The sequence below is a fragment of the Tachysurus vachellii genome, chromosome 3 (genome assembly GCF_030014155.1).
Source record: "Tachysurus vachellii isolate PV-2020 chromosome 3, HZAU_Pvac_v1, whole genome shotgun sequence".
Classification (NCBI taxonomy): domain Eukaryota; kingdom Metazoa; phylum Chordata; class Actinopteri; order Siluriformes; family Bagridae; genus Tachysurus; species Tachysurus vachellii.
The window spans coordinates 16,501,332-16,631,361 of NC_083462.1; the positions used below are offsets into that span (position 1 = coordinate 16,501,332).

The following is a 130,030-nucleotide window of genomic DNA, read 5'->3' on the forward strand; positions in this document are numbered from 1 at the left end:
AGCATTTGTATATAGTATAGTTTGTCTCCAGTCTATATACACATCATACCATATAAGATAAAGAAAAAGGGTGCGCTTCACTCCTATTGGTAACAGCACCAAAAAGTCACTTCATATGTGTATAAAATTAAGCTATTCTCAACTTTATTGTGATCACTGGACACGCCCACATGTGGGTCACCATTAGAGTTCTCACTGAATAATGATCACTGGATGAGGACGATGATCCTTAATAAAGAACTTAGTAGCTTGTTGTGTTATTGATCTGGTGCACAAATGAAATTGATGAATGAAAATGTTTTAAAAAATGTGAAAAGGACCTTCTGCTCCTGGTCATTCATCCAGTTTGAGCTTGATGACTATATAGTTACACTACAGTTAATCTGGACTTGTGTAATTTATGGAGGAATATCATTTCATCACAGTGTAAACATCACAGTTGAGATGAGATGATGTTTCCTCAGGATCTTCTTAATCATTTCAGACTATACAACATTACACCAAATGATCATTCAGTTCATAAGTCTGAGACATCGATCATTAGTATCTGGATTTGGTATAGTTATTACTACATAGTGTGAATAGTGAACTACATAGTGTGAATACATAATGAACTACAGTTAACTAGATAGTGTGGATACATAGTGAACTACATAGTGTGGATACACCACTGTATCACTCACTACAGTATTACACTTGTAAGTCATTTATGATTCAGCCACCAACTAGTTTAACTTACCTCTGGTTTTAAAGTAGGACGCAGTGAACATCCTCAAACACACACACACACACACACACACAATAACAAGCTTTATTTGAAGTCTACCTGATCCATTACTATAAACCCCACAGTTACACTGTCACTGTAGTGATTACCTCAGTGAGAAAGCTAATCTATTAGCAGCAGCTCTTCTTCTGTTGTTTGTATAGGGGATTAAATGTTCACAGCGCCACCTGCTGGAGCATCCTGTTACTGTAAGTGTGTTAACTGTATCAGTACACAGAAGAGACTGATTAATCCCCCCGCCCTCACACACACACACACACAACACACCCAACACACACAGAAAATAAAAACATCAGTAAAGTCAGGCCAACCCATCTTTTAATTTTCTCTTCTTCCCATTAACGGACTAAGTGAGTGTAAGGATGGTGTCAGACATGAGAAGCTTTTTGACAATATAGTGATTATGTCATTCATATAAACAACAAATGATCATAAATAGTATTAGGTCAGTTTTTCAGGGAGCAGAATCAATTGATTGAAGGTTGTACACTAAAGCGATGGTTCCACGTTGGAGCACTTGTGCATGTTAAAAGCTCCTGAATTAGTAAATCCTTGTCCACACTGTACGCACTGAAACATTGACTCAGCTAAGCGAACGCACTGGTGTTGTACGAGACCGTCCTTGGTCATAAAACTCTCTCCACACTGGAAGCAGTGACGAGTTTTTTTCCCTTTGTGGATGTGCTGGTGTCTTTGGAGCTTACTGTGTTGGGCAAAACTCTTCCCACACTCAGAACAGTGAAACGGTTTCTGTCCTGTGTGAATAAACTGGTGTGCTTTAAGAGTACTTTGTTGGTTAAAACTCTTCCCACACTGTGAGCAGTGATAGGGCTTCTCTCCATTGTGAATGCGCTGGTGCCGTTGGAGATTACCCTGCTGGGCAAAACTCTTGCCACACTCTGGGCAATTGTAGGGCTTCTCTCCTGTGTGAACTGAGCGGTGTATCTGGAGATTGCCTTTGGTTGTGAAACTCTTCCCACACTGTGAGCAGTGATATGGCCGCTCTCCTGTGTGACCACGCTGGTGTATCTGGAGATCACTCTGTCGAATGAAGTTCTTTCCACACTGCAGACAGTGATGTGGCTTCTCTCCTGTGTGAATGCGCTGGTGACGTCGCAGATTACTCTGATCTGTAAAACTCCTCCCACACTCCGAGCACAAATAGACTTCCTTATGCATTCGCTGATCAGAGGAGTTCCTGCTGTCTGTACCAGAGACCGGATCCTGAGTACCGGAGCCTCCTGCGGTCAGAAGATTCTCATCTTTGATCTCTCCCAGTTTTAGCAAGCGGTCATATTCCTCATAGTGGTGTCTTCTGATGTGTTTGTGGAGGTAAATTTGAGACGTATAGGAAAGAGAACAGCAGGAGCAGGAGAAGACTTGAAACTGGGCATCGTTCATTTCTGAAGCAATAATAAAAAGTATTAGAAATAAATTGAAAAATAGAACAAAGAATAATTTTGTGTTGAAATCATGATGTTATACGGCACCGTGGTCCTGGAGGAACGTTTAATATAGGGTTGAACAATAAAAGCTTCTGGACTCGATGACACAAAAATGAGAAATTTAAAGGTGGGGTCTCTGATGTTTGAAATCCAATGTTGACATATAAAATCACCAAACCAAACACACCCCTAACCCAAATGGGTCCCACCCCAGTATTGATAGCTCCGCCCACACATACATACGTAACCCAGGCAACTAATGGAAAGAAATGTGTCTTTATCATAGCTGAAGGGAAGAACAATATGATTGCAGATAAACAAACAAGCAAAAATGACACAAGCATAATCATGCAAAGGACGGCATATATTAGTTCTGTGTAACAAAGCAAAACCAACATTACTCACCTATCGAGAAGGAAAAAAGCGCCTCGGCGTCTTAAGTAAAGTTGGCTGCATATTCACAGATTGGAGTTTCCCGAGTCAATAACTCCTGAGCTAAACGCTGTTACTACACAAAACGCGGTTGTAGCTGCCTCTCTACATTACTACGATAGAAAAGAGGTGTTATTTGTGTAGTAACAGCGTTTAGCTCAGGAGTTATTGACTCGGGAAACTCTAATCTGTGAATATGCGGCCAACTTCCCGCTCCTTCGGTTCTCTCCAGCGCTGGAAAGCTGATCCTATATTAACACGGGTCCTACTTCTTGCCTTATCGTAAGCCTTTCTTCACTTTCTTTCTTTGTTTTTATCCTCCATGTCAATGTTAAAACCGCTTTCTGCTAATGTCACACATGCGCACTGAACACTCTCTCTGCCCATATTGACAAGACACGCCCCTTTCTGCTCATTGGCTACACGTTAGTTTTGTTTTTGTTTAGTTTGTCAGCCCAACGCAGTTTTCTGAAGCATTTCTCAAACATCGGAGGCCCCACCTTTAACTACAGCAATTTTACCTTTCTATAAAACTATAAATAAGTTTGATTATTATATATAATTACATGTGACCAAGAAAAGCTGAACGTCACGCAAAACTAGCAGAGATCACACCTTCATGTACTTAGGTGAAGGCACATCAATTCAGACTGCTATGTGTTTTATACCTTCTGGAACAAGAGCTTCTTAATAGTGTCCATGCTCTATAATACAGAGGTCAGGACCATCCACATCATTATTACCTGTGAGTGTATGCTGTCTTAAACCCTAACAGCTCCTTCTCCTGTTTGGCCCAGATGAAAACAGACTCCATTACAGTACAGTAACATTTCTGAGTGAGTGTTAAAGTGTCAGTGTTACTTAACCACAGACTGTAGTTGTACAGAGGTAATCTTCATCATCAGACTCTTCCACTTTTACACACTTCATTTGAAATCCTCTGTTGTGCTGCTCCATGGTTTCCACTGAGCCGGATGCTTCTCCACCTGAAATCCCCACATTTACATAAAAATCCTTTTAACTCAAGTAAAACTCTGATCTGGACTCTAATGGCCTGCTGCCTTACAGAGAGAGTCTTCATCGTCAGGTTCTTCCTTTTTTACTTGTATGTCGTCAGCCACAGGTGTGATGCATCCCACAGGACATGATGGTGCGTCACCTAGGAATTTTCAGCTTAGAATTTTAATGCTGTCATTTAACATGAAAAGAGATGTGGGGATGTGGTTCAGTCACAAAGAAAGTCTTCTATATATATATATATATATATATATATATATATATATATATATATATATATATATATATATATATATATATATATATATATATATATAGAAATAGAATGAGCTGTAAAGTGTCCTTTTAACTTACAGACGTAGCCTTCCTCTTCTGCTTCTTCCTTTTTTATATGTTTTTTATGGTCCTCATCGTTGATGTGTCCCACAGTGCCTGATGTCCCTCCGTCTGAATCATTACAGGTTTCTGTCTGCACATCTTCACAAAGCTAGTGAGTATTATAAGAGTAATAATACTCATTAAAAAAGAAAATCAACACTAAAGATTTGTTTATGGATCCGAAACACACTGTCTGAGGAGAAAAGAGTGTCCTGTTAGCAGGACAGCACATGGACCGCGGATGGAAGATGATTGACAGCCAGGAGAACGTCTTACTTAACGAACCCATGCTCTGACATAAAAAGCTCTTTTTCTGCTGTAGAAACATCTCCTGGGTCTGTTCCAAAATCATTCAAACAGATCAGATAAACACGTGTAATCTGTTACCTGTGAGCCAGCAGGAGCTTGTGGAGGTCTTGGGGAGTAGCACAGTCGGACCTCTGTGGATTCCATGATGAGGCCTAAAGTCTTGTGATGTCTATGAAGGGAAATCAAAGCATAAGCAGAACACTGGAATCACCAGCAAACTGAATCCAGCCATACCACCACAATAACTAAACGGATTTCATTTAAAGTCGAACAATTCAGCTTGTTGATGTCTCACCATTCAGAACGTTGGGATCTGCTCAGAAGATCTTCATCCACATGGACATTACTGTGAGGTGTCTCTTTATTAGGTCTGAGAAGCACTGAGCAGGGCATCACTATGTACCTCGTCCAGGTTCTACAAGGTCAGTATCACCCCTGATAGGGGTAGGAGCGCGGTGAACCGAACACATCATCAATGACCAAAGCCCAATCAGTTCCTCATGACCTTTTTGATCAAGGTCACGGTGTTCATTATTAGACTTAACCTTAACGCATCATTTAAATCAACTACTACAGATCCTTTAACTACAATTGATGACCTTAAATATAACGATTCTTAAATAACATGATTCTGTGTAGCAGATGATTAATATATGAGATTTATTACAACATAAATGTGCATGGTATCATCACTCAGACACACTGATATTATATATATGTATATTATATTTTATATATATACACACACACAACCACAAAGTGCTTTAGATTATAAAAAAATCACTCCTAGCTATTTTTATCAGACTTTATTTATTTATTTGGTCTTCTTTCTGTTTCACTTGAGCTTTTGAGGAACTTTATTTAAGTTTAAACAATTAAATCAAAAATAAAACAATAATAAAATCTGTATTCTTTTATACAGAAAATAAAATACTGCCTCTTTTATTAACATTGATTGTAAATCATTTAAATCACTAAAATAAAATCTAGTAGCTATTTAAACATGTTATATATTAAATGTTAATTAACAATAAAACTAATATTGACCGTTTTAGCCACAGCGACATCACACGTTTATACTGAAACAGAATCCCAAACCGCTGCAGTTTCACTACATAGTGCACTACATAGGGTCCCTACACCATTATGTCACTCACTACCGAGCGACACTAATAAGGGAGCACGGAGTCATTTGGGATTCAGCCATTAACTGTTAGCCGTTTTTGACTCACCTCGGGTGTAGATCCTAGTGAACATCCTCAAACACAGACATATAACATATATGTAGCTTTAAACGGATCTGTTACTGTAAATCCCAGTCAGTAATATATCCACGCTGAGATGATTAGCTTAGCCACAAAGCTCACTGCAGCTCCGCTTCTGTTGTGACTTTACAGTGGAGGTAAAGTTCACAGCGCCGCCTACTGGCCAACTGTGTTACTCACCAGTCTGTGAAATGCACCGTGGAGCTCTGGAGTGCTCCTATAAAACATCTGTAAACTCACACCGCTGTAGAACATCTGTAAACTCACACCGCTGTAGAACATCTGTAAACCCACAGAGCTGAAGAACATCTGTAAACTCACAGAGCTGTAGAACATCTGTAAACTCACAGAGCTGTAGAACATCTGTAAACTCACACCGCTGTAAAACATCTGTAAACTCACACCGCTGTAAAACATCTGTAAACTCACAGAGCTGTAGAACATCTGTAAACTCTCAGAGCTGTAGAACATCTGTAAACTCTCAGAGCTGTAAAACATCTGTAAACTCACACCGCTGTAAAACATCTGTAAACTCACACCGCTGTAGAACATCTGTAAACTCACAGAGCTGAAGAACATCTGTAAACTCACAGAGCTGTAGAACATCTGTAAACTCACAGAGCTGTAGAACATCTGTAAACTCACACCGCTGTAAAACATCTGTAAACTCACACCGCTGTAAAACATCTGTAAACTCAGAGCTGTAGAACATCTGTAAACTCAGAGCTGTAGAACATCTGTAAACTCAGAGCTGTAGAACATCTGTAAACTCTCAGAGCTGTAAAACATCTGTAAACTCACACCGCTGTAGAACATCTGTAAACTCACACCGCTGTAGAACATCTGTAAACTCACACCGCTGTAGAACATCTGTAAACTCACAGAGCTGAAGAACATCTGTAAACTCTCACCGCTGTAGAACATCTGTAAACTCTCACCGCTGTAGAACATCTGTAAACTCACACGCTGTAGAACATATGTAAACTCACACGCTGTAGAACATCTGTAAACTCTCACCGCTGTAGAACATCTGTAAACTCACACTGCTGTAGAACATCTGTAAACTCACACCGCTGTATAACATCTGTAAACTCACACCACTGTAAAACATCTGTAAATTCATACAGCGTTTGATGATGATGAGCCTAAAGAGCAAAGATCACAGCGCTAAAATGACGAGTTAATAGCAAAAATATCAACTGTGCCCATGTGGAGATTTAGGACATTAGACAAGTTTCTTTATTCAGAGCAAAGACTTTGCTCAGTCTCTTGTGACTGTTGGCAAGAATGAGGACGAGAGATGAGGATATCTGGTCAATGGGAGTAAGTAAACTGGGCTTATCAAGAATAATTTATGTAATTACAGATTAAATAAAACAAACACATCTGGAAACATCTGGCTGCCAATCAGGGTTCAAAGACTTCAGGTCAGGTTACAGAAGCTACGTTATCATTAACAGTCTTGGATGTTGCAGTGAGCAACGGATCAGAGGAAACTCAAAGGTTTTAGGTTTACGATCATGAAATGATTTTTTTTCTCAGCATGTACGGACGTTTGTTAGGGTGCCAGGATACAGGGGCCTTGCTCAAGGGGCCAATAGCAGCTTGGCAGTGGTGGGTATGAACCTACAACCTTCTGATGATTAATCTAAAGCATTTAACCACTCAACCGTCTCCTGTAACCACAACATCACACACTGCTTCATGGTTCTGAATTATTTATTGTTTTGTTTCACTTCATTTTCACAGCAAGCTTTTCATTACAGATTATTGTACAGTAAATACATGGGAATCATTTTACACAGGGCTCTGGCTGCATTTACTATTTTGGTCAAACATCAAATGTATCAATTAATCCATTATTTTTTTTTTTTATTAACCCCTTTCTGATTAATCAAAACTTAATTATTATATTACAAATGTGAGATAAAAAAATCTATTATTGACTTATTATTGATTTAAAAACATTTTTTTTGCTTCTAAAGGTCGTAAATCTTTAAGAAATCATTCAAAAAAAGAAATTTAAAAAACACCTAAAAGAAGAACACCCTTAATTATTTTGAAATGATCAACATTAAGAGCAATGCAGATGTTCAGTCTTCGTCTCCTTTAGCTGTGAAGGCTTAATGTGTAATATTTCAACACAAAGCACCAGCAAGTGAAATGTTTTCAGGATTTCAGCCCCGACAGCACACAGGGTCTCTACACAGAAATAGAACCGTCCCTGAAGTTAGTTTTTCCTATCAGCACGTTCAGTAACACTGCCTTGCCTTCTTTACACTCTCTCTGTGCTTCAATAACGATGTCTTTAAGACGCGACTCGTCTTCTCGTCCAACCAGGTAACCTTTACCACCGAAGCCGTCGGCAACGACGTGATAATCTGGAGGGGAAAAAAACACTATCATCTCAGGCCTGTTATCAACACTGTACACTATTGACTGATATTCAATGAAAAGACACTTTGGATGGTGTGAAATCAATCTGATGTGATAAATGTATGTCAGCAGAGTGTCAGATCAATTCAAATTTATTTGTATAGCACTTTTTACAGAAGACATTGTCTCAAAGCAGCTTTACAGAACATAAACATAGAACAAAAGGTTATTATAAAGAATAATATAAAGATTAATATGATACAAAAATTCAAGATTAATATTAGATATATTTAAATGTGTGTGTATTTATCCCCAAAGAGCAAGTCTGAGGTGACTCAGGTGACTGTGGGGAGGAAAAACTCCCTTAGATGGTAAAGGAAGAAACCTTGAGAGGAACCAGACTCAAAGGGGAACCTCATCTTCATATGGGTGACACTGAAAGTGAAGTGACATACAGCTAAGTACGGTGACTCGTACTCAGAATTCGTTCTCTGCATTTAACCCATCCAAAGTGCACACACACAGCAGTGAACACACATCCCCGGAGCAGTGGGCAGCCATTTATGCTGCGGCACCCGGGGAGCAGTTTGGGGGGGGTTTGATGCCTTGCTCAAGGGCACCTCAGCCGTGGTATTGCCGGCCCGAGACTCAAACCCACAACCTTAGGGTTAGGAGTCAAACTCTCTAACCATTAGGCCACGACTCCTCTTTAGTATTGCAGATTAATGTCTCTGTGCACAGTATTTAGTAGATATTTTAGTGAACATGAAGCAGTACCTGTAAATGAAAGGCCACAGGCTACATTGCTGCCCAGTAGAGGAACCTGTTCCCTGGAGATCTGACTCCAACAAGCATCATTTCCCACTAGTGCAATTACAGGAGTCTGGCAAAAGAGTGGAACAAGTCAGTGTAATATCTTGGGATTAATTAATAAGGTTTAATATTAATAGTCATCAGTGCCACATGTCCATTCATAACAACATCAAGCTTGTCATTTCTTAATGTAATGTTATTACACATTGGCTTTATTTGGTAACCCTGACATTTGATGTTATACCTTGTGTCTTGTAAACGTATCAAATTCCGCCACACTGTAACCTAGAGACCCGTCGCCATAAATAATCCAGACCTGTGAATAAAACAGCGTCACTGTCAAAAAACTCTCTTTCATTTCCAGAAACATCATAAAGAAAAGTACTGAGGAAAGAAATGATCAGTCTGACAGTGAAGGAAACTCTGCTTCATCCTACCTCTGAGTCGGGACGACAGAGCTTTGCTCCCAGGGCGAAACCTCCACCAACACCAAGAGTCCCAAAAGCTCCTGTACAGAGCAGAAGTCCATGAGAACAGAAGACATGACACACAGAACACTACAGACAAAGTGTAGCTGTCTGAATCTGTAAATAAGAACTAAAATAAGATCAGAACTTTTGTTAAAATCAGGTTTTAGACGTGTTAAGGTCTGTTATATTGTCCATAACAAGAGGAGCAGGACCACATTATTATTATTCTACCAAAGCATTATTTTTTCTATGAAGTTCATAAATATTTTACTGTTAAAAATATATTTTAAGCCTTCTTGTTCTCTATTTTATTAACCCACAGTATTTTCTGATGCCCCCAGCAGGGTCTGCATTGGGACGCTGTGCTGTTAGCTCTAGATGTGGAAGTGGTTGTGCACCATCTGTCCAGATGTGTATGTGTGTATGTGTGAGTGTGTGAGTGAGTGTGTGGCTGTGTCTGTGAGTGTGTGTGCGTGCAAGTGTGTGCGTGAGTGTGTGTGAGTGAGTGTCTGTGTGTGTACGTGTGTGTGTGTGTGTGTGTGTCTGTGTGTGTGACTTTGATGGTTCTGACCTGGGTCCAGCCAGCACAGGGGTCCTCGTGGTCTCATTATGTAAGCAGCACTGCCTACAAAGTCTCCTCCATCTGCAACCATGATACTGTCTTCAGCCAGCAGCTCGTCCACACAGTGCAGGACACTCAGAGGGTTCAGATGCCTCTCTATCTTCTCACTTGCTTTGACTCTACAAGAGTAAATCATTACACTGTCAAAAAAACTCTCTCAGTTTGCAGAAGTGAACAGAAAACACACAAAATGTCCACAACATTAACGTCCCACAAAAGAGAGACTCAACCTGTTTGTCTTCTCTTTAGCGTCGCCCCGCTCCTTCAGGCTCCGAACCCATTCCTCAGGACATCTGTGTCCCACCAAACCTTTAGACAGCTGCAGCAAGAAGGAACCAACGTCACCTGAAACGGTTCCACAATTATATTGTTAACGTCACTTATCTATCACAGGAGGCGTCTTTACACTGTATCTACATCTGGGTCTTATCTTATCACCCGGAATGGTTTCTAACCCTCTGCCCTGCAGAACAGGGTGGGGTCTCTTTACCTGCAAGTGTTCTTATAATGTCTGTTGTTTTTTAAAAAACTGTGTGATTCAGGAACAGTGACACACTTACATATGTCACTAATTAAATTAATACTTTTAATTATAAAATAAATTGCAAGAAAACATACTTTGAGTGGGATGAAGGTTCATCATACAGCACCCCACACACACACATGCACACGCACACGCATACACAAACACACACACACACACACACAGAGACACACACACAGAGAGAGAAACACACAAACACGTTGTCTAATGTACAGTTTAGTGTAGTGTTTTCAAGGGCGTAAGTTTGATTTTGACATTGGTGGGGACATAATGTATTTGACATTGGTGGGGACAACATTCCCCGTATTTTGTGCATAAAACTGTTGTTATAAGAATACTTTCTTACTCACATACCAGTAGCCTGCATAATCACGTTGCATATTGCTTCATACAATGGAATATAGCTGCAGCCAACCTCAACACATTAGCGAGAAAGACAAAGCCAATCAAACAGCGACGTGGGTTAGAGAATCAGGACTCAAAAAAGGCAAAGGCCAATCCTTTTAGAGAGGTGAGTTACGATTCATTGCAGGGGGTAGATCTGTTAACCGTTTGTGTTCCACAAGTTGCATTATTTTTTTCAGAATCTTATTTAATGATTCCTGGATAAATGTTAAATGAAATAAGTAAAAAAGCACAAGACACAGACGGACATCAGTGGTTATGTATAAATAAATATATATAGGCTTGGTCGAATTATTGCTAGGGACAATTGAGTGTTCCCTGGATATTGGCAGGGACATGTCCCTACCGTCCCTACCCAAATCGACGCCCTTGAGTGTTTTGTACAGTACTCCGTAGAAGCATTACACATTAATTAGAATGATAGTGAAGACCATGCTGTGCTATAAGAGGTGCTTAAACACTTATGTAACTGTAGCTAGACATTAAGGAACCAGAAACACTAAGCTATTGGTATAAAATCGTTGCTGATTTTTGTGTGTGCATCCTAATGTCCAGTGAGTTCTGGCAAAAACTAGGACTGTGTAATCGTATCATTTATATCAAACAGCATCATGTGCCATCTGCGGCGTCGTCATTTCCGTCCTCACCCTGAGCAGCCACTGTGGGCTTCCAGAACAAGTCAGAGTTCTTCAGTAGCTGAGTCTTGTCCCGGTTGACTGCAATAATTTTACTGCGTCTGTTCAGGACCCTGCCGTAACTCAGTCTAAAGTCACACACCGTGCCTGTTAAATAAAACCACAGTAAACATCCCAGACACCTCGTCAACAGCTGTAATACATCTGGAGAAACCTGGGAATGTTATTATTGTTCCTTACCTGCCAGCAGCACCAAATCTGCCTCTTTAAGTGCGTCTCTTCTGTTCTGTCGGATATGCAGAGGGCTGTCCTTACCCAGCATCCCTCTGGACATCCCACCAAGGAAGCAGGGAATCCCTAAAGACTCCAGAGCTTTACTGGATCAGGACCGAAACAGAAATAGTTAGCATGTTTGTACAGTGAAAGAGCAGAATGGACCATAATATGGACTGAATTGAAAGGAAACATTAGTTGGTGGTGCAGTTGTTTAATCACTGTAAATCAAATAAATGACAAACAAATCTACCGGACAGCTGTGACAGGTGTTGGAGGAAGCGTCGCCTGGCTGCCCAACACGATCACAGGCTTCTTAGCTCGGCTTATCAGCTCTATACACCTTTGCACCTGGACGTGAGACAAAAGTCATAACGTGTTTGGTGTGATGTCTGACATGCAGGTAAAAGGTTCCTGATTTCGGTCTCTTTAAACACCTGCCGAATCACAGCTTGCACTTTCAAAGCCTTTTATAATGCAGGATATGCCGAGAAACAAAAAACTGACACCAGAAACCAGACACCAGGACCAGAAAACAGGATCAGCTGGAAGTCTTCACATCACTATAGTGACAAGCGTTATACACTGAGCCCCTGCCGCACTGCATGGGTTCACATTTATAAACTCTACATTACTTTCAGCTCTCTTACATACAGATAGGAATATTAACAGAAGCTCCACAGGCTTCTTCCACCGCATGTGATGTCAGATTGTTAAAGATTTCTTCATTTTCTTTTTCAAAGGATTTGTGCGTCTTTAGCTCCATCCTTGTTTGTACAATGGTGTGAAAAAGTGTTTGCCCCTTCCTGATTTTTTTTTTGCACGTTTGTCACTTATTTAATTTTTTATTATTAATATTAAAGGAAAACAATCCAAACCCATATGGCCCTGTGTGAAAAAGTGTCCCCATCCAGTGAACCACAGTGAGTGCCATCATCCGCAAATGGCCAAAACATGGAAAAGTGGTGAACCTTCCCAGGAGTCGCCGGCTGACAAAATTACCCCAAGAGCAGCGACGACGCATCCAAGATGTCACAAAAGACCCCACAACAACATCCAAAGAACTGCCTCACTTGCCTCAGTTAAGGTCAGTGTTCATGACTCCACCATAAGAAAGAGACTGGGCTAAAATGGCCTGCATGGCAGAGTTCCAAGACTAAAACTGCTGCTGAGCAAAAATAACATAAAGCTCGTCTCAGATTTGGCAGAAAACATCTTGATGATCCCCAAGACTTTTGGGAAAATACTCTGTGGACTGATCAGACAAAAGCTGAACTTTTTGGAAGGTTTGTGTCCCATTACATCTGGTGTAAAAGTAACACTGCATGTCAGAAACAGAACATCATACCAACAGTAAAACATGGTGGTGGTGGTAGTGTGATGGTCTGGGGCTGTTTTGCTGCTTCAGGACCAGGAAGACTTGCTGTGATAAACGGAACCATGAATTCTGCTGTCTACCAAAAAATCCTGAAGGACAATGTGTGGTCATCTGTTCGTGACCTCAAGCTGAAGTGAACTTGGGTTCTGCAGCAGGACAATGATCCAAAACACACCAGCAAGTCCACCTCTGAATGGCTGAAGAAAAACAAAATGAAGACTTTGGAGCGGCCGAGTCAAAGTCCTGACCTGAATCCTATTGAGATACTGTGGCAGGACCTTAAAAAGGTGGTTCATGCTCGAAAACCCTCCAATTACAACAATTCTACAAAGATGAGTGGACCAAAATTCCCCACAGCGCTGTAACAGACTCACTGCAAGTTATCACAAATGCTTGATTGCAGTTCTTGCTGCTAAGGGAGGACCAATCAGTTATTAGGTTTAGGGGGCAAATACTTTTTCACACAGGGCCATGTAGGTTTGGATTTTGTTTTCCCTTAATAATAAAAACCTTCATTTAAAAACTACATGTTGTGTTTACTTCTGTTATCTTTGACTAATATTTAAATTTGTTTGCAGCACAACAAACACATACTGTAAGGTCGTGTACTGTAGGGTGGTGTACTGTAGGGTGGTGTACTGTAGGGTGTATACTGTAAGGTAGTGTACTTTAGCGTGGTGTACTGTAAGGTGGTGTATTGTAGGGTGGTGTACTGTAGGGTGGTGTACTGTAAGGTGTATAATGTAGGGTGGTGTACTATAGGGTGGTGTACTGTAGGGTGGTATTCTGTAAGGTGGTGTACTGTAAGGTGTGTACTGTAGGGTGGGGTACTGTAAGGTGGTGTACTGTAAGGGGTGTACTGTAGGGTGGTGTACTGTAAGGGGTGTACTGTAGGGTGGTGTACTGTAGGGTGTATTCTGTAGGGTGTATACTGTAGGGTGGTGTACTGTAAGGTGTATACTGTAGGGTGGTGTACTGTAAGGTGGTGTACTGTAGGGGTGTGTACTGTAAGGTGTATACTGTAGGGTGGTGTTCTGTAGGGTGGTGTACTGCAAGGTGGTGTACTGTAAGGTGTACACTGTAGGGTGGTGTACTGTAAGATGTGTACTGTAGGGTGGTGTACTGTAATGTGTATACTGTAGGGTGTATTCTGTAGGGTGGTGTACTGTAAGATGGTGTACTGTAGGGTGGTGTACTGTAGGGTGTATACTGTAAGGTGGTGTACTGTAAGGTGGTGTACTGTAATGTGTATACTGTAGGGTGGTGTACTGTAGGGTGGTGTACTGTAATGTGTATACTGTAGGGTGGTGTACTGTAAGGTGGTGTACTGTAATGTGTATACTGTAAAGTGGTGTACTGTAGGGTGGTGTACTGTAGGGTGGTGTACTGTAATGTGTATACTGTAGGGTGTATACTGTAAGGTGGTGTACTGTAGGGTGTATACTGTAGGGTGGTATACTGTAAGGTGGTGTACTGTAGGGTGGTGTACTGTAAGGTGGTGTACTGTAAGGTGGTGTACTGTAGGGTGTATACTGTAAGGTGGTGTACTGTAAGGTGGTGTACTGTGATGTGGTGTACTGTAGGGTGTATACTGTAAGGTGGTGTACTGTAGGGTGTATACTGTAAGGTGGTGTACTGTAAGGTGGTGTACTATAGGGTGGTGTACTGTAGGGTGTATACTGTAAGGTGGTGTACTGTAAGGTGGTGTACTGTAGGGTGGTGTACTGTAGTGTGGTGTACTGTAAGGTGGTGTACTGTAGGGTGGTGTACTGTAGGGTGTATACTGTAAGGTGGTGTACTGTAGTGTGGTGTACTGTAAGGTGGTGTACTGTAGGGTGGTGTACTGTAGGGTGTATACTGTAAGGTGGTGTACTGTAGGGTGGTGTACTGTAGGGTGGTGTACTGTGATGTGGTGTACTGTAGGGTGTATACTGTAAGGTGGTGTACTGTAGGGTGTATACTGTAAGGTGGTGTACTGTAAGGTGGTGTACTGTAGGGTGGTGTACTGTAGGGTGTATACTGTAAGGTGGTGTACTGTAAGGTGGTGTACTGTAGGGTGGTGTACTGTAGGGTGGTGTACTGTAGGGTGTATACTGTAAGGTGGTGTACTGTAGGGTGGTGTACTGTAGGGTGGTGTACTGCACACTTCACAGGTACAAGCTGCAGTATATTGTCCCAAGACATTCTTTTGAAAATTTCACATACATGATCATAATAAGAGAAAAACAATAAATGCTGCATTAACATCAACAGAATTATAGAGACTGTAGATAACTGTATGAAGTCGCACCTCCTGGTCTGTAGCTTTAGGTATGTACACAGGCAGAGGAGAGATGTCTCGCACTTCCCACGCTCCAGCGAAAAGGTTAGTTAGATGATTGTGAAGGTACCTGTGAGGAGGACAAACAGCACTCAGGATTCATTCAGGTTTGTGTTAAACAACACATCCGACTGTATGATCAGTTCTGCAGTCTAACGTGTTAGCGTGTGTTTTCATACCATGCAATAATATTTCCCATGATTCCTTTAGGAGAGCTTTTAGGAGAAAACTCTTTCTCTACCAGATGATAGGGATAAAGAGTGTCTATGGGGAACTCGATAAAAACAGGACCTGAAAAACAAACAGAACCAAAGTACAAACGGTCATGAAAGGGTTCAGGGTGTGGCATCCTGTAGTGAAGAATATTAACTGTTGCTGTGGACCTGGTGTGTCGGACTGAGCCACGGCCAGAGCTCTTCTCACAGTGGGCACAATCTCCCTCACACTCCGCACCGACACACACAACTTGCAGAGTGGCTTGAAGAGGGACATCTGATCAATGTCCTGCAAAGCTCCTCGACCCTACACACACACAAACACACACAAACACACAGACACACACAGACACACACACAGACACACACACAGACACACACACAGACACACACAGACACACACAGACACACACAGACACACACACACAGACACACAGACACACAGACACACAGACACACAGACACACACACACACAAACAGATTCTATTTTTCCTAATATTTATAGCTTCATGTGTAAAGAACATAAATCTTTTGGTGGTCAAGAGCAAAATTACAGGAACAATTAATAACTAAACTAAATAACACTTAATATTAAGTTGTATTGCTTGCACATTGACATCAAACTGTTTTCCAGGATATAAAATGCTGAAGGTTCAGGTCTGCTGACTGACTTAAATCCCTCCCTCTTTCCCCCAATGAAGTCCTGTGTTGTGATTCAGTGTGTTCTGGATCGCTGTGTTGCTGCATGATGAAGCTCCTCCTGATTAAATGTGATGCATTTCTCTGTAAATCTGCTACCATCATGAGCTACATCATCAATACAGATTAGTGAGTGTGTTCCAGAAGACCAGGCCATGAAACCAGTACCACCACCACCATGCTTCACACACCAGCTCGTATGTTTTGCATCATGAACTGTTTCTTTCTTCCTCCACACTTTCATCTTTCTATCTATACTTCAGAACTTTTGTAGCTCATCTCTGGACTTCTGATGAGTGCTCATGTTGATGAAGGTCAACAGGTTGTTGGTGATGTCATTGCCGGTTGTTTAGAACTTTTTCTTCACAGTTCTCACGTTTCGCTCATCAGCTGCTGTTGTTTTACTTGGTTAACCTGTTTGGTGTGTGTGTGGTGGTTCTTTTTCAAAACATTTCTATTTGCTGTATCGTCGATGCCAGAGGTGGGTAGTAACGAGTTACATTTACTTGAGTAAGTTTTTGAAAAAATTATACTTCTAGGAGTAGTTTTAAACCACTATACTTTTTACTTTTACTTGAGTAGATTTGCGAAGAAGAAACTGTACTCTTACTCTGCTACATTAGGCTACAATGATCTCGTTACTTTTCTTTTTACCTCTTTGGTATTCTACGCATCAATTTTAATGTTTAATTTTGACAGATAGAGAAACTTCCGCTAAGGCTCTACCACGTGACTGTTTCACCAATCAAAAGTAGTTGTGCAGTCTCGTAACGTTACCATACTCAACCTCAGCGGCGGGACGGGTTAGTTAGCAACACAAACATGTCAGAATCAACCGTCGGCAATGCAGACACAAACGAGGAGGAAAACCCGCACCCCTGGCCTCATATTGAAAGCATGTTTACCTTAGTAAAAGTGCGAGAGAGCAGCTACATTATGAGGTGTCTTCTGTGTCTGCCAGATGTTTGTCTTTTAGGTTACATATGACAGAGCTCTCAAGTCCTCACCGTGAGACACGCATTTCAGTCAGTTCACTATGGGGTCAGAATTGTTTCGTTATTCTGAATAAATATACTATGATCCACAAATAAATAAAAAGAGTTTCACAAATATTTTTTAAATCAACAAATGCACAATAAGCAAACCGTAAATATATGTTACACATTTCACAAAAAGAAATGAAATTCACAAATAAATAAAATGGGATTTGCAAATAAAAAAAATATTTATAAATATATATTTAATTGTATTTATTTGTGAATGGATTCCTGCTCATTTGTGGATTGCGTTCTGTGCATTTGTGGATTTGAAACATTTCCAACGTCAAGACGTGCACAAGAATCCACAAATAGGTGGACTCCGCCCACCGTCTACTCCAGCCAATCGGACAACGGTCTCGTGGCGCTGACCAATCGTGGCACGGTCTACCTCCAACCAATCACGTTCTGATTTATTCGCTCTGAGGTTGTTCTTCAATGTGGTGTCTAGTTTGCACTCGGTTTTTTTCATCCAGTACGAGTCTCTTGTTCTATTTTGTGTGCCCTTTCACATGTATTTAGTCTCATGATTTTTTTTTACTTTGCATTTTTCTCATACTGATGCTTTCACTTGCACGTACATGACTTAGCCCTGTGTGCCATCGTTCTACGTTATATAAAGCATTATGGTCGTGAAGAAATGACATTTTATTCTAATGTATACAAGCTGTATAGAGGAATTATGATACCTTGAATGATGAAACCTAAGAGTTATTGTAAGCATAATGCATCCTGCTTCCACACAGTACATTTTCAATCAGCAAAATGTGAGCCATGTTTACAGGTGTACAGTGAGTTGACACTGAATGCTATTTCACATGAAACTTCTGTTTCTAAATGACCTGCACTTGACCGATTAGTAAGAATAGCATGCATGTTATCTCTATCAGGAGTTTACAATATTTGTCTGTTCATCTCTGTTTCTGGGCTTTTTATTTTTATTTTTTAGTATTTCACATACAGTAGATAATGTCATGATTTCGAGTCATGCGATTGCGAGTAAATCAGAACGTGATTGGTTGGAGGTAGACCGTGCCACGATTGTTCAGCGCCACAAGACCGTTGTCCGATTGGCTGGAGTAGACGGTGGGCGGAGTCTACCTATTTGTGGATTCTTGTGCACGTCTTGACGTTGGAAATGTTTCAAATCCACAAATGCACAGAACGCAATCCACAAATGCGTGCAGTGATTCACAATTGCACAGAACGCGATTCACAAATGAGCAGGAAGCCATTCACAAATAAATACAATTAAATATATATTTATAAATATTTTTTTATTTGCAAATCCCATTTTATTTATTTGTGAATTTCATTTCTTTTTGTGAAATGTGTAACATATATTTACAATTTGCTTATTGTGCATTTGTTGATTTAAAAAATATTTGTGAAACTCTTTATATTTATTTGTGGATCATAGTATATTTATTCAGAATAACGAAACAATTCTGACCCCATAGTTCACACCTTGTATTTCTTACGCTGAGAAGTAAGGGAGACCTTTTTCTGCTATATACTATTGAATTAATGGACGAGGCGCAGGCATACAGTACACAGAGCAATTTTGTCGAGTTCAGCTGTTTCGAGTTTTTTATGTGCTCAACTTTACTCAGCGCCGAACACACATATTTAAAGGGATAGTTCACTCAAAATGAAAATTCTGTCATCATTTACTCACTCTCATGTTGTTACAAACCTGTATAAATTTCTTTGTTCTGATGAACATGAAGGAAGATATTTTGAGAAACAAAAACAGCTTTGCAACCAGAAGCTTTAGCTTACCTGAAACTAAGGAAAGTACTAGAGGCTTCCTGAAATTAATTAAAGGAGATGTATTTCATTATTATTGCCCTTTCATCAAGGCATCAAATGTGCAACAATCACAACACAAAAGAAGTGAAATGTGTGTGTGTGTTTCCTTCTGTTGTTCTGTCACTGGAGACACACACACAGTTTATGAGAATTTATGGGCTGCCTCGTTCTAGCTCTGCCTGGTAAAAAAGTATAAAGGTTTGGAAATTTGTGTTACTTGTGCATATTTATTTTTTATTTATTATTATTTTATTTATTAAGTACTTGAATTTACCTGAATTATTTTAATTTAAGCTATTTTGTAATTAATTAATTTTAATTTATTTTATTGATTGGATGAGCCATAATTTGCCTAAAGATTATTTTGTATTTTTGTCTGTCTGATTGTTGTCATGTTAAAAAATAAACCAGAGGTTACTCAACAGTTACTCAGTACTTGAGTAGTTTTTTCACCAAGTACTTTTTTACTCTTATTCAAGTAATTATTTGGATGTCTACTTTTTACTTTTACTTGAGTCATATTATTCTGAAGTAACAGTACTTTTACTTGAGTACAATTTTTGGCACAAGTACAGGTTACAGCTGGGACTCAACCAAAGCACAGACAATCGTATCTAATAAATGTTTAGACAATCTTACAGGGCATTCTGGGTAACAAAAAACACCCGTCAGTGACATGCTTCAGTACTTCTGCTGCCCAAGATCCTTCAGATGGGTTTGTACCATTATTACTCTGTTCAATATTATGTCTCATGTCAGTGATGTGGTTTCTGTTAACATTTTTCATGTTTGTGAGTTTCTTTTCTATGCTGTTACATTAATGCTAAACATACATTTAACAGATTGTTAATGTCTGACCTGCAGCAGGGTGGCAGCAGCTCCACCCATCAAAAGAAGAGGGGATTCGGCCATCTGAGCGTTCTTCACCGCAGTAACCGTGTTGGTAAGCCCTGGTCCTGCCGTTACCACAGCCACACCTACTGTACCTGCGTGGGGCAAATTCCCAGTAGAAAGGGCATTATTTACATACTGAAACTTCACTCAGGCATTCGCATTCAACTGGAATGTAGACGTTGTTTTAGATTCTGGGTCAGATTACACTTCCAGACTGGAATATCGTGCTGTTGCTCTATAAAGGGGTATAGAAAAAATATATTCTGGTGATTTATATTCTGAAAGAACATCAAGTCACCAGAACACACGACTGTAATTAGACTGCAATCATATACGCAATGGCTTACAAATATTCCCTCACCCATGAATGAATGAGAATTCCAGGTGACAAATCCACACAAAATAACCCAGAATAAGTGGAGCGTAAGATCAACAGCTTATAAAACAATATCTATTCATCCCGTTTACTGTAAAACCCCTAAAGTCTGCGGTAAAGTGATGTGGTTACAGCATCACACTTTCAGCTTGCTAATGAAACAAGGCTCAGTTTACCTGAGAGTCTTGCCACTGCATCAGCAGCAAACACAGCTGTGGCTTCGTGACGAGTGTCTATGATACGGATCCCCAGTTTCTCACATGCCACCAGGATAGGAGAGATGTGTCCTCCAACCAGCGTGAACACGAACTTGATGCCATGAGCCTGAAGCACCTCTGCCACGCTCTCGCCTCCCTGCCGAGGACTCTTCCTGTCCGTCTGAGAAGAGTTGTTTGAGTTCAATCAACAGCAAACAAAGACATTGAGACATAACATATAACGTCATATTTTTATACGTTACATATTAATTTAGGTTTTTTATTTTGGACAGGTGGTGGAAAAAATAAAAAACCTACAGTATGAACAACTATGTGGCAATGAAATGTCCAAATAGTTGATTTTTGGTCTTACTGTTAGCTCTTAGGTTAAAAAGCAGAAATATTATGGCTTTATCTACTACCTGCCTAAGGACTGATGAAGCTGCAGTCCTTCATAGTGTTTAATTAGATTTTATTAAGGCCAATTTGATCTCTTTACTGTTGCAGTAAATTCTGTATTTTACAGTCCTGCTGATGATCATTAGTTGGACTACAAGAAGAGACAGGAAGAACAGCATGCCCCAGTTCACATGAACAGAACAAGAGTTTGCAGATTTAAATTCCTTCGTGTCTATATTACTAATGACCACAAATGGTCTGTCCACACTCACACAGTGATAAGAACAGCCCTGAGAGCCCTGAGTCCATCTGGGACATCATGAAGAAGACAAACTGGTTTGTAATGGCAGTGAACTCACAGTGTTAATAGTTGCACCATTGAGAACATTTACATTTACAGCATTTATCCAGAGTGACATTTTTTTATTTCAGTTTATACACCTGAGCAATTGAGGGTTAAGGGCCTTGCTCAGGGGCCCTGCAGTGGCAACTTGGTGGACCTAGGATTCAAACCAATGACCTTCTGATCAGTAGTCGAACACCTTAACCACTGAGCTCCCACATGTTTAATGGCTGCATCACAGCCTGGTAGAGCTGCTCTGTTCTGACAGTGAACACTTGGACCTACAGAGAGTGGTGAGATCACCTGAGATCATCGTCAGTAGGAACCAGACCTCTGTACACTACATTTATCTGAAACAGTGTCTGAGGACAGCCTCAAAGGGATCATCCACACAAAATCAGATTCAAAAACAATGACTTTCCCCAAAGCTATCAGACTTGAGCGGTCAGTGATCACATAATTTTGTCATAATGTATATACACAGTCTGGTCTTATATATTGAAGGCTTTGGGCTGTGAATCATCTCTCACTCAGACTCAGACAGCTTAAGGTGGGAAAAGGAAGCTGCATTCAAGAGTCTGGACAGAACTAGGTCTAAAGAGCTTAAGTACAATGCAGTTTAGCGATGCAGTGCGAGAAGTCAGCCAGTGAATCTGCTTCCGTCTGGAAGGGGCTCAGACAAATTACTAACTGTAAACCCAAAGCCCCACACTCTGCTAACCACTTGTTTGAGAAGGTGTTGAAAGCTGGTGTCATCATTACTCTCAGTGACACCAGCTTTCAACACCTTCTCAAGCCCATCAGCCTGACCAACCCCAACATAGCAGAGAGGCAATTAATAAACTACCCCACCACTGTTCAGATACATTCAGAATCAGAATCAGGTTTATTGGCCAAGTGTGTTGATGTTGACACACAAGGAATTTGGTTCCAGCTGTTTGTGACTCTCAAAAGTACAAACAGCAAAAGACAAAAAGAAGAATACAGACGATGTGAGACAATATAGACAGTATGAGTATTAAATATGAATACAGAATATATGACTGATCAGTTATGTACATAAAGTGTGAGCAGTGCATGGTAGTGCAAATAAATTGTTCTGTGAGATTATGTGAGCAGTGAGATTCTGTTTACGAATCTGACCGTTATACTGCACCTTCCTTCCTCACACTGATCCACTATTTTATATCTGCACTAATGTACAGATCATTTTATTTCAGTTGTAATATGCACTATGGAGCTATTTTGTGGACAATAATTAAAAGGAATAACACATTTTATTTGCAATTATATTTATATTATACTTTATATTGCAATTACATTTCCTATTTGTCGTTGTAAAAACGTGACATAATTCAAACACAAATGCAAACTGTTTGCGTGTCCGTTTACGCGACAGCACAACGTGCGACTAATGTCAAATGAAAAAAAAGCAAAGTCTGTGTGCAATTAAATTTCCCGTCTTTCCAGTTATGACCTGCTGTATTTTAATCTCAATACTAATTGCCCATTTGGGATTTCACTTCAGTTCCTTCTCTACTCATTACCTCTTACTGAAAAACCATATCATTTTAGACAGGTTAAGTGAGTTAACTTAACAAATAGCAACATTAATAAATTTGTTTTTGTTCAGTGAAGTGAATGAAAGGCTTTCTGTCTGTATTTTGAGACGTCTGTTCATTTAGCATTTAGCTCAGGAGTTATTGACTCGGGAAACTCCAATCTGTGAATATGCGGCCAACTTTACTTAAGACGCCGAGGCACTTTTTTCCTTCTCGATAGGTGAGTAACGTTGGTTTTGCTTTGTTACACAGAACTAATATATGCCATCCGTTGCATGATTATGCTTGTGTGTCATTTTTGCTTGTTTGTTTATCTGCAATCGTATTGTTCTTCCCTTCAGCTATGATAAAGACACATTTCTTTCCATTAGTTGCCTGGGTTACGTATGTATGTGTGGGCGGAGCTATCAATACAGGGGTGGGACCCATTTGGGTTAGGGGCGTGTTTGTTTTGGTGATTTTATATGTCAACATTGGCTTTCAAACATCGGAGACCCCACCTTTAAGTTTAGAGTCAGGATCTGAACACAAAGCCAGAGGAAGTGAAACAAACAATATGGGGAATTAATAGTGAGATTAAAACGCGCGGGACAAGAAATTAAACTCCACATGAATTTGTTTGGTCACTTTGTGTTAGAGATTTTTACAACAAGTAGGAAACACAATTATACTGATATAATTATAATATAAATAGCGTTTACATTTCCTTTAATATTGCCTGATAAATCGCTCCATAATTCACCAACACACCAAACAAAGTGCTGTTATTTGTCTGGACATTTCAGTGTCATAATAATATAATAATCATAAATAATAATATACACAAATCTATAACATCCATAACAAGTAAAATATAAATGAAGCTTTATTATTATTATTGTCATTATCATCATTATTATTGTCGTTATTATTACTATCATTATTGTTGTTGTTATTATTATTATTATTATTATTATTATTATTACACTACATTAGTTTTTAAAGTTCGGATTGAATGTGAAAGCTTCAGTCACAATCAGACTGATGACAGTTACAATAATAATAAAGTATAATAAAGTATAATAAATTGTATAAGTGGATTTAGATGTACAGTACATACCTTATGAAGGAGTTGGTAAAATAAACCCAGTTTATAAACAATAAATACAAACAGCAACAGAACCGCAGAGAGACAGAAACACAACACTGTCCCCATGTCCATCTGTAGATGATGATGAAGATGAAGGTGTTACTAGGCTCCAGAAAAGTTCCTTATTGTCCGTTGATCACGTTGCTGCTCTTCATCTTATCTGACACTAATAAACCTTGTGAACTCGTCATAACTCTGATAACTGCGCAGATCTCCAGCATCTCACACAGAGACACATTGTGTTTAAAGGTAACAACAACCCGGTGAAAGGTTAAGGTTGAAACACGAGCGGCGATGTGCGCATGCGCCAGCACTCACGCGGAATCTCGTACAATCTCGCGTTCACAGCGCCACCTGATGGAGCAGTCCGTTCATAACATCATAATAATGGGTCATAAAAACTCACTTTATTTTAGATCTGATATCAAACTCAATGCCAAGGCTGATATTTCTATACATCAACATTTTCCCAGCACTCAAGTGTCACTCATTACAAAACGCTGCACTGATTCTCATTCTGTTTTTCATCATCATCATCATCATCCATCTATACATGACTTCAGGGTATTACAATCTCTTAGTAAAATCCGGTATACAATAGCCATTTAACCCATGTTGGTCACACACACATACACACAAACACACACACAAACACCCACCCACCCACACACAAACACACATACACACACACAATCAGACATACACACACATACTGATTCTGATAAGTGAAACAATACACATTTTCCTGTACACGGGAAAATTTTAATCTATTTGTCATACACTTCAAAATTTATTAATAATATTTAAATACATATTTCAGCAATCAAATTTCTAACTGTATAGATTTAACTCCATACTCCTGTCCTGTGTGAATGATCTGGTGTGCTTCAAGCGTACTATGTCGAGTAAAACTCTTCCCACAATGTAAACAGCAATACGGCTTCTCTCCGGTGTGAACACGTCGGTGTCTCTGGAGATCACTGTGTTGAGTAAAACTCTTCCCACACTCTGAGCAGTCATAAGGCTTCTGTCCGGTGTGAATGTGCCAGTGGGATTTTAGAGTACTCTGTCTAGTAAAACTCTTCCCACACTGAGAGCACTGAAACGGCTTCTCTCCTGTGTGACTAAGCTGGTGTCTTCGGACATCGATCTGTCTGGTAAAACTCTTCCTGCACCGTGAGCAGTGATACAACTTTTCTCCCGTGTGAATGCGTCGGTGTGTTTGGAGATCACGTTGTCGAGAAAAACTCTTGGTGCACTCTGAGCAGTGATACGGCTTCTCACCCGTGTGAAGGACCTGGTGCTCTCTGAGATCTCTCCTCTGAATAAAACATTTTCCACACCATGAACAGTGATGTGGTTTCACCCCGTGTGAATGTATTAGTGTCGTCTGAGATTACTCCGGTCACTAAAACTCTTCCCACACTGTGAGCAGCGATAGACGTCTTTCTCCGATCGCTGATCCGAGCCACCACCTGAATTATTACCCATTTGCTGAATACGGCTGATTATTGTATGAATCTGAGTTTCGTATTTTATTTCACTTGATCTTAAATTCTCTTATTCGTTATTGTGGCATCTTTTGATGTGTTTGTGGAGGTAAATTTGAGATGTACAAGAAAGTGAACACCAGGAGCAGGACAAGACTTGTGCGGCGTCCATTTCTGGAACAGAACAACAAAGACTATTGGAAACATGTCGCAAAAATAGAATACATTTTTTATAATAATAAATTATTATAAAATAAACATATGAGTTGGAGATGGAGAAAATCTGGTGAACACACAAGCAGAGATTTTGGGGGAAGGATTCTAATTGATCCCAACTCAGATCACAAACCTCAGGACTTCTGGTAGTTCCCAGAATATCCAAGTCTACTAAAGGTGTAGAGCGTTTTCTTATTTAGCTCCCAAACTTTGAACAGATAGTGTTCGGACAGACTCAGACACACTTTCCCTGTTTAAATGTACATTAAAAACTCATCTCTTTAGTCAGACGTACACATAATACATCCCATAATACTGTGCAATATTACATCTGACCAAATGCACATTATCATTTAGTGCTTGTTAATATTATGAACAGCAGCTATGTTAATTCCTCTCCACTGCTTCTCTCTTTCTTAAATCACAAGGCATCCAGGAATTGTACCAGCTCTGACTGTCTTCTGTGCCAAAAAGATTTTGGACCTCCACTGAGATGAGGCCGACTCTGTGAGGATCCTGAGGAATCTAGAGATTTACCAGCTCCAGTTAGACTCTGCTATACTAAATAGGAGATGTGAACTCCATGTGGTCTTTTGCATCAATACACATTTATCAGACTGTATATTTATAATCACACCCTCCAGTGTCACCCAGATGAGGATGAGGTTCCCCTTTGAATCTGGTTCCTCTCAAGGTTTCTTCCTTTACCATCTAAGGGAGTTTTTCCTCGCCACAGTCACCTGAGTCACCTCAGACTTGCTCATTGGGGACAAATACATTCATTCATTCATTCATTCATTCATCTTCTACCGCTTATCCGAACTACCTCGGGTCACGGGGAGCCTGTGCCTATCTCAGGCGTCATCGGGCATCAAGGCAGGATACACCCTGGACGGAGTGCCAACCCATCACCCATCACCAACCCACACACACACACTCTCATTCACTCACGCAATCACACACTACGGACAATTTTCCAATCAACCTACCATGCATGTCTTTGGACCGGGGGAGGAAACCGGAGTACCCGGAGGAACCCCCGAGGCACGGGGAGAACATGCAAACTCCACACACACAAGATGGAGGCGGGAATCGAACCCCGACCCTGGAGGTGTGAGGCGAACGTGCTAACCACTAAGCCACCATGCCCCGGGACAAATACAAACACATTTAAATATATCTAATATTAATCTTTGTATAACATTAAAAGTCTTTAATACCCGGTCTTTAATATGTGGGCAAAATTCACTACTGACTTGTGTAAATTTAAAAGCAAACTTTAAAAGGGGTGTCACAAAAACCGTGATACTTAACCCATTGTATTGGGGTAGTGTTCATCCTCAGAAACTTCCTCTTTTACTTGCTTCCTTTGAAATCCTCCATTCAATTGGACTTTGTTCTCCACAGCGTTTGATGTCCCATCACCTGAAATTGTATGTTGTAATGTATGTTTATATTAATCTCAAGTATAGCTGTGAAGACCAATGGGGTTCGGTTTGGAGCACAAGTGCTGAAAATAAAGAGCTACTGAGCTCCAGTCTGGGGTCTAAGCATGGTTTCTGTCAGAGATTCTTCTTCTTCAGGTTCTTCCTTTTTCACATGTGTGTCGTGACTCGATTCACGATTTAACCAGAAATAACATCATTTAAATTTCAATATTTTCATGTAATGTATAAATCTAAAGTAAAACGTGATGTGGTTCACTCACAAATCATTCATTCATTCATTCAATTCTACCGCTTATCCGAACTACCTCGGGTCACGGGGAGCCTGTGCCTATCTCAGGCGTCATAGGGCATCAAGGCAGGATACACCCTGGACGGAGTGCCAACCCATTGCAGGGCACACACACACTCTCATTCACTCACGCAATCACACACTACAGACAATTTAGAGATGCCAATCAACCTACCATGCATGTTTTTGGACCGGGGGAGGAAACCGGAGTACCCGGAGGAAACCTCCGAGGCACGGGGAGAACATGCAAACTCCACACACACAAGGCGGAGGCGGGAATCGAACCCCCAACCCTGGAGGTGTGAGGCGAATGTGCTAACCACTAAGCCACCGTGCCCCCCTACTCACAAATCAAACAAAGTTAAAATATTTTTTTTTTACTAATCAACAGACTGGACTGTAATGTGTCATGTTGACTTACAAATGTATGATTCTTCCTTTTTTAGATCTTTCTGGAGGTCTGTGACGTGTCCCACACACTCGGATGTCTCTACACCAGGAACTGTAAAAGGTTCCATTTGCATACTTCCACAAACCTAAAGACCAAAGAGTAATAATTCATATTAACAAAGACAATCGTTAGTATTTATGTTTGTGCATAAAAACACTACAAACCCTCATTAACATTAACAACAATGACAATTTAATGTTCAGAATGTTTCATCACTGAGGTACCAGGACAGTAAAGGAGCACGATTATGAATAGATAAGGTCAAAGTGTCGTGATTGTCCATCACATTCATGTCCTTGTTGAACATCCAGTTCCTTTGCTGTTATAATGAGCTCAATAATTCTGGAGGTCTTTACACAAAATGTTGGATTGTGGCTGTGGGGGTTTGTGTTCATGGAGGTTTTCTAGAACAGCAAGGTCGGACCTCTGCTGGCTCCATTTAAAGTTCTTGTTAGGAGGTTTAAATGGCCGTGTTTCTGGAAAAGGACACTTAAATTCAGGAGACTAATAAATATGCTAAATTATTCATTGCATTAATCTAAATTAATTTAAATAATCAAACAAAAAAAACAGGCTTTTGTTAATTGTATATTAAAATTCTACACCTAGAAAACTATAATAATAAAATAATGATTTATTTAGCTTAGTTTTGTTTTGTGTTCATATTTTAAACTTTAACATAAAAACAAGTATAATTAAAAAAAATCAATTAGTCAAAATTCCAATTATATATTTAAATATTATGGATATAAAGCTGTGATTTAATACAATAACAAACTGTAATGTTTTGTCCAAGACCGAATTCCAAATCACTTCTCTTTGACTATCTACTGTAGTGCACTACTGTAGTGGAAATTTCTAATCTTAAGATGTTCATAAGGCTTTGTCCTCATGTTACATGTGGAGTGTTGGGTCCTGCTGCGCAGCTGAGCACAATAAATTGTGTAACCTTTTTACTCTTGCTCGTGTCTACCAGTGTTATACTTTATTCTTTAAATCTCTCTAACCTCGGAACTTCCACAACACTACATAGGGTGAATACACAGGGTGAATATTTAGAGTGAACACATAGGGTGAGTACACAGGGTAAATACACTGCACTGTATTCTAGAGCACTTCAAAGGGAGTTCAGAGGCATTTGGGATTCAGCCACTGACTGCTAGCAGAATTCATTCATTCGTCTTCTACCGCTTATCCGAACTACCTCGGGTCACGGGGAGCCTGTGCCTATCTCAGGCGTCAACGGGCTGCTAGCAGAATGTTTTAGCTAAAGAAAAACTTACCTCAGGATTTAAAGCAGAACGCAGTGTACATTCTCAAATACAGACACAATTACAAGCTTTATTTTTAAACCGATTCAATCCAATAGTTTGGAGCCTTGTGATAAATCTTTTCCCATCGAGATGATTAGATCAGTGAGACCTAATCTGTTATCTTCTGTTGTTGTGGATCTTTCAGCCTTGTTAATGTTTACAGCGCCGCCTGCTGGACTATGTATGTATTAGGGAAATATTGCTGATTAGTTTTAACAGAAAGATTTTAAACGTTTTCTATGCTCTAGTTTGTAACCCGAGGTGTGTGGCCTGTCTAACAAAATATAAATATAAACTTGTATACAGGTTCTAATAAATGTGAATGTTTGGACTGAGATTTAAATAGTGTCAGGGTTCCCACGCGTCCTGGAAAACCTGGAAATTCTGGAAAATTAATGACCAATGTTCCAGTCCTGGAAAACACATGGAAAATGAAAGAAAACATAAACTGTCCTGGAAAAAATCTTGTTGTCCTGGAAAATTATTATTTTTAAATGTTCTTGATCATTTAAAGATCATCTTGATCATTTAAAAATTAGTAACAGAAAGCGCTCTCTTCAGGGACGCTGAGTTTTGACGGGTTTTTTGTTATGCTGTTTAATCTCGCTGTGACGGATGACGTTGTCTTGTGTTGGCGGTTTCAGGTGCTAGGAATAGTTTAAGTGCTCGAATGTTTTCAGCAAATGGTGACGGGTAACCAGGTTATATTAACCTTGTTAATCTGAATATCATGTGCAAGTGGAATGCACAGCAAACTAAAGCATGCATGACGGCATTGGCCTGAGAAAGGAAAGGGTATTAATATATGCGGTCTTTTTATTTTATAAATGTTGAAATTTCATTCACATGACAAATTGTCTTTAAAAGTATAGTTAAGTAATAGCCATAAAGTGTACGTTGTTTTTCTTCTGGAGAGAAGAACATATTACTTTAGGCCGTGAATCTGTGATCCTTTTTTTTTTTTTTTTTGCTAAATTTGAAATGTCCTGGAAAAGTCCTGGAAAATGATCTCTGAAAAAGAGTGGGAACCCTGAGTGTTCATTTAAACTATACAAATGCCCCAGTTAGGACTAAGATACAGCTAAAATACAATACAATTCAGTCACAACTGTTTCACCAGTACACAAATGAACCTGTCCATCTGTCAGTGTACAGAGTGAGAGAGAGAGAGAGAGAGAGAGAGAGAGAGAGAGAGAGATATGCATTACAGTTACAGGTTGTTATTTACATGATGCTCCAGTAGGCGGCGCTTTAACATTATCTACGCCGTAAACTCACACCACAGATGAAGAGGAAATGCATCGTTTCCCTTGTTGTTTCCTCGCATGTTGTCATCATGTATGTAAAGTATCCTGACTGAGATTTATACAACACATTTGATCCGTTTTAGGGTAGAAGTTTGTTATTGTGTCTGTATTTGGTGAATATTCTTTGATGCATGAGGTAAGTTAAACTAAGAGAGCTGATCGGATATTGGCTGTGTCCCAAATGGCTCCATATTTCCTATGTAGTGCACTACATAGGGAGGAGCCTATAGGAGTAACCCTAGGCGTATTCACACTATGTTGTGCACTACATAGGGAGGAGCCTATAGGAGTAACCCTAGGCGTATTCACACTATGTAATGCACTACATAGGGAGGGACCTATAGGAGTAACCCTAGGCGTATTCACACTATGTAATGCACTACATGGGGAGGGACCTATAGGAGTAACCCTAGGCGTATTCACACTATGTAGTGCACTACATAGGGAGGGGCCTATAGGAGTAACCCTAGGCGTATTCACACTATGTAGTGCACTACATAGGGAGGGACCTATAGGAGTAACCCTAGGCGTATTCACACTATGTAGTGCACTACATAGGGAGGGGCCTATAGGAGTAACCCTAGGCGTATTCACACTATGTAGTGCACTACATAGTCAAAGAGTAGAGATTTAGGATTCGTTCATAGCAAACTGCTGTAGTTAAACACATCCCTCGACTGTTAGCATGTTTATTTATTGTAGTTAATAGATATAATCTGGATATTTTATCTAATTAGAGAATGTGGGGACTTTTTTTATACTCTTGCCTTTTTAGTGTAATTTTAATTTGTATGAAGTGATTCTGGAGTTCTGATATTATTTATTATTTCTTATGATTTTATTATTTCTTATGATTTTTATTTATTTATCTGTTATTATTTTTATTTATGTTTTTTATAACATAAATTTAAATAAATAAACATAAATTTATATTTATGTTAAATTTTATTTATTTATTTATCTATTTTTTTATTATTTATCATTGCTTATGATTCCATTTTATTAATTGTTTGTTTATTTATTTATTTATTTATTTAGAATCAAGACCTTTAAAAACAAACCTTATAATGGAATCAGTTGAAGTCCAACATTTCAGAAAACCTCCTGCTGTGTCTCAGGTACCAGAGTTTCTCATTCTCTCTCTTTCTGTTTGATTTTTAAAGCTATAAACACCTGATTATCTAAATACAGGGTGTGAATTAGTGATGCGCGGGTCGGGTTTTTTTTCAACCCACAGGTCCCGCATTTCCTGTCTTTTCTTGTCAATAACAGCATATTTATGTATTTAAAATATTTATGAAAGATACATGTGAAATTAAAGACTTTAGAAAGTAGAGGACATGACATTATTGCACTATTCCAAAAGGACCCCAGCATCACTGTTTTACAGATTGAAGCTTAGATCTGTTTGTGGTTGCTGGATGTTCTCATGGATCATCTAAACATCATTGCAGTCATCAGAAAGATAATAATACATGTAACTTGTATTGTGAGAACAATACAAACTGCATAACTCAGTCAGAAGAACGTATGCCCAAGCTCAAGCAGATAGCTTTGTTTGGGGGTCCAGAACTGCAGAGTTGCCACGTCTGTACCGCTGAGCAAGACCTTTAACCATCTATGCTCCTGGAATGGAGAAAATAATTTCACTGCAGTGTAATGTAGTGTATGCGATAAATAAAGGCTTTTTTCTTTCAAAATAACTGTAAGTGCTACAATAATGTATTAATACAATAAAAAGCAGCTATTAGAGCTGTGGGCAGGGGTTGGTTTACATCTTTAATAAGTTACATGTATCCTGGCTTGTTGGTGGTCAGTTTCCTGCTGCTCAAGCAAACCAATGTTATCTTTAATGTCTCAGAAAGTATGCAGTATGATTGAGCAGAATGAAACTTGTACAGATTCAAGTGAAGGGACATCAGGCTCTGCAGGACACATCGTCCCTGGACACCACCTGAAACATGTAAAGAATGAACCAGTGGATGAAGACTATGTCGGTAAGTTAAAAAGATACAATAAACTAATTTGTGATTTACTTTCCTTAATTGCTTATCCTAGTCTTGGTCCCGGGGGATTCACAGCCTATTTCATGAACACTATGCACATGTTATCTCATTCAAACTGAGGTACAATAAACCAGCCCCATAGCAGTGACTTGTATCCTGTTTGTGTTTTGTAAATTCAGGTGATGAAACGTTATGTGATGCAATGACGAACTCTGTGGAACACATCACACCTGTGGATGAACAGAAATGTATAAAAAAGGAAGAAGATGAAGATTATCTCAGTAAGACAGCAGTGTATTAAGTTTCAGATTGGACCTCATACATTTTATGGGCTATATTTGTTCCAACTGTTATTCAGAGGTTTACTTGAGGTGAAATAATTTTAATGTAATTGGTGGAATTTCAGGTGTAGATGCATCAGGATTTGTGGAAAATCTAGGCGTACAAGGTGGATTTCAGAGCAAGCATGTTAAAGAGGAAGAGACTACAGGTAAAGAGTTCCTCTATACAACCACAGTATGAGGTTAAGTATCACTGATATTGTAACACTCCATCTATGCTATCTGTTCTTATACATTTCATTGTAAAGAAAACAAATCAATCTGTTTTATTCCACTCTGTAATTTTTACAGTGCATAGTGCATTGGTGGCTAAAATGGTTAAGGCTCTGGGTTGTTGATCAGAAGATCTGGCTTCAAGCTCCTGCACTGTCAATCTGCCACTTTTTGGCAAAACCCTTGAGCTTGAGCAAGGCCCATAACCCTTTCTGCCCCAGGGTGCCGTACCATGGCTAACCCTGCACTCTGACCACAACCTCTAAAGCTGGGAAATCTTCTAACCATGTTGTTATAAGCTAGAAGTCAGATAAAATATTAATAACAACAATGAGTAAATAATATAAATGTATGTTCATGCTAATTATTAATTAAGTTCAAGTGTTGCTTTATTATCAGTCTTCCACATGTACAGTACATACAGAGAATTGAAATTGCGTTAGTCACTCCCAAGTTGCATACAGATAATATTTAAATAAAGCAGGCATATGGAAGATAAAGTGCAAGTGCAAATGAGCAGACCAGTGTTACACAAAGTGACTGGTGCATGTCATTGTACTGTATGTTAGTGGGAGGGGGAGTGGAAGGACCTGTGGATGTGGGCTCTGGAGGGGTGGGGTGGTTTCATAGATCTATGGTGCCTGTGGCAGAAAAGGGAAGGGGGGGCAAGTTTGGGAGCGAGTTCAGGAGCGAGTTCAGCTTCCTGACAGCCTGATGAATGAAGCTGTCTTTCAGTCTGTTGGTCCCGGCCTCCTCCCTGAAGACAGCAGACTGAAGCTGTGTGATGGGTGGGTGGGATCACCTGCAATGCAGAGGGCTTTGCGGGTGAGACGTGTCTGAAATATCCTGGAGGGAGGAAAGAGAGACACCAATAATCTTCTCAGCTGCTCTCACTATGCGCTGTAGCGTCTTCTGGGAGGATGCGTTGCAGGCAACATATCACACAGTAGTGCAGCTCAATAGAATACTCTCGATAGTGCCTATGCAGAAGGTGTGCATGATGGGGGGTGTGGCTCTGGCTCTTCTCAGTTTGCGGAGGGAGTAGAGACGCTGCTATGATTTCTTGACCAGTGCTGCAGTGTTTTCAGTCCAGGAGAAGTCCTCTGTGATGTGCACACCCAAGAACTTAGTGCTGCTCACTCTCTCCACTGTCGCACCGTTGATGGTCAGAGGAGCATGCTGATTGTGCGCTCTCCTGAAGTCAACAACTATCACCTTCGTCTTCTCCACGTTCAGAGAGAGATTGTTGTCACTGTACCACCTGGTCAGGCGTCTCACCTCGTTCCTGTAGTTTGTCTCATCTTCGTTGCTAATGAGACTCACCACAGTCGTGTCATCCACAAACCTAATGAAGAGGTTGGATTTGTGTGATGGTATGCAGTCATGGGTCAGCAGAGTGAAGAGAAGGGGGCTCAGCACGCATCCTTGTGGGGCCCCAGTGTTCAGTGTGATGGTGCTGGATGTGTTGCTGCCGACCCGTACTGCCTGAGGTCTTCCAGTCAGAAAGTCCAACAGCCAGTTGCACAGTGAAGTGTTGAGTCTAGGGTTAGGGTTAGCTGGAGCAGTTTGTGAATGAGCTGTTGAGGGATGATGGTGTTGAATGCTGAACTAAAGTCTATGAACAGCATTCTGACATATGAGTCCTTTTTGTCTACATGAGTGAGTGCTGAGTGGAGGGCAGTTGAGATGGCATCATCAGTCGAACGGTTGGACCGATATGCAAACTCGGGGTGGGGTGGGGGTGGGGGGGCAGACTTGATGCGGTGCATGACTAGCCATCCGGGGTCAATATCATCACCTGGTCACCGGGAGGAGGTGGAGTTTTCTGAGCATTGGTGCTGTTTTGCTTCTCAAAGCGAGCAAAGAAGGCATTCAGCTCGCTCAGCAGAGAGATGTTGCTGTCACAGGTCCGTGGTGGGGGCTTGTAGACTGTAATGGTCTGTATCTCCTGCCACAGGCTCTGAATGTCTCTGCTGTCACTGAATTGATGGGCTATCCTCCTGGAGTACTGCCTCTTAGCTTCTCTGATGCCACGGGATAGGTTGGCCCTGGCTGTCCTCAGGCCCACCTCGTCTTCAGCTCTGAAGGCAGCGTTCCGCATCTTCAGGAGTCTGTAGACTTCCCCTGTCATCCACGGCTTCTGGTTGGCCCAGACAGTGATGGTCTTTGTGACTGTTACATCATCAGTGCACTTGGTGATGTTGGCAGTGACAGTTTCTGAGTACTCTTGGAGGTCTGTGGTGTTATTGTATGTGGCAGCCTGCTTAAACATATTCCAGTCGGTGGTGTCAAAACAGTCTTGAAGAGCCTCTGACGACCCCTCAGGCCACACTTGAATTTGTTTCTGAACTGGTTTAGTGACTTTAATGAGTGCTCTGTATGCAGGCATTAGCATGACAGTGATGTGGTCTGATGCAACAAGGTGGGGGAGGGGGAGGGCTTTGTAGGCTCCTCTCTGTGTGGTGTAAACAAAGTCGAAAATGTTATTACCTCGTGTTGGAAAGTTAATGTGTTGGTGTATTTTTGGAAACACACTCTAAGTCTGCATGATTGAAATCCCCAGCTATGATGAGAAAAGCATCAGGGTGGGCTGTCTGCTGCTCACTGATGTGCTGGTACAGTTCATGTAGTGCATCGTTCCTGTTGCTGTTTTTGTAGTTCGGGGGAATGTATACAGCAACGAGCAGTATGACTGTATATTCCCTAAGCGTACGTTAGCCAGTACGATGGTGGGGATAGCTGGCTTGTGTAGTGCAGTAGTGGGGGTCGGTGATGGTGTAGGGCTCCGGAACAGACCGAGGTCCCGCAGCTTTTCCTCATGCACAGAGTTTAAGTCCAAAAATGTGGTTCTGCCGACATCCAGCAGAAACTCACGGCTGTATGTGTGCTTAAGGACAGGTGGACTTCCAAAATGCAGCTACAGGACTTGTTTTCAACCTGCTTAAGTTCTCACATACTTCTCTATTGCTGCACTTCTCCACTGGTTTCCAGTTGCTGCATGCATCATATTCAAAACACTGATGCTTCCCTACAAAGCCAAAAATGGACCAGCCCTCTTTCGTTAAAACTCTTGTCACTCCTCACACTGCACGTTGCTCCTTCCGATGTACTAGCACTGCTCGACTAGTCCATCACTAAGCGGTAAGTATACAGCAAGACACTTTTCTGTTCTGGTCTAGTAGGCACAAGTCTGTAACCTGGTGAATCAGTGTTGATGTATTCACTGATATTCTACAATGGACTTTTGTATGCGACTCTGGAAAAGGGCATCTGCCAACACCAGACACACTCCACCTCCCCATGATTTTCCTGACGTCTTTGACCAGCCCTTGCATGGTCCAGTACTGCTGGTCTCAAGGATATTTTTATTGTAGTGATATCTCAATGATGTGCTGTGCTGATCTTACTGACCCAGTAGAAAGGCATAGATGAGCCAGGTAGTTATCGAGCACTGATTGGATAGATGGATTTGATGGTAGCTCTATAGAATTCACAGCAGTTGCACAGCACAGGTTTTGCTTTTTCAGGTAGCAAAGAAGGTACCTCGTCTGCTGGTGAGGATGACAGTTATGTTATTCTGCCAATTTAATTTTTGATGGCTGTGCCAAAAATCTTGAAAGAATCAGTGCTGAACAACTGTGTAACATTGGACTGTGTGTAGGGTCTTTTTAAATTCCACTGTCATCACAAGAGTCTTGTCAGTGCTAAACTCCAGGTTATTGAGTCTGCATTAGAGGTAGAGCCTTTCCACCTCCTATGTAAACATAGACCTGTCACCATTAGCACATTTTATGGATTTTGACAATAAGTTTAATTGCGAAGAGCAGAAAGAACATGCAGTGCATCCAAATACTGTGTGTGATTTGTCCCAGCTTCACTTGCTGCTCTCCGTTGGTTAGGAAACCTGTGATCCAGTTACAGGCGAGTTTTGGCATAGAGATCTGAGTTTGTAGTGAATGATGTTTGGCATGATCATTTTAAATGAGTCCAGGAAAACAAATTGTGCAAGGTGCAAGAATTATTTTATCTGTGTGGAAATGGAAAAGGAGAGGTGTTCATCGGGGGAAGCGTTGATGGCTTGTTAATGAATATTGAACCTGGAGAACACATGTTCAGGGGTCTCATTTATAAAGCATGCGTACGCACAAAACAGGGCTGGAAATGTGCGTACGCCAGTTTTTGCGCAAAGGTTGTGATCTATAAAAAACAAACTTGACGGGAAAATGTGCGCACCTTTTAAGCAAACTTTGAGACGTGCTTACGCACATTCTGGAGACAAAGGGAATTGGCGACACAGATGGTGAGGTCGTGAACTGAAGTTAGATTGTAGAAAATACATGTGAGAAGAACGATTATAAGAATTAATGACATTTAATTTTCACTCCATTTCATACGTTATATCCACATTATCATGAAGATTAAATCCAACAGTGTTATTTGTGCCGATTGTTTTAGGCTATCTATATCTAGTAAAATCCAAACGTAATTCAAAATGTATTAAAAATATATATATAAAATAATAATAATAACAATCAGCGCTACTCCGTCCAGGGTGTATCCTGCCTTGATGCCCAATGACGCCTGAGGATAGGCACAGGCTCCCCGTGACCCGAGTAGTTCGGATAAGCGGTAGAAGATGAATGAATGAATGAATAATCAGCGCTGCCTTACAGTCACATTGTCCACAACGGGAGCGCAGGAGGAGAAGGCGCGACTACATGTGATACAAAATAGCATGAAATGCCCTTTTATTAGAGAACTGCAGAACACAGTGTAAAAACGAAATATTTTCCTTAATGTACATATAGCTATCATAAAATGTCAAAGTCTGCAAATACAGTCATGAAGCACAATCGCTACTCATCATCGGTCCTAATTATTACGGTGTTCATTACAAATGAAGAAGCATGTGTTCACTATAACATTTTTGTCTTAAATTTTCACCCACAAATTAATTCTGTGATTTTGTCAAGGTGTTAACGATCAGTCTAATTGCTAGAAACATATAAATCCTCCGATGACCCGGGTATGTAATGCTCCATGATGGCACTGCTGGCACTGTTGGAGGATTACGCCAATGGCAGAATAAGGAGGGAACGAGATTTCAGGGACCATGATGATATCCTGGCCCATTATGATTCCCTAGAGCTGTGCTCTTGGATCTATGTGTTGAATTGGGTCCAGTATTAGAGAGGGCAACATGCCGGAACCATGCCATCCCAGTCCAAATACAAATCCTCACCACTCTGGGGTTCTTTACAACCGGCTGTTTCCAGCGGGAATTGGCAGACAGGTAAATTATTTATATAAAAAAAAACTATAAGTAATCCTCAACATTGTGTCTAAGACCTTTTTGTATATGAAATAATTCTATTGGAATCTATCATCTCACCCTATAGGTCTGGTATATCACAGCCGTCCCTGAGTGCCATAATATCTGTCGTTTTGAATGGTATACTTAATATGGGTAGTCGATACGTCAGGTTCCCCTACACTGTGCGAGAACAGGCTGAAATTAAAATGCAATTTGCAGCAATGTCTGGTTTCCCAAATGTAATCGGCGCAATTGGCTGCGCTCATGTTGCTATAAGGGCACCATCTGAAAATGAATTTGCTTATGTTAATAGAAAGCATGTGCATTCTATTAATGTGCAAATCATATGTTACTCCAACATGACCCTCACAAACATTGTGGCACGCTGGCCTGGTTCAACACATGATTCCTTTATCTTGACACATAACAGTGTAGGGAACAGACTAAATGCAGTACGTGAAGGCTGGCTTCTTGTTGAGTGTAACAATATTAAAAAGTAGATACTGTAACAATTTTGTTTTTAATATAATTATAACAATGTTGCTTTTAATATAATTATAACCTGCAGGCAGAGGTGGGTAGAGTAGCCAAAAATTGTACTCAAGTAAAAGTACTGTTACTTCAGAATAATAAAGCTAAAGCTTCTGGTTGCAAAGCTTTTGTTTCTCAAAATATCTTCCTTCATGTTCATCAGAACAAAGAAATTTATACAGGTTTGTAACAACATGAGAGTGAGTAAATGATGACAGAATTTTCATTTTGAGTGAACTATCCCTTTAAATATGTGTGTTCGGCGCTGCAAGAAACGACACGTCTGATGTCATCTGTTTGTCGGCACTTGCGGCGCTGAGTAAAGTTGAGCACATAAAAAACTCGAAACAGCTGAACTCGACAAAGCTGCTGTGTTGCTAACTAACCCGTCCCGCCGCTGAGATTGAGTATGGTAACGTGACGAAACTGCACAACTACGTTTGATTGGTGAAACAGTCACGTGGTAGAGCCTTAGCGGAAGTTTCTCTATCTGTCAAAATTAAACATTAAAATTGATGCGTAGAATACCAAAGAGGTAAAAAGAAAAGTAACGAGCTCATTGTAGCCTAATGTAGCAGAGTAAGAGTACAGTTTCTTCTTCGCAAATCTACTCAAGTAAAAGTAAAAAGTATAGTGATTTAAAACTACTCCTAGAAGTATGTTTTTTCAAAAACTTACTCAAGTAAATGTAACGGAGTAAATGTAACTCGTTACTACCCACCTCTGCCTGCAGGCGACAGTGGCTACCCCCTGAGACGCTGACTCCTCACCCCATTTTTAAACCCGCAGAGCGCAGAGGAAACTCATTATAACGAGGTCCACTCTCGTGCCCGCACAGTGATTTGCATTGACTATTTATGGTTAAAAATGGGCGTGTACAGGGCGGGATTTGAGGCTGGTTCACATACGCACATCTGTGCTTGATCTGTGATTTATAAAGGGAACGTTTCTTACAGGTGTGCGTATGCACGGTTTTATAAATCGAAATTTTTTTTGGCGGACGCCATTTTTTGCTTTTGGGCACCCGTAAACCTTTAGTAGGGATCCTACGCACAGTTTTATAATTGAGACCCCAGGTCTTTTTGTAGAGTGTTGTCCGAGTTCAGTGGTGTTAAGTAGTTCATGAGGGGTTGCAGGCCAATCCACACTGCTGGTGGGACATCAGCTGAAAATGTGTTTTTCAGCTTCTCAGAATAGTTTTTTAGCTCTTCTGATTTTATTTTGTCACTGGGTTTCTCTTGTCAAAAATGCTGAACCTTTTCACATCTGCACTTAGTGTTGTCCAGTTATGATCCAGTTACCCAGGATGCCTGTAAATACCAGGTGTGAATGGGGCCTGACGTCATCTGTTCATTGCACTAGCAGGGGCCTTGGGGACAGGAGAAAAGCACAGGGGTTGCAGGCCAATCCACACTGCTGGTGGGACATCAGCTGAAAATGTGTTTTTCAGCTTCTCAGAATAGTTTTTTAGCTCTTCTGATTTTATTTTGTCACTGGGTTTCTCTTGTCAAAAATGCTGAACCTTTTCACATCTGTACTTAGTGTTGTCCAGTTATGATCCAGTTACCCATCATGCCTGTAAATACCAGGTGTGAATGGGGCCTGACGTCATCTGTTCATTGCACTAGCAGGGGCCTTGGGGACAGGAGAAAAGCACAGGGATCCATCACATCACTAAGGGCTTGATTTTGGTTTACTGTATTTGCTTGATCTTGTGATTGTAGTGGTTAAAAACTAAAATCCCCTCATTACACAATGAGATTGTAATGTCTTTTATTTTCATCTCCAGAAATAGATGATGCCCAATTGGAAATCTTCCCCTGCTTCATGTGTTCACTTTCATATTCATCTCAAATGTTGCTCCATGAACACATCACAAGATGCCACCCTGATCAACATGAGACACCGATCAAATCAGGAGACACGTGTCAGAATCTTAAGCCAGAAAGAAGCTCCAGTATTCATCAAACAATCTCTGGGCCTCTGCAGTTGCAGAAAGGGGTCCATCAGTGCTTGCAGTGTGGGAAGAGTTTCACTGACCAGAAAAAACTGAGAAGACACCAGTATATTCACACAGGTGAGAAACTACATCACTGCTCACAATGTGGGAAGAATTTTATTCGAAAGAGTCATCTCGAACTACACCAGCGCACTCACACCAGAGAAAAGCCGTATCGCTGTTCAGAGTGTGGGAAGAGTTTTATGCAGCAGAGTGATCTCCAAACACACCAGCGCTCTCATACAGGAGAGAGGCCGTATCACTGCTCGGAGTGTGGGAAGAGTTTTATTCATCAAAGGGATCTCCAAACACACCAGTTTGTTCACACAGGAGAAAAGCCACATCGCTGCTCACATTGTGGAATGAGTTTTGCTTATCAGAGTAATCTAAAGCGACACCAACACATTCACACAAGGGAGAAGCCATACAACTGTTCAGAGTGTGGGAAGGGTTTTATTCAACGACGTGAGCTCCAGACCCACCGGGTCATTCACACAGCAGAGAGGCCGTATCACTGCTCACAGTGTGGGAAGAGTTTTGTTCAACGGAGTCATTTCCAACAACACCAGCGCACTCACACCGGAGAGAAGCCACATTGCTGTAAGGAGTGTGGGAAGAGTTTTGCCCAACAGAGCAATCTCCTAAGACATCAGCGCATTCACAACGGAGAAAAGCCGTATCGCTGCTCGGAGTGTGGGAAGAGTTTTACGCAGAAGAGTGATCTCCAAACACACCAGCGCTCTCATACAGGAGAGAGGCCGTATCACTGCTCGGAGTGTGGGAAGAGTTTTATTCATCAAAGGGATCTCCAAACACACCAGTTTGTTCACACAGGAGAAAAGCCACATCGCTGCTCACATTGTGGAATGAGTTTTGCTTATCAGAGTAATCTAAAGCGACACCAACACATTCACACAAGAGAGAAGCCATACAACTGTTCAGAGTGTGGGAAGGGTTTTATTCAACGAAGTGAGCTCCAGACCCACCGGGTCATTCACACAGCAGAGAGGCCGTATCACTGCTCACAGTGTGGAAAGAGTTTTGTTCAACGGAGTCATTTCCAACAACACCAGCGCACTCACACCGGAGAGAAGCCACATTGCTGTAAGGAGTGTGGGAAGAGTTTCGCCCAACAGAGCAGTCTCCAAAGACATCAGCGCATTCACAGCGGAGAAAAGCCATTTTGCTGCTCAGTGTGTAAGAAGCGTTTTAAGCAGCTGTGTGATCTCCAAATACACCAACGTGTTCACACAGGAGAGAAGCCGTATCGCTGCTTGGAGTGTGGGAAGAGTTTTACGCAGCAGAGTAGTTTCCAAACACACCAGCGCATTCATACAGTAGAGAGGCCGTATCACTGCGCACAGTGTGGGAAGAATTTTGTTCGACAGAGTGATCTCCAACTACACCAGCGTGTTCACACCGGAGAGAAGCCACATTGCTGTAAGGAGTGTGGGAAGAGTTTTGCCCTACAGAGAAGTCTCCAAAGACATCAGCGCATTCACAACGGAAAGAAGCCGTATCGCTGCTCAGAGTGTGGGAAGCGTTTTATGCAGCAGTGTAATCTCCAAACACACCGGCGTGTTCACACTGGAGAGAAGCCATATCACTGCTCGGCATGTGGGAGGAGTTTTGGCCAACACATTAGTCTACAACGACACCTACGCACTCATACAGGATAGAAGCTGTATCACTGAGCACAGTGTGGGACGAGGTTTACTTGATTGAGAGCACACAAGGTCACTCACACAGGACAGCCATATGACGTTAGGGCCATGAAATTTGAAATTAAAAACTAAACTGATATTGAATTTTGTGGTTTTGTAAAGAGCATCCTAAACTGCAATTTCCTATTTTACTAAACTGAAGAGTTAGTTGTTCTTAACCTAGTGAAGAACTATGAGAATGTATCTGCAGAGCACACAGGTGAATATAAATATGGGAAATGGAAAGTAAAGGAGGAAAGGAGCTTAAACTGCATAGCAGTATGTTTCATGTCTACTTAGTTACACCACTTCAGCTTCTACTGAATTATTGGTGATGATGAGCAGAGATTTTTTATTTTGTTCAGCTTCAATAAAGGGATAAAATTTCAGTTGTCAGTTGTCAATGTCAGTTTCAGGGAAATAACTTCTGTGGTGTTTCCACAATACTCAGTTCTGAGATTATTTAATTTAATGTTGTCATTTTCATGTAAGCAAAATCCATTTTCACTTGTTAAAGCTAACTGTATGTTGGAAGAAAGACATCTTTGGAGTATAGTTCCTCAGGCTGATCTTACTGAGAACATATGCCTTGGCATTACAGAACAAACATCCTTTCTAGCTTTCTATAGTTCCTATAGCTTTTTTTACCAGTTTACCTGGTTTTAATTTTTGTAAATGTCAGTTAACTGCAACCTAATAGATAATATGTGAGAAACGCGAACTGAGTGAGCCAAGCTGAAGCAGTGAGCCATACAGTATGTTGTAGTTAACAGCGTCATGTATAACACAATTCTGCAGGCGACGCTGTGCACGTTAACATTGCTGTAAACTCACAACACAAGCATTTCTTCTTGTGAGTGAACAGATGCTTTCTCACAGAAGTGATCAATTTTTACCTTAAAATAGTTTTCAATGTGTTTTAAATTGACCAGTTGGATGGAAAAAAGGTTGTTACTGTCTTTTCGTGTGAGGATCTTTTAATATGTTCTACTAAAGCCTGAGGTCAATTCAGATATATTTATATATCTGGGATTTATTTCTTTTTACTGATACTTTTTACTGTAAATGGTGAATGATGCACACTTTTTACGAAAAAGTACAAAAGGCTTTTCTGTTTATTTAAACTTGTAGCAGAGTAAATGTGTTTTGATGCTGAATGTTTTGGATGAATAAATAAAACATGGAAATAAAAATGGTTATCAGTTTAAACTGATGGTTTTAAGTTGTATTAGTTTTTATTATGACTTTTTCAGAAAGTCTTGAAATTAAATAGTATTTTAAATAAATTTGGCTTTACTTTGGAAGTATTTTGTTAGATGCAGGAAATTTTCAGAAATTTTGTTTTATACTCCTCTACACTCCCCTTGTCAGTGGCACAGGGATAAAATAGACCCAAATGCAGGATAGCTAAAATAAACAGCGTTTATTAACTAAAAAACAGAACAGGACAAAGACAAGTGCAGACACGACAGAACAACGACGGGAGACAACAGAGGATTCCATGCTGCTCAAGGCAATGCGGCTCAACTAAATAGACAAGACAATTAGACATGAGGAACAGGTGTGCAGAAGCGGGGGGGAAGAGACAAGGGCGGGGCAGACACGTGACGCAAAACATCAACAAAAACACATGGCCAAAATCCGGGCTGAGTCCTGCAAAAGCCCAGTAGCCAACTTCTTATGGCTCTCTTCCTCTTCTGAGGTCACTGTAAGTACTACCATGATCATCTGTCGAGATGGAGTGTAATGAAGTTTATGTGGTCTAAAAATTGCCAACTCTCGGAGTCCTGTTCGTAGTCTTTGCTCTGAGGCATCACTACATCCTTGACAGTATTGAATTCTGTGTGTTTTATGCCAGTGCTACTATCTCAGTGATTGCTTTGCTGTTTGAGGAAGAAGCCTATGCCAAGGGTCATTGGGCAGCTTCTAAGCACATGCCCTAGAGATCCCTTTCTTTGGTCAAGTTTGGGTGAACCTGTGCCCATGATGGCCTCAATATTCTTGTTCTTGCCTGAAAGGAGTGAAAACTAATGTAAGATGTTGTAGAAAGTAGTGATGCATGGGTCGTCTCATAACCACAGGTCGGGTTTGGACGGGTAAAGAAATTGTCACTTTACTGCAGGGCGGGTTGGGGCGGGTCATTAAAACAAAATATTTTTTGGCGGGACAATAATTACATAAAAGCAGGACCCGTGGGTTGGAAAATAACCAGACCTGCGCATCACTAATAGAAAGTAAAATCTAAGAACAGATGGGAGCATATATTTAAAATCTGTTTCTTTGAGGTGGATTTAGCCTGAGAATATATAGTACGCTATGAGCTGAGGCTGTGAGTTAGCATGTACTAACTCATGTTCACTGGGCAAACAGGTCCACCTGTGCCTAACCAAATATATGCAGATCTGCTGTACCTCCTCAAGGGGAAAGTAAAACACTCTTGGGTATTGTGCTGATCTGGTTGGCAGGAACCCAGTGGTATAATAACCTCCACAGTCCGTAAACTCAGGATCTACAAATAATGTTAAATTTCTTGGTAAATAATTGTAACCCTTTGCTCATTAGCTTTGTGGAGATCTGTGAAGAGAAGTTTATACCGACTCAGATTGAGGAACATTAAGCTGTGCGGGACATATTAATCACATGGACCATGAGAAAGCCTGGAGTCTGCAAGAGAGAAGGACACAATCCTGATGCTCAGCATTTCTATTCTGATCAAGCTTTATTTGTGTGTTAAACACATCACTGACATGTCCACCATTGTTTTGGACTCTAAATGATAGTACTTAAACTAAATTATTGACATTTCAGGTGAAGTGACTTCAGGTACTGTTGAACGCTGTATTTAACAACATTAACAACACCAGTGTATTCACACAGGTCTGAAGCTTTATCGCTGCTCAGAGTGTGTAAAGTGTTTTGCCCAAAACGGTACACTGCAACAACACCAGCGCATTCACAACGGACAAACCTGCTCTGCGTTCTAACTGACAGTCCGACCGCATAGAAACACTCGGATAGAGATATTTTTTATTTATTTATTTTTTTTTATTCATTTAATCTGTATTTAAGTAGGACGTCCCTTAAGAACAAATATCTTTTTTGATGGAGATCTGGTCAAAAGGTCCCACACTATTACAGAGTAAACATCTTAACAACAAAAAATCTACACAAATATTTGAGGACTTCTAAATTAAGTCAGTCAAAACAAGTACTTCTAAATATCTGCCAAATAAATGTTTGTATATCTATAAAGAAGGTGTCTGTACATCATATACAATAGACAAAAATTCTGTCTGTCAGGGATTACCTGAAAATAAACTTCAGAAGCTTAAAGTGTTATAATAATATAAGCTTGACAAATAAATATCTCATTCTAGTGTCTGTTATAGAACAAATGTTTAACTGCAGGAAGATTAGATCTGCAACAGCAATAGAAAATAGTGTGTGTTGTGTTGTGGTTCACATGATGCTCCAGCAGGCGGCGCTTTTCTCGCGCTGAGTGAACTGTTCTCAATAAAAAAATAAACTTGGCTTGATTTTGTAAATTCATTTAAAACAGAAGCTTGTTATTGTGTCTAAACTTGAGGATGTTTAAGACTCATTGGATGTCTTAGGAAAGTTCAGCTGATGGACCGAATCCCAAATGTGTCTCTCATGCTTCAGGATCATGACTTTTATATTTTCACTTAAAAACTGAACTAATATTGAATTTTGTGGTTTTGAACAAACTGAAACTAAATATTCTAAACTGAAGGGTTATTCCTAACCTAGTGGAGAAACATGAGGATACATTTTATAGAGACTGTGGAGCATTTCTGTACATTACTCTGTATAAGACAAATAACACACAGGTGAAGACAATAAACGGAAGAATTTATCAAATATTAATATGTAGGGAAATAACTTGTATGTTGTGTTCACTAATACTAATGCTGCAGATGGCATTTAACTTGTCTAGTTAATACATAGTGTAGTGAAAAAGGAGCTAAATGTATTACTGTTATATAATAAACTACATGCTCAGTGTTCATGTCTTTCATGGATGTGTTAAAAGAGGACATGAAGGTAACTGGTGTGAGAGTCGAGGATGCTGAGGATAGATTTAGGTGGAACTGATGATTCGCTGTAGTGACTCCTAATGGGGAAAAGACCAAAGGAGAAGAAGATCCTCTCTATTTTTATTAGTAATGGACCATGTCATAAATGAGCAATATGCATTTAAAATATATAAACAAAATAATGTTCCGATTTTAACACCTCATTAGATTAGATTAGATTCAACTTTATTGTCATTTTGCAAGGTACAGTACATGTACAGAGCCAATGAAATGCAGGTAGCATCTAACCAGAAGTGCACAGATAGCTTATTTACAAGTGGCAGTGTAATAAATGAGGGTATGAGGTTATACAGAAGGTGTAGTAATATGTACATACAACTGAATAAGGGTATATATAGTGTGTTTTTTTATATAAGTATGATACAGTATGAAGTGGTATGACAGATATAGCTGTACAAAAGGAATGTCATTATGAATATATACATCTATATACTGTATATACACAGAATAAACAGAATAAATATGGATGGACATACAGAAGTGTAATGATAGTTTTTGGGTGGTGCAAGGATGCATGATTTTAAAGTGGTGCAAAATAGAGCAATACACAGAAGAAAAGTGACAGTGCAGTGGTGATTATTAACACCATATCAGCTGTTCAGTGCAGAAACAGCCACGGAAAAGAAGCTCATCAGTTCTCTCATAAATTAAAATGCTAAAAAAAGAACAAAACTGGTGTAATAGATATGTAGTGTGGTGATATAGATTTTGTTTATTTTTATGTTTACAATAAGTCAGTAAGTAATAGAAAATAAATAAAAGGAAATAAATAAAAGGAATCAAATAGAATAAATAAAAAAGAAAGAAAAGGAAATAAATTAAATAAATAAAAGGAATAATTAAAAGGAAGTAAATAAAAGGAAATTAATAAAATAAATAAAAGGAAATAACTAAAATGAAACTAATAAAATAAATAAAAGGAAATAAATAAGACAAATAAAAGGAAATAAATAAAAGGAAATAAATAAAACAAATAAACACCCTCAGCTTCTTGTCCCATCTTTACACTGTTGCTGAACACTGAGAACAAACAGGACAATAAATACACAGGCAGGAAGCTGTTTTCAGTGTAAAGATGAACAGAACAGCTGACACTTTAATGTACTTTACATCTTATTAACATCTTTATCAAATTCTGCACTGACTGCAAACTGAACCTGCGGAGCATCTCCAGCAGGTGGCGCTCTGATCATGAACGCCAACAAAAAACACAACCGAAGAAGACAAGCTGCAGTTTTTATTTCTTGGAGTCAAAAGCTGATTTTCTGCCGGATTTCATCATCACTTTAAAACAGATTTAATAATAAAAGCTCTTTGTTTCTGTATTTAAGGCTTCACTTCGTCCTGCTTATAATACGGAGGTAAGAAATTATTTAAACTCTGTAAAGATCTACATACTGTTTATATTTACTATATACATATTCACTACATATTATATGTATTCAGTATTTATTTATATATATTTATTTATATAAATATTCACTACATACAAATGAATGGATATAAATAAAATAAATGAACAAACTGTTTTATTATTTACTACAGTTTTTTTCAGATGCAAACAAGCTTTGTTCAATACCGAAACCACACAGTCTGCATTACCAGCATGAATGTTGGCCAAACAGTTATTCCAGTTAACAGGAATCGTCCCGTATTTACAGGCAAAATGACGCGTCCCGTATCAAATCAATACGGGACGCGATTTGTCCCGTATTTTACATAGGTCCACGTTATGCAGCATCCCATGCCAATCACCTCACCCGCATTGTGTGGAGACGCGTCCTATTCTGCCCCTGATTGGGTAATACTCGTTGCCATCGTTGGTTTGATTGGTTTGTTTTATGTTTACGGGCCGTGAATCATGGCCAATCAGAGTCAGAGGAGGGCGGGACGCCGCCTCGCCGGTTCTTTTGACAGAGTCGGAGTGACAGAAAATCCATATGAAACGGAGTGACAAGAAGTACACTTATAAAAGAAAGTAGGCCTGACATGTTCCAATACTGCACAGTACTACTTCTGGTCCGCTGATATTCACTGATACACTGATATACATCCACTGATGTGCGCAGTGTGCTTTAACTCTCTTCATTTGAATATATTGTCTTCTGGTAAAGTAGGTTCCTGACTTTTGTATACTATCTGCTTAACTCACTTTGTTCTAGAGTAGTGTGATTTGAATTGTTATATTCTATACCATTGTCGATTTTTATAGTGTTGGTCCTTGTTGTTCTCTCAGCTGATTAATCAGGAGTAGTTTCAGTCTACCTTAAGGTGTGAATTGGGGGCAGGGCTTACCTATTTAAATCTCTCTCTCTCTCATTGTAAACTTTGTGTCTAATACTGTTTTGCTATATTCTACCATACCTTAATTCTCACTCTTGACTGCAAATATGTGCCTTAAACCCATCTCTGTACTCAATTCCTACACTCGCAGACGCTCTCGTCCACAGAGCAGAGGTCACAATCCCAGTAACCTCATCTACCCTCCTCTGTTGTGTAAGTCTCAAACAGTGGTGGTAGGTGGGCTCTGGAATTGCCAGTCTGCTGTGAAAAAAGCTGATTTTATCTCTGCTTTAACTTCCCATTACTCCTTTGATTTTCTTGCGCTAACAGAGACCTGGATATCCCCACAGAACACTGCTACACCAGCTGCTTTATCCTCTGCCTATGCTTTCTCTCACTCACCACGAGAAACAGGCAGGGGTGGTGGTACAGGTCTATTGCTGTCAAAGAAATGGTGCTTTACACCTCTCCTCTTGTCTCATTTAACCATCTCCTCTTTTGAATTCCATGCCATTTCATTTACCTCTCCAATTAACCTTGTTATCATTGTTGTTTACCGCACTCCTGGTCCCCTAGGTGACTTCCTGGAAGAAATGGACACACTGCTTAGTGCTTTCCCTTCTGATAGCTCCCCCCTGACAGTGCTTGGTGACTTCAACCTCCCCTCTGACAAGCTACATTCTTCTTCCCTCCTGTCTCTTCTCGACTCATTCACACTCACACTCAACAGCTACATCCCCACACACAAAGGAGGCAATGTGCTGGACCTGGTTTTCACCCGTCCTTCTCCAGCTACAGACTTGACTGCTACCCCACTACACGTCTCTGATCATCACCTGGTATCCTTTACCATCACTCTCCCTACCCTACCTAAAACTACCTCTCACCCCCTCGCTCTTACCCGCCGCAACCTTTACTCTGTCTCCCCTTCTTCTGTAGCTTCTGGCACTCTTTCTTCCCTTCCTGATCCTGAGTCTTTTTCCTCCCTGCCCTTGGACTCGGCCACAGATACTTTCCTCTCATCTCTTTCCTCAACTATGGACTTCCTCTGCCCTATGTCCACTAAACCCAAGAAAACTTCTTGTTCTGCTCCTTGGCTTTCAGATGTGCTGCGCAACAATCGAAGAGAGCTAAGATCATCAGAGAGAAAGTGGAAGAAATCACAACTTGATGCAGATCTTGATTCTTACCGAACACTCATGGCCAAGTTCTCCTCAGATGTGACTTCTGCCAAGACTTCCTTCTACAAGGAAAAGCTTGAAGCTTCCTCACATGACCCTCGGAAATTCCACATCATCATCTCTTCTCTGCTCAACCCCCCGGCTCCACCTTCTTCATCCTCCCTGACTGCAGAAGACTTTGCTTCTTTCTACCAGGAGAAGATTGAGGAAACCTGCCGGACCTTCACTTCAGCCCCGACTGCACTTACATCTCAGAGTATGGACTCCCCTACACCTTTGTTGTCACCTGTTTCTCAACTGTAACAGCAGAAGAGATTCTAAAACTCATCCAGTCTTGCAATCCTACCACCTGCCCATTGGATCCACTCCCTTCCACTTTGCTCCAGACCATCTCGCAAGACCTTCTGCCCTTCATTACAACTATCGCCAATAGATCCATAGCATCTGGTCAGGTACCGACTACCTTCAAGAGAGCAAGGGTTATTCCCATCCTGAAGAAACCTGCTCTGGATCCATCAGACATCAGTAACTACAGACCGGTATCACTTCTCTCGTTTCTTTCAAAAATTCTTGAACGCATTGTCTATAATCAACTGTCTGTCTATCTCTCACAGAACAACCTCCAAGACCCCAACCAGTCTGGCTTTAAAGCAGCTCATTCCACAGAGACAGCCCTTTTAGATGTCTCTGAGAAACTACATGCTGCTAGATCAGCCAATCTCTCATCCGTCCTTATCCTCCTTGACCTTTCAGCAGCGTTTGATACGGTCAACCATAAGACTCTCTTAGCCACCCTCAGGAGTCTTGGGATTTGCGGATCAGCTTGGGAATGGTTCGCTTCCTACCTGGAAGGACGCTCATATCAGGTAACATGGAGGGGAGTGACATCTGCTCCACGCAGACTCTCCACTGGCGTCCCACAAGGCTCAGTACTTGGTCCTCTTCTTTTCTCCCTGTATACTCACTCTCTTGGTGAAGTTATTTCCTCACATGGGTTCTCTTACCACTGCTATGCTGATGATACACAACTTATCTTCTCTTTCCCACACGCAGATGCCACAGCTTCTGACCAGATCTCTGCATGTCTGGCAGAAATTTCATCATGGATGACTGCTCATCAGTTAAAGCTTAATCCTAGCAAAACTGAGCTGCTCTTCATCCCAGGTGATTCATCCCCAGGTCATGATCTTGCTATATCCTTGCACAACGATCTGATCTCCCCTTCAGCCACAGCTCGCAACCTTGGGGTAACCATGGACAATCAACTGTCCTTTTCCTCTCATGTTGCAAATGTGACTCGCTCATGTCGGTTTCTTCTCTACAACATTAGAAGGATTCGACCATTTCTGTCCACACAGGCTGCTCAGGTACTTGTTCAGTCTCTTGTCATTTCTAGACTGGGTTACTGCAATGCACTGCTGGCAGGTCTACCTATGAACGCAATCCGTCCTCTGCAAATGATCCAAAATGCAGCTGCCCGGCTTGTTTTCAACCTGCCAAAGTTCTCGCATACCACCCCGCTGCTGCGATCCCTCCACTGGCTTCCGGTAGCTGCACGCATCAGATTCAAAACACTGATGCTGGCCTACAAAGCCAAAAATGGACCAGCTCCCTCTTACCTCAAAGCCCTCATCACTCCTCGCACTGCACCCCGCACCCTCCGATCTACCAGCACTGCTCGACTGGTTCCACCATCTCTCAGGGTAAGAGGCAAGTATACTACAAGACTCTTCTCTGTACTGGCACCAAGGTGGTGGAACGAACTTCCCCTAGAGGTCCGGACAGCTGAGTCACTGGCTATTTTCAAGCGGCAGTTTAAGACTTACTTATTCAGGAAACACTTCAACTAGCACTTCCTTCCTTATCTTTTGCATTTAAAAAAAAAAACAAAAAAAAAAACAAAAAAAACAAACAAAAAACAAAAAACACACCTTTGACACCTTTTCATTGTAACTTTGAACAAATGTTTTAAACTCATGGTATCTTAAGTATGTAACTTAGTGAGCCAGCATTAATGTATTCAATGTTAGAGATTTAAGCACTTATGTACGTCGCTCTGGATAAGGGCGTCTGCCAAATGCTGTAAATGTAAATGTAAATGATGTTATTATGTTCATGATGTTCATGGAAGATCTTTTGCAAGTTTGCAAGTTATAATTACTAAGTTATGGATCTGATAATTTAATAATAAGTTAACAAAAATATGGTTCACATCTCACAAGTTCCTCCAAAAGCTTATTTTTAGTGTTCTCAGTCACACTTTGTTGTATATTTTTGGCGTATATTTATTATTGTCATAGCTGTGTATTCAATATGGCCTCTTAAGTTGTGATAGTGAGAGACTGAGTGCATCTGTTCACACTGATTTCAATAGCAGATATCTTATTATAATGTCCATTGGTATCAATCTTAATATTTTTATGAATACATGTTTTAAGTTATGATATATCACCACTGGCATGCCATCGGGACTGTGGTCATCGTGGCCCCGAGGGGTGTGGCCCCTGCTGCGGCAGACGTCCCTTATTTTTCTGTATTGAAGGTGGCAACCCTACTCAGAACAATATAACACTGGCAACAATTCTCATTCCGAAAACACACATTTCATTCACAACATACTGATCTAAAAAACACTAACAACTTTTTTAAAGTTTCAATGCTATTCCAGGGGCACGGTGGCTTAGTGGTTAGCACGTTCGCCTCACACCTCCAGGGTTGGGGGTTCGATCTCCGCATTGCGTGTGTGGAGTTTGCATGGTACACCTCAGGGGTTTCCTCCGGGTACTCCGGTTTCCTCCCCCCCGGTTCAAAGACATGCATGGTAGGTTAATTGGCATCTCAGGAAAATTGTCCGTAGTGTGTGTGAGGGAATGAGAGTGTGTGTGTGCGCCCTGTGATGGGTTGGCACTCCGTCCAGGGTGTATCCTGCCTTGATGCCCAATGATGCCTGAGATAGGCACAGGCTCCCAATGACCCGAGAAGTTCGGATAAGCAGTAGAAAGTGAATGAATGATTTTACACATAAATCAGTTCTTCATATAGAAAACTGTAACACAATTTCACTTTATTGAAAACATTTGTAACACGAATGAATCAGAAATTAATCTGATTCATTAATTATATATGAATATAGTACTTGAAAATTATAACCAAAAGATGAAAAAAGAGGGAAAAAACACCAAGAAAATACATTCTACACATTACTGTAACAACATGTGTAGTTGTTCATTATAGTAAATTACAGTTCTAGTCTGCTCTCTCTGTTGCATTTGGCCACAAGTTCTCATCAACATCACCTTCCACCTCCACGCAGATAAAAACTCTTCTATGGGGTTTAAGAAAGGGGAGTATGGAGGCAGGTATAATACTGACATCCTGGGATGTGCCACAAACCACTCTGTGACTGCAGCGGAGTGGTGGAATGCCACATTATCCCACACAACAATGAAGGAAGGGGAGTTTGATGCCCTTTGGCTTCTCTCCTCTGCTGGCATAAGTTGAATATGTAGGTCATTTAGAAACGAAATGAGCTTCTCTGTATTGTAGGGGCCAATGAGTGGTTTGTGTAACAGCAAACCTTCATTGGACATTGCTGAAAACATCGTGATGTTAGCTCCCCTTTGGCCTGGGACCTCCACAGTCGCTCTCTGTCCCATTACATTTCTTCCCCTGCGTCGTGTTTTTGCCAGGTTGAATCCAGCTTCATCCACAAAGATAAAAGTTCGTCTGGCTTCCATCTCCATGACCCTCTAAATTGCAGACAGTTTCACAGTAATTGACACTATGCATCAATGTGTATGTACCTTGTTTGGTTACTGAACAGACATCTTATCTGGACATTTTGATACTGGAGTTCTTTCACACATTCACTGTTTCTCTCAAAGGGTACAGTGTACATTTGCCTCATCCTTATTTTATGTTTCTCTAGGACTCTGGCAATTGTTGTTGTGCTAACCGTATTCACATTTTCAAAAGTGCCATTGTCTGACAGCACTCTCCTGAATTTCCCGCAGTTTTATTGCATTGTTGGCAAATACCATATCCACAATGGCAATTTCTTGTGCATCAGAACAGATTCTGTCTCTCCCTCCTCTCGTGGGCAACCACTGGATCCTACAGTAAATCACAACTATTACTGTATTTTTTTTTTTTTTAATTGCAATTAGCTTGTAATGATTATTTTTTTAATTTTTGGCTATAAAATTGAGAATATTTTAAAATAATTACTGCATAAATACTTGGAATTTGCCATCATTCTGTTTTGAATGTGTTTTTAATCATTTTGAATGCAGTGTGTTAGCATTAGAAAAATGTGCTGAAAGTACACAGTATTCTGCATGTTGTGGAGTACGAATGGGAAAAGAGTTCCTGAATTTTGATAAGTGTGGTCACTGAATGCATTTAGTCTGAAAGCAATGAAAAATGGTTCACAGTTTGGTCTGCGTTGACTTCTGTTTCGCTGACTGTGTGAAGAGTTTTGAAAATGTGGTTTCAGTTTTGAACAATGTTTGTTAGGAACTGAAAAAAAACTGTAATATAAATTGGAGATGGTTGTTTGATGACCTGCAATATTGTGTCAGTAAAAATAATATTAATTTGTAAAGATATAAAAGGAATTTTACAGTTGTTGTTTTTTGGGGATACAGAAGTACAGAATGATGATGATTATTATTATTATTATTATTATTATTATTGTTATTGTTATTGTTATTATTATTATTAGTGTGGTACTGATTGTGTACTATTATATATTACTATTATAATCAGACACACAGTTACAACTAGGGTTGCAAAGGGGTGGAAAGTTTCCGGTAAATTTCCACCGGAACTAAATATTCCAAATTGGAAACTTTATGATAATTATTTGGAAATATAGGGAAATGTATATAAACTATATCATATACAAACATAAATAAACATTTTGTTTGTTCATAAGCAGACATGCATGCAAAGTAATACAAATTTTAAAAATGATGTCTTGGCTGATTTCATTGTAAGTAGATCTTTAATTGATTCTTTCATTGAGTAACACAAAAGCATAATAAACATTATTATGCTTGTAATAAACATAATAAACTTAATAATTGTAATAAACATATTGTAAGGAATTCTCATCTGCCACAAAGGCACAATAAAAACAAAATAAACAGTACCGAAACAATCAAAGACAGATATGGAGTCCACTGACCAAACAAAGTATACCACAATCCCCATCCCGTGCGATCTCCTTGCTCGTCTTCTTTAATGGCCTCAACCGTCTTACGCATTTTCTCAACTACCTGTCCTATCTCTCCATGGGCATCATCATGGTCAGGTATAAATGTGCAACAGCTGTCACCTACAACAGCACAGACACCTCCTTTTTCTGCAAGGAGCATATCTAAGGCCATGCGGTTTTGTATGGCAGTAAAACGAAGATCAGTGAGCTCTGTACGAACTCCCTCCATAGCCCGAAGTGTTTCATTAGCAAAAGTAGCTAAGCGATAGTGAGTTACCTCAATCTGATTCCATAATTGAGTGACACCATATTGGGGAAAGATGGCATCCCAAAATTTAGCAAACCTAGGTTTTAATTGATGTTCAAGGGGTGGGAAGGTTAAATCATTTGTAAACCTTTTGTGGCGAACATTATGGGTGCGATTACCCTTGATTATAGATAAATGTGAAGCAAATTGTGAGTGCACATGTTCCGCCCCAACCTTTGGGTAGATACAGGTAGACATTTTTTCCACACACCCAGTACCAGTCCTGCTTCCACGTAGTGCCGGTTTCACCTGGGTAGATCAGGGAACATGTGCTTGCATTCTCCTGTCCTGATTCACATGCTGTGTATGTTTTATTACACGTTTTTGTTGTCAGATTACCTAAGGAAATGTTGTTACACAAACTGTATACTGGTGGTTAGGTCCCTGGAGGGCCTGGAAGTCCTTCACGAAAGCACTGCCTTGCTGGCCCATCTTCAATGCTGTACTTAATGTGTTTATACAAAAGAACTTGTCGTTTGTGTTGTTTGCACACCATCTAGCACCAGTTCTGTTTAGATATCTTATGTTGATTTTCGTGTCTTTTCTCTGTCGTTTTGCCTGATATGCACGTTTCATAGATACAGATCTGGGCCATCATCGTGAGGGTAGTGTCACTAGTGTCATTTCGAGGTTTCAGGCTAGTTGTGTTGGCGGACGTTGGAAACACCTGACACACATAACATTAGTATGTTTCCTGGCCGTCCAATTGGCGAATTTCCAGAACTCGTTGGCATGAGTATGCGCTTGGACAGGTAACCCTGTCCCAAGGCAGATGATCAAGATGAGGAGGATGACAACCATACTGGTCACTGGTTGTGTGTCCTGTGCTCAACAAGAGGTGGTTGTTCAGTTTTCTTCAGCCTTTCCCGGCACCTCCTGCAGCTTGGGTGATGTCTGAAGAGCCGGCACAGAAGGATCCGTGGGGTCACTGCTGAGCGTCATGGAGTGATGGTGGGAGAAGCCAGGAGGTTGAAGGCACCTTCTAGAAAACTCATGGAAGCGTGAAAAGGCTGTATCTCTGTAACATAAAGAAAACGGTGTCACACAGAAAATACTTTTATGCATTCACAGCGGAGTCGACCCCTGGAGGACATATCTTCACCCTGGTAGCATGGATCCACTGTGGAAAAAGAACAGCAGGTAACAAATCAACCCAATTTTTGCTACCCGTCGCCTGCATAGCTTTAGTCAACTTATCCTTAATTGTTCGATTAGTTCTTTCCACTATCCCTGAGTACTGGGGATGATAAGGAATATGAAAGTGCCATGACAGAGACAGGTACTTACACAGGTCTTGTGTTATTTTGGAAGTAAATGGTGTTCCTTTGTCTGAGTCAATGGCGTGTGGAACACCATACCTCGGCAAGATTTCTTTGGCCAGAATACGTGCAACAACCCTGGAATTTTCTCGCTGACAGGGGAAAGCCTCTACCCACCTTGAGAACTTATCTACCATCACCAGGAGATATTTGAAAGGCAGCTGTGGTGGCATGTGTGTAAAATCAATTTGCCATTCAGAAAATGGTGCAGTAGGTATTGGAAGATTTTCATGTTTAGCTGCGCTTTTAGTAGGATTACAGACGTGGCCTTTAAAAATGCGCGTCTCGGAGAGAAGAGTGCCGCGAATACTTCCGGCATTCTGGGGCAGTCTATCGAAGGGGGTTCAAATGTTTGGCGCAGTTAATACAAAACCTGTAGAGGGCAGTCGTGTTTCATGTAGGCTGACGAGTTGACAATATGTGTTATTTTCTTTTGCCGGTTACTGTACATAAACAGTCACATATTATTCATCCAAATCCGACTCAAACGCGCATCATGTGTCTTATTTTTTTCTGTGCACTTAGAAGAGATGTGATGTATAACTGAGACTATCTCCGCTGTCACGGCTGGCTTTTTGGTACCGCTCGATGCAACTTTGGATTTCCTCAGGCGACGTGCGGTGTGTTACGGAAAAAATGCTTCTGTTGGTTTGTTGATGGTAAAAAAAAATGAGATCTTGGTGCCAACTTTGGGGTTATTAGTGATAGTTTATCAGAATTGCAGCAAATAGTTTGTTTTGTATTTCCAAATCACTTTTAAATCTGATTAAAGAGTGTTATTTGGTGTAATTAGTGGTTTGTTTTTTATATATTATGGTGTAGTAGAGGATATAGCAAACAGCTCATCCTGAATGAAATCCCTCATTCCATATCTAAAGCATTTTGAGCGCAATATAAATGTATCATATTCATTCATCTTCTACCGCTTATCCGAACTACCTCGGGTCACGGGGAGCCTGTGCCTATCTCAGGCGTCATCGGGCATCAAGGCAGGATTCACCCTGGACGGAGTGCCAACCCATCGCAGGGCACACACACACTCATTCACTAGGGACAATTTTCCAGAGATGCCAATCAACCTACCATGCATGTCTTTGGACCGGGGGAGGAAACCGGAGTACCCGGAGGAAACCCCCGAGGCACGGGGAGAACATGCAAACTCCACACACAAGGTGGAGGCGGGAATCGAACCCCGACCCTGGAGGTGTGAGGCGAACGTGCTAACCACTAAGCCACCTTGCCCCCATGTATCATATTGTTATTCTTATTATATATGAATAATAAGCTAATTTATTTACGCTACATTTAAACAAAAAATTTGAAAAAAAGTTTTTATAATTTTTTTGTTTAAATGTAGCTTAAATAAATTGATTGTGACCACTTACCTTAAAAAAATTGAGTAAATTGAATGAATAATTTTTTTCAGTGTGTGTTGTAAGATCTGTAAAGTGTTATCAGTCTGATGTAAGATGACTGCAACCTGCGCAGCGCAGATCGATTGACACATGAGGTCAATGTAACGCGAGAGTGATAAGCTTTTGAATGGCTCTCGCGGAGATTTGATGTCATAGATTGATTTGTCTGCGCAGTGCTGCATGCAGTCAAATACATGTAAACAATACGCCTGTTTCATTACGTTCAGGCCGAATACAGATGCCCCTACTGTTGTAAACTTTTTCCAGAGAAGACCAGGAGACTTGGATATCCTTGTGCAGTAGTCTTTATTGTAGATACAAGATGAAACGAGTCTGCAAGTCAGAGCGTACTGGCACGGGCGCTGCAGTCATCAAGTCTGACTTAAAGTTCTAATACATTGTAAATATACACATTTTAGGGGGCAGTCCCTTCAGATAGAGACAAAACACTCAGGTGACAAAGTATGAAAGGATACAACAGCCCCCACACCAGATCCTGGAATTTCACCCACCCTTAATATCATTAACATAACAATGGGACAAATGGTGCAAAGAGACAGATGATACCCTGAGTTACCTTGCCCCTTTCCTTTGATATATATGAGATACAGGAACCACAAGTCTAATGTGAAGTTTGAATTTAACTAGCATTGTGACTTGATTGGGCTTCTATATTATCCACAGTAATATGCTAGAACTAAAATTAAATAAAACAATGACTTAAAAATTATTTTCCCACACTACACTCGTAATATATTCATTTATTAAAAATAAAAAAAAACGGCGTCACCCTCATGTCCATGTGTGCACGTGTAAAATAAAATATGAATTCTTAAAAAAATAATTATGCATTATTTATAAAAAATAAAATATGCATTACTTATGTCTCCCCACAGTCTTTATTTTAGCTGCTTCATAACATTTAGCCTTGATAGACCACTGACACAACCCCCAATACTAATCGATCTCCTCTCAGGGATTCAAAACAAAACCGGTTTTTCCTGTTTTCACCATGTTGTGGGGTGATTGCAGTTACTTTGTTTAAATGCTATTTCCTGCGTAACTTAAAGGGTCTTTCAGATATGAATGTTTATAACATAAAAAATGGGTCGATATCGCATAACATAATTTGACATATGTTGATATTAAATTTAAATTTAACTTAAATTTACAGCAATAAGTGGAAAGTTTTACCGTTCGTTCTTTGTAATGTCTTCTGATGGTGCTCAGTGTTGCGTATACACCGACAGAATTCAGATGGTGGTTTATTTCCAGAGTTTATTTTCCAGCAGATCTCATCACCCTGATGTCTTCGGAATGAAGCTTGCTTATCTTGGTCATTTTGAAATGTCTTCACTCTATATGTGGAAGGACTGTATTTATCTACAGAGACCTCAGTGTCAGTAGTGGCGTGGAATAAGTGAGAATGGAAAATCTTAGATTAGTTTGATGGCCCATTAACAACTCATCAAGCTTAATTGTAGTATAGTATTCAGGTCATAACCAATTTATGGTCTCTTTAATGTTATGTTTTCTAAATGAAGTACATTCACACTATTTTGTTGGAGGAGTGGTCCAAACGCTTCAAATTTTCAGTCGCATAATTCTGTTCAACGGTCTCTCATGGGAGTAATTCTACAAGATGTGACTTTAAATCACGTGTCCATGGAGGTCGAGAAACAACTTTATGTGGATTCAGCAGGATCAGACGGTACACCTAGAGCAGATCGTTTTGCTGCTGGTTTGTTTAAAAGGTTAATTCCCCTTACCGTTTATCATGACTGGGTAGGTTCTGTGAACTATGATGTTTCAAAGGGAAAAAACGCTCTGCCATTGAATCTACATCAAGCCATTTCCGATGCATTCAGAAAAAAATTTAAAAACATTTTATTTGATTGAGTTAAATAGACACATGCAAATAAATCATCTTTGTACCTTTTTTCCCTTTTCCCTATAATCAGAACAGAGAAACAAAAATGAAAATATGACAAATTAATACAACAGATACAGATATACTGTTTGTTTTTTGATTATCATAAACAGCTGTCATACAGTGGTTTTAAAATTTGGGTCGCAGGTAGAAAGCAGATACGTGTCTTTTCCCTTATGAGAAAAAATTAACACAAACTATATTACAGCTAAAAATATATTTTTTGAATAATAATAATATAATAATAACAAATTGAATAACATGGTTTAGGCTTGTTAAGTACAAATTGCATATCATACATATCATATAATACATATCATATAAAATACATCGATCAATACAGAACACAGCAGTGTCTTAATGAAATTAAAATTAGCCAGCATTTGTGCACTTGTAAATGTACAAAACAAATGCAATACAGAAGGCAATGCATATTATTATAGGTCATTTTCAATAATATATAAGTAGATAAATTAACGTGTAAGTATGAAAACAAATGAATCATGATCTAGTCTAAATTAAGCTGGAGAGATCATTTTTAGTCATTTAGATTTTTTTTCATCATTTCAGAAAAAGCTTAACTGCTACCCATAACTTACATTATATCGTGTGTGTTTTTTTGGTCGAAAGGACGCCGTGTGTTGAGGATTACCTGTATACGGTCTTGAGGAAGTTTTTTCTGCCTTGTGAGAGTTCAAACCCCAGATACTTCACCATGGGCAGACAGAACTGCAACTTGGGTTTTGAAACCTTGAAGCTTTTTGAAGCTAGATGGCGCAGGAGGCAGAGGGAGGCTTGTTAACAGAGTTTTACAGAGACTGCCAAGACTAAGAGGTCATCTGCATACTGTAAGACAACAGAACCAGTGGGGAGAACAAGACCACATAATGCATCCCTTACAATGGCAAAAAACACTGCCGGAGAATCAATATACCCTTGTGGTAGGCATGTCCACATATACTGCCGCCCCCTGTGTGTGAAGGCAAAGAGAGGCTGCGTCTGCTCTTTGACAGGAACACTGAAAAAGGCAGAACATAAGTCAATAACAGAAAAGAAAGTATGTTCACATGGAATGGAGGTGAGAATTGAGGCCACATTTGGCACAAAAGGTGCCACAGGGATAAAGATGTGATTTATTTTCCTCAAGTCTTGTGTGAAGCGCAAGGGACCATCCGGTTTGGGGACCAGATTGACAGGAGTGTTGTATGAACTTACACATGGTTTGACTACTCCCTGTTGTAGAAGAGATTGTAAAACTCTGAATCTGAAAGATTGTCTAAATGTTTTATCTTAGCCGCATAGGGCTGTACACCGTACCAGAGAAGCTAATAGAAATGTGTAGCCTGCTCATGAGAGCCCTCCCCAAAGATTAAAAGGACACTCTGACATATAAACAAATCGGTGATGTAAAAAAATGTTAGGATCAGAAGGACATGTGACAAGGAGGGATGGAGTAAAAGGCGTTTCTTTTGTGACCCCTTCTATTCCCACAGAGCTAACGGATCCCCCTGAAAGAGGACCCTCATATTGCTTCCCCATTACTGACATTGTAGCTCCTGTATCAAAGAGGAAGGGATATACTGTGCCACTTACACATAACTCAAGAAAAGGCATTTAATTTACCTGATGTGATTCATATGTACAATGTAGCATTGTCGGGGCCGCGCTCTGTGGGCATCCCTATGCGTGGTAGGGATTTGCCTGCATCCAAGTGAAAGGGCAGGGTGCAGCCTGGGGTGGTTGGGGAGGCAGTGCTGGAAGGGGACCTACGGGAACATCTCCCATCTCTCTAAGTCTCCTCCTACATTCCTTGGCCCAATGCCCATTCTTACCATAATAAAAACAGGCGCCGGGGCTTCGGGCATATGAGTTACTTACTCCTCTCTCCCTCGGCCCCTCCCTTGGGCCGAGTCACCATTGTATACATTGCCTTCAGCCACAGCGAGGCATACTACTTGTCTACTTTCTAAAATACCATCGCCTTCCATAGTGCGCACTCTCTCTACAATTATGCATGAAGGTTGTGAGGAACAAAGGATTAGCGATTTCGGTTTAGTTTGAGGATCAAACTTCGGCAGAGATTTTAATTCTTTTTTGAGTTTGGAATAGTGATATTTATCCCAGATTAATTTCATTTCTAGCCATTTCTTATAACCGTCTGTCATGTACTGATAATCCTAATCAGGGTCACCAAAGCCGTCATATATTTGAATGTAAGCAGACGCCAAATATTCAGGTTTAAAAGTACCACCACGAGGATATGTCAAAAACTGAGGTTGTGATTCGGTCCACCCTGCTAAATTATCTAGCCAGGGTGTAGTATAACAACCTAGACCACAACGGTTCATCCAGTCACGAGCAGTTTCCTCGTGGTCTGGCTTAGGATATTTCATTCCTGAACTACCCATCTCCAACTACAGGTACAACCAATATTATTATACACAAACAACACAACACAATCAACACAGCACAATCAACACAACACAATTAACACAACACAATTGGAGACCAGCGACCTAGACAGAGAGGGCGATCAAATAAATTTATAGCCTCAAACCCAAGAGACGTTTTCTGTGCGCGCTATTCCACTGGTTCAATAACCAGTGACAAATTCCCTTACACATCGTGCATACATTCGATAATATCGATTTAGCTATACACGGATATGGATATCAGCACACGAGGTAAGTGCCTACACTTTGAACGGTATGACAAGATACCAATCAGCACTTACCCGAATACTGATATCCCCAATATAGATACCAGTACACGAGGTAAGTGCCTACACTTTAACCGGTATGACAAGATACCAAATCAGCACTTACCCGAGTACTGGTATCCTGGACGAGCCCCCAAGAACTGTAAGGAACTCTCATCTGCCGCCTGGACAGATTCCCTGAATTCAGCCTCTCGTCCTCTGCTCAATTTCCGTTCACCACAAGCGCTTGGGGAAGTCTCGATGAAAGACATGAGTCAAAGTCTTTATAAGAGAAGTTCCAAAGTTTATTAGTTAAAACAGGAATATATAGTAGTACAAGAAGAGGGAGGGTATAGTGGGTGTGTGTTGGTATGTGTGTATGCATCTGTGTTTATGTGACCTCTGTCACCCCAATAAAGTCAAATCTTATCAGGCACGTGTACCCACACTCCCCTTATGCCCCTTTTCCACCAAGGCAGTTTGAGTGCTGGTTCGGAGCCAGAGCCTAATTTAGAACCAGTTCTTTCTTTTTCCACAGCCAAAGCACCGGCTCTGAACCAGGAAAAGTGGTTCTTAAGTAGCACCAAAACGTTGCTGGTCTACACTTAAGAACCGCTTGTGTCAGGGGCTGTGGGCGGGGCTACTGTTAGCTCATTTGATAATATACCTTAAGTATACTAATGTTTAATACACTTTTTTGAGAAAGAATAATGTGCTCTGTACAGAAAGTCTGCAACATTATCAGAAAATATTGTTTTATGCAATTATTCTCACACATATAATATGTGTTTAATAAGTACTAATAAATAGCCAATATTCTATTAATATTCATGCTAATAAGCAACTAGTTAAATGACCCTAAAATAAATTGTTACTGTGGATGTTATGGAAGAATGGAAGTACATGCGGGGGTTTGGCCTCAATGGCCCTCCAGTAAGCAGTGTGCTGTGTGCAAGTGACCGAGAAATGCAGGGTACAAATTCAACTTAAATTGCATTAAATCTTGTCGTTTTAAACAAAATTATGCTGCAAGATTTTTTTAACTGCATTTAAGTTCCTTGTTATAGGCAACTCTGCATTTTTTTTTAAATTCCCAGTTTATTTTCATATATTCCTGTTAATTCCCATGGAAAGTTTCCAGACTTGAAAATTCCCTGAATTTTGCCACCCTATGTACAGTAAACCAGCCCCATAGCAGTGACTTGTATCCTGTTTGTGTTTTGTAAATTCAGGTGATGAAATGCCATGTGATGCAATGACGAACTCTGTGGAACACATCACACCTGTGGATGAACAGAAATATATAAAAAAGGAAGAACCTGAAGATGAAGATTATCTCAGTAAGACAGCAGGGTGTATTAAGGTTCAGATTGGACCTCATACATTTTATGGGCTATATTTGTTCCAACCTGTTATTCAGGTTTATTTGAGGTGAAATAGTTTTGTAATTATTTTGTAAAATAATCGAATTGGTGGAATTTCAGGTGTAGATGCATCTGTGGAAAATCTAGGCGAACAAGGTGGATTTCAGAGCAAGCATGTTAAAGAGGAAGAGACTACAGGTAAAGAGTTCCTCTATACAACCACAGTATGGGGTTAAGTATCACTGATATTGTAACACTCCATCTATGCTATCTGTTCTTATACATTTCATTGTAAAGAAAAATCAATCTGTTTTATTCCACTTTGTAATTTTAAAAATCATTCTTTATACACAATTAGTGCATAAAATGGTTAAGGTTGTTGATCAGAAGATCTGGCTTCAAGCTCCTGCACTGTCAATCTGCCACCTTTGGGCAAAACCCTTGAGCTTGAGCAAGGCCCATTACCTTTTCTGCCCCAGGGTGCCGTACCATGGTTAACCCTGCACGCTGACCACAACCCTGTAAAGCTGGGATATCTTCTAACCATGTTGTTATAAACTAGAAGTCAGATAAAATATTAATAACAACAATGAGTAATAAACATAAATTCCATAAACTGTGACGTCATCAGAGCTACTATATATCAGAACATGTCTCGGTGTGCATCAGCTAGAGTGTTCTGCACAGTGGCCACCAGTTGGTTATTACCATCACGCCTTCCTCTAAACCAGAATTATCTGTTTCAGCCTTTGTTTGTATCTAGAAATGAGGAAGATGGGGCGAGGTAAACGATCTCCCAATTGATGGACGAGACCCTGCCTTGTAGTCATATTTGACTGTAGCAGTGGTGCAAGACTGGATGACTTCTAGAATCTCTTTTGCTGCTACAGTTGAAAAGTCTTCAGCAGTCAGGAAGGATGAAGATGTTGTGGAACTTATGAGAATCTTGTGCAGAAGCTTCAAGCTTTTCCTTTTAAAAGAAGGACTTAGCCCTTTTGGCTGTCTCTGAGATACTATGACTACAACATCAGAAGGATCTGGCCATTTTTATTCACAGATACTGCTCAGGTGATTATTGTCTCTTGTCATTTTAAGACCGGTCTGAACGCAATTTTGCCTTCTGGAAATAATCCAAAATGCAGCTGCAGGACTTGTTTTCAACCTACTTAAGTTCTCACACTTCTCCACTGGTTTCCAGTTGCTGCCTATTTAAAACACCAATGCTTGTCTACAAAGCCAAAAATGGACCAGCCCTCTTTCGTCAAAACTCTTGTCACTCCTCACACTGCACATTGCTCCTTCCGATGTACTAGCACTACTCGACTGGTCCATCCCTAAGCGGTAAATATACAGCAAGACACATTTCTGTTCTGGTCTAGTAGGCACTAGTCTGTAACCTGGTGATTCATTCATTCATTCATTCATTTTCTACCGCTTATCCGAACTACCTCGGGTCACGGCAAGCTTGTGCCTTTCTGAGGCGTCATCGGGGATCAAGGCAGGATACACCCTGGACGGAGTGCCAACCCATCGCAGGGCACACACTCTCTCATTCACTCAAACACTCACATACTACGGACAATTTTCCAGAGATGCCAATTAACCTACCATGCATGTCTTTGGCCCGGGGGTGGAAACCGGAGTACCTGGAGGAAACCCCAGAGGCACAGGAAGAACATGCAAACTCCACACCCACAAGGCGGAGGCGGGAATTGAACCCCCAACCCTGGAGGTGTGAGGCGAACGTGCTAACCACTAAGCCACCTTGCCCCCCACCTGGTGAATCAGTGTTGATGCATTCACTGATAGTCTACAATGGACTTTTGTACGTGACTCTGGAAAAGGGCATCTGCCAAATGCCATAAATGTAAATGATGTTTAACATCAGACACACTCCACCTCCCCATGATTTTCCTGACGTCTTTGACCAGCCCTTGCATGGTCCAGTACTGCTGGTCTCAGCCAAGTTTCTGTAAAGCAGAGGTCATTGTAGTACAGAATGTCCTTCTCGAACTTAAACCTGGCCCTGATCAAGCTTGCACTCTAGAGACAAGGTATTTGCTAGCAGGATATTAAGCAGGGGAGCGTAGTCTATGCAAGCTCTCAGCCTTAGAAGCAAGGATATTTTTATTGTAGTGATGTCCCGATGATGTGCTGTGCTGACCTTACTGACCTTTTAAGTCTGCCTTTACCCAGTTAGATGAGCCAGGTAGTTATCGAGCACTGATTCGATAGATGGATTTGATGGTAGCTCTATAGAATTCACAGAAGTTGCACAGGACAGGTTTTGCTTTTTCAGGTGGCAAAGAAGGTACCTCCTCTGCTGTGCTTTAGTGGTGAGGATGACAATGTTATTCTGCCAATTTAATTTTTGATGGTGGTGCCAAAAAACTTGAAAGAATCAGTGCTGAACAACTGTGTAACATTGGACTGTGTGTAGGGTCTTTTTAAATTCCACTGTCATCTCAAGAGTCTTGTCAGTGTTAAACTCCAGGTTATTGTGTCTGCATTAGAGGTAGAGCCTTTCCACCTCCTATGTAGACCTAGACCTGTCACCATTATCACATTTTATGGATTTTGACAAGAAGATTAATTGAGAAGAGCAGAAAGAACAAGCAGTGCATCCAAGTACTGGGTGTGATTTGTCCCAGCTTCACTTGCTGCTCTCCGTTGTTAGGAAACCTGTGATCCAGTTACAGGTGAGTTTTGGCATAGAGATCTGAGTTTGTGGTGAATGATGTTTGTGATCATATTAAATGAGTTCAGGAAAACAAATTGTGCAAGGTGCAAGAACTATTTTATCTGTGTGGAAATGGAAAAGGAGAGGTGTTGACTCGAAGCATTGATGGCTTGTTAATGAATATGGAACCTGGAGAACACACGTTCAGGTCTTTTTGTAGTGTTGTCCGAGTTCAGTGGTGTTAAGTAGTTCATGAGGGGTTGCAGGCCAAGCCACACTGATTGAGGGACATCAGCTGAAATGTGTTTTTCAGCTTCTCAGAATAGTTTTTTAGCTCTTCTGATTTTATTTTGTCACTGGGTTTATCTTGTCAAAAATGCTGAACCTTTTCACATCTGTACTTAGTGTTGTCCAGTTATGATCCAGTTACCCATCATGCCTGTAAATACCAGGTGTGAATGGGGCCTGACGTCATCTGTTCATTGCACTAGCAGGGGCCTTGGGGACAGGAGAAAAGCACAGGGATCCATCACATCACTAAGGGCTTGATTTTGGTTTACTGTATTTGCTTGATCTTGTGATTGTAGTGGTTAAAAGCTAAAATCCCCTCATTACACAATGAGATTGTAATGACTTTTATTTTCATCTCCAGAAATAGATGATGCCCAATTGGAAGTCTTCCCCTGCTTCATGTGTTCACTTTCATATTCATCTCAAATGTTGCTCCATGAACACATCACAAGATGCCACCCTGATCAACATGAGACACCGATCAAATCAGGAGACACGTGTCAGAATCTTAAGCCAGAAAGAAGCTCCAGTATTCATCAAACAATCTCTGGGCCTCTGCAGTTGCAGAAAGGGGTCCATCAGTGCTTGCAGTGTGGGAAGAGTTTCACTGACCAGAAAAAACTGAGAAGACACCAGTATATTCACACAGGTGAGAACCCACATCACTGCTCACAGTGTGGGAAGAATTTTATTCGACAGCGTCATCTCGAACTACACCAGCGCACTCACACTGGAGAGAAGCCACATTGCTGTCTGGAGTGTGGGAAGAGTTTTGCCCAACAGAGCAATCTCCTAAGACATCAGCGCATTCACAACGGAGAAAAGCCGTATCGCTGCTCGGAGTGTGGGAAGAGTTTTGCCCGAAAGAGCAATCTCCAAAGACATCAGCACATTCACAACGGAGAAAAGCCGTATTGCTGCTCGGAGTGTGGGAAGAGTTTTGTTCGACAGAGTTATCTCCAATTGCACCAGCATGTTCACACCGGAGAGAAGCCACATTGCTGTAAGGAGTGTGGGAAGAGTTTCGCCCATGAGAGCAGTCTCCAAATACATCAGCGCATTCACAACGGAGAAAAGCCATTTCACTGCTTAGAGTGTGGGAAGAGTTTTATTCAACACAGTCATCTACAAAGACATCAGCACATTCACAACGGAGAAAAGCCCTTTCACTGCTTAGAGTGTGGGAAGAGTTTTATTCAACAGAGTCATCTACAAAGACATCAGCGTGTTCACACTGGAGAGACGCCGTATCGCTGCTCGGAGTGTGGGAAGAGTTTTGTTCGAGAGAGTAGTATGCAACGACACCTACACACTCATACAGGATAGAAGCCGTATCACTGAGCACAGTGTGGGACGAGGTTTACTTGACCCAAGGTCACTCACACACGACAGCCATATGACGTTAGGGTCATGCCTTTTGAAATTTGAAATTAAAAACTAAACTGATATTGAATTTTGTGGTTTTGTAAAGAGCATCCTAAACTGCAATTTCCTATTTTACTAAACTGAAGAGTTAGTTGTTCTTAACCTAGTGAAGAACTATGAGAATGTATCTGCAGAGCACACAGGTGAATATAAATATGGGAAATGGAAAGTAAAGGAGGAAAGGAGCTTAAACTGCATAGCAGTGTGTTTCATGTCTACTTAGTTATACCACTTCAGCTTCTACTGAATTATTGGTGATGATGAGCAGAGATTTTTTTTTTTTGTTCAGCTTCAATAAAGGGATAAAATGTCAGTTTCAGGGACATAACTTGTGTGGTGTTTCCACAATGCTCAGTTCTGAGATTATTTAATTTAATATTGTCATTTTCATGTAAGCAAAATCCATTTTCACTTGTTAAAGCTAACTGTATGTTGGAAGAAAGACATCTTTGGAGTATAGTTCCTCAGGCTGATCTTATTGAGAACATCTGCCTTGACATTACAGCAGTGTTGTAATGTAACAGAGTACAAATACTTTGTCACTGTACTTAAGTAGAAATTTCACGTATCTGTACTTTACTTCGCTACAGTGTTGTAATGTAATGGAGTACAAATACTTCGTTACTGTACTTAAGTAGAAATTTCACGTATCTGTACTTTGCTATTTAAATTTGTCAACTTTCACTTTTACTCCACTACATTTCCTAGATAAAATGTATACTTTTACTCCGTTATATTTCCACTAAGCATCTTCGTTACTCGTTACTACAAAATAAAATCAGAAGAAGTGTGTGTGACTGCAATAAGGGAGGTTTGGCGAATCACTGCTCCTAGATTGCATTACGCTCCGCACGCTCTACGGAGAAGCACAGGCACGCGCAGCGTGCACGCACAGTCAGAGCTGGAGGCGTTTATCTATAACGTTAATCGGCTGAAAGCCACAAAGACGGCAACCAAAAGCAGTGAAATGTCACTATTCTTATTACCAGAGTTGATAGCACAAACAAAATATTAATGCAAACAATCCATTCAATACTAAATAAAAATAACATTTATTGATTTGGTCTTTGTCTTGTGAATATTTTTTATTAATGACTGCATTCATTGGACACACTGTTTGTAGAGAATGCACACATAGGCTACATGAACTGATTTGATTCAAGACTGGCATCATAACATCATGCATAAAATTTTAAAAAGTGGTGTCCACTTTTGCCATTTAATAATCCCATAACTTTTGGCTTACTATGTAGTCATATAATATATAATATAAAACTCTTCTTGTTTTAAATTCTCACTGAGGGCTAAAACCCCCTAAAGATGAGACCCTAGAACTGCCCCTGCTCTTATGCCTACAGAAAATCACTGAAATTTTACTTTTTACTTTTACTTCAAATACTTAAGTACATTAAATATCAGAAAATGACTTTTGATACTTAAGTACAGTAAATATCAGATACTTTAAGACTTTTACTTGAGTAATATTCTAAAAGGTAACTTTCACTTCTACCAAAGTCTTTTTCTAGTATGATACTTGTACTTTTACTCAAGTATTGCTTTCTAATACTTTATACAACACTGCTTCGCTATTTAAATTTATGTCAACTTTCACTTTTACTCCACTACATTTCCTAGATAAAATGTGAGTGACTGCAATAAGGGAGGTTTGGGGAATCACTGCTCCTAGATTGCATTACGCTCTGCTTGCTCTATTTCAGCGTAATGTTGCCAAAGGAGGCGGAAGCACAACTGAAACCGCCATGGAAGCACCTACTGGAGGACCTCCCATTATCGTAGACCAGGGGTGGCCAACCAGTCAGAGACCAAGAGCCACATTTTTTACTGTGTTACTGCAATGAGCCACATCATACACATGGGCACACATGATCATCACCTTTTTTCCCTGCTATTTTGAGAGCGAACTTGACACAAATTGTTTACTCAAATGATCTTGCTCGTACTGGGAAACTTTGAGGTATTTTCATCCCACTCACATGCGAGTTTGACGAAAATACCGTATTGAACTCAGGCGAAGCGAACACGCATATAAAAAAGAATGTAACAGCCGCATGAAACTGGGCAAAGAGCCGCATGCGGCTCGGGGGCCAGGGGTTGGCCAGGGGTTGACCACCCCGGGCCAGGGGTTGACCACCCCGACGATAGTGGTGAACAGGGTGAAGAAGATAACATACACCCGTGGCCGTATTTGCTAGAAAGGTTTCTGCACATTGGAAACAAAGATTCTTCCTACCGGATGACGTGCCTCATATGCCTACTGAAAATCAAATGAAATTTTACTTTTTACTTTTACTTCAAATACTTAAGTACATTAAATTTTAGAAAATTACTTTTGATACTTTCACTTCTACCAAAGTCTTTTTCTAGTACGATATTTGTACTTTTACTCAAGTATTGCTTTCTAGTACTTTATACAACACTGCATTACAGTACAATCATCCTCTCTAGCTTTCTATAGTTCCTATAGCTAGTTCCTATAGCTTTTTTTTACCTGTTTACCTGGATTTAATTGTAAATGTCAGTTAACTGCAACCTAATAGAGAATATGTGAGAAACACCAACTGAGTGAGCCAAGCTGAAGCAGTGAGCCGTATGTTGATGTAGTTAATAGCGTCATGAATAACACAATTCTGCAGGCGACACTGTGCACATTAACGCTGCTGTAAACTCACAACACAAGCATTTGTTCTTGTGAGTGAACAGATGCTTTCTCACAGAAATGATCAATGTTTACCTTAAAATAGTGTTCAATGTGTTTACATTGACCAGTTGGATGGAAAAAAGGTTGTTACTGTCTTTTTGTGTGAGGTTCTTTTAATATGTTCTACTAAAGCCTGAGGTCAATTCAGTTCAGATTGTTCAAACTCCTTCCTCCTTCTTTATATATCTGGGATTTATTTCTTTTTACTGATACGTTTTACTGTAAATGGTGAATGATGCACACTTTTTACTGATTTTACAAAAAAGTTCAAAAGGCTTTTCTGTTTATTTAAACTTATAGCAGAATAAATGTATTTTGATGCTGAATGTTTTGGATGAATAAATAAAACATGGAAATAAAAATGGTTTTTAGTTTAAACTGATGGATTTAAGTTGTATTAGTTTTCCATGACTGTTTTTCAGAAAGTCTTTATAAACTTAAATAATAAATAAATAAATTTGGCTTTACTTTTGAAGTGACTACTGTTACGCCTCTCCTCAAGAAGCCATCACTCAATCTGTCTATCTTAAAAAATTTCCACCCTTTTACCTCAAAGATTTTAGAAAAAAAATTGTGTCCAACCAACTTCAGTCATTTCTCATCCATAACAGTTTGTCTGACAATTTTCAATCTGGTTTTAAAACTGCCCATAGCACCGAGTCTGCTCTTCTGAGAGTGCTACATGATATTTCTCTAGCTTCTGACTCTGGAGATTCTGTGGTTCTAGTTTTACTGGACTTATCTGCAGCATTTGTTACAGTTGACCACTCTATACTTATCGCTAGATTAGAGTCATGGCTGTGGCTATCAAGCACAGTTCTAAAATGGTTTCAGTCATACCTATCAAATAAAAAGTATGTAGTTAAACTGGGTGACTTTTCCTCCTCCACTGCGCTGCTGTCTTGTGGACTTCCTCAAGGATCAATTCTGGGGCCTTCCCTGTTTTCCCTGTACATGTTACCACTGGGCTCCATTCTGAGGAAATACGGAGTGTCGTTTCACTTTTACACGGTCGATACCCAAATCTATTTACCTTTTAAGAAAAATGACCCCTCATCCATTACATTTATTTACATACATTTACTTTTATTGTGTTTAGATGAAGTTAAAGCTTGGCTAGTCCAAAATTTTCTGTTTTTAAATGAAGATAAACCTGAGCTGATTGTGTTCGGCCACCAACCTTGACTTAGGATGTCTATCTGTCTTTAGGTATCCGCAGGTACAGAAACTGGGTGTTCTCTTAGACAAGTCCTTAAAACTTGATAAACAAGTTTCTGCTGTCATTGGATCGAGTTTTTATCAGCTACGCATCTACGCAAATTTAGCACTTTAGCATTGACAGAACCTTAGAGATGGCAGTACATGCTCTAATCACCTCTGGTCCAGACTATTGTAACTCTCTATACTGTGGTGTCGCCAAAACTCAAATTAACCGGTGTAGCGATTTTGGCTCGAATTGAAAGTGGGGAAAGGGAGGAAGAGACTGGAAAGGAAGAAATTAGAAAGGAAGGAAAGGAATGGCAAGCTTAAACTACAAAATTAATCACACCCTGACTGGGAAATCGTCACAGAAACTTAAATTTACCTTACGATTCAATGCAAGATTCCTACTTGAAATACGCATCTAAATTGATCGGTAAAGGGAACGGTTACTTGCATTGGCTTGCTGCACAAGAGTCCGGATGCAACAGAGAAATCTCTGAAGAGTCAGTTAGGGTGGGGTCAGATGTTCTTCCAAGTTCTCCAAGATCAGAGCAGTTGTTGTTATTGAAAGTGAAGCTTGCTAGGAGTTCCTTGGAGGAAGATGGAGTCGTCTCCAAGCTGTTCCGAAAGTCTGACCACGGATTGGTGGTGTTTGTGACAATTTAAACGTCCCGAACTAGACCCATCTTTGGGGACATGGCCAATACTACGACCCGGATTTCGGAGGGAAAAACTCTCTTTGTTTCAGGTGTCTGTGGGCGTGGTTTAGCTATCAAATTTTTAGATGACTTTAAAGTTTTTATCCAAGGTGTATTAAGATGGTATAGCGCCTTTCGTGCTCAAATAAAATACACCATTGATTGAAAAATGAGTAACTGATAATTTTGTGGTCATTTTTGTGGATACTAAACATGAAGGGGAATGACGGTATAAAGGCATCGGTACATTATATACACAGATCAGTAATCAAAGTGTAACTGATGTTATTGCGATATTGTGTTCTGATAAAGGAGAAAGAAACAACAATGAAACACAAAAAAACAAAAATGCATTTGCATTAGGGAAGGGAAAACATAATTTTGTATACATCCTGACATCGGACCTTAAAAGGACATACAGGCTTAGAACAGGTATACATTAACATACCAGGATCGGTAATCAAAGTATAACATGTTAATTCAGTGGAGCAAGTAATTTTAAGTCAGGCAAGCCTTAACAGAAGAAGCACATTACAACAGGGTTATAAGAATAAGAATCTTATGCCTCTTTTCCACCGGAAAGAACCGGGTGCTGGTTCAGAGCTAGCGCTGGTGCTGGTTCAAAGTTGGTTCCACTGGCGAACCTTCTAAGAACCGGTTTGCCTTTCCACTGGCTAGAGAGCATCACAGCGCCGAGTGTAATGTCACTGTATACGTCTCACGTGTCGCAGCAACTTTAGCGCAGCAGCGGCAAACAGAAATACATCAACAATGGCGGATGTTGCTTTACTGTTAATGCTCATGGCTTTGTGAACCTACATTAACATCCAAACGCGGCGAATAAAACGTGTACGTGCAGCTCCATGTAATCTGTATAAACGGAGGTTGTAATCGATAAAGTACATAACGTTATTTTATCATTAACACAGAATAAAGTTAGCCTTAGCATGTAGCTACTTACTATCATGTGTGCTGATAATGTATCATATTGCGGTAAAGTAAAAGTGTATTAAACATTAGTATACTTAAGGTACATTATCAAATGCGCTAACAGTAGCCCCGCCCACAGCCCATGACAAAAGTGGTTCTTAAGTCTAGACCAGCAGCGTTTTGGTGCTACTTAAGAACCACTTTTGTGCTACTTAAGAACCACTTTTCCTGGTTCAGAGCCGGTGCTTTGGCTGTCGAAACAGAAAGAACTGGTTCTAAATTAGGCTCTGGCTCCGAACCAGCACTCGAACTGCCTCGGTGGAAAAGGGGCATTAGAGTATCTTATCTACTTGTTTTATTAGTAAAAAGGAATGTCCCATTGTGTTGTGTGTGTGCGTGTGCGTGTGTATGCATTTGCAGGGGAGTGTGTGTGTGTGTGTGTGTGCGCGTGTGTGTGTGCGTGTTTGGTTGAGGTCCCTATGAGTTCAATCAGAGAAACAGTGTGGTCTTATCTGGTCTTTGTGTAGGATCCCAGACCTCCTGGAGCCAGGTGTGTGTGACACTGTGGAATGTGGCCCTCAATAAAATCGTAAAACTGGGTTGCTCATTGGTTGATTGAAGAGTAGATGCCGAAGTTTAGGGTGCCTAGGATATGAAATCTAAATGACTTGTACCAGACGCTACACCGGTTACAATTAGTTCAAAATGCTGCTGCCATATTTGTTTTAAAAAAGCATAGAAGCGATCACGTTACCCCTCTTCTGAGGACTCACTGGTTGCCTATTGAATACAGAATTCGTTTTTAAAATACTTTTTTTTTTAAGTCCTTGCAAAATCAAGCTCCTATTTATTTATCTGAATTATTACATCCTTACTCTCCTTCCAGAAGCCTAAGATCAGGCAACCAGAACCTCCTCACTGTTCCCTCCTCAAGACTTAAGAGTAGAGGGGATCGAGCAGTGATTGGGCCACAGTTTTGGAATGATTTGCGAATAGAGTTAAGATTAACACCCTCTCTGTCCATTTTTAAGTCCCTTTTAAAAATGTATCTGTTTTCCTTGGCATATCTATAGTTTTTCTTTTCATTTTAATTCTTCTTATTGTTTTTTTAATTGTTCTATTATTGCTTGTTTTAGTGTTTTAGTGTGTATTATTATATTGTTTAATTCTATTTTGCTTTCATTATCTCTTGTCTTATTATCATTTTTTTCTGTGTATCTTTACTAACACTCTTTTATTGTACAGCACTTTGGTCAGTCCTATGCCTGTTTTAAATGTGCCATATAAATAAAGTGAACTTGAACTTGAAGTATTTTGCTAGATGCATGAAATGTTCAGAAATTTTGTTTGTACTTTGGTCCTCTACAGTCCCCTCCTGCAAAAGCCCAGTAGCCAACTTCTTATGGCTCTCAAACTCTTCTGAGGGCACTGTAAGTACTACCATGATCCATCTGGTGGTATCTGTCGAGATGGAGTGTAATGAAGGTTATGTGGTCTAAAAACTGCAAACTCTCAGAGTCCTGTTCATAGTCTTTGCTCTGAGGCTTCACAATGTCCTTGATAGTATTGAATTCTGTGTGTTTTATGCCAGTGCTACTATCTCAGTGATTGCTTTGAGTGCTTGGTCATGCTGTTTGAGGTAGAAGCCTATGCCAAGGGTCATTGGGCAGCTTCTAAGCACATGCCCTAGAGATCCCTTTTTTTGGTCAAGTTTGGGTGAACCTGTGCCCATGATGGCCTCAATATTCTTGGTCTTGCCTGACAGGAGTGAAAGCTAATGTAAGATGTTGTAGAAAGTAGTGATGCGCTGTACGGGTAAAGAACTTGTCACTTTACTGTGGGGCGGGTTGGGGCGGGTCATTAAAAACAAAATATAAAAAACATGGGCCAATAATTTCATAAAAGCGGGACCCGCGGGTTGAAAAAACCAGACCCGCACATCACTAGTAGAAAGTAAAATCTGAGAGCAGATAGAAGCATATATTTCAAATCTGTTGCTTTGAGGTGGATTTAGCCTGAGTATATATAGTACGCTATAAGCTGAGGCTGTGAGTTAGCATGTGCTAACTCATGTTCACTGGGCAAACAGGTCCACCTGTACCTAACCAAATATTTACAGATCTGCTGTACCTCCTCAAGGGGGAAGTAAAACACTCTTTGGTATTGTGCTGATCTGGTTGGCAGGAACCCAGTGGTATAATAGCCTCCACAGTCTGTAAACTCAGTATCTACAAATAATGGTAAATTTCTTGGTAAATAATCGTAACACTTTGCTCATTAGCTTTGTGGAGATCTGTGAAGGGAAGTTTATTCCGACTCAGATGGAGGAACATTAAGCTGTGTGGGACACATTACAGTTTTTTACAATCGCTATGACAGTTTTTTCAATACATTTAACAAGTTTCCTAAACTCTTAACGCACCAACACACTTAAAACACACAATTGGCAAAACGGTTAATTTCATGCTCAAAATCACACATTGTAAACTAAACCCCAAAACTAATTTTCAAAATACAATAATAAACTAACACAAAACACTATGTCTAACAAAACACTGCAAACATGTTTCAAAATCAAATAATTATTCAAAACAATAATACGTTCTCTTCCAACAGGAACATTTAGTCAATCATAACATATCAATGACAAAAAAAACACTATCATCAGCTGAAATTACAGAAACTGCATTATTTTGTGTCAGGTCTGCCCTTATACAATAGACAGTATATTGTATTGATCATAGATTGTGTTTTGCACTGTAGTTTCTTTTGAACCCTCTCTACATTTTTGTTTTGTTGGGTTTAGTAAATGCATGCATTTTGTTTTGTTTGCTGCAGAAGTTCAATACAAAAAATGAATGACCATCCAAAAAAATAAAGACACAGAACTGCTGCAGTAAAGACTTTATTTACAAAAGGACATTACTGCAAGATATACAAACAGAAAAAGCACCGGAATTATAATAAAAAACAAAGTAATCTTCTAATCTGCCCAGTCTTCTGCATTTGGCCACATGTTCTCATCCACATCACACCTGATATCTTCTCTGGCAAGGCATCGTTGGAAGAATCTTTTGGCATGCCTTAACCACCCCTGGCAGTGTTCAGCTTTGATGTCTTGACATGCAGCATCCATTGCATCCAGGAGGGACATTTGGTCATGTGGACGATGGTCAAAAACCTTCCATCTCCAGGCTGAGAAAAACTCCTCAATGTGGTTGAGGAAAGGTGAGTAAGGGGCAAGGAAATGGGACATCATCCTTGGATGGGCGTCAAGCCAGGCTGTGACTGCACGGGAATAGTAGAATTGCATAACCTAACCTGGACGTATTGGTGACGGAGTTCTTTGATGCGCTCACTGTTCCTTTCAAAAGGAACCTTGTATAATTGTTTCATTCGGACTCTGTGTTTAGCTAGAGTCTGAGAAATGGATGTTATGCTGATTGCTGCAATGTTCCCAAAGACAAGGTTGTCCTCAACAACTCTGGACTGATTGTCCTTCAGTTTTATTTCATTGTCAGCAATCACCATGTTGACAATAGCAAGTTCCTGTTCTTTATTCAAGAGCTTTCCTCTGCCCCTGAGGGAGGTAGACATTGAATCCTTAGAGGGACAAAATACAGTTACATATTAGAGACCAGAGGCATACAGTCACTCTAATACAGTAAATGGTAAAATTATTTACACTTTGCTGTAGGAGAAGCAATATCCTACCTGTTGGTTTCTCTGAAAATACGGACAATGGATGCAACTGTGTCCCGGCTGAACACGTTCTCGTACTCGTTCACCAGCCTCTCTGTATGATAGCCTGTGGTTTATGACATGGTCAATGATAGTAGCTCTTATTTGATCAGTTACCCTAGCTCTGGTCCTTCTTTGAGCGCCACCACACATTCTAACTCCTCTCCCTTGTCCTTGTCCTTGCCCCACTCCTCTCCCTTGTCCTGGTACTCGTCTTCCTCTCCCCCATGCAGGCATTTTCTTTCTTTCTTTCTTTCTTTCTTTCTTTCTTTCTTTCTTTCTTTCTTTCTTTCCCTCTTTGTGTTGCTCTATATTGTTCCTTTTCCGCACAAGATCAGCCCAAAAAGTCCTATTTTAGAAGATCTTGCGATTGAAAAAACTTCAACACCTGAGTGTGGTTCCTAGATAGGAATCAGCTGTGATTTATATATATATGTTTAATTGCAATAAGCTGTTTCTCATTGGCAATGGAATAAAATACAGGGAATATATTTGTGTTTCAATTCACAATATGAACAGCAGTTCACTTTGACTTTAGCCTATATACAGTAAGTTATGTTTAGAACATGATGTTATCTGTTCTGACATACAGTGTGAAAGCATTTGTAAATTTGACTGTAAAATTATATGTCTTGGTCTTGGTTGAGCTTGTGTGTAAAAGAAGTTAAAGCATTTTAAATTGGTGTTAACTGTATGCATTTTGTATCAAAGCAACAATAAATGTGTTAATTGTATAGCCTACAAAGACGGATGTTGTGCTAACCGTGTTAAGAGTTTAGGAAACTTGTTAAATGTATTGAAAAAACTGTCATAGCGATTGTAAAAAACTGTAATCACATGGACCATGAGAAAGCCTGGAGTCTGCAAGAGAGAAGGACACGATCCTGAGGTTCTGTATTTCTATTCTGATCAGGCTTTATTTGTGTGTTAAACACATCACTGACATGTCCACCGTTGTGGACAAAACGAACGTTTGTGCTGGTTTGGTGTTTGAGATATTAAACATTATTTTTTTGACTGTGTGACGTCACTTTCCACCCCACATCGCCCAAATCGCTCAAAACCGGCTTAGTTCGTTTGTGCTCGATTTGTGCCCATTTGTGCCGTTAAAACAAACACTGTATCTGTTTTCCTTCCTGAGATATAACCAAAATATTTTCGGGAACTGTGACGTCACTCTCCACCCCAGTTCGTCTAAATCACACAAAACTGGTGTCATTTGTTTGTGCTCGATTTGTGCCGGTTTATGCCGTTGAAATGAACGTCAGTATATTTCCCCTTATTAGAAATAACAAAAACAATTTGGAGCTGTGACGTCACCCTCCACCCCGTGCCGTCCAAATCTCTCCAAACCGGTGGTGTTCGTTTGTGCTCGATTTGTGCCGGTTGTGGGGTGGAAAGTGACGTCACACGGTCAAAAAATAATGTTTAATATCTCAAACACCAAACCAGCACAAACGTTCGTTTTTGCGGAACAAACCAGCACAAACGTAGCACAAACGAATGCCATAGTTTTGGTGATTATTTCTTTTTATGGGGTGCCAACTTCACGGAGGTTTTGCGGATGGATCAAAGTAGAAGAAGATCCTCTCTAATTTATTATTGATGGACCATGTCATGTATGAGCAATATAAGTAATGTTCCAATTTTAACACCTCATCATTTCTTTCATAAAATAAAATGCTAAAAAAAAAGAACAAAACTGGTGTAATAGATATGTAGTGTGGTGATATAGATTTTGTTTATTTTTAAATTTAAACTCAATCAGTAAATAAAAGGAAACAAATAAAAGGAAATAAATAAAAGGAATTAAATAAAAGGAAATCAAAGAAATAAAATAAAAGAAATAAATAAAAGAAAATAAATAAAATAAATAAAAGGAAATAAATAAAATAAATTAAAGGAATTATTCATTCATTCATCTTCTACCGCTTATCCAAACTACCTCGGGTCACGGGGAGCCTGTTCCTATCTCAGGCGTCATCGGGCATCAAGGCAGGATACACCCTGGACGGAGTGCCAACCCATCGCAGGGCACACACACACTCTCATTCACTCACACAGTCACACACTAGGGACAATTTTCCAGAGATGCCAATCAACCTACCATGCATGTCTTTGGACCGGGGGAGGAAACCGGAGTACCCGGAGGAAACCCCCAAGGCACGGAGAGAACATGCAAACTCCACACACACAAGGTGGAGGCGGGAATCAAACCCAACCCTGGAGGTGTGAGGTGAACGTGCTAACCACTAAGCCACCGTGCCCCTATTAAAGGAATTAAATAAAATAAATGAAAGGAAGTAAAAGGAAATAAATGAAAGGAAGTAAAAGGAAATAAATAAAATAAATAAAAGGAAGACCCTCAGCTTCTTGTCCCCTCGTTACACTGTTGCTGAACACTGAGAACAAACAGGACAATAAATACACAGGCAGGAAGCTGTTTTCAGTGTAAAGATGAACAGAACAGCTGACACTTTAACGTACTTTACATCTTATTAACATCTTTATCAAATTTTGTACTGACTGCAAACTGAACCTATGAGATTCTCCAGTAGGAAGCGCTGTGATCATGAACTCCACCAAAAACACTGAAGAAGACTGAAGAAGACAAGCGGCAGTTTTTATTTCTTGGAGTCAAAATCTGATTTTCTGCCGGATTTCATCATCACTTTAAAACAGATTTAATAATAAAAGCTCTTTGTTTCTGTATTTAAGGCTTCACTTCGTCCTGCTTATAAGACGGAGGTAAGAGTTTATTTAAACTCTGTAAAGATCTACATACTGTTTATATTTACTATATAAATATTCACTACACACAAATAAATTGATATAAATAAAATAAATGAACAAACTGTTTCATTATTTATTAAAATAAATTGGAGATGGTTATGTAATGACTGGGGGTGTGTACGGATAGTCGAATATTCGGTCAGCTGTAATTATTCGATAAATAAAAATGCTATTCGAATTTCGCTATATTTTTGCTTGCCGTAAAAAAAAAATAAAAAATAAAAAAATCCACCATAAAACCTGAGCACGCAAACTAAAATTAACAGTAACCCTTAGGCCTATATGCATTGGGTGGCGCTGTGGAGCGTGCAGTGGAAACCAGTTGATTGTGTTTGATGACAAAATGGCATCCTCTGCATCTAAGCGTAGCGAAGTTTGGAAATACTTTCATCAAAATGATCATCACGTAGTGTGCAAAATCTGTCAAGCGAAACTGAGTTACCACAACAGCACCTCTACAATGAGGAATCATCTTAAGTGCAAACACCGAAATATAATAATTGACGAACCTAGTAATGAAGACACACAGCTGCCCATCACCACGTTCGTGACTTCAAGTAGGCGGAGATGTACCCCCGAGCGAGCCGAGAAGACCACTCAGCTCATAGCAAAAATGATCTCAAGAGATATGCTTCCTTTAAGTTTTGTCGAGGGGGAAGGTTTTAAGGAAGTCTTGCAGTTTCTTGAACCAGATTATGACATTCCTTCATGGAGAACCATAACAGCGAGAATAGAGCTTCAACATGAGAGTTCGGTTTCCAAACTCAAATCTACTTTGGCGACAGTAGACTTCGTGGCCATTACATCTGACAGTTGGACAGCATTAACCACAGAGTCCTATGTCACTATAACGTGCCATTTTATTGCTGATACTAAGGTGAACAGTTACGTCCTGCAAACCCGAGCAATGGAAGTGCGACACTCGGGTGCCAACCTGGCAGACTATTTGAAGACATCTGTAGAGCAATGGGGCCTGGACGGCAAAGTGGTCGCGTGCGTGCACGATAACGCAAGTAATATGATAGCCGCAAACAGAGACATGAACTGGGAATCTGTACCTTGTTTCGCGCACACACTTCAATTGGCCATCAATGATATATTTAAAGCTGCAAGCATGAATAGACTAATTGGTGCATGTAGCAGACTTGTAGGACATTTCCATCACAGCATGATCGCCTCAAATGCACTCAACAAAAACAAAGACCGTTAGAACTGCCTTTGCACAAACTTGTGCAATACTGCAAAACACGTTGGAATTTGGCTGCTGATATGCTCGCGCGTTTACATGAACAGCGCTGGGCCATCATCGCCGTGCTCTCTGACAGGACTGTAACCAAACTGGCGGATGCTAAAACCCTGGAGTTAATCGATGATCACTGGCAGACAATTGAGGAGATGTTACATGTCCTCCAGTCTCTCAAAACGGCAAGTGAAGCACTGGGTGGCAAAAAATACGTGTCTGTCTCCATGGTGTATCCACTTGTGCAAAGCCTTCTATGCAGGTTCGTCTAGTTCTAACGAATGAATGAATATAAGTTAATAATTTGTTCAGATTCCTTTGATGTTGATTACTGTTTTTTTTTTTCTAAATTATTTTATCTTTTTTTCTCTCTCTATTTTTTTAATATAAGCAAATAAATTCAAACGAATAACATGTAGCTACATTACTTTGATGAGTGACTCCAGTCAGGATTTATTTAAAAGATCACTTACAAAATAAATTATATACTGAAGAAGCCCGCAGTTCTTATTCATTCATTAATTAATTTTTGTCTACAGACATCTTCAAATATGCCATGGAGAATCACAGAAAGTGACTGAATTCAAGAACATTGTTGCTGCATCTCTCAAGCAACGAATAAACACCGCTAACTTGGAGAATGCAGGGAAAACTCATCTTCTCGCGTCTGCCCTAGAACCTCGGCACAAACATCTCAGGTTCCTCGACGAAAACATGAGAGAAGAAGTAAGAAAAAACCTTTTTGAACATTATCAGAGCATTTTCCTTGATGCGAGTGGCGCGGATGTAGCCGCCACCACCAACGATGAAGAGGAGGCGGCAATGCCCGCTCGTCGGAAAAGGCTGAGCCAGTACTTCGGCGATGATTACAGAGAATCCAGCCGAGACGACTGGGAACAGTTCTTGCTGGAGCCATGTATTCCACCAGATGAGGATCCCATTCAGTGGTGGAACGAAAACACGAAGCGCTTCACAAAACTTAGTCGCTTAGCACACCGTTACTTCTGTGTCCCGGCAACTTCTGTGCCGTCAGAGCGTGTTTTCTCCGCAGCCGGCCTTATTGTTAACAGACTAAGGAGCCGACTTTCCCCCAGTCATGTTGACATGCTTGTGTTCCTTAACAAGAACATGTAAAACAATAGAAAGAAAGCAAAAAAGATTTGCTGACAGTTTAAAAGGTTCAAAGTTAAATGTAGCCTAGGCTATTTGTTTATTAATGTTCTGTACAATAGCCTAATTGCTGCAGGCGGCTTTATTTACGTTTTTTTTTTGTTCACTTTTTTTTTGCTTTTGCTCTGTACTTTTTTGTTTGTTTGCACAAATTGTTAAAGGTTTTCAGCTACAAAACACGATGTAGCGTAATGTTTAAGCTTATTGTGTATAAGCTTGTTCAAAAATGACGGAAACAATAAATGTTACTGAAAAATAACGTCTGTCTCATTAAACTTAATTTAAATAAGTTTCATTTACAAAGCAGCATTATTTTAGTTAAAATAAAGTTATTAAACTAAAATAATGCTGCTTTGTAAATGAAATTTATTTGCTGGACTCATTAAACACAAAACACTGAAGTTCTGCATTTTAATACATTTTCTTCTGTACTTACAACCATTTAGACTCTAATGGACTCTAATGGAGCTGAGAGGGGATGCAACACTCGTACTGTTGGTTCACAGGTTACACGTTATAACGTACTGACGTTATAATGCTGTCAGTAACTAAATATCAGAACACTAAAGGCTTAAATCAAGCAAAACAGCTTCTGTTATAAATCAGTGTAAAGATTTAGAGACCAAACAGTGAGATGTGTCTCATTTGTAAATAATTGTGAATCACATCTAAATCAGGATACAGCCGGATCATTAGTGCTTCTAATAATGATATAAATATGTTCAAACTAATAATTAGTGAAATTTGAGATTTGCAGACAGAAACATGTTCAGCTTCAAGTGCAGAGACGTCAAGTTCTCTGGGACACAAGGTACCTGTGGACCGTCATGAATATGTAAAAAAGGAGGAAGATGATGATGATCTCTGTAAGTCAACACAACTTTCTAACTGTACAGTCTGGTGCTGAGTAACGGGGTTTAGTGAGAGTGTGTATGTGTGTGTGTATGAGTGTGTGTGAACTTTCTCACACATGTTTCTGTCTGTTATTTAACTACTTCTTTTACTCTAGTGACACATTAATTTAACTGAAGATGACAATATTTCAATGAAACTGATGGAATTTCAGGTGGAGAAACATCAGGCTCTGTAGGACACGTCCCTCATACAGACCAAGAGAAGCATGTAATAAAAGAAGAAACTGAAAATGAAGACTATCTCTGTAAGACAGTGAGGTTTTTACAGAGTCCGAGTGGTCCGAGTCATTCTGGTATGGTTATATATTTATTTCACCTTCTTATCTACCTGTGCACCAGTAGGTCAGGTCGAAAACACCTCCTCAGGTTTGTGCTTCTTTACCTTTTGTTCATTTCCTAGAATTTAAAAATAAATGATGAAATTTTAGGTGGAGGAACATCAGGCTCTGTGGGACACATTATCCATGTGCACAACCAAAACAGGGAGGTTTTTAAGAAGGAGATTAAAGAGGAAGAGCTTAAAGATGAAGAGTTCCTCTGTACAACAACAGTCTGTGGTGAAGTAACACTATCGACCACTATAAACACTCACTAGTGATAAAAACATATCAGATAACTTTAGAACTTTATTCATATCCTTGGTGAGAAGCTCAGCTGGAGTTTTCTAGCCCAAGGTCATTTAACATCATTTATTAAACCAGACATTTTATCATACAGTGTTTCATGTCATCCAACATAGAGAGCAGCATCTCTGTTGTGCCCAGTTTGTGCCCTTATCTGGACTTCTGGCAGTTCATTTGTCAAACCAAGCGTTCTGTTAAAGATCACACTGGGATCCAGAATTCTGGTCTAGTGATGGGTCCAATTTCTTGTTACCTTATTTTAAATCACTTTAACATCATCTCAGGTGTACATGTGGTGTCCATCATAATTTTTCAACTTTTCATCCCCATAGTTAATGGAGCCAGTTTTTAAATAACTAAAATAAATCTGTTTCATTTCACGTTGCATTCTAATGGTGTTTATTTTCTGCTTTAGAAACTAACAAAGTCCAGTTCCAAGCCTTCACCTGCTCCTGGTGTCCACTTGTCTGTACATCTCCAACTGACCTCCACAAACACATCAGACGACACCACTGTGAGGAACATCAGGGACTCCTGACATAAGGGGAGATGAAACATAAGAAACTGATGTCTACAAGAAGCTCAGACAGTCAACAAACCATCTCTGACCAGAGTCGCACTCCCAAAGCGGAGAAGCTACATCACTGCTCAGCGTGTGGGAAGAACTTTGGCCAACAGAGAGAACTCCGACGGCATTGACGCGTTCACACGGGTGAGAAACCATATCGCTGCTCACAGTGTGGAAAGACTTTCACTTACACTTACCAGCGCACTCACTCAGGGGAGAAGCCACATCACTGCTCTCACTGTGGGAAGAGTTTTACTCAACACGGTAATCTCCAACGTCACCAATGCATCCACGACGGAGGGAAGCCGTATCAGTGCTCGCAGTGTGGAAAGAGTTTTGCCCAGCAGGGTAACCTCCAATGACACCAGCGCATTCACAATGGAGAGAAACCATATCACTGCGCACACTGTGGGATATGTTTCACACAGCAGAGTAACGTCCAGCGCCACCAGCACACTCACAACGGCGAGAAACCGTACCACTGCTCGGAGAGCGGCAAGAGTTTTATAAACAATTATGGTCTCCAAACACACCAGCTCAGTCACACCGGGAACAAACCGCATCACTGCTCCAAGTGCGGGAAGAGTTTTATATACAACAGCGACTTCCAGATACACCTGCGCAGTCACACGGGCGAGAAGCCGTATCAGTGCTCCGAGTGCCGGAAAAGTTTCACAACACTGAGTAATTTCCAGAGGCATCAACGCCTTCACACAGCAGACAAACCACATCACTGCTCATTGTGTGGAAAGAATTTTATTCAGGAGAATCAACTCCAGAAACACCTGGAAAGTATCCAGACAATAGCGTTATAATAGCATAATAGAGAATGTGGTTGCCTAGTGGTTAAGGTGCGGGAAGACCAACCGGAAGGTTGTGAGTTTGATTCCCAGGTCCACCAAACTGCCACTGCTGGGCCCGGGAGCAAGGCCCTTAACCCTCAATTGCTCAGTTATATAAAAAAAATTTGATAAAAATGTAAGTCAGTCTGGATAAAGGCATCTGCTAAATGCTGGAAGTGTAAAATGTAAATAATATGAACAACATATAAAACAACAAAGATTTAATAACCTGATAAATCTCTGTTTGGAACACTAGCTTAGTTCCTGATGTTTCCTGAAGACGTATCATTAAGTCGATCCTGTTTTTTATTGTAGAAACACGACGTCCTGTTTAAAGCATTAAAACCTGGAATCATCTGCTTCTGATCTGCCACCAGGTCCAGGAGAGCTTTTAATTCTGCAGCACAGACAGCAGACAAACTTTCAACTTCGGTACCGCTACAAAGCTCAGGCTCATGTTCGGCTCTGTGGGATGTGGTGTCTGGGGGCTTAAACTTTTAGGAACACATGTTTTTAAATCCTGTACAAGCCTAAATAAATATAAACATACAACCAAACAGCTGATAAGCAGCTGTAAAAGCACATAATTCATTTAGCTTTCTGTTTGTATCACAAATAAAAAACCTTAAATAACAAATTCAGAGTTTCATGAACACCATCAGCGCCTGTTGGTTTCCTTGGTAACGTGTCTGTGATTAACAGCATTGTCCAGCAGGCAGAGCTGTGAGCATTAACGCAGCCATAAACTCACCACAGCAGAAGACGAGCTGCGGTTTCATTATATTTATCTGTGTAAACATTTCAGAGGTAACTAGATTTGTAAAGTTCGTCGAGACAAACTTTGATGTTGGCTTTGACGGTTCAAGTATTTGCAAAGGCCAGTGCTTTTTGGAGGCGAGTGGACATAAGGGTTAGTGTTACTTTTGGAGGCAAGTGGACAGAAAGATTGTGAAAGCTACTGGACCGCTAGGGTGCCAATACTTTTGGAGCGGACATGAGCATGTGACGTGATCCGAATACCCATGAGGCAGTTCCCCTCATTGTGCTGAGTGTTTTGATGTCACATGTCCATATTGTGCAAATTTTGGATTTAAACGTGACGTCACGTGACATCATGTGACGTCACGTGCCGTGACCAAAATGCACGTGGGGCAGTTCCCCTCATTGTGCTGAGTGTTTTGATATGTCACATGTCCATGTTGTGCTAATTTTTTATTTTCACGTGACGACACGTGATGTGACGTGACCATAACACACGTGAGGCACTTCCCTCATTGGGCTGAGTGTTTTGATATATGACATGTCCATGTTGTGCTAATTTTTGATTTTGCTTATTTTGGGGCGGGGCTACACGTGACGTCACGTGACGTTACCAAAATACACGTGGGGCAGTTCCCCTCATTGTGCTGAGTGTTTTGATATGTCACATGTCCATGTTGTGCAAATTTTTGATTTCGCTTATTTTGGGGGCGGGGCTACAAGTGACATCACGTGACGTCACGTGATGTCACCAGAATACCGGGTGGGGTGCCAATACTTTTGGCAAAAAGTGGCTACTGAGGGTTTGGACATTTCATGTCAATACTGCAGTCATTATGGGATTCTACTTATTATTATACTGCATAGAACACAGGAGAGAAGCCGTGCCTGAGCTCTGTGCACGCTGCGTGTGTGAAAGCTTAGAGGAATTTTAGGAATTCCCCATTCAAGTCTATGGGACGTTCCATCGTCGACTACGGGAAAACCGAAAGTTCCGTCGGAACGCCGAGTCCGGAACTTTGTCCGGAGTAACGTCCTAAAGAACCTGTCCAAGTTTGGTGTAAATCGCTCGAAAACTTGTCGAGTTATAAACCTCCAAAGTTTATAATGGAAGTGGATACGAAAAAAGGCCACTTTGAGCTTCCGTACCGGGAATGCCGGAATTCCGATCGCTTAGAAAAGTAATAGCAACAAACTTCAGACCAGGGTCTACGACATATCCGAATTTGGTGCATGTGCATGTGGCTCAAAAGCCCTAGGAGGAGTTACTCTTGATAAATTTTTGTCTAAGAAGAAAATATAATAATAATAATAAGCTTATAACAGATTTCAGAATGTTGGCTTCTACAAAGCCAACATAATAACTAGAACGGTACATTTCCTGAAGAAAATGTGAATGGTGCTTGCACGTGGCAGTTTTTTGATATATGACATGTCCATGTTGTGCTAACTTTTTGATTTCGCTTATTTTGGGGGCGGGGCTACACGTGACGTCACGTGACGTGACCAAAACACGCGTGAGGCAGTTCCCCTCATCGTGCTGAGTGTTTTGATATATGACATGTCCATGTTGTGCTAACTTTTTGATTTCGCTAATTTTGGGGGCGGGGCTACACGTGACGTCACGTGACGTGACCAAAACACGCGTGAGGCAGTTCCCCTCATCGGGCTGAGTGTTTTGATATATGACATGTCCATGTTGTGCAAAATTTTGGATTTCGCTTATTTGGGAGGCAGGGCTACACGTGACGTCACGTGAATACCCGGTGGGGTGGCAATACTTTTGGACAAAAGTGACTACTAGGTGTTTTGACATTTCATGTAAAAACTGCAGTCATTATGGAATTCTACTTATTATTATACTGCATAGAACTGTATTTTGGGGGCGGGGCTACACGTGACGTCACGTGAATACCTGGTGGGGTGCCAATACTATTGGACAAAAGTGTATTGACTGGGGGCCAATACTTGTGGAATCATTGGATTGATAGTGTGGAGTTGATAGTTACATGTATTGAGAGTGTGCTTTACATCTACAGAGAGAAGAAAAGAATTTTAAGAATTCCCCATTCAAGTCTATGGGAAAAAAAAACCCCTTTGAGCTTCCGTACCGGGAATTCCGGAATTCCGATCGCTTATAAAAGTCATAGCACACCTGTCCTCAACGAGCCGGTCGATTTGACACCTCATTCATGGGTCTAGGACAAAAGCTGCGGGACAAGTTACGCGCCAAAAAAGTGTCCGGAAGAATAATAATAATAATAATAGTTATAATAATAATAATAATAATAATAAGTATGCAGAATAACAATAATGGTGCTTTGCAAGCACCATTATTATTATTATTATTATTATTATTAATGGTGCTTGCAAAGCACCATTATTGTTATTCTGCATACTTATTATTATAATCTAGCCATGGGGGTCACAGTCCAGTGACTTCTGTGCCGGTCCCAAGCCCGGATAAATAGAGAGGGTTGCGTCAGGAAGGGCATCCGGCATAAAACATTGCCAAATCTAACCATGCGAGTTGTCAGTAAGAATTTCATACCGGATCGGTCGAGGCCCGGGTTAACAACGACCGCCATCGGCGCCGTTGACCTACAGGGCGCCGGTGGAAATTGGGCTACTGTTGGTCGAAGGAGTAGAGGAGGGAGGAGAGTGCACAGACAGAGAGAGAAGAGGAAAGGTAAGAGTGTAGGACTGAGAATAGGGACTCTGAATGTTGGTACTATGACAGGGAAAGGTAGAGAGCTGGCTGATATGATGGAGAGAAGGAAGGTGGATATACTGTGTGTACAGGAGACCAAGTGGAAGGGTAGCAAGGCTCGTAGTATAGGAGCAGGATTCAAGCTGTTTTATTATGGTGTGGATAGTAAGAGAAATGGGGTAGGTGTGGTCCTGAAGGAGGAGTTTGTGAGGAATGTTCTGGAGGTGAAGAGAGTGTCAGACAGGGTGATGAGTCTGAAGTTAGAGATTGAAGGGGTGATGTTGAATGTTGTTAGTGGTTATGCCCCACAGGTAGGTTGTGAGTTAGAGGAGAAAGAGAGATTCTGGTGTGAATTTGATGAGGTGATTGAGAGTATTCCCATGGGTGAGAGAGTGGTGATAGGAGCGGATTTTAATGGACATGTTGGTGAGGGGAACACAGGTGATGAGGAGGTGATGGGCAAGTTTGGAGTTAAGGAAAGGAACCTTGAAGGACAGATGGTAGTAGGCTTTGCTAAGAGGATGGACATGGCTGTGGTTAACACGTATTTTCAGAAGAGGGAGGAACATAGAGTGACTTACAAGAGTGGAGGTAGGAGAACACAGGTAGACTACATCCTTTGTAGAAGAGGCAATCTGAAAGAGATTAGTGACTGTAAAGTGGTAGTGGGAGAGAGTGTAGCCAGACAGCATAGGATGGTGGTGTGTAGGATGACTCTGATGGTCTGTAAGAGGAAGAGGTCAAAGATAGAGAAGAAAACTAAGTGGTGGAAGCTGAAAAAGGAGGAATGTTGTGAGGAATTTAGACAGAAGTTGAGGCAGGCTCTGGGTGGTCAGGTAGTGCTGCCGGATGACTGGGAAACTACAGCAGAAGTGATCAGGGAGACAGGGAGAAAGGTACTGGGTGTGTCATCTGGAAGGAGGAAAGAAGATAAGGAGACTTGGTGGTGGAATGAGGAAGTTCAGGATAGTATACAGAGGAAGAGATTAGCCAAGAAGAAGTGGGATATGGACAGGACTGAAGAGAATAGACAGGAATACAAGGAGTTACAGCGCAGAGTGAAGAGGGAGGTGTCTAAGGCCAAGCAGAAGGCATATGATGAGTTGTACACTAGGTTAGACACTAGAGAAGGAGAGAAGGACTTGTACAGGTTAGCTAGACAGAGGGATCGAGATGGGAAGGATGTGCAGCAAGTTAGAATTATTAAGGATAGAGATGGAAGGGTGCTCACAAGTGAGGAGAGTGTACAGAGGAGATGGAAGGAATACTTTGAGGAGCTGATGAATGAGGAAAATCAGAGGGAAAAAAGAGTAGAAGGGGTGAACTCTGTGGAACAGGAAGTAGATAAGATTAGAAAGGATGAAGTCAGGAAGGCCTTGAAGAGGATGAAAAGTGGAAAGGCAGTTGGTCCTGACGACATCCCGGTAGAGGTCTGGAAGTGTCTAGGAGAGGCAGCAGTGGAATTTTTAACTAGTTTGTTCAACAGGGTATTAGAAAGTGAGAGGATGCCTGAGGAATGGAGAAGGAGTGTGTTAGTGCCGATCTTTAAGAATAAGGGTGACGTGCAGAGTTGCAGCAACTATAGGGGGATAAAGTTGATGAGCCATACAATGAAGTTGTGGGAAAGAGTAGTGGAAGCTAGGTTAAGGGAGGTGGTGGAAATTTGTGAGCAGCAGTATGGCTTCATGCCGAGAAAGAGCACAACAGATGCAATTTTTGCTCTGAGAATGTTGATGGAGAAGTATAGGGATGGTCAGAGGGAGTTGCACTGTGTGTTTGTAGACTTAGAGAAAGCGTATGACAGGGTGCCAAGAGAAGAGCTGTGGTACTGTATGAGGAAGTCAGGAGTAGCAGAGAAGTATGTCAGAGTGGTGCAGGACATGTATGAGAGGAGCAGGACAGTGGTGAGGTGTGCTGTAGGTCAGACAGAGGAGTTTACAGTGGAGGTGGGACTGCATCAGGGATCGGCTCTGAGCCCCTTCCTGTTTGCTATAGTGATGGACCAGTTGTCAGAGGAGGTCAGACAGGAGTCTCCTTGGACGATAATGTTTGCAGATGACATTGTGATCTGTAGTGAGAGCAGGGAGCAGGTGGAGGAAAACCTGGAGAGGTGGAGGTTTGCGCTGGAGAGAAGAGGAATGAAAGTCAGTCGTAGTAAGACTGAGTACATGTGTGTGAATGAAAGGGAGGGAAGTGGAATAGTAAGGTTACAGGGTGAAGAGGTGAAGAAGGTACAGGAGTTTAAGTACTTGGGCTCAACAGTCCAGAGTAATGGAGAGAGTGGGAAAGAAGTAAAGAAGCAAGTGCAGGCAGGTTGGAGTGGGTGGAGAAAGGTGTCAGGAGTTCTGTGTGATAGGAAAATATCAGCAAGAATCAAGGGGAAGGTGTACAGGACAGTGGTGAGACCGGCCGTGCTGTATGGTTTAGAGACAGTGACACTGAAGAAGAGACAGGAGTCAGAGCTTGAGGTAGCCGAACTGAAGATGTTGAGGTTCTCTTTGGGTGTGACAAGATTGGACAGGATTAGGAACGAGTACATCAGAGGGACAGCCCATGTTGGACGTTTGGGGGACAAAGTTAGGGAGGCGAGATTAAGATGGTTTGGACATGTTCAGAGGAGGGAGAGTGAGTATATTGGTAGGAGAATGTTGGACATGGAGCTGCCAGGCAGGAGGCAAAGAGGAAGGCCAAAGAGGAGGTATATGGATGTAATTAATGAGGATTTGAAGCTAGTGGGTGCAAGTGTTGAGGATGCAGAAGATAGGGTTAGGTGGAGAGAGATGATTCGCTGTGGCGACCCCTGAAGGGAAAAGCCGAAAGAAGAAGAAGAAGATACTTGAAAAGCATCATTATTGTTATTCTGCATACTTATTATTATTATTATTATTATTATTATTATTATTATTATTATTATTATTATTATTATTATTAAGTATGCAGAATAACAATAATGATGCTTTTCAAGCACCATTAATAAGTAGGCAGAATAACAATAATGATGCTTTTCAAGCACCATTAATAATAATAATAATAATAATAATAATAATAATAATAATAATAATAATAATAATAATAATAATAATAATAATAAGTATGCAGAATAACAATAATGATGCTTTGCAAGCACCATTAATAATAATAATAAGTATGCAGAATAACAATAATGATGCTTTGCAAGCACCATTAATAATAATAATAATAATAATAATAAGCTTATAAAGGAAAACAGAATGTTGGCTTCTACAAATCCAACATAATTATGATCTTTAATATAAAATATCGCTCTGGATTTTACTGCAACTTTCATGTAAACATTTTAATAGTAAAAGCGTGTTCCTGTGTCTGTGTCAACAACGTTACATATAAAAGTAATCTGTAATAAGCTTTTTATTTTATCTCATTTAAAATCTAAAATAAAATTAAATCATTTAAAAAATTTATTTTACACCATAAATTATTGGTTGCTGATTTACGTTAGAATTATTTGTTTTTTAATGTGGTATATTTTTATTTATTTATTTATTTAGATATTTATTTGGATATTTATTTACTTATTTGTTTATTTATTTGGATCAGAAACACAAACTAAAATGATTTAAAACCAATATTTTAAACTGAATTAGTAATGTAAGGAATGAGGAATAAATCACACATCAATACAAAGTAAATAATGTACGGAATATAAATATAAATAATAATAATAATAAAATATGAACTAAATTTAGCTTTGACATTTATTCTGTTTATTAAGTAAAATGTCTGATCTTTATCTACATCAGCAACTACACCAGTTAGCATCAGGTAAACATCTGCTTATCTAACTACTAATATACAGAACTAGAATAATACTAACTTTGAAAGCGTTTGAAAGACGTGTCAGATGTCTGTATAACAGCTGTATAGAATGTTAATATTTATTATCACCGTTGTTGAATTTAATCATCAGGACCTGCGAAAGTCTGTGGTTTCTGCTGTTGCTGTCACATTTGGTTGCAGCAGCTTGGTGTTTTCCTCCCAGAGAAGATCTGCTCTCCCAGGATGATGATGTAGTATTCAGAGTTAGGGCCAGTGCCTGTGGTCCAGTGCCTGTGGTCCAGTGCCTGTGGTCCAGTGCCTGTGGTCCAGTGTCTGTGCTTCTGGTCTCTGGGAATGAATTAATGAACAAACTGGAGATCTAGCAGCAAAGTCCACAAGCACTCATGGGGTTTTTATGGTCCTAGGTTTGTGTGCAGCTCATCAACAGGATTTGGAGCACTGCATGATCTACTTATTCAGGGTTTTTTGTGATGCACTTGTTTTTTTCCCCCAGAATCTCAACCCTTTAATGGAATCTGCAGAAGATGATGTGAGCTCTTTCCCAAGATCTCTACACCCTCCTGCTCCTGCTCTCACTGGTTAGCCTAATAATTTAAATGGTCTGTTCAATGTTCCCACTATAGTATCATAAGCCCTATTCTGACTGGATTAGTTTTAGACAAGGAGAATATCTGGGATTTAAATCCTGTCAGTTTATACAAACCTTGTGTGCACAAGTCTGGAAAGATTACGCTGTATTTTATCTTCTGTTATTTAACGACCACTAGAAATAACCCCAGGTAATATATAGAAACATGTAAAGAAAGAGGGACCTGAAGATGAAGGCAATCTCTGTATGATAGCACATTATATTACAGTCCAGTCTGATGATGAATAATCATTTTTATACAAACTTGGGCCAGTTTGGAACTGATCCAGCCACCAAAACACATCACAATTTAATGTTTGTACTTTTGTCTTTTACTCTAATTGAAAATGTAAATATTTTGGAATTTCAGGTTGGATGTCCAGCTCTGTAGGACACATTAACCCTGTGGACCAACAGAAATGTATAAAAAAAAGAAGAACCTAAAGATGAAGACAATCTCTGTAAGACAACAGGATGTATTGGAGCTTAAACATATTCCTTGTGGCTCCCAGAATTTACTCCTGTCCACATTATTGCTTCGTTTTATACATGAAAGATTTGCTCTAAATGATCTAAATGTAAAGATTTAAATTTCAGATGAGGAGATAACAGTAGAACAAATTACTCCTGTGGACAAAAAGAGCAACAGATTGCAAAGTAAACACATAAAAGAGGAGGAGTCTGAAGATGAAGGCTACGTCTGTACATCAGTCTGTGATAAAGTAACACAGACACTAGCACCATATAGTGGAAAAAAAAAGATATAGGAAAAGAAGCTTGGGTTATTTAATGATTCCTACCAACTTTTAATAATTTACAAATACTTTTACACTTAATGTCATTTCATACTATTATTTCTGTTCCGTTTCAGTCTAAACTGAATTAATTTCTGTTCCAGAAATAAAAGATGCCCAGTACTGCTGCTCCCAGTGTGGGAAGACTTTTGTTCGACAGATTTCGCTGCAACAACATCAGCACATTCACACAGGACAGAAGCCGTACCACTGCTCAGAGTGTGGAAAGAGTTTTATTCGACACTGCGATCTCGAGTCACACCGGCGCACTCACACGGGAGAGAGGCCGTTTCTCTGATCTCAGTGTGGCAAGACATTTATAACCAAAAGGTATCTAAAAGCACACCAGGTCATTCACAAAGGAGAGAAGCCTTATGACTGCTCGGAGTGTGGAAAGAGTTTTATTCAACGATCAAACCTCCAAATACACCGGCCCTTTCACACAGGAGAAAAGCCGTACTGCTGCACGGAGTGTGGGAAAAGTTTTTCCCAGCAGAGTTCCCTCCATCAACACCAGCGCATTCATATAGCTGAGAAACCAATACAGTGTTCGCAATGCAGACAGAGATTTACTTATTCAGGTACTTTTAATGTACATAAATGCCCCAACGTGGAGCTGTCAGCTTGTGTAGCATGAAATAAATCAAGAAGTATTATAATAAAGCCAGTTTATTTAAACTAGTGATTTGCTAAGGTGTGTGTATATGTGTGTAACACAATTAGTGTATATATACAGTGCATACACTGAGGGAAAAGTATTCCATTGCATATTGTATTTTGTATTATAAATGTGAACAGAATGTATGTATTTATAACTATATATCTACAAATCATTCTTGGGTTGCTTTGGCTGCATATTTTGGATATATTTCTTTAAGTCTTTTCTCCAGGGTCATGGTCATATTCTTGGCCAGTGCCATTAAATTCAATTCAATTAAATTTCAATCCAATTTATTTCTATAGCACTTTTAACAATTTCCCATTGTCTCAAAGCAGCTTTACAGAAGTAGAGAAACAGAAGAGAGAGAAAAAGAAACAAACATATAATAATAAGAAAAAATAAGGATGTTTTTAAAATTAATTTAAAAACATTAATTTAAAATTTAAAATACTATATATCTATCCCTATCCCTAATGAGCAAGCTGGAGGCAACGGAAGGAAAAACTCCCTGAGATGATAAGAGGAAGAAACCTTGAGAGGAACCAGACTCAGAAGGGAACCTCATCCTCATTTGGGTGACACACTACAGTAAATAGTGTAAATGTAAATAATGTACTTTCTACAACAGTTTATAATAGTGCAGCCGAGAGCTACTGAGGAACTAATGGGTCATCGTAAACTCTGAGATCAGCACAGACCTGATTGCTGATAAAGACCAGACCATACAGCTGACTGACACAACATTGGTTCAAAAGAAGGCATGACAGTCTCCGGGTGGCTTCATACACAACAATCCCATGAGACACTGACTGACCATGAAGATCAATCCCTGGCAGGGTGACCACTGGGAGACGAGACTCCAACCAGGGGTAGAACATCAGTATTAGCTCCGTAAGAAGAGATGATCAGGCTAGGAACTCAGAACACCAGAACTTAATGAGGTAAACTTCACTTCTATACTGCTGTAATTATAATACTGAGACACACAGCCGGGGTTAATGAGGTAAACTTTTCTATATTCAGTAATTATAATACTGAGAGACACAACCAGGGTTAATGAGGTAAACTTCACTTCTATATGCAGTAATTATAATACTGAGACACACAGCGGGGGTTAATGAGGTAAACTTCACTTCTATATGCAGTAATTATAATACTGAGACACACAGCCGGGGTTAATGAGGTAAACGTCACTTCTATACTGCTGTAGATATAATACTAAGACACACAGCCGGGGTTAATGAGGTAAACATCACTTCTATATGCTGTAATTATAATACTGAGACACACTGCCAGGGTTAATGAGGTAAACTTCACTTCTATATGCAGTAATTATAATACTGAGACACACAGCCGGGGTTAATGAGGTAAACTTCACTTCTATACTGCTGTAAATATAATACTGAGACACACAGCCAGGGTTAATGAGGTAAACATCACTTCTGTATGCTGTAATTATAATAATGTGACACACAGCCGGGGTTAATGAGGTAAACTTCACTTCTATATGCAGTAATTATAATACTGAGATACACAGCCAGATTTAATGAGGTAAACTTCATTTCTATATGCATTAATTATAATACTGAGACACACAGTAAGGTTTAATGAGGTAAACTTCACTTCACATAGTGTTTGTGTATGTGCAGCTGACTGGTACTTGGTGCTGAAGAGGTCTCTCCTGACCTTCTGCGGTTATTTTCCTGCTCTGGATCCATCAGACAGCAGTAACTACAGACTGGTATCACTTTTCAATTTTATCTAAAGAATTGTTAAACTCATTGTCTATAATCAATTATCTCTGTTTATCACTCACAGAAGAACATCCAGGATCCCAAAAGTCTGATTTTAAAGCAGCTCATTCCACAGAAACAGCCATTTTGGATGTCTCCGGGAAACTACCTGCTGCTTGATCAGCCAAGCTTCATCCTGGACCTTTCAGCAGCATTTGATACGGTCAAACACAAGACTCTCTAGTCCACCCTCAGGAGTCTTGGGATTGGTGGAACAGCACTGGAATGGTTTGCTTCCTACCTGGAAATTTGCTCATATCAGGTAACATGGAGGAGAGTGATATCTGTTCCATGCAGACTCTCTACTGATGTCCCACAGGGCTCAGTACACGGTCCTCTCCTTTTCTCCCTATAATAACACTTCATTCACAAAGACAATCTACATCTACAATCTAAAACCTAGGACTAATACTGAATTGATAAAGAAAGCATTTATTATTAACAAACAAATCCCTATAATCATTGACATTGTAAACACTGTTTATTGTTTATGGACAGAATCTATTGAAGATAAAGCTTTAAATTTTCCACCACGGTAGTTTTCACTATAGATCTTTTAAAAGTTTATGATTTTCAGTTTATCAATGAATATTTTTATTATTTTTAGCTTCAAAAGAAGAGGAAAGACAGGGGCTGGTGAGGAAATGACTGTATGATGTGTTATAACTTGGAGAAAGTGAAAGGCTTTATTCCAAATACATCATGTTATAATCAGCTCCACGCTTCTTCTCCTCTTGAAGTCTTTCCAATAGATGTTGGATTGTGTCTTTGTGTGGATTTGCTTTCATTCGTCTACAAGAGCATCAGTGAGATCAGACCCTGATGTTGGGATGTTGAGGAGACTCGGGTTTTTGAGTCAGAGTCAACTTCAGTGCAGGACACTTGAGTTCTTCACTCCAACCTCCAGGTCTTTGTGGAGCTGCTTTGTACACAGGGACATTGTCGTGCTGGAGCAGGGTTTGGGTGAAGATACAGCACACAGACACTTATATTATAACTGTTGGCCATGGTGGCTGGTGGTGGTGGTATTAAATAATAGGGCTGTAACTTCTTTTTATTATCTGGAATGTGAAAATCTTTAGGAACTTTCTGCGATATTGTATAAATATGATGATTAAGCAACCTGCTATAATAACTTATGATTAAGGCGGGGAGAACCCGAGATCAAAATCCAGTCATTGCTTTATATTATTATTTATAATAAAAGTGGTCATATGTCATGACATCCAATTCCTACACTCACTGGTCTTTATACAATATAAATACATGATTTACTATAAAACTTTATACAAACACACAGAAATATACAGTACTATTATATCTAAATATTCTAAACAAATCATGCCAACATGATAATGTGACATCTATCACTTAGAAGTCAGGGCTCCTTGTCAGTAAAGTTATCTTAAATGCATCAGAGTAACATCAATATTATCAAGAATAAGAAAACTAAAGGAATATTAGAAACGATGACTGACAATCTGAGTTTTTCTCTCACACTGAGCAGTGAAATTTCACCTGTCCTGTGTGAACGTATCAGGAGCATTCGGTGGAATAAAACTCTTCCCACAGTGTAAAGCAGTGGTACGGCTTCTCCTCCGTGTGAAGACATGGGTGGTTTTGGAGATCGCTTTGTCTGATAAAACTCTTCCTGCACCCTGTACAATAATAAGGCTTCTCCGCTGTGTGAATGACTTGATGTGCTTTGAGATGCCTCTTGCCTCTAAAACGCTTTCCGCAGTCTGAGCATGGATACGGCTTCTCTCCCGTGTGGATGCACTGGTGTGCTTGGAGTTCGCTCTGTCGGATAAAACTCTTGCCACACTCTGAGCAGCAATACGGTTTCACGTCTATGTGAACGAGCTGATGATCTTGGAGGTTACCGTGTCGAATAAAGCTCTTCCCACACTGTGAGCAGCGGTATGGCTTCTCTCCCGTGTGAACACGCTGGTGTTGTTGGAGATAACTCTGCTGGGCAAATCTCTTCCCGCACTCCGAGCAGCGATACGGCTTCTCTCCCGTGTGAGTCCTCTGGTGTCGGAGGAGATGACTCTGTCTGATAAAACTCTTCCCACACTCTGAGCAGCAGTGTGGCTTTTCTCCTGTGTGGATCACTAGGTGCTGCTGGAGATCACTCTGTCGAATAAAACTCTTCCCGCACTCTGAGCACTGATACGGTTTCTGTCCTGTATGTATGACCTGGTGTTGCTGCAGGTAACTCTGTTGGGCAAAACTCTTCCCGCACACCAAGCAGCTGTAGTTCTTCCCTTGGCCGTGAATGCGCTGGTGTCGTTGAAGATTACATTTATGAGCGAAGGTTTTCCCGCACTCTGAGCAGTTATGAGGTTTTTCTCCTGTGTGAATGCGCTGATGTCGTTGGAGGTTGCTCTGTTGAGAAAAACTCTTACCGCACACTGAACAGGGATACGCTTCTTTCTGTCTGTGAGACACGCTTCTGTTCAGGCATTCAGAGACGGTTTGTTTATGACTGGGCAGATTCCCATTTTTTAATTCTCCTGATATTATGAGTCTCTGATATTCATCATCATGCCATTGTCTGATGTGTTTCTGGAGGTAAATTTCAGATGTGTAGGAAAGGGAACACCAGGAGCAGGAGAGGTCTTTTAATTGGGGCTCTGGGACAGAAAATAGACAGCTTTAGAAACTTAGAGAGAACAGGCACAATTATCTAAACCATTTTTGTAACAAAATACAAATGTAAAAGTCTCTGATATAAGCAATAATATAAACACATATGTTACATGGAAGATTATAACTCTTATTTAATTTATTTATTTAATATACAGTGAGTATGGAAAGTATTCAGACCCCTTTAAATTTATCACTCTTTGTTTCATTGCAGCCATTTGCTAAAATCAGAAAAGTTCATTTTATTTCTCATGAATGTACTCAGCACCCCATCTTGACAGAAAAAAACAGACATGTATAAATTTTTGCAAATTTATTAAAAAAGAAAAACTGAAATATCACATGGTCATAAGTATTCAGACCCTTTGCTCAGTATTGAGTAGAAGCACCCTTTTGAGCTAGTACAGCCATGAGTCTTCTTGAGAATGATGCAACAGGTTTTTCACACCTGGATTTGGGGATCCTCTGCCATTCTTCCTTGCAGATCCTTTCCAGTGTCATCAGGTTGGATGGTGAACGTTGGTGGACAGCCATTTTCAGGTCTCTCCAGAGATGCTCAATTATGTTTAGGTCAGGGCTCTGGCTGGGCCAGTCAAGAATGGTCACAGAGTTGTTCCGAAGCCACTCCTTTGTTATTTTAGCTGTGTGCTTAGGGTCATTGTCTTGTTGGAAGGTGAACCTTCGGCCCAGTCTGAGGTCCTGAGCACTCGGGAAGAGGTTTTCTTCCAGGATATCTCTGTACTTGGCCGCATTCATCTTTCCTTCAATTGCAACCAGTCGTCCTGTCCCTGCAGCTGAAAAACACCCCATAGCATGATGCTGCCACCACCATGTTTCACCGTTGGGATTGTATTGGGCAAGTGATGAGCAATGCCTGCTTTTCTCCACACATACCGCTTAGAATTAATGCCAAAAAGTTCAATCTTGGTCTCATCAGACCAGAGGATCTTATTTCTCATAGTCTGGGAGTCCTTCATGTGTTTTTTGGCAAACTCTATGCAGGCTTTCATGTCTTGCACTGAGGAGAAGCTTCCGTCGGGCAACTCTGCCATAGAGCCCCTACTGGTGGAGGGCTGCAGTGATAGTTGACTTTCTGGAACTTTCTCCCATCTACCTACTGAATCTCTGGAGCTCAGCCACAGTGATCTTTGGGTTCTTCTTTACCTCTCTCTTCTTTTCCTCTCTCACCAAGGCTCTTCTCCCATGATTGCTCAGTTTGGCTGGACGGCCAGGTCTAGAAAGAGTTCTGGTCGTCCCAAACTTCTTCCTTGAGTGCTGCAGAAATTCTTTTGTAACCTTGGCCAGATCCATGCTTTGCCACAATTCTGTCTCTGAGTTTCTTGGGCAGTCCCTTCGCCCTCAAGATTCTCATTTGCTCTGACATGCAGTGTGAGCTGTAAGGTCTTATTTAGACAGTTGTGTGCCTTTCCTAATCAAGTCCAATCAGTATAATTAAACCATCTCAAGGAGGATCAGAAGAAATATGAGTGTCACAGCAAAGTGTCTGAATACTTATGACCATGTGATATTTCAGTTTTTCTTTTTTAAAAAATATGCAAAAATTTCGATATGTCTGTTTTTTCTGTCAAGATGGGGTGCTGAAATTTAAAGGGGTCTGAATACTTTCCGAACCCACTGTATATTACTGCTTCACAAATCTATAGAGGTATATTAGCCTGATTCTTCTCCCTCGAACCCTCTTGGTGTGACAACAGCAACAATCCTACAGTATATGACAGTAATCCTGGTGTGACACAGGAAGTGAAGACACTAATTTGGACTGATTCACTATACCGTGTTCAGTAGTAGATTCTCAGAAAACAAACAATTTGAATAAAGAAAATAAATTGTTTGTATAATGGAGAAAGTAAATATTTATATCTATAATATTTTAAACCAAATGTACTACAGATTCACCATATGTTAAAAATTAGTGTCTGATCCAGGAAAAAACTAAGTGAGACAAAGGGGCTTTTTACACCTGGTCACTTCATGCGTTTTCTGTGATCCGATAGCTATCCGATGGTAAAAACACCAGGTCTAAATGCCATCCGCAACGTTTTCGAAACGGATATAAATCCGATGGTTCAAACCACTTCAGGAGGTGGTCTGGGATGCATTTCAGATGAAACTGGACAGGTGTAAATGAATGTGGTCGTTCAAGCGTCACTCGCAGTGTGGTACGTCACTCGCAGGTGATCTTTCACCCAGGTGTCTCGTTGGGACTTAAAATGCGCTGCTGCCGCCAGCGAAAATGCAGCAAACAGTAAATGCTGATTTTTGTCATAACCGTCGTAATGAGTTTATTCGTCTTCTTTTTGATTGCGTTCTGAATACCACATACACCAAAGCATGTTCCATTTCACGGGAATAGAAAGATCGGATCGATATCCGATTCGCCAAGACGCGTTTATGTGGCCTAATGTAAATGGAACAGTTTTAACAAATCAGATAGCTATCGGATCAGAGAAAACACATGAAGTGACCAGGTGTAAAAAGGCCCTAAGAGCTCTGTAACAGAAATAGAGCTCCAAAATCGGTTAAAATGGCCACATTCTGAGGCCTCTTTTTTCACACTGTAGACCACAGGGGGAGGAGTGTAGTATGAAAGCTCCTGAAGAACACTTTAATGGTTATAATGTGTTCGTGAAATCATGTAGATTATGGAGTGTTTCGGGGAGAACATTACCACAGACTCTTGTACAGATGTAGTCTCCTTCATCATGCTCTTCCTCTTTTATATGCTTATTTCCACCACTCTGTTCATCCTCAGCTGAGCAGTGGCCCATGGGGTTTGATGTTCCTTTACCTGAAATTCCAATACTTAAATTTAATTACTTTTACTTCTGAATCAAAACTGTGAAAAATAAAGTTAAGAATATGTAGAAATGTGTTCTTTAATAAGATCAGTCAGAAATAAGATAATTCAAAGTCACTGAGCTTGAGACTGGACTCTAAAACACCTTGTTCTCTTACAGTGGTAGAAGTCTTCAACTTCAAATTCTTCCTTTATTACATGTTTGTGTTCATCCATAGGTGTGAAGCCTTTCGCAGCAACTGAAGTCCATCTACCTGAAAATCCGACAGATGAATTCAAACACAGACAAGTAAAAGTGTGAAGTACAAAACAGAAGAGTCAGCTGTGACATTTGTTTAGTAATAAACTGAGCATAGATCACACTAAGATGAGTATCAGACTGGACTACAATGTGCCATGTTGCATTACAGAGGTAGTCTTCATCCTCAGATTCTTCCTTTTTTATATGTTTCTGATGGTCTGTGGGGTCGACGGGTCCCAAAGGGTCTCCGCCTGAAGCTGTACATGTTTCTGTCTGTACATCATCACAAAGCTAATGAGCAAAGAAGAACTATATTAATTAACAAAGAAAGTCAGCAGTCTTTGTATATCTCCTTATATAAGAACAATCATTTTGTCAAACTATTACCAACTTGTGGAGAACTTTTACCTGTGAGTGAGTAGGAGTGTAGAGAGAGTTTCTGCAACAGCCCAGTGGAACCTCTGATGATTCCATTATATGGAAATAATAGGTTCAAATCAATAACCTATTGTTAAAAAAATAGTTTCAAAATCATTGGAGAATCCATGGACAGAAAAAAAAAAATCACACTTAAAGATTCCACTCAATTATAAAGAGAAACTTATTCTGAATCCCTCAGACATCAGTAACCACAGACTGGTATCACTTCTCTCTTTTCTTTCGAATATTCTTGAACACATTGTTTATCATCAACTGTCTGTCTGTCTCTCACAAAACAACCTCCAAGATCCCAACAGTCTGGCTTTACAGTGCCACATTCCACAGAGACTATGCTTTTGGCTGTTCCTGAGAAAAATTCTCTTTCCCTCCCTCAAATACCACGGCTTCTTCTCAGATCTCAGCATGACTGGAGGACATTTTGTCATGGATGACTGCTCATAAGGTGGAAGGGCTGGTCATGCAAGGTGATTCATCACCCAGGCCAGGACAATCAACTGTCCTATTCCTCGCATGTTATTATTGTGACTCGCTCATGTCTGTTTCCTCTGTACAACATGAGAAGGATTTGGCCATTTTTATCCACACAGGCTGCTCAGGTACTCGTTCAGTCTCTTGCCATTTGGAGACTGGACTACTACAGCTCTCTCCCTTCAGGTCTAACTATGAACACAATTTGTCCCCTCAACCTGCCTAAGTTCTCCACACCACCACACTGCTGTGATCCTCCACTGACTCCTGTAGCTGAACACATCAGATTTAAACACTGATGATTGTCTACAAAGCCAAAAATGGACCATCTCCCTCTTACCTCAAAGCCCTAATCACTCCTCACACTGCACCTCACACCCTCAGATCTACAGCACTGTTCCACTGGTCCCAACATCTCTCAGGGTGAGAGGTAAGTTTACTACAAGACTATTTTCTGTTCTGCACCAAGGTGGTGGAATGAACTTCCCCTAGGGGTCCGGACAGCTGAGTCACTGGATATCTTCAAAGGACGGATTAAAACCTACCTCTTCAAGAAAACACTTGAACTAGCACTTATTTTCCCTGTTTGTTTTATATAGTTTTTGAAAAATGTCAACATACTAATGCAAACACTAATAATATATAATCTACATGGATTATTGCACTTTAATATCTGGAATATGTTTTAGAGATTAAATAACTTATTGCTCTTGTGTTTATAGCATTTAGCAGACACCCAGGTCCACAGATATGGAGCATTGATCAAAAACACATCCTCATGCTAGTTCACCCAAGCAGCTACATTGAGACAATCGGAAAGTGTTATGTGAGCCGACACAAATCTGTAAATAAAGAGAAATAAAACAATTAATTTTATTATGACAAAAGTAATGCAGGTGTATAAACTGAACACTAGATTTAGCGTTGGCATTACATATGATTAAATATTTATTTGTCAAATAAGAGTGTAAATAACTCACTTCCTTTTTTCAGACTTTACCCCGAGTGTTCATTTCACCCTCCCATCTGTTTGTGCACATGACCTTTTATGGAGTTTTGTGGGCATCACTATATGCAAATGAGCTGTCTGGTGGGCATCACTATATGAAAATGAGCTTTCTGGTGGATGTCTTTGCACTTCACACGTGATTAACGATGTTCAACAGATACACAAGCAGGGCTGTCAAGTATCACGCATTAACGTGACACTCCCTCCACACATTGTATTTGTCACGCAGAAAACTTTTTGACTATTTATCATATATAATAATCCGGAGCGCCCAAAACGTATCTGTCCGGACCGCTGTCTCTATGGAACCGGGCAGGAATCAAGCGCGTCTCCCCTGGAGTACTTAGTCGAGCCTGACACTTATCAACCAATCAAAAAAAAGAGGCTACACAATAGCCAATCAGAAAATAGCACTATTGTATCTGGGTAAGATTTAACGCAACAACCAATGAATAAAAAACATTCATTAGAGAAGGTATTTTTCGATGGTCAGTTTGAACAAAACCTCAACACGAAACAGCTCATCTCTGGACGGGACATTGTCCTCAATCATGACCCTATAAATGTCTGGGCTTGTGCTGAACTGTTTTATATGGGAGCAACATTACAAATGATAAAGGAGTCCAAAAAGGCAACAAACACTTACAATAAACACCACCAGTCATACTCTCTCTCTCTCTCTCTCTCTCTCTCTCTAACACACACACACACACACACACACACACACACACACACACACACACACACACACACACAAACAAACAAACAAACACACACACAAACAAACAAACAAACACAATAAATAGAATGGGGGGTGCTGGGGGGTTGGAAATGTCACTCTTGCCTGTCTTCAAAACTTGAGAGCTCAAGTATGAAGCACAAGTATGAAGGAAATCCAGTGGAAGGTTTTTTTTTACAAACATTTATACAGAAACTTTACTAAAGCGCTGATGCATGAGGCCCAGAGTTAAAGTGTTAAACTACATTATCATCACTACATAATTATCACCTGGCTGGAGACTCGTTAATAAACAACAGTTCAGCAAATATGAAGAAATAAATGAGTTTGTGTGTGTTTTTATTTTAATTTAATATCCCTGTTTGTCTCATTACAGCACATCAGTTTAACTTACCTCAGGTTTTAAAGAACATCCTCAAAAAAACAGACAGAAACAAAACTGCGATCTGAAGTGAAAAAGTCAGGAATATTTTTACATAATAATAATAATAATAATAATAATAATAATAATAATAATAATAATAATAATAATAATAATAATAATAAAAAAAAACCCGGTCAAACTGTTTACCCCGCAGCTCGTCTTCTTCTGAGGTGAGTTTAAGGTGAAGTTCGTGTTTACAGCGCCGCCTGCTGGAGCAAGGTGTAAACCACGTGTGTGAAGACCTGAGGGTTGTACTAAGAAGGACGTAGAGTGTTGTACTAAGAATGATGCATGTTTTTAAAGACAAATCCTGCCATTTACTTCCAAATGATCTGAGAATTGAGCTGATCCTCAATACTTGTATTTGTGGCTCTTCATTATTGTTACTACTAACAGTAACAAGACTTGTACTTTCATCATAAATATTAGACGTCTCTTTTCTCCGTCTTTCTGACAGATGGCACAATTTTGCATACCAAACTGGGTGTGCTGGTCAGAGGAACACACACCAGATACCTTCATTCACACTCAGTTTAACATGTATTCTCCAGATACAGATCACCACTGTAGTGAAAAGTGCAAACGTAGAGTGCAAACGGATGTTTCTTCAGATACAAAGTTTTTATCCACAAAGACGAAGAGTTTTTGTGGAGGCGGGTGGAGATTGTATCGCACCTCACATCCTCGTTCAGCTCTGGTGTGTTGTTTGTGGTCAATACACACCTGCTTGTAGAAAACCTTGCTTTTGTACCAGATGTAAAACTTTTGGTAACCTTTAACTACACAACTCATTCATTCATTCATTCATTCATTCATTCATTCATTTTCTACCGCTTATCCGAACTACCCCTGTTAAAACAAAATAGCTACATAAACTATTAACTTTACTGAATGGCTAATGTTTAATCATGTTTTTAATTGTTGCTATAAAACAGCACAAGACAAGAAGTAAAAACGTGAGCATTAGCCAACAGAGAGACAAAAATACTACATTACAACATATTTTATTTCAGTCAGATAACTAATGCAGCTGATGTTTTCTGTGAAGTTTTATTACATTTAAAATAAAAGTTTAACAGCAAACCTACAATCAAAACCAATTCTAACCCATTATACACATCTCTGAGCTTTATACTACGTTGTATTCTGTTTTGTTCTAAACGTTTTGAACAACAACATTAAACTATATATCTGAATGATCCAGCTTTCTGATCTGAACCTGGAGCAGTTTGACATCTTAGTGTTTAAGAGCTGATAATTACAGGGATTCATATGGAAGAGACAGAGTTGTGCTGAGAGGAACTGAGGATTATCATATCAATGCTATAAAATATGTTAATTGGTGATTTGGAAGCTTATTTCTTATTTATCAAGGAAAAGAGCATGTATTAACTGAAATGCTCCTATCAATGCAGCTGACTGCTTCTGAATCTTCTGAAAGATCTGTTATATGACAGGTTCTTTTTATTTTTTTATTTTTACATTTTCAATGTTCTGAGTATAAAGATTTCTTATTAATTATAAGACTTTCTGTCTCACATTTCAGTCCATTGCTGTTTTGCACAATACCTCATGTAACTGCTGCTATAATACTAATGTGTTCATCACAGTATTTCTGCACACGTAATATAGAACATATAGTATTTACACTGGTGCTGTTTTTGTGTATTGTCTTTTGTGTGATGTCTTGTATTTTTTGTCCTTCACTTTCTTTTGTCCTTTACTGTCTTTTGTCTTGATTGTCATTTTTTCCTGACTGTCTTTTGTCCTGCACTGTCTTTTTCCTGACTGTCTTTTTGTCCTACACTGTCTTCTTGTCTTGTGTCTCACACTGTCTTATTGTCTTGTGTCTCACACTGTGTGCACCAGGTTGTACAGATACACTTTATGTATCTAGGACTAACTTACTTCAGTCCTTATTTCTGTGTTGTTCTATGTAGCTCCCTGGTCCTGGAGGAACAATGTTCATGTCACTGTGTACTGTGTCACATATATATGGTGTAAATGACAATAAAAGCTTCTTGACTTGACATCTGCATTAATGCAGCTTTCTGTGGAGAAAAAATTATGAACATAATTTTTTTTGTAGAATGTAGCAAGTTTAATGGAAAAAGCTGATTTATTTTTTGAACCGAAAACATTGATGATACCCTGTATATCCAGAAGAACCCTGTGGCCCCTGACCATCACACCCATGTGTGCTTCTTTTTCAAACTGTTGTTTTAAAGTCTGAAGCACAGAATTGTATTGAATGACTTTGAAAACTGTAGCATTACAATTTCCAACAGTTTATTAGTCACATACACAGAATGATATGCAGAGAAATGTAATATATTAATCTTTAATCCAGAAGAATCAGGAAACTCGTTAATCTAATGTACTGCAGCAGAGATTTATCTGGGTTAATGGTATTCCATGGTTATGACACTTTTCCGGTGTGAAATAGTGCTTCCTCTTGTATCCGGTAGCTTTGTTTCCATTCCTCAGTCCAGTCAGACAGGCAGCTTGTCTTGTGCTTTCACCATAATGAATGTTCACCATAAAATATTTAAAACACATCACTTTCAGAGACAGGTGAAGAAATATTCTGAGCTCCCAGTCCAGAATGAGCTCAGGACACGATGGTTAGTAAACACATGCCGTGACCATCTCATTAGTTTGTCCCACACGAACGTCTGCAGCAGACATTTCACACCTGATCAAATAATAGAGCCCAAATCCACTGGGAGTCGGAGGAGGCTGGTGAAGGGCGCAGTGGGTCTGTGTGTGCGAGAGCAGAGAAAACAATCACTTCTCTACACAACATCCCACAAAGGATCATGATTACTGTGCGGCCACTGAACCGCCTTCTGTAGTTGTGTCCTGTCCTGTCCTGTCCGGGGGAACGGAGGAGCTGAGGAACCAGCTACAGACCTACTGCACCACATCACCTCAATCATTCCACTCTGCACCAGGTAATAAACATAAAAATCACTATTCAACATAGTGAGGTCACAATGCCTCATGATTAATAACAGAAGAAATGCAAACAACTTGAGGAACAGTGATGACAGGGACGAGAAAGTGTTAGTATAATTGTACCACTCAGTTCCTTGTAGCTGTGATTACAGAGTTTCTCCAGCAAGCGGCGCTGTGAACACACCACCGAAGAAGAGGGAAGGATTTCTTGTTATTTCTCCTCCGAGTGAACGTATGAGTTGAGATAAATAAACATTTATCCCTGGTTCGTTCTGAATAAACATTTATCCCTGGTTCGGTTTTAACTGATGGGAAAAGGGAGGAGAATAAAGATGGTGCTCTGTGCGTTAAAGTCATGAGGTAAGTTGAGCTGTTTGTGTTTCTCCTGCTGATGAAGTAGATTTGTTTAATTAGTGATAGCTTAATTGATTAATTAGTGATATTACCGTTTATTGGTGATTAGTGGATGAAGCTTTGAAGCTTTCAGTGTTTTCACAGAATGTATTGAAACCTTGTACTGTTGTAAACAGCGACAGCTTGTGGCGCTCAGATGTCATTGCAATAATAAACAAAAGGATCTGATCACCACAGGTGTGGCTTCTGTTATCAGACCCTTATCAGATGAGATCGGACACTACTGATCAAAAGCGTTGGTTAATCTGCTTCAGATGAAATACCAAATCCGTTTTGATATGCATATTTGTGTTGATTATGTTTTAATGATCTAATTTACTTATTAATTTATGTACATAAATACAGAACAGGTCCCAGCAGATCATATTAATGCTCCATGAAGAGACTGGACTGTGATTTGTCCCTGATCATGTCATTTATGGAGCTCTTCAGGGTCTGTACAAGAACTTCACTACCACTTGAGCTACCACTACCCTCATGGATGGATGGATGGATATATAGATAGATGGGTGGATGGATGGATATATTAAGATGAAAGAAGTTAATTCCCAGATTAGAGCTGGAAGTAAAAAGTATTCAGGGAGTAATAAAAATTAACCTTCACTTCTGTACATCACTCTGGATGAAGATGTCTGCTGTAAAAGTCCTTTTTTCAGTAAACAGAATGCAACCTACTGCAGCAAAGCACCAGATGTGACTGAGCTAAGCTCTCACGCACACTGATGAATTGTTGTACTGGGTGAACACTGCTAGATAGAATGACCTCCTGCTAGAACTGATTGAGTTCCTGAAGATGTTCCTCTGTTTGATCAGTAGCTCATGCTACTGTTGTCACAGTCTACACCAAGATATGTGAAGGTCCTGTCCTCTGATACAGGACTGAGACATGCTGACTGTCTGATGATACCAGCAACTGACACTTTATTGTGTATTCACACATGCTCCCATCAGCACCAGACACCATGTTAGAACCTGAGACTGCTGATGGACTCAGAACTGTTTGTGGCAGTCATCTGAATGCAGCCTTCAGTCAGATTCATGTTCACAGAGTAAAACAGAACTCCAGTTACGTGGCCTTTAGAAGCAGCGAGAAGGAACAAGGGAACTGTAGCTGTATTATGGTGACAGTTTGTTGAAACTTGTCCAGATGTTTCTCAGAACTAAAGTTAAAAATGTAACTTTTTTTATTTGTTGTTGTCAAAGTTTAGACCAGTTCATTTTAACTGTAATTTTTATATGAAATATATTCAATGAAATGATGAATCTAGAGTTCTGATTCTGTTTTATAAAGTGATTTCTTTCTCAGGATCTTTTAGACTTTTCATAATGGAGTCAGGAGAGGTGCGACGGAGCCCCTTCAGGACCTCCTGCTCTCAGGTAAAGGTTCATGCTATGTTCACACGTACAGTGACTCGCAGTGACCAAAATCGTTCATTTCTCCATTGAGCGTGACTGTTGGTGACGGGATGTGGGCGTGTCCAGCGGCACGACACAGTCGAGGAAAAAAAATTTTTTATTTAAATGTGGAGTGAGTTAGTGCGGTGACATCGAATGGGAGGACAGAAGGTAGCGCATTACAGCGATAAACTTGCTGAATGTGTGAACGTACTGTAGGTTTTATGATCATTTTCTGTAGGTGAATATTGTATACACCTAAACAACACAGAGGCAAATTAGACTACTGTAGGTTAGTTATCAGAGAGGACACAGAGACCCTCAGGCCCTTACAGGGGTCGGCTGATTGCTCTTCAGAGTTGAGGCCCGGTGTTTAATACTCAATGGTCATGAAGCTTTAAAGGCCTATAGATGAGTCTGAGGTTAGTCTGTGAGTTAACATCACCATCTCCAGTGATGATTCATGTTTTTCTGAAGTGTAATCACTCTGTGCTTTTCAGTGCAGTGAGGATGTGAGGACAGAAACACAGACAGGTTCAGGCAGAGGAGCATCGGTCGACACTGTGAACCATCAGAAACATATAAAACAGGAAGAAGATTACCGCCGTAAGTCCACAGGGCTGTCACGGGCAGGTCTGATGGTCGGATGATGTACTTTTGTGTCTTAATTACAATTCATTTGGGAATGAAGCCACCCTCACGTTGCTCAGTTCTCTTCTGTACTTGTGCTTTGTCATACACATTTGTCCTGTTTAAATTCACCTGATGAAATTCTAGGTGGAGGAACATCAAGCTCTGTGGGAGACGTCACACCTGCGGATGACCAGAAACCTGTAATAAAGGAAGAACCTGAAGATGAAGACTACCTCTGTAAGATGAACAACAATCTCTGTGTTGGGATTTCATCGACATGAAAGTATTTAACTCTAAATAATGTCATTTCAGGCGAGGGAACATCGAGTCCCGTGGAGCAAAGCAGCCACGTGGACGAAGAGAATGAAGAATTTCAGATCATGCTTGTAAAAGAGGAAGAATCTGAAGATGATGGCAGCATCTGTACAACGACAGTTTGCGGTAAGGCTTCTACGTTAACACTCAAACTAAACATCATCTTTCTGTTTTGTCCCGAGTGCCACGGCTACTGCTCACGTCTAATCAGTGATCCTGATCCTAATCAGACAGACTGTAACGGTGATTAGACTGTGTTCGTTAGATCCTGTGGGACAGCAGCACATGTTGTACACAAGCTGTGGACCTTCAAATCTCATTCATCCGTCCAGGTGTGGAACAAATTATTTTGAGTAATTATATTAAAGCAGGAAATTTAAAATGACTTTTCAGGACAAGTTCAAAGCAGAGCATAAATGTTCTTACAGCACCAGAAGAATCATCAAAATACAGTTTGTTAGCTGTATCACACTGAAGCTCTCTTAAACTCCATGCTGTGCTTCTTCTATCTTTATCTTCTGGAGTAGAACAGAGCAGCATGAGCATGAACCTTGCTTAAGGTTTCTGAAACTTCTATTAATTTATTGAGTAATTTTTGTTTATGGAATTTATGGGTTTTTCCTGGACCAGGGCTTAAAGGTGGGGTCTCCGATGTTTGAGAAATGCTTCAGAAAATTAGTCGGGACGACAAACTAAACAAAAAACAAAACAAACGTGTAGCCAATGAGCAGAAAGGGGCGTGTCTTGTCAATACGGGCGGAGAGAGTGTTCAGTGCGCATGTGTGACATTAGAAGAAAGCGGTTTTAACATTGACATGGATAAAAAAGATAAAAACAAAGAAAGAAAGTGAAGAAAGGCTTACGATAAGGCAAGAAGTAGGACCTGTGTTAATACAGGATCAGCTTTCCAGCGCTGGAGAGAACTGAAGGAGCGGGAAGTTGGCCGCATAGTCACAGATTGGAGTTTCCCGAGTCAATAACTCAGCTAAACGCTGTTACTACACAAATAACACCTCTTCTATCGTAGTAATGTAGAGAGGCAGCTACAACCGCGTTTTGCTAGTAACAGTGTTTAGCTCAGAAGATATTGACTCGGGAAACTCCAATCTGTGAACATACGGCCAACTTTACTTAAGACGCCGAGGCACTTTTTTCCTTCTCGATAGGTGAGTAACGTTGGTTTTGCTTTGTTTCACGAAACTAATATATGCCGTCCTTTGCATGATTATTCTTGTGTGTCATTTTTGTTTGTTTGTTTATCTGCAATCGTATTTTTCTTTGCTTCAGCTGTGATAAAGGCACATTTCTTTCCATTAGTTGCCTGGGTTACGTATGTATGTGTGGGCGGAGCTATGGGGTGGGACCTGTTTTGGTTAGGGGCGTGTTTGTTTTGGTGATTTTATATGTCAACATTGGCTTTCAAACAACAGAGACCCCGCCTTTAATACTTCTTACTGTCTGTGTGACACCTGGTGACTTTACAGGGAATATTAACAAAGTCTATCTTTTGATTAAACAGATTTTATAGAATCTGTGTCACTGGCGTTATTCTGTTTCATTTCACAATATATATTTTTTTTTCTCTAGAAATGGACGACGATCACTTGCAAGTGTTTTGTTGCTCGTGGTGTTCGCTCTCCTATACGTCACAAACAGACCTCGAAAAACACATCAAGAGAAGCCACACTGATGAATATGAGAAAGTCGTGATTTCAGGAGAGATTCAGTGTGATAATCTGTTATTGACAAGAAGCTCCAGAGTCCATCAGATATCCTATGATTCCGTCAATGGTAACAGCTCTCTCGGACAAATGCAGAAAGTCTATCATTGTTTGGAGTGTGGGAACAGATTTACGAACAAGAGCAACCTTAAAGCTCACCAGCGCATTCACACCGGAGAGAAGCCGTACCAGTGCTCGCAGTGCGGGAAGAGCTTCACTCGACAGAGTTCTCTCCAGCAGCACCAGGTCGTTCATACGGGAGAGAAGCCACATCACTGCTTAGAGTGTGGAAAGACTTTCACTCGCCAGAGTTCTCTCCAGCAACATCGGCGCATTCACACGGGGGAGAAGCCACATCACTGCTCGGAGTGTGGGAAACGCTTTCCTCGCCAGAGCGATCTCCAAAAACACCAGCGCATTCACACAGGGGAGAAACCGTATCAGTGCTCGCAGTGCGGGAAGAGCTTTAGTCAAAAAGGTAATCTTCAAACACACCAGCAAATTCACACAGAAGAGAAACCATATCACTGCTCGCAGTGCGGGAAGAGTTTCACCTGGCAGAGCACGTTTCAAACGCACCGGCGCATTCACGCCAGAAAAGCCATGTCAGTCATCACAGCGTAAGAGTTTCTAGCCGTCGGACTTCTCCACATTAATATACACTACTAACATTACAGCTACAGGATTTCCTGCTGCCGATGCCATCAAAATATTAAAAAAATGTTCTGGTGCATTTTTTATACATTTGATTTGTCCCGTTAGCCCAGGGGTCGGCAACCCGCGGTTCCGGAGCCGCAAGTGGATCTTTCATCCCTCTGCTGCGGCTCCCTGTAGATTTGGAAAATAAATATTTAATTTCAATTTATTTTATTTTAGTTAGTTAGTTTTTTAAAAAATGTAATTCTAAATTCTAAGATTATGACACTCTTGTAACATTAAAATTAACCGTGTTTAATTTGTTTGTCGCCCAAAATATGCGTCATAAATACTGACTTGCGAAATCCAACACAGAAGCAGACGCATTTTTGGTTTGCTGCAGCCAGCAAGTTAAAATATTGATGTCATGAATACGAAGAGGACTCAATTAGACACTGAACATTTTATTTGAATGTAACCTTCAACCCATCATCTTTTTTGTTAAGATTAGTTCAAACTGTTCAAAATATTTTTGTTTGCCTGCAGAAATAAAATTTCGTTTACTCGGTAGCAGTTCACTGATTTCATAAATGCAACACACTACAGTTTTTTCTACACTTTCCATAAACGTAAAAAACGATATATGCAGTGTTATCTTCATTTTAGATGTCAAAAGGGTTTTGTGGCTCCCTGTGTTTTTTTTTTCTGTGGGAAACGGGTCCAAATGGCTCTTTGAGTGTTTAAGGTTGCCGACCCCTGGTTTAGCCCTACAATTCAAGTGGATCGTTGCCGCCTTCACACTGCACACGACAAACGGACACGACTGTCGGATTTCGCCCCCTAGTGACAGTCGCACGGAATATGCAATATGATCGTGTAGACGTCAACATGGGAGAGAAGTTAATTCTCGCGGTCTCGGAAAACCCATTACTAGATGATCGTGACAAAAATCTTCTCCATTAAGGCGCAACTCTTGCACTAAACGGTGATACTCACCGAGACTTTTTCTCCGAGTCAGGTGGTGTTTTATACACACTGATTTGCAATGTTTTCTTTGGCGTCTCCAGTAAAGGAGAGTAAAAGCAAGAGCCTGTATTCTCAATCCATTTATTGTGGTGAATGAAGGAATTAATTAATGAAGGAGTAAATACAAACAATCAATGCACCAATAAATCCAGAAAGACCGTGAATAATTTTTGAGGAAACATGGACGCAACATTAAAAATAATACAATATAAATATTAATAATTTGTTACTTTTTTTTATCAGTAACAATGTATTTAAAACAAAAAGATTGTTTTTGGTAAAGTTTAAAAATGACTAAAGTTAATATTAATACTTTTCAATAATTCTTATCACCTCGCGCACACGAACCTGATAGGACAACATTGGAATACATCACATCCGGATATCGGCATATCAGATGCGGTGTAGTCGCACAAGTTCAATTTTTTTAACGGATCCAACGCTCAAAACGGATCCGAAAATTACGGATCCGCAGATGGTCGGCACCTCACGCAGCGACCTTGCGACTCTCCATAGGAAATGAATGACTTCCGGTTTATCGGCAGTCGTTTGTCGTGTGCAGTGTGAAGGCGGCTTAAGAGTTTTTATTTCTGTGGTGCTCTTATTGTCACTCAGCTGCTTTACAGAAACCCTTCACTAGTAAATTATGTTCCTTAAATAAATTGGGCTGCTAACTGTGAGCAGGTGTCCTCTTGTGTACAATACTAATACAGATATACAGTGGTGTGAAAAAGTGTTGGCCCCCTTCCTGATTGCTTTTTTTTTGCATGATTCTCACACTAATGTTTCAGATCATCAAACAAATTTAAATATTATTCAAATATAACAAGTAAACACAACATGCAGTTTTTAAATGAAGGTTTTTATTATTAAAGGAGAACAAAGTCCAAACCCACATGGCCCTGTGTGAAAAAGTATTTTCCCCCTAATCCTAATAACTGGTTGGTCCTACCTTAGCAGCAACAACTGCAATCAAGTGTTAGTGATAACATTCAGCGAGTCTGTTACAGAGCTGTGAAGGGATTTTGGTCCACTCATCTTTACAGAATTGTTGTAATTCAGCCACATTGGAGGGTTTTCGAGTAGGGGTGTGCACGGATAGTCGAACATTCGAATATTCGGTCAGCTGTAATTATTCGATAAATAAAAATGCTATTCGAATTTCGCTATATTTTTGCTTGCCGTAAAAAAAAAAATAAAAAATAAAAAAAAAATCCACAATAAAACCTGAGCACGCAAACTAACAGTAAAACAGTAAAACTAACAGTAACCCTTAGGCCTATATGCATTGGGTGGCGCTGTGGAGCATGCAGTGGAAACCAGTTGATTTGATGACAAAATGGCATCCTCTGCATCTAAGCGTAGCGAAGTTTGGAAATACTTTCATCAAAATGATCATCACGTAGTGTGCAAAATCTGTCAAGCGAAACTGAGTTACCACAACAGCACCTCTACAATGAGGAATTGACACACAGCTGCCCATCACCACGTTCGCGACTTCAAGTAGGTGGAGATGTACCCCCGAGCGAGCCGAGAAGACCACTCAGCTCATAGCAAAAATGATCTCAAGAGATATGCTTCCTTTAAGTTTTGTCGAGGGGGGAGGTTTTAAGGAAGTCTTGCAGTTTCTTGAACTAGATTATGACATTCCTTCATGGAGAACCATAACAGCGAGAATAGAGCTTCAACATGAGAGTTCGGTTTCCAAACTCAAATCTACTTTTGTACTACTTTTTTGACTTCGTGGCCATTACATCTGACAGTTGGACAGCATTAACCACAGAGTCCTATGTCACTATAACGTGCCATTTTATTGCTGACACTAAGGTGAACAGTTACGTCCTGCAAACCCGAGCAATGGAAGTGCGACACTCGGCTGCCAACCTGGCAGACTATTTGAAGACATCTGTAGAGCAATGGGGCCTGGACGGCAAAGTGGTCACGTGCGTGCACGATAACGCAAGTAATATGATAGCCGCAAACAGAGACGTGAACTGGGAATCTGTACCTTGTTTCGCGCACACACTTCAATTGGCCATCAATGATGGATTTAAAGCTGCAAGCATGAATAGACTAATTGGTGCATGTAGCAGACTTGTAGGACATTTCCATCACAGCACGATCGCCTCAAATGCACTCAACAAAAACCGTTAGAACTGCCTTTGCACAAACTTGTGCAATACTGCAAAACACGCTGGAATTCGGCTGCTGATATGCTCGCACGTTTACATGAACAGCGCTGGGCCATCACCGCCGTGCTCTCTGACAGGACTGTAACCAAACTGGCGGATGCTAAAACCCTGGAGTTAATCGATGATCACTGGCAGACAATTGAGGAGATGTTACATGTCCTCCAGTCTCTCAAAACGGCAAGTGAAGCACTGGGTGGCAAAAACTACGTGTCTGTCTCCATGGTGTATCCACTTGTGCAAAGCCTTCTATGCAGGTTCGTCTAGTTCTAACGAATGAATGAATGAATATAAGTTAATAATTTGTTCAGATTCCTTTGAAGTTGATTACTGTTTTTTTTTCTAAATTATTTTATCTTTTTTTCTCTCTCTTTTTTTTTTTTTTAATATAAGCAAATAAATTCAAACGAATAACATGTAGCTACATTAATTTGATAAGTGACTCCAGTCAGGATTTATTTAAAAGATCACTTACAAAATAAATTATATACTAAAGAAGACCGCAGTTCTTATTCATTCATTAATTATTTTTTGTCTACAGACATCTTCAAATATGCCATGGAGAATCACAGAAAGTGACTGAATTCAAGAACATTGTTGCTGCATCTCTCAAGCAACGAATAAACACCGCTAACTTGGAGAATGCCGGGGGAAACTCCTCTTCTCGCGTCCGCCCTAGAACCTCGGCACAAACATCTCAGGTTCCTCGACGAAAACATGAGAGAAGAAGTAAGAAAAAACCTTTTTGAACATTATCAGAGCATTTTCCTTGATGCGAGTGGCGCGGATGTAGCCGCCACCACCAACGATGAAGAGGATGCGGCAATGCCCGCTCGTCGGAAAAGGCTGAGCCAGTACTTCGGCGATGATTACAGAGAATCCAGCCGAGACGAGTGGGAACAGTTCTTGCTGGAGCCATGTATTCCACCAGATGAGGATCCCATTCAGTGGTGGAACGAAAACACGAAGCGCTTCACAAAACTTAGTCGCTTAGCACACCGTTACTTCTGTGTCCCGGCAACCTCTGTGCCGTCAGAGCGTTTTCTCCGCAGCCGGCCTTATTGTTAACAGACTAAGGAGCCGACTTTCCCCCGATCATGTTGACATGCTTGTGTTCCTTAACAAGAACATGTAAAACAATAGAAAGAAAGCAAAAAAGATTTGCTGAAAGTTTAAAAGGTTCAAAGTTAAATGTAGCCTAGGCTACGTTCTGTACAATTGCCTAATTGCTGCAGGCGGCTTTATTTACGTTTTTTTTGTTCACTTTTTTTTGCTTTTGCTCTGTACTTTTTTGTTTGTTTGCACACATTGTTAAAGGTTTTCAGCTACAAAACATGATGTAGCGTAATGTTTAAGCTTATTGTGTATAAGCTTGTTCAAAAATGACGGAAACAATAAATGTTACTGAAAAATAACGTCTGTCTCATTAAACTTAATTTAAATAAACGAATATTTGAATATTCGTTTTTTGTGAGCTCAAATATTTGAATGTGATATTTGCAGAAAACGCCCATCCCTATTTCCGAGCATGAATCACCTTTTAAAAAAGGTCCTGCCACAGTATCTCAATAGGATTCAGGTCAGGACTTTGACTCAGCCACTCCAAAGTCTTCATGTTGTTTTTCTTCAGCCATTCAGAGGTGGACTTCCTGGTGTGTTTTGGATCATTGTCCTGCTGCAGAACCCAAGTTCACTTCAGCTTGAGGTCACGAACAGATGGCCGCACTTTATCCTTCAGAATTTTTTGGTAGAAAGCAGAATTCATGGTTCCATTTATCACAGCAAATCTTCCAGGTCCGGAAGCAGCAAAACAGCCCCAGACCATCACACTACCACCACCACCATGTTTTACTGTTGGTATGATGTTCTTTTCCTGCAATGCAGTGTTACTTTTACACCAGATGTAATGGGACACACACCTTCCAACTGGAATTCTGCCATGTAGGCCATTTTTGCCCAGTCTCATTCTTATGGTGGAGTCATGAACACTGACCTTAACTGAGGTTAGTGAGGCCTGCAGATGTCTTTAGATGTCCTGAGCTCTTGGGGTAATTTTGGTCGGCCAGCGACTCCTGGTAAGGTTAACCACTGTTCCATGCTTTCCCCATGTGTGTATAACGGCTCTCACTGTGGTTCACTGGAGTCCCAAAGCTTTAGAAATGGCTTTATAACCTTTTCCAGACTGAGAGATCTCAATTACTTTCTTTCTCATTTGTTCCTGAATGTCTTTTGATCTCAGCATGATGTGTAGATTTTAAGGATCTTTTGGTTTACGTCACTTTGTCAGTCAGGTCTTTTTTAAGTGATTTCTTGATAGTGAACAGGTGTGGCAGTAATCAGGCCTGTGTGTGGCTAGAGAAATTAAACTCAGGTGTGATAAATCACAGTTCTGTTTTAAAAGGGGGGTAAACACTTTTTCATACAGGGCCATGTGGGTTTGGATTTTGTTTTTCCTTAATAATAAAAACCTTCATTTAAAAACTGTATGTTGTGTTTACCTGTGTTATCTTTGACTAATATTTAAATTTGTTTGATGATCTAAAACATTAAAGTGTGACAAACATGCAAAAAAAAAAAAAAACAGGGAGGGGCCAACACTTTTTCACACCATGGTATATTACTGTTCTGTGCTACTTGTCATTGTTGTGTTTTATGTTTTATGTCATTTACAAGCAATTGGACAGTTTTTATATCTAGATAGTGCCATAGACACAATGGTGACAGAGACACACATTTTTTGAGGTGACTGAATCTTCCACTGGATCTTCAAGAGGACATCAGAGCTATAAGGTTTACTTTGTTGGTTCGCCATAAATATTTGTCAAAATATCATGACTGTAACTTTGCTGAACTGTTCTGAAGCTGAAGTTCTGACCTAATTTAATAAATTTATGCACCACATTCACAGCCATATGAAATCAGTGGGAGTTTGTTCAGTCTCTTACCAGATGTAGTAGTGTGGTGTAGTCGTGCCTGATCCAACATTTATAAAATGTAAAAAAAAAATTCACGCTGACATGAAGGAGTTTAGTAGATGAAGGAACCTTCCATTGTGTGACACAGTGACCACCAGCAACTTTGAATGGACTTGACTGTTGAACCATCCTGCAGAAAGCAGATAGTGGGCTGGATCTAGATGATGGACAGTTTTCAAACTGAGTGTCTACACTGGCCTTTTATCATTCTGTCTCTTTGGGACAACAGGTCCGTTCCTGAAGGAATCTGCCAAGCTACTGCTTCCACCAAGTTTGCCATCATGGGCCACTGTGTCCTGACTTTTGTACATGTGAAGCGGTCCACCTGGCCCATATCAAACCTTTCCCAGATCCAAGACACAGCACCATCGTGTCATTCCAGAACTCACTCTGAAGCAGTCGGTGGTGGGCCGACCTGAGTTTTGGAGCACGTCGACTCACCTGGTGATCCAGGTGTCTGTCTGACCAGCATGTAACAATAGCCCTGTGATTTGTAACTGCACTAACATCTTATTTCTGTTATAAATCATTTTACTGAATTCATTAATGATTAATTATCAAAGATGAAGGATAAAACACAGCAAGGAGTCATTTAGGATGGAAAGAGCTGTTTAAAATTATAATTAATAAAACTAATCATGGGGTTATATTAGAAATATCAAGTAAAAGCTTTTGGTCTGTGACTGTAAAACACTTCTGAGCCGTTCGTTATGGAGTAGAACCTAATAAAAAGCGTGTGAATAACAAAATAACCTCGATCACAGTTTCCAATTAAATCAATTAGCTGTGGGAAAGTGTTTACTGAGACGTCATTAATTTTTATCTCCCATATGGTCTAGCGGTTAGGATTCCTGGTTTTCACCCAGGTGGCCCGGGTTCGACTCCCGGTATGGGAAGGTGAGATTTTTCATATCTTACAGCTGAATTAGATCGTTAATAAAAACGTAAATAAAACACACGACTTAAAGCTTGTTCTTTCAGCAGAGCTTAAACAATGACTAGTAATAATTTAAATTCTAATTATTTTACTATATGACTTTCCATCATGTCGGAATTTGACTATGTTTTTATTTAAATTTATTTAACTTTATTTCATTACCGATTATTGCTTTGACACTAAAACATATGCTGTATAAATCATTGCCCCGGGACAGGGGTTTATTATTATTAAGCCGCTAGGGGGCAGTGGAGATTTACAGTAAAGCTCCTGATGTCCTGCTGATTTCTAGCGGATTAATTTTGTTTAAAATTCACTTTAGACGCATTTGACGTAAATCTTTCCTATTCAGAGGGTTTGTTATCAGAGCTCTTGGTCAGCTGCTACTTTTACATTGTAGTTTACAGAGCAACAAAGTGATCCTTGGGTTATGTCTCCTGTCTCGTTTCTCCTCTCTCGGTTCACAAACCCTGAAAAATAAAAGATCTCAAATGGTTCTTGGTCTTGGTGGATGTTCAAAGAAGGACCTTTAACATTCTTAAAAAAAAAAAACCTTTCCATTCCACAAAAGATGCATTGTAGTGGAAAATGGTTCTTTACGGCACTAAGGAAAGATGGAATTATTTTCAGAGCCATTTACTGCAAAGTTTTTTGCGGAATCAAAAATGGTTCTTCTGTGGCATCGCTGTGGAGAACCTTGTTTTGGTTCATCCTGGCACTATGTTTAAGAGCGTATAGCCACAATTTGTTTCACTTGATCACGTCATTTGGTGTAAGTGCGATTGTGCAAGAAAAACATACATAGGTAAAAATGAAAGCTTTGTGCTAAAGCTTTGTGCTAAATAATGGATATTTAAACACAAACAATAAGGATCAGGTTTTGTTTTCAGATGCGAGGTTCAGTGCAGATGTTGGAGTTTGTTTCTGTTGTTTAAATAACATATAAAGCTTCACTGCATCCTTTAGGACAGAGATATTCTGGTCAACTTTGTGGAGGTCTGAATTTATAACATCTCTCTCAGTTTATTGGCGACGAACCCTTTATTCATTTCTACTCATTGAAGATAATAGATAATAAAATAAAGAACTTTGTCTCAACCTGTGTGAACTATATTTATATTTATATACAAGGGATTCATCTGTCTAAATGAACACATGCTTAAAGGTTAGTACGCTAAGGAATATGATAGCAGTGTGTTCTGTCTTTACCATGATGGAGAAAACTATCAGATTAGATGCTTGACACAGATTCAGGTAGATTTAGGTTATTTTCATTAAAGCAGACTGCTATTAAGATTAATTAAGATTATTACTTGTCAAATTCTATAACAGAGTGTGTGACTGCATGTGTTCTCCATGTCAGATTATACAGAGGCGTAAACAGGCTCAATTTCGTAAACACAGTCTTTAAAGCAAATATTTTGTGTAGGTTTGGCTCTCCTTGCTGTCGTACTGTAAGATATCATCCCTTTGGCGGATTGCAGATGATCATCTCTGGTTGCAGCACCAATAAATAAGTCAGCAATAATACAAGCTTGTCGTATGCACGCGAGACACGACTACATAAATCTCATGATGTGAGATTTTTGTCTCCAACAGTAAATTCATCCTCACATTCGTAAAGCAGAGGAGCAGAAGCAAATCTGCACTGAGTTCTGCACCGCTCTGCATTCTGCCTAGTTTTATTGCCTCTGCATTGCATCTGCAGTGTGGCTTCTTCCAATAAACACACTCCTGAGGTCGTCCTGGAGTGTGTGCAGGGGTAGATTACTGCGCACTACAGTGGGGGAATACATCAGACTGAGGAAATCCCTGGCAGGGCATCCCAGCTCAGCACTTCTCTTAACGCAGAGCTCAGTGTGTGTGTGTGTGTGTGTGTGTATTTGTGTGTATATACGTGTGTGTGAACATACTTTCTATTGATTAGAAAGAGAATCACAAACTAAAAATGACAATAATGGATTAGAGAAGACTCGTGAGCTGCGTGTGAGGTTTTTTCACACCATTTATCAGACGTCTGATCTACTCATGCTCAATTATCCCTAATGTCACGTCCAAGCCACATAAAGTGCCACCTGTGCAACCTAGTGCAACAGTGTGAGACAAGGACAGTGCACACAGACAATACAAAACAATGCAAGACAAAATACACAAAGTACACAGAATAGCGCTGACCAGTGTGTATACTGTACTATAAAGTATCTTGTGTATCAACTGTAAACATTTACAAACTCATGTAGAAACAGCAGTATTGAAATGTGCTGTGTGCAAAACAACAACAGATTGAGTGATTTGTACATTCCACTGCAGTCCATACAGTTGTGTGTCTGTGTTGTGTGTGTATTGTGCTGAATGAAGAGTGTGTGTGAGGGGTGTGTAAGGTAAATAGTGTGTGTGAGGTGAGTGTAGTGTGAAGAATGTGTGTTAGGGGTGTGTGGGGTAAAGAATGTGTGTGAGGTCCACAATGCTGTTGACTTTGCGGATGCAGCGTGTGGTGTAAGTGTCCATTATAGAGGGAACAGAGACCCCAATGATCTTCTCAGCTGTCCTCACTATCCACTGCAGGGTCTTGTAATCCGAGATGGTGCAGTTCCCAAACCAGACAGTGATGCAGCTGCTCAGAATGCTCTCAATGGTCCCTCTGTAAAAAGTAGTCAGGATGGGGGGAGGGAGATGTGCCTTTCTCAGCCTTCGTAAGAAGTAGAGATGCTGCTGGGCTTTCTTGGTGATGGAGCTGGTGTTGAGTGACCAGGTGAAGTTCTCCACTAGATGAACAGCAAGAAATTTGGTGCTCTTGACGATCTCTACAGAGGATCCATCGATGTTCAGAGGAGAGTGGTCTCTCTGTGCTTTCCGGAAGTCAACAACCATCTCTTTAGTTTTATCACCATTCAGAGACAGTTTGTAGGCTCTACACCAAGAAGTTAGCTGTTGCACCTCCTCCCTGTATGCTGACTCGTCGTTCTTGCTGATGAGACCCACCACGGTCGTTATCATCGGCAAACTTGATGATATAGTTCGATCTTTGCATTGCTGCACAGTCGTGAGTCAGCAAGGTGAACAGCAGTGGGCTGAACACACAGCCATGAGGGGCTCCAGTACTCCAGTAGTGTGGTGGTGCTGGAGATGCTGTTCCCGATCCGGACTGACTGAGGTATTCCAGTCAGGAAGTTCGGGATCCAGTTGCAGAGTGAGGTGTTTAGTCCCGGCAGGCTCAGCTTCCCAATCAGGTGCTGAGGGAGGATTGTATTGAATGTAATTCTGATGAATGCTGCTCCTTTGTTATGATAAGGAGACCTGAGCTACTAGTCAGAATCTCCAGACTTTGTGTGTGTGCTTAAGATGACACAGATGGTTTTTAAACCAGCCACAGCTTTATCGCCTATTGTTTTTAGCTGCTTTTCTGTGGGTTCAATTTCCTGTGCAACAGCTAGAGATTTTTTTTTTTTTTTTACATTCTATTGAGTTTTTGTTTCCTGTTCATGCCTCAGTTTGCCATGTTCATAGAACGGTGCTTTCAGAGCCTGCTTCCTTGAATGGTTTCTCTCATCTGTCATTTCCCTGCATTTTATTATACTGTAAACTAAGTTCTTTGTAATTTTTATTTCCTTTCATGAAAAGGACACAAATACTGGTGCTTATATTTTGCTTAAAATAGATTCATTCATATGCATAAAAATGTATAATTACTCATGTACATTGTAAATATCTGAGATTGAATAAAGAAGATTGTCTGAGATCTGAGTCTAAACTGACATCATGCATTTGAATTAATTTCATTGAAGTGTCTAAATAATCCACATCTTGTTCAATGCAAGTGTTCCAGCATTTAGCAGACACAATTATACAGAGCAACTTACAAATTATATCACTGTATACAACTGAGCACTTATTGGAATCAAACTCACAACCTTCCGATTGGTAGTCCACCTTAACCACTAGGTTACCACATCCCCACTCAATGAATCTCTAGATTCCTCCAATGTGCAGCCATTAGGTTTACCCCATGATGAGGCAGTAAATAAAGATAATGTAAGTCTGTATGACCAGGACATCAATAACCTGGATTATTAATACACATGCTGAGCAGGTCAGAGATTATGCAAGTAATTGCTGATAAAAATGTGCCTTTTAGAGGCACCATTTCATCTTGAGGTCATAACAAGAAGCTTTCAGAGATTCCAGCAAGGGAAAGATCCCTGACCAAACCTGGGGGAGTGTTGAGGATGAAGTGTTTTTACTATTTTGGAAAAATCAGTCTATGTTTCAGAGACAACTGAAAAATGTTTTGTAGAGGCCTCCAAATGCATACACCTTTAGTGTAGATGGGAACTCGATGCGGTCTAGAAGAACCTGAGGAAAAGTTAGTATTTTGGGATTTGGACCATGCACCACATCATGACAATGAGGTACACACCATTTTTGGAACAGTTTGCACATAATTGTATACAAGACCAGTGTAGTAGAGGCTCTGTTCCTCGAATTGTCCTTAGACTGCTAGGTTGCAGTTTTCAGTCCCAGACACAATGACCTGTGTAAAGCTGAAAAACATCTACAATCTTTATATTTTGGGATAGCAAATATGGTCAAGTGACCGGAGGTTTCAACCACAAGTCAAAGAAGTGGAGACCAACTCCTTGTTGATGTAAGCAGTGAACTAGAATGAAATTAAATGTGTTTAGTCAATGCTGATAACAATCATTAAACAGTGTGTTCTGTTCTGGTTGTCTGTCTCTGCTACAATCTTCTCGACAGTGACTTTGCACCATTGCACCACTGTATAGACTCAGTAGGTGTCACTTTCATTTTCAAGCTTAACCAACCTTGTGCTTCTTTGAAACTTTCTACATCTGAATGTAACTTGGGCTGATCAAACACCTAACCCAGTATCACTCAGTGTTGCTAGCCTTCCAATTCCTGCTAAGCTACCAGTAGTTTACGTGTTTACAGCCCATGTTCTGTGTATTTATTGTGCTGCACTTGTTATACAGAGTTGTGTATTTGCATGTTATGAAGTCTAGAGTACTGTTAAGGTCCTTGAAGAATAACATTGTGTTTGAATGTATAAAAGCTCTGATCTTACACTGTGGGTAGCAGGTGTAGTCCCTGTGGGATCACACTGCTCTTCAGCGAGTAAGGGAAGTGTCCTTGGTAAGTCTCTCTGAAGGATCACAGCTTCCAGGTGGACCTCATTTGTCAGAGCCCTGTGTCTCCAGCTGGTGATCCTCATGGTACAGACACATTTCCATCTGTGGTGTCCACTTTTGAATATCTCTTAAAGCCCAAGGGAAGAATACAGTCAGGGTTCCTGTGTTGCCTCCTATGGTCCTGAGGGTGTGATGCTTTCTGACTGGAGCTCAAGCAAGTCCAGGACAAGACCAGATTAGAGTGATCTAAAAGTGCTGAGTGGTCAGATCTTTAACAAATTGTTAAGCTTGCAGTGTTTGGGCCAGATGAGACTGATTTAGACAGATTTTACAGTCTAAATAAGTCAGAGGGCGCATCAAGTCAGCATCAAGTCAGCATACAGTCAGGTCCAGACACAAAATTGATCATCTGATCAGTGCCAAGGCAACCAGTCGCTGCACATCACCGGCTTCACTAAGGTGCATTTATTACAATCAAGGGAGTATTTTAAGTACTTTTTACCTCATTTAATTATCCCATTACATTATGTGTGTGTGTGTGTGTGTGTTCCCTTTAGTCACTTTGTTTTGACTCTCTATCACTGAGTATATTTTTTTAGTTTTTAAGCACTAATTGAAATACTTTCATTCATTCATTCATTCATTCATCTTCTACCGCTTATCCGAACTACCTCGGGTCACGGGGAGCCTGTGCCTATCTCAGGCGTCATCGGGCATCAAGGCAGGATACACCCTGGACGGAGTGCCAACCCATCGCAGGGCACACACACACACACACTCATTCACTCACGCAATCACACACACTAGGGACAATTTTCCAGAGATGCCAATCAACCTACCAAGCATGTCTTTGGACCGGGGGAGGAAACCGGAGTACCCGGAGGAAACCCCCGAGGCACGGGGAGAACATGCAAACTCCACACACACAAGGTGGAGGCGGGAATCGGACCCCGACCCTGGAGGTGTGAGGCGAACCTGCTAACCACTAAGCCACCGTGCCCCCCTAATTGAAATACTTCAGTGTGAATAATCTGTGACTACACAAAATGTAGCTTGTTTATATATATATATATATATATATATATATATATATATATATATATATATATATATATATATATATATATATATATACATATATTTGCCAGTGTAACTGAAAACATCTCTCTTAACGATAGTCTGCTAAACTGTTAACTTATCCGGACCCCGAAACCACTAACTTCAGCTATCCCCCAAAGTTGCCACAGAATAAACAACTTCCTGTGTCTGAGGTATCTCCAGAGGTTTAACCAAATCAAACTGAATGTCTTCTTTGAAGAGCAAAAAACAGGAAACCCAATTATTTTAATGAACACTTTCTTACAGCGTATTAACAGTATAAAGTTACTTCAGTTTATGTTAATTGCTAAATGTTAATGTTAAAAGTTGATTGAAGTAATTTAGTACTGACAGGATTCTGACAGGAAACCAGTGCTTTCTTGGTCTTTAAGGCAGGAAAGACTTCAGTTCCAGATTCAAATATATAGAATATAGAATATTTGTCTGTAATATGTTGAGATTCTTTTTTCTACATGGTTTTAATTTTGACAGCAGATACATGGATTTCTGGTTCTCATTTATCCTCTATAAAGTAAGTTATACATCAGCACTGGTGAACACCATCTGTAGAAAACTGCAGCACAGTGAGAGTGGAGTGAGATGTTGTATTGACATTTCAATCAAACTGAGTTTTGTTAAGCATCTCAACATAATATAATGATAAATACATTTATAATAATTTATAATCCCACTCTTTATGGTGTTTATAATGATTTATAATCCTACTCTCATTGTTTATAATGATTTATAATCCCACTCTCATTGTTTATAATGATTTATAATCCCACTCTGTGTCTATAATGATTTATAATCCCACTCTCAGTGTCTATAATGATTTATAATCCCACTCTCAGTGTTTATCATGATTTATAATCCCACTCTCAGTGTTAATGATGGTTTATAATCCCACTCTCATTGTTTATAATCATTTATAATCCCACTCTCAGTGTTTATAATCATTTATAATCCCACTCTCAGTCTTTATAATCATTTATAATCCCACTCTCAGTGTTAATAATCATTTATAATCCCACCCTCAGTGTTTATAATGAGTTATAATCCCACTCTGTGTTTATAATCATTTATAATCCCACTCTCAGGGTTTATAATCATTTATATTCCCTCTGGTTTCTCTCAAGGTTTCTTCCTCATATCATCTCAGAGAGTTTTTCCTCATCACCATCAATTAGTAATGTAGAATTTCTATCTTTAATTTTATAGATTTTTATGAAGCTGCTTTGCACCTGGTTAACAGTGAATACAAATTAAATTGAACTGAATTGACTTCTCAGCAGTGTCTCAGCTTAATGCTATAACTGTCACTTTATTGAACTTTATTTTCACAAACTATCATATACTTCTGGAAACTTACCACAGCTGATATAATGTATTTTTCCTCCCATGAGTCTGTTTCAGCCTTAAGCCTGAAAACTGCAGAGATTTTGTTTCTCATTTCGAATGACCCATGTTTAAATAAAGAGCATACAACCTATTCTAGTCTTTTTCTCTATCCTGACTCGCTGCATTAGTGAAGGAGTTCAGTAATAAAAATGAGAGAAATTCTCTCTCATTCTGTCTCCTCTAGTTCATCAGAGACACACCGCAGGACTCTAACACATGGAAAATCACAAATCTAAAACTGGGGAAGTGTGGGAAAGACTTCAGGTGTCAAATTTGTGTCTATTTGCCAAAAATGTAGATAGATTAAAGCAGATAAAATTTTAGAAATATAGTGATGTGCAATATATTAGTTTACTGGAAATATAGATTCTGTTATAAAATTTATCTTGCTTTGTCGTGCTGTGCGTGTGTGTGTATGTGTGCGTTTCCTGCCGAAACAGAAAGGCCTGTGCGTTCTCAGTGCTTCTGCAGCACACTGCAGAGGGATATTCCCCATCAATTAACAGAGCACACACACTCAAACACACACACACTCTCACTTACACACACACACTCTCACTTACACACACGCACACACACACATACACACACACACACACACTTACGCCTTAGGTGTACATGTGTTGTGTTGTCAGGCTGGAGCAACTGAAAATGTCCTTGTACTCTGAGTGTGTGTGTGTGTGCATGCGTGTGTGTTATGTGATATAGTATTTCCTCTGTTGTGCCTGGCTGAAGGGAAAGCCTCTAAACCCTGGTGCTTTATTTTCTCATTAAATATCGATGTGTTTAATGAACAGATGGAGTGTCCAGA

General features: G+C 40.2%; 6 protein-coding genes, 1 non-coding gene and 2 pseudogenes across 13 annotated transcripts in view; 5 read left to right on the forward strand and 4 right to left on the reverse strand.

Annotated features, from left to right (window-relative positions):
* LOC132842987 (zinc finger protein 501-like) overlaps nt 1–5,785 on the reverse strand; it is a 6,813-nt gene extending 1,028 nt beyond the window's left edge. Inside the window, exons 1-6 of one of the 3 annotated variants that reach the window (XM_060866024.1) lie at nt 5,601–5,785; nt 4,447–4,537; nt 4,036–4,168; nt 3,731–3,823; nt 3,531–3,650; nt 740–2,190 (exon numbers count right to left, since the gene is read on the reverse strand). In XM_060866024.1, the coding sequence (XP_060722007.1) occupies nt 1,277–2,190; nt 3,531–3,650; nt 3,731–3,823; nt 4,036–4,168; nt 4,447–4,512 (1,326 nt within the window). In that variant the 5' untranslated portion in view covers nt 4,513–4,537; nt 5,601–5,785 and the 3' untranslated portion in view covers nt 740–1,276. The other 2 variants (XM_060866025.1, XM_060866023.1) reach the window with 2 other exon arrangements.
* A 1,549-nt stretch (nt 5,786–7,334) lies between these two features.
* Nucleotides 7,335–24,358, reverse strand: ilvbl (ilvB (bacterial acetolactate synthase)-like). Its single transcript, XM_060866018.1, has 15 exons — nt 24,104–24,358; nt 20,680–20,881; nt 20,092–20,219; nt 15,853–15,991; nt 15,649–15,760; nt 15,440–15,539; nt 12,025–12,122; nt 11,739–11,875; nt 11,511–11,645; nt 10,145–10,259; nt 9,864–10,033; nt 9,260–9,330; nt 9,067–9,138; nt 8,787–8,892; nt 7,335–8,014 (listed from the first exon to the last, which is right to left on the reverse strand). The coding sequence occupies exons 1-15, from the start codon at nt 24,203–24,205 to the stop codon at nt 7,836–7,838; spliced, it is 1,866 nt and encodes a 621-aa protein (XP_060722001.1). The 5' UTR covers nt 24,206–24,358; the 3' UTR covers nt 7,335–7,835.
* Nucleotides 24,359–24,638: 280 nt separating this feature from the next.
* Nucleotides 24,639–27,893, reverse strand: LOC132842990 (gastrula zinc finger protein XlCGF49.1-like; annotated as a pseudogene).
* Nucleotides 27,894–30,629: 2,736 nt separating this feature from the next.
* Nucleotides 30,630–43,919, forward strand: LOC132842980 (zinc finger protein 883-like). 4 transcript variants are annotated; one of them, XM_060866013.1, is made up of 6 exons: nt 30,630–30,678; nt 31,686–31,765; nt 32,509–32,644; nt 32,833–32,934; nt 33,060–33,143; nt 40,842–43,919. In XM_060866013.1, the coding sequence occupies exons 2-6, from the start codon at nt 31,715–31,717 to the stop codon at nt 42,728–42,730; spliced, it is 2,262 nt and encodes a 753-aa protein (XP_060721996.1). In that variant the 5' UTR covers nt 30,630–30,678; nt 31,686–31,714; the 3' UTR covers nt 42,731–43,919. The 4 variants fall into 4 exon arrangements, with proteins under 4 accessions (XP_060721996.1, XP_060721998.1, XP_060721999.1 ...); XM_060866015.1 differs by having other exon boundaries at nt 32,513–32,644; XM_060866016.1 differs by having other exon boundaries at nt 30,633–30,678; nt 32,549–32,644.
* Nucleotides 43,920–48,094: 4,175 nt separating this feature from the next.
* LOC132842410 (zinc finger protein 850-like) lies at nt 48,095–118,339 on the forward strand (annotated as a pseudogene).
* LOC132842994 (E3 SUMO-protein ligase ZBED1-like) lies at nt 80,872–83,736 on the forward strand. Its single transcript, XM_060866031.1, has 2 exons — nt 80,872–81,022; nt 82,847–83,736. The coding sequence occupies exon 2, from the start codon at nt 83,022–83,024 to the stop codon at nt 83,439–83,441; it is 420 nt and encodes a 139-aa protein (XP_060722014.1). The 5' UTR covers nt 80,872–81,022; nt 82,847–83,021; the 3' UTR covers nt 83,442–83,736.
* LOC132842989 (zinc finger BED domain-containing protein 4-like) lies at nt 81,310–82,803 on the forward strand. Its single transcript, XM_060866027.1, has one exon. The coding sequence runs from the start codon at nt 81,411–81,413 to the stop codon at nt 82,275–82,277; it is 867 nt and encodes a 288-aa protein (XP_060722010.1). The 5' UTR covers nt 81,310–81,410; the 3' UTR covers nt 82,278–82,803.
* Nucleotides 98,048–106,557, reverse strand: LOC132842984 (zinc finger protein 501-like). Of its 2 annotated transcripts, none has more exons than XM_060866020.1 (6): nt 106,522–106,557; nt 103,702–106,396; nt 103,461–103,584; nt 103,211–103,306; nt 102,924–103,043; nt 98,048–100,221 (listed from the first exon to the last, which is right to left on the reverse strand). In XM_060866020.1, the coding sequence occupies exons 2-6, from the start codon at nt 103,765–103,767 to the stop codon at nt 99,122–99,124; spliced, it is 1,506 nt and encodes a 501-aa protein (XP_060722003.1). In that variant the 5' UTR covers nt 103,768–106,396; nt 106,522–106,557; the 3' UTR covers nt 98,048–99,121. The 2 variants fall into 2 exon arrangements, with proteins under 2 accessions (XP_060722003.1, XP_060722004.1); XM_060866021.1 differs by lacking the exon at nt 106,522–106,557 and having other exon boundaries at nt 103,702–103,798; nt 106,345–106,483.
* Nucleotides 118,340–121,460: 3,121 nt separating the features above from the next.
* On the forward strand, nt 121,461–121,532 carry trnae-uuc (transfer RNA glutamic acid (anticodon UUC)). The gene has a single exon. It is a non-coding gene; the product is annotated as a tRNA-Glu (tRNA).
* Nucleotides 121,533–130,030: the final 8,498 nt, after the last annotated feature.

Coding starts and splice junctions, on each gene's coding strand:
- LOC132842994 (XM_060866031.1), top strand. CDS start 83,022: ATGAGAGAAGAAGTAAGAAAAAACCTTTTTGAACATTATCAGAGCATT.
- LOC132842989 (XM_060866027.1), top strand. CDS start 81,411: ATGGCATCCTCTGCATCTAAGCGTAGCGAAGTTTGGAAATACTTTCAT.
- ilvbl (XM_060866018.1), bottom strand. CDS start 24,205: ATGGACATGGGGACAGTGTTGTGTTTCTGTCTCTCTGCGGTTCTGTTG. Junction 15,992..20,091: donor CTGCTGCCACCCTGCTGCAG/GTCAGACATTAA, acceptor GTGTGTGTGTAG/GGTCGAGGAGCTTTGCAGGA. Junction 8,015..8,786: donor CTGTGGCCTTTCATTTACAG/GTACTGCTTCAT, acceptor TTTCCCCTCCAG/ATTATCACGTCGTTGCCGAC.
- LOC132842980 (XM_060866013.1), top strand. CDS start 31,715: ATGGAATCAGTTGAAGTCCAACATTTCAGAAAACCTCCTGCTGTGTCT. Junction 32,645..32,832: donor AGTGGATGAAGACTATGTCG/GTAAGTTAAAAA, acceptor TTGTAAATTCAG/GTGATGAAACGTTATGTGAT. Junction 32,935..33,059: donor AGAAGATGAAGATTATCTCA/GTAAGACAGCAG, acceptor GTGGAATTTCAG/GTGTAGATGCATCAGGATTT.
- LOC132842984 (XM_060866020.1), bottom strand. CDS start 103,767: ATGGAATCATCAGAGGTTCCACTGGGCTGTTGCAGAAACTCTCTCTAC. Junction 103,307..103,460: donor TGAGGATGAAGACTACCTCT/GTAATGCAACAT, acceptor TCGGATTTTCAG/GTAGATGGACTTCAGTTGCT. Junction 103,044..103,210: donor AGTTGAAGACTTCTACCACT/GTAAGAGAACAA, acceptor TTGGAATTTCAG/GTAAAGGAACATCAAACCCC.